At 37.8% G+C, this 142,252-nt stretch overlaps 9 protein-coding genes and 1 long non-coding RNA gene across 26 annotated transcripts in view; 4 read left to right on the forward strand and 6 right to left on the reverse strand.

Annotated features, from left to right (window-relative positions):
* The first annotated feature begins 1,183 nt into the window (after positions 1 to 1,183).
* On the forward strand, positions 1,184 to 43,576 carry nol4la (nucleolar protein 4-like a). Of its 4 annotated transcripts, none has more exons than XM_044129859.1 (11): positions 1,184 to 2,158; positions 21,839 to 21,994; positions 25,788 to 25,899; positions 27,710 to 27,819; positions 30,499 to 30,640; positions 31,708 to 32,000; positions 33,227 to 33,412; positions 34,950 to 35,138; positions 35,218 to 35,340; positions 36,618 to 36,807; positions 40,480 to 43,576. In XM_044129859.1, the coding sequence occupies exons 1-11, from the start codon at positions 1,817 to 1,819 to the stop codon at positions 40,713 to 40,715; spliced, it is 2,079 nt and encodes a 692-aa protein (XP_043985794.1). In that variant the 5' UTR covers positions 1,184 to 1,816; the 3' UTR covers positions 40,716 to 43,576. The 4 variants fall into 4 exon arrangements, with proteins under 4 accessions (XP_043985794.1, XP_043985802.1, XP_043985819.1 ...); XM_044129867.1 differs by having other exon boundaries at positions 35,221 to 35,340; XM_044129884.1 differs by lacking the exon at positions 1,184 to 2,158 and adding an exon at positions 2,174 to 2,516.
* LOC122838873 lies at positions 23,644 to 25,886 on the reverse strand. The gene is made up of 2 exons (XR_006371959.1): positions 25,540 to 25,886; positions 23,644 to 24,226 (listed from the first exon to the last, which is right to left on the reverse strand). It is a non-coding gene; the product is annotated as an uncharacterized LOC122838873 (long non-coding RNA).
* Positions 43,577 to 53,819: 10,243 nt separating the features above from the next.
* On the reverse strand, positions 53,820 to 56,142 carry ppdpfa (pancreatic progenitor cell differentiation and proliferation factor a). Its single transcript, XM_044132910.1, has 5 exons — positions 55,993 to 56,142; positions 55,312 to 55,393; positions 55,157 to 55,234; positions 54,975 to 55,068; positions 53,820 to 54,199 (listed from the first exon to the last, which is right to left on the reverse strand). The coding sequence occupies exons 2-5, from the start codon at positions 55,364 to 55,366 to the stop codon at positions 54,070 to 54,072; spliced, it is 357 nt and encodes a 118-aa protein (XP_043988845.1). The 5' UTR covers positions 55,367 to 55,393; positions 55,993 to 56,142; the 3' UTR covers positions 53,820 to 54,069.
* Positions 56,143 to 57,494: 1,352 nt separating this feature from the next.
* On the reverse strand, positions 57,495 to 63,838 carry LOC122833241 (tumor protein D54-like). The gene is made up of 9 exons (XM_044120680.1): positions 63,643 to 63,838; positions 62,613 to 62,728; positions 62,376 to 62,524; positions 61,753 to 61,800; positions 59,987 to 60,088; positions 58,373 to 58,399; positions 58,107 to 58,142; positions 57,976 to 58,024; positions 57,495 to 57,888 (listed from the first exon to the last, which is right to left on the reverse strand). The coding sequence occupies exons 1-9, from the start codon at positions 63,653 to 63,655 to the stop codon at positions 57,811 to 57,813; spliced, it is 618 nt and encodes a 205-aa protein (XP_043976615.1). The 5' UTR covers positions 63,656 to 63,838; the 3' UTR covers positions 57,495 to 57,810.
* Positions 63,839 to 65,408: 1,570 nt separating this feature from the next.
* dnajc5aa (DnaJ (Hsp40) homolog, subfamily C, member 5aa) lies at positions 65,409 to 74,166 on the reverse strand. Its single transcript, XM_044119895.1, has 5 exons — positions 73,975 to 74,166; positions 72,004 to 72,126; positions 71,703 to 71,916; positions 70,772 to 70,943; positions 65,409 to 68,182 (listed from the first exon to the last, which is right to left on the reverse strand). Exons 2-5 carry the CDS (start codon positions 72,111 to 72,113, stop codon positions 68,079 to 68,081), a joined length of 600 nt encoding a protein of 199 aa, XP_043975830.1. The 5' UTR covers positions 72,114 to 72,126; positions 73,975 to 74,166; the 3' UTR covers positions 65,409 to 68,078.
* A 1,235-nt stretch (positions 74,167 to 75,401) lies between these two features.
* LOC122835864 (glucose-induced degradation protein 8-B homolog) lies at positions 75,402 to 78,878 on the forward strand. The gene is made up of 5 exons (XM_044125286.1): positions 75,402 to 75,660; positions 75,944 to 76,071; positions 77,146 to 77,342; positions 77,519 to 77,716; positions 78,480 to 78,878. Exons 2-5 carry the CDS (start codon positions 75,951 to 75,953, stop codon positions 78,651 to 78,653), a joined length of 690 nt encoding a protein of 229 aa, XP_043981221.1. The 5' UTR covers positions 75,402 to 75,660; positions 75,944 to 75,950; the 3' UTR covers positions 78,654 to 78,878.
* Positions 78,879 to 81,746: 2,868 nt separating this feature from the next.
* LOC122835877 (solute carrier family 17 member 9-like) lies at positions 81,747 to 92,787 on the forward strand. The gene is made up of 13 exons (XM_044125324.1): positions 81,747 to 82,021; positions 85,541 to 85,738; positions 85,860 to 85,999; positions 86,970 to 87,069; positions 87,156 to 87,280; positions 87,627 to 87,723; positions 87,812 to 87,908; positions 87,992 to 88,079; positions 88,161 to 88,195; positions 89,407 to 89,522; positions 91,089 to 91,144; positions 91,946 to 91,975; positions 92,056 to 92,787. The coding sequence occupies exons 1-13, from the start codon at positions 81,903 to 81,905 to the stop codon at positions 92,223 to 92,225; spliced, it is 1,371 nt and encodes a 456-aa protein (XP_043981259.1). The 5' UTR covers positions 81,747 to 81,902; the 3' UTR covers positions 92,226 to 92,787.
* A 4,355-nt stretch (positions 92,788 to 97,142) lies between these two features.
* On the reverse strand, positions 97,143 to 106,580 carry LOC122835873 (YTH domain-containing family protein 1-like). Of its 2 annotated transcripts, XM_044125299.1 has the most exons (6): positions 106,238 to 106,580; positions 105,915 to 105,942; positions 104,165 to 104,259; positions 101,430 to 103,028; positions 99,647 to 99,691; positions 97,143 to 98,382 (listed from the first exon to the last, which is right to left on the reverse strand). In XM_044125299.1, the coding sequence occupies exons 1-6, from the start codon at positions 106,265 to 106,267 to the stop codon at positions 98,368 to 98,370; spliced, it is 1,812 nt and encodes a 603-aa protein (XP_043981234.1). In that variant the 5' UTR covers positions 106,268 to 106,580; the 3' UTR covers positions 97,143 to 98,367. The 2 variants fall into 2 exon arrangements, with proteins under 2 accessions (XP_043981234.1, XP_043981244.1); XM_044125309.1 differs by lacking the exon at positions 104,165 to 104,259 and having other exon boundaries at positions 106,238 to 106,579.
* A 1,522-nt stretch (positions 106,581 to 108,102) lies between these two features.
* nkain5 (sodium/potassium transporting ATPase interacting 5) lies at positions 108,103 to 140,049 on the reverse strand. Of its 5 annotated transcripts, none has more exons than XM_044125416.1 (8): positions 139,838 to 140,049; positions 139,088 to 139,146; positions 117,305 to 117,489; positions 114,607 to 114,744; positions 112,610 to 112,690; positions 110,919 to 111,112; positions 109,972 to 110,029; positions 108,103 to 108,957 (listed from the first exon to the last, which is right to left on the reverse strand). In XM_044125416.1, exons 3-8 carry the CDS (start codon positions 117,356 to 117,358, stop codon positions 108,823 to 108,825), a joined length of 660 nt encoding a protein of 219 aa, XP_043981351.1. In that variant the 5' UTR covers positions 117,359 to 117,489; positions 139,088 to 139,146; positions 139,838 to 140,049; the 3' UTR covers positions 108,103 to 108,822. The 5 variants fall into 5 exon arrangements, with proteins under 5 accessions (XP_043981351.1, XP_043981369.1, XP_043981359.1 ...); XM_044125434.1 differs by having other exon boundaries at positions 110,915 to 111,112; XM_044125424.1 differs by lacking the exons at positions 139,088 to 139,146; positions 139,838 to 140,049 and having other exon boundaries at positions 117,305 to 117,572.
* Positions 121,065 to 142,252, forward strand: part of si:dkey-70p6.1 (uncharacterized protein LOC570575 homolog) — a 24,914-nt gene continuing 3,726 nt past the window's right edge. For 2 of the 9 annotated variants that reach the window (XM_044125336.1, XM_044125368.1), the window contains exons 1-7: positions 121,065 to 121,450; positions 132,381 to 132,607; positions 134,381 to 134,438; positions 136,399 to 136,477; positions 136,602 to 136,643; positions 138,533 to 138,996; positions 141,437 to 141,574. In XM_044125336.1, coding sequence (XP_043981271.1) covers positions 132,474 to 132,607; positions 134,381 to 134,438; positions 136,399 to 136,477; positions 136,602 to 136,643; positions 138,533 to 138,996; positions 141,437 to 141,574 — 915 coding nt within the window. In that variant the 5' untranslated portion in view covers positions 121,065 to 121,450; positions 132,381 to 132,473. Of the gene's footprint in view, positions 121,451 to 131,553; positions 131,835 to 132,380; positions 132,608 to 134,380; positions 134,439 to 136,398; positions 136,478 to 136,601; positions 136,644 to 138,442; positions 138,997 to 141,436; positions 141,575 to 142,252 lie in introns of those variants that run through there. The other 7 variants (XM_044125350.1, XM_044125377.1, XM_044125359.1 and 4 more) reach the window with 5 other exon arrangements.

The raw sequence follows: 142,252 nt of genomic DNA on the forward strand, positions 1-142,252 counted from the left end.
ACATGAAGTACAAGGTTTGCAAAATATGCAAAAACCAAAACAAAAAAGTCTTTGTGGTCCCCAAAATTGTGAGTCCTGGGATGGTGACCCAGGAAACCCTGTGAAATCTGTCCCAGTTCATAAACAAGTTAATGCAAACCACCAAAGTAAATTGTGAGCTTTAACTTCAACGTTACATTCTCACTGTAGGCCTTTAATGCTCAGGTCCAATATTTTTTGTGAAATCCTATTTTGGTTTGCATGGCTCTGGATTTCCAAATATATGAGACTTGTATGTGATCTCCTAACTGCAAACAACCTAAAAGTGTCTGACATGTGCAGCAGAGGATGCAAGACCACCACAAGCAGCAAGCGGGTTCAGTGTTTGAGGAAGTAAACCTGAATGCTATCAGTGGAGCTCATCTCGCGACTTTAAAGTTGTTGCCATTATTGTCCACAATTGGTTGTTGTTTTTATTCCTGCTTTGTGTGTCTGGATGCAGAAAAGTGACGTTTGTCGAGTCAATGAGGTTCTGGTCGATGAATTTGAGCTCACAGGTCACATTTGAAAAGATCAGTTAAGTATCATGTTTAGAACCATCCAGGTGGGCTGGGTCCATGTGTAAAAATCTCACCTGTGCCTTTCAGACTGTCATGAAAAGACCAGGTGCAAGACGCTGGATTTGGGTCAGTTCAGGCTGCAGAGTGAACATGGACTGCACCCAGGCCAGCAGGAAATGTCCCGGTGCTCCCGATGGACGGTCCGCTGCTTCTCTCCCTGCAATCTAACTGAGCTCGACGAGTTCTGAGAGGAAGAACTGGCAAAAATAATTCATCTCTGCGTGTGCAGGGCTGACATATAACCCAGCAGAGGGCGGCTAAATTAAAACTATGCATCATTTTCAGAGTTGGTCGTTCACATAAAGCCCAGTGAAAATATATTAAGTTTGAGGTTGTAATGTGTCAAAATGTGTATAAAGTTACCGTGGTGTGAATGTGACCATGACTTCTGCCTCACTTTCATAAACGAGTGTTTTTCACCGGATGGTTTCTTCCACCTGCCCCTGTCTCGAAATCGGACATTTTCCTCCGCGCCTACATTACGCTGCCTTTTCCTGCAAATTAGCCAATAGTAGAGGTCTGCGTGTGCTTTCCTGCGTGTTAGCGGGGATCCGCCAGCAGCGCAGCGCAGATCCCATTCAAACAGGTGTGAGGAGCAGAGACGGTCCCAGGTGGCGCATGTTGGTCGGATACGTGGCTGCAGCCTGGAGCCCGCAGGAGCAACGGCGTGAGCATCTTCGGCGCTTTTCTGAGGGCTGAGCAAGCCGCATCCGAAAATAGTGTTGGCTGTTAGAAAGTAGGTCGATAGGAACTGAAAGCGACGGTTGTTTCCACGCTTTTGTCTCTGTTCTTTGTTGTTTAGCGAGAGGACTGTGGTCTCTTTTTTTTCTTCTTCACAGCCCACCCTTGTGTGTGTGGAGCCTTTTTACGCACAGGTGGGAGAAACCCGCTCTGCGTGTAGGACAGCCCCCCCTCCTCTTCTCTCTCTGCTCCTCAGCGGATGATATGAGGAAGTGACATTTTTTTTTAACCGCTGCGGTTCGGGACAGCTCGGCTCCTCTGCAAACAGGTGTTCCGCTTCTCCGGGTCACTTTTCACCACGAAGCGTCCCAGAACCTGAAAGGGAGGCTTCTGGGTTCGGGACAGCCGCGGGTTTCGGGGGGGGTGGGGGGAAATAAAAAAGCCAGAAGAAGTCAGCTCTTTATTAGCCTGGGCTGCCTGGTCGGGCTCAGACGGAGAGAGAGAGAGAGGAAAGAGAGAGAGGAGAGAGGGGAGCGATGGCAACGAAAAAGGCGTGCGTGGATGCGCCCAAGAGGAGCCGGAGTCCGGTCGTGCTGGAGGCTGAGATGTTCCGAGAATTTCAGGACTGGTGTCTCCGAACTTACGGGGACTCCGGCAAGACAAAGACCGTCACCCGGCGAAAATACAACAAAATCATGCAAACACTGTTGCAGAACGACGAGCCGGACGGGGTGTACGTGGACAACAGCCACATCAACGCCAAATTCAAATTTTGGGTGAAGTCCAAAGGCTTCCAGGTCGGAACCAACGTTCTGGGGGAGCACAACAAGAAGGGAGCGCCGGGGAAGCCCGTCCTTTACGTCCCGGTCAAGTCAACGGTAAACTGTATTTTTTTTGTGTGCATGTTTGCGTTGCATGTGTGTGTGTGTGTGTGTGTGTGTTTGCGGTGTGTGTGTGCGTGTGTGTGTGTGTGTGTGCGCGCGCGCGCGCGTGTGTCACGAACTGTCCCGCTGTAAGTAGTTGTCATGATGCGGGCTGCGCCCACGCACCCGATAAAGGGGAATAAAAACGACAACTTGTGACGCTTTTGTGGTCCTGATGAATCGCCACTTTGTCCATATCCCAACCAGAACAGCCCCGCACACTCTCCACTCTCATCCCTTGCTGCCATAGCAACGCCGGTGCCTCCTGGCGATGGCAATTGCAAAAAAAAGGAAAAAAAAAAAAAAGAGAAAGGTAGGCCATCATGAGCGCCAGCGAGGTTGAAGTCCTGTCAGCAGCAGGCTTCAGAGAGGGAGAACATTGATTATTTAATTATAAATGTTTATTTCTGCTGATGTCTCGTGCAGCCCGGTGTGGTGCGCGCGCACGTGGATGCAGCGGCATGTCGGTGGGTCTGCCAGGGTGCACTCCAAGTGTCTACACGGGCTGTAACGCCACTTTATGGACTGTGAACATTTCGCTGTAAACGTCTGGCTTTCATCCGGTGACGCGCTGTCCCGTCCAAACCCGGAGCTCGTGCTTTTTATCTTTATTTATCTGCTAAATAAAAAGCGACGATGTGATCCAGAAGCTGTCACGCATGAGACGTTTTATTTTAGAGGATGTGATGCTGTGTACAGCGCTGCGTTGTCACCCCGCTCCTCATTGTCCTGGGCAGGATGCGGCTCGGCTCGGCAACTCGTTGCTCTGGCAACACCTGTGAGCAACCCAGGACAGCCTGCCGCTGCCGCTGCCGCATTTTATTATCTGGACCACATTCCGACATCATGAAACGCGTCCCGTCATGTTTTTTTATTTTTTATTTCTATTAAAGGTTTCTTGCGCGTAAATTGGTGACCACGTGAATGGAGAGCGGGGATGGGGGGGGGGGGGGGAACAAAAGGCTCCGCTCGGGACTGAGAGCGACCCACGCCCACAGTTGGTGCTCAGACTTGGTGATAGGTGGTGATGCTCCTGTCGGGTCACATCCGTCCCGCTGTGCGGCTGCGCGGAGCGTGAAGGGTTAAATCACAAGAAAGATAAACATGTTCTTGACGGACTGTCATCCGGTGGTTTGGGGTGAGAGGGGGGGCCGCCGCTGTGCCATCCGACAGTCAACCACCATTTTAAATATGGGCGCCTTCGGGGATCCAGCCATCGTTTTGTGTTAACAAACCGGACCGGATACTGGCCCGGATTAGAGGCAGAGCCGTTTGATTCGGGCTCGGTGTCGCTGATCCCCTCCACAGGTGTTTTACCTGTGTGAATGGACGATTGAGATTTGGGCCAACCGCCTTCGCTAAACTCCTCTAATCTCTGCAGGATATTGTGTTTCCCTGTGGGCAGGTGTGCAGGTGCAGATGGCGCCTCAAACGTGTCGCTGATTAGCTTTTTGTTGTATTTTTATCTTTACTGATCTAAAATCCTGCCTGACAAATATACATAAACCCGAGACCAATCACATTGATATTATGTATAAAACAGTCAATGTGTCTTTTGACATTTTTCACATTTTGTCACGTTGAAAACCACAAACTTGAACAAATTTCATCCCGATTTTTAGTAGATAACCGACACAAGTAGTTGTAAAGTAAAACAGAAAAGATTCAGGATTTTATTTTAAAGTGTTTTTAGATACAGCAAAAAAAGATTTGGACATATAGATGAGTTCAAACTCATTTTTATTTTGTGCCAAATCAAGAGTATGAAGTCGAATGTATTGATAAAACATTTTAACAAACTGTAAAAAATTATCATTACATAGCTGCATTTTGATAAGTGCTTCGTAAAATTAAATAAGATTTAAAATCTTTTCACACTGATCAGGATTTTAAGATTGTTTTTGTGATTTTTTTCATTTTAAAATGACAGATTTTGAGGTGCTATAATTTAGAAATAATACATTAAAGGAGTTTAGCGCCTATGTGACTTTGTGTAACTGGCCATATCGATCAGTGATCGATAACTTGAAAACAATGAAGTCTGAGGCAAAAGTAAGAAATACTGCCACCAGGTGGGAGTTGGAGTCACTTAAACCGAATGTTTTTGACAATTTTTGCGGAAAATTTGCGTTTCAGTCACAGGTATAAAATGCGGGAATCTGTTGATGTTGCTTGAATTTCCATAATCACAAAAAACTAAATTTATATCGAATTGATTGATTGTAATTTGACGTCTGGAGAGCCCCATCTATGGATCTAGGGATTTATTGTATATTTTTAACTAATAGCTCAAGCTCAATCAGATTCGTGTTTTAGTTTTGAGACTTTGACTGGACCATTTAACCCATAATATCTATTGATCAACATCATTTCATAACTTCTGAACAGATTTTCTTCCAGTATTGATTTGTAATTAGCTCAGTCCATCTTCCCATCAATTATAATCAGCTCCCCTGTCCCTGCTGAAGAAAAGCCTCCCCACAGCATGATGCTGCCACCACCATGTGCCTTATGGGCGAGATGCTTTACTGGATCATAGGCCAAAAAAAGTTCAGTTGGTCTCATTTTGGGAATTTAAACTGCACCAAAAACTAAATTTAATGTCTGGATATTTTTTTTTTTACTATTTTATCCACTGCTGGTGACAGTAGAGGAGAAATAGATACCATAAAAATCTGATTATTATCTGCCTTTTGTTCTCTGCACTGGTTGCCAAAAACGTTTTATCATTATTACAATTATATTTTGAAAATATAGTGATAAATATTGTATAATATTGTAACGTCTCTTTGCTGACTTCAGGCAATCTTGCCGGATTACCAGAAAGCCCAGATTAGTATTATAATATAGATTAGTATATTATTATTATAGGATTTTTTTATTATTATTTGTCCTTCTGAAGTTACACTTGCAGCTCACAAAGTATGATGCTGCCACCACCGTGGAGATCATTTTTGCTCTCATCTGACCAAATTACCGTCCTCAAAGTATTTGTTGTGTGATTTGATAAATATTACCAAAACAAGGCTTGTCACTGTAACAAGACAAAATGTGAGAAAGATGCAGAAACATCTTTGAAGGTATTTCATCTAGAACACAAATAATACTTTATGACAACTTTCCTAAATTGTAACTTCACATAAATGTTCTTTTTTTCTTGCAACAGAAGAGCTGCTGGCATGAGATGAAATGTTTACGCGATAGAAAATCTTGTAATCTGTCGTCCTTAGAACAAAACTGGCCCGATTAGAGGCAGAAGAAAGTCAGAAATCAGCTTGGCTGATTGGCTCATTTCTAATGAGAATAGATCATAAAATGACGATAAAGACTTTAAAACTGAGCTCATAATCAATAAAAAGAAATGCATAAGGTAAGAAGAATAAAAAAAATCTATGTTTAATTTAAATACTTGGTATACAAGCTAATTAATTAAAGTAATAAACTAAACAAAATGGTATCTAATTAAATTAGGTAAATAATTATTAAAAATGAGGTCAAATTAAGAACAGATAAAGTTAATTACTAAAAGTCTACTTAAAGCCAAACTTTTAATAAAGTCTGACTGATATTCAAGACATATGTTTTAAATATCAGCGCTAGCTTTCCTTTAAAAATATGCAGCAGGTATCTTTTATGAAAAGGAAACTACACATCTGTATTTTGACGAATATATATATTACATCAAATATCTAAAATGTGTATATATACCCATTTATACATATTTTATATATTTTGACATATATTTATTTACATATATTCATTTATGTTTTGATAGTATAATGAGACAGATAATCTGTGAAAAGATTGATTTCCTCCACCTACAATTGAAATGAATGCTTCGAACAAAATCAACCAATCAGAACCAGGAGGCGGGTCTTAGCACTGTCAATCACTCGTGTACTCAGTGTGCTAAAGGTGGAAAAACAACTTACAGTGACAGAAAAACCATTCACTGGTGGTTATGCTAACTAGTGTTAGCAAGGGTGATTGACAGCGCTAAGCCCCGCCTCCTGGCTCTGATTGGTTGTTTCTAATTAGCACTGTGAGAAAGCAGAGGGGCTTGATTTTTTTCAGAGATTATCTGTCTCATACCATACTATCACAGTTTAAGCAAATATATATGAAATATTACATTATAAAAGTTTTAAAGCCTGGTTGACCAGAGCAGAGGAGAGTTATCGTTGCTGGGTCAGACTGTAGCGGGCTGAGAAAAGCTCAGTCCTGTCAAAATAAAACGTATTCTGCTGTTTACTGAGAGCAGCGCACATGTTTTGCAGCTAATATCATAAGGCATCGGGGGGGAAGCCTCCCCCTGACTCAGCTCCACTTGGGAAATTTAAACAACAAACAAAATATCAGCCAACACAAGCTGCTCCTAATGATGACTCAGAGGCCACGAATCAACCAATTTACTTGCATGTTCGTGCATCAGGAAAACACGACTCCGGCTTCAGCTTCTGTTTGTGGCTTTTATAAATAGGCTGTCCTGGGCCAGTGGAAAAGTGACATACACGTGCAGACAGACCCACACACACACACAGAGACGCAGCGGTCGGTGGCTGCTCGCAGCGCTGCAGGGCCGGGGGCGTCTCTCTGCTCTCTGGAAGCCCCGCTGCAGCTGCTTCCAGGGTGTGCCAAGTTTCTGCATGGGGGCAGGACATGACAGGAGGCCGGGTGGGGGTAGGGACGGATCCTGGCTGATGTGAAGACAGAGAGGGTCTCTTCTGCGCGTCGCTGAGACACACAAGGGCGACTTCAGTATGTGGCGGGACAGAAAGGGCAGGACGGCCTCAGCGCATCGCAAATATACAAATATATTATTTTTTCTTTCTCCCTGGGCTTTTTTTTTTTCTTCAGAGAATCCACGCAGGCCTCGGTGTGGAGATGCAACCTCGTTTAGCTCTCATTATGTCCTGATTAGGGGATGCTACAGAGGAGGAGGGGACCAGACACACACACACACACACACACACATATTCAGACGCAAGCCCTTCACCGAGTGCAGCCAGTTTCAAAGGAAACACTTAAACGCCATGTGCATTTTCCTGTTGCTTTCTGTTGCCATGTCAACTGAAATCTGTAAAATGTTTTTCATTTCTTCACATAAAGAAACGCGTCCCATATTGTTATCAGGCCTGACGCTGGACTGACCGACAGAAATGTTTCCTTACCTTCATTGATGGTTTGTTTGACAAACTGATATGTTGATCAGTTTTATTGATTCATTGTTTCTGTCTTTCTTGTTCAGACTTTATTTCCTTACATTGATTTTTGATAAATTGACCTGCTTTATCTTTAATCTGCATCATTAGCATTTTGCCCATCAATATTTTGGTTTTCAACTCACTTAATTCACATTTATTCCTAAAAACAAAAAAAGTCAGTTTCATTCCCTATTTGGTCTTTAGACAAGTTTGATTCCAAGTTGGAATGTGTCTGTGGTTCTAAAGCATTAACATTTAAATTTTATGAAAGTTTTACAAACAAAACTAATTTACCAAAATTCACAAACTGTTCTCAAAAGAAGTTGCATGTAGTGCAAGAGGCAGATTTTTAAATACAGTTGACCTAAGTTCATCTAGATGCCTCAAAACCAAATGGTCAAAAAACCAAAAGTCAATTTCAGCATCAAGTTTTTTAGACTTTAAGACTCAAATAAATTTAAAACAGCTCCAAAGATAAAACAGCTCCAAAGATAATTCCAGCTCAAATGAGCTGGAATTTGATTAACAAAAAGCAGAACAAAATCTAAAAAAGTGAGGACTTTTGTATTGAAATCTTAGCTGCAGTATTTCATGCAGACATGCCCTGCAAAGGATAGTGAGGGGAGCAGAAAGAGTCAGTCTGTTCAGCATCTGTCCCACAGCCACTGCAGGAACAGGGACTGAACTTTTTCAGACTCCTGATGCCTCTGGATGAACTTTTTGAACGACTGCTGTCAGACAAATATAACTGCAATTAAGTACTTTATGTGATTGCAATGACAGTGATTTTTGTTTTTAAACTTTTGAATTTTTCCATATTTCTTTTTCATAATGATCTTCACACGAGCTGGTATGGAACTCTGATGTCATGATAACGTGTAGTAAATATATTTTGGTTTGTCGTGTTTACACAAAAATGTAAACAAGATTTTCAACATTGTGCAATTAGCACAATAAAAACAAAAACAAACATTATTTGTTCTTTTCTATATTGACTGGATTTTTGTGAAATCAGAGGTAAAGTGAACTGGTTAATGCGTGTTATTGGTTAATGTATTTATAGAGCTAAAATAGAGGGAGTGCTTCTTTTGATGTATTTAAGGTACAAGGGGGGGGGGAGGGGGTCGTATTTTTCAGTATTTTACCTTCTGATCATTAAAAATTGGCTAATTTTGATATTCAGATGGCTGTCCTTTAGTTTCTACATCATAACTAAGTGTTCATGTGCTTTGAACAGAAAGCAACAGGTAGGGGAGGGCAGCAGTACTGTATCACTCTATCAGTCTACACAGTCAGAGAAAACTCAGGTAACTCCAATTCTTTATCTTGTAAAAAGAACGTAAAGTTTATGTGGTTTTGAAACCACAGTATTATATAATTTATAACACTGATCTGTTGTACGCTATTACACTGAAATGGCAGACATCCCTAAGTAAGCTAATCGCTAGCTTGGCTAGCTTGTAAAGTGGCTAATTTTCTGCAGTGGACTGCGTTTATGTACTGTTCAGCATTCGTAGGTTTTTCTTCGGAACGTTACTCCGAATTATTCACGGAAAGTTCTGCCTAATTGTGGATTTATTTAGTTCGTCATATGTAGAAATAATCGATAGAGAATGCAGCTTTGGAAGCTAAAATATCCAGGCGGCGGCGCACTGCTTCTTAACATGCTATTGGCGGACGTTTGCGAAGTAGCCAATCCAGGAGCGGCATTCATTGTCCATGGCGCTGATTGGCTGAGAACGTAGCTAATGAATCCCTTAGCTACGCTCTTGAGCCAATCAGCGAATACTGAACCGTAAATACACGGTAGCGAATTAGCTTCTGTGGCAATGCTAAGATGAGTTCCGCTGTGTGTACTAATGCCTATTAAAGTATATTTGGTGTTTGAACTAATAAAACAATCAAATTAAAGCGTTTTCAAAAAGAGGTTAGGGACTGTGGAGGCAATTTTACTGCAGTTTTGACCCTTAACCCTGTGAATACCAGGGATAAACTGAATTTATTTGCTGTGAAATTTGAAGATTTTCATCTCCAGTTAATTGAGCATCTTTTGGTTTAAAATGAATTCAGCTGAGTCTTCTACTGATCTTTTTTTTTCCAGATTTTTTGGCTCTAGAGGCCTTTAATGAACAGTAAATTGGCAGGAAAAAGGTTGGAGAGAAAAGCAAATAGCCTGAGATCAGAAGTAGAACTCAACTGAGCCCCCCTTTTGCGAATCTTTTATTTAAAATAAATCGTCTTATGATTAAGAATTAACAATTGAAAAAAAAAATTATATCAGCTCTGCTACAAAAAGAGGTTTTCCAAGTGCTGGATTCAAAGTGGCATCTTCTTACGAAAACAAAGGTTTGTCCTGGGACGTCCCCTCCTCGCTTAGATATCACAATGGCGGTTCCCAATCTTTGTCCTGGAAATTAGGCACCTAAACGTTGGCGCCTCACGTCAGATGGGATGAGGAACATCGTCATTATTATCTGATTAATTAGTCCGAATTTCCCCTGAGAGCCCGTCTTTTATGGAAGGGCAGCAGAGTCAAAAGAATACTGGCCCTATTAGCCGGCAGCATTTGCATTAATGCTGTTTTTGCATAGTGGATCTCTGGCGCTTTTGTCCTGAATTTTTTTGTACTTTGTTTCTTTTTGGTCTGGTGGAGCTGATTAGGAGCAACACATGGTAAAATGCTCCTTTGGCTGTCAAAAGGATTTACACCCGGTTAAAATTCAAAGCTTCTGAGACTAGAAAAAAATCATACTAATCATTTTCACTTTTTTCACATTAAATTTGAAATATTCTGTACCATTGAACAGAAACACAAATTGTATTGGGGGAAAACATAGCATGAAAATAGCAGTAATACGAGGTTACGTGTGTTTGGTTGCCAAATTCAGTATTTAGTCTGATAGCAAATGTCGTCCAAATTTATTGAATAATTAGGATGTGAAATGGAGGAATAATGGAAGACAAAACAATGCAACTGTATACTAAAGTGGTCAGGTACACACGTTTCACAAAGGTATGGTGTTCTTTTAATGATGTGCCAAACACGTCTTTGGAAATTGTGGCATAAAAGTTTAATACTTTCAGATCATCATATATTTATCTGAAAGGTTTTCAAAGATTTTAGCCAAACTAGTTTTTTTTTTCTTAGCAACTTTATTTAAATTTTTGTAAATGTAGAACACGATCAGTGCTTGTTGAAAACCTTTACAGGTCTTTCTTTTCAGTTATGTTGTTTCTGCCTGAAATCTTTGTTTTTCAGTTGACTCATGCATACCATGTGTCACATCAACGGTGGAAAAAGTTTGAAATGGATTTTTTAAGGGTTTGAGTTTCACAAGTTTAGGTTTTTACCACCGGTGTTGTCCAGACCTGCTCTGAGTTTGGATGAGGCGAACTCTGGCTGGAGGTGAAATGTGTCAGTTTGATAGCAGGAACTCAAATTGATCATTTATTTCATTTACTCGTGTTTAGAAAGCAACCAAATAAATCAAAGTTTAAGAATTTACTTGGAAAATTCATTTAGCGGAAGATAAATGCTCAATTTTTTTTCCTAAGTTAGCAAAGCGTTAAGCTAAAAATTAGGTCTGCTATTAGCGCTTTAGCGAAGGTATCCACTAGTAAGATATCTTTGGGACAGTTGAAGTGTTTTTTTTTCAGATTATTGAGATTAATTAATCTGAGATATAAAACTGACAAGACAATTTGTGACATCCGATTTATTTGTTTTTCAGTTGACTCACACATCAGACGTCACACTAATTGTGGAAAAAGTTTGGGAATTATTTTTGAATGGTCATCATTATCTGATTAATTAAATTAATTGCATACGTTTTGGTATTTTAACACAGGTGTTGTCCAGACCTGCTGAGCTTTTCTGTGAACATGTTCAGTGGCGGATGAGTTGGACTTTGGCTGGAGGACTTAAAGATGAAAATGGGTCAGCAGGAGAGCAGGAACTCAACTCAGATTGAAAGTTTATTTCATTTAGTCGTGTTTACAAAACAACTAAGTAAAAAGTTTAAGAACTTATCTGGAAAAGTTACATTTGTGGAAGCCAAATGCTGTAAACACTTTCATAGTTTGCAAAGGCGCTAAATATAAAATTAGCTATGCTACTATCACATTAGCAGATTAGCCAAAGTGGTAAAAATCCTCTGGGACAGTTGATTTTTTTTCAGGTTAGTGAGATTAACTTGGAGATATAAATTTGACAAGACCATTTATGACGACTGATTTATTTGCTTTTTAATTGACTCACTTTAAAAATGGAAAAATGTTTGAAAATGATCTTTTTAGTGGTCTGAATTTAATAAGTTCTGGTATTTTACCACAGGTTTTGTCCAGAGAGTTTTTCTGATGTTGGAGCAGGAGCTCAGCTCAGATTGATCTGGAAAGTTTATTTCATTTGTTCGTGTTGAACGTAAACTCGGACTTACAGTAGGTGTGTGATGAAATCCATACTGAGTGTGTGTGTGTGTGTGTGTGCGTGTGTGTGTGTGTGTGTGTGTGTGCAGGGAAGGGGGGTCGCCGATCGCCTGCTCCGTGTTTCCTCCCTTCAGCGCTCTCTCTGTTGCCATGGAGAGACCGTTCTTTGCTTTCCCATAGGAGGAGAAATTAACACCATTTTTAACTGGCCCGGGGGCCTCCCCCCCGTGTGGGAGATAGTCTTGAGTTGCACGTGCACGTGCGCGCGCGCGCTCCCACACTCCTTTTAAGACGACGATAATCTTCCCGCTGTCATTTTTAATACCTCTGTGAGGCCAACGTTTAACGAACTGGGACAGAGTAATGATGGCCTGAAAATGCCGAGGTGGACTCTGGGATGTGATGATGTATGAGGAGAGTCATTTACGTGGCGTTTTCTTTTTTTAAAGTCGGGGACTGGAACATAAACAGTGGCTGTCTGCAGGGGCCAGTGGGATACTGGGGATGTCACACACTCCATCAAACATCCCTCATCGTGGGAGCTGCAGACGGAGATGCACACACACACACACACACACACTCTTACGTGGGACAGTGAGGTCGAGCTCGGTGCACCTAATGTGGATTTAATGACAGGGCTTTATGTACTGAAGCCGAGTGCAGAGCATGATGGTGAAGAAAAGGAGAGGGAGTGGTTTCATATGTACATGGATCTGTGCACACTCTGTCATCCCTGATTTCAGTCATGAAAACCTTCATGGCGCACTGTACACAACAAACACACGCTGGCTATTTTCAAAGTGGTCACTATGGCTCACTACCCAGGGCGGACTGGTCTAGGGGTGGCCCAATACATGCTCACCTGTGTGCCATGTACATTGGGCAATGTGATTTAATTCTGCTCTAGACCAGTGGTGTTAAAAGCAGTAATTAGCCATAATATTGGCCTTTTACTTAATTAAAAATGCAAAAATAGGTTTTATGTGAACTATTTCATTTTTATTTGCTCAACACTTTATTTTAATGGGGACATACAATGCAAAATTCACATTTTGCACATTTTTAAACCCATTTGGGTCTCAACTGCTTCTAAAAAAAACAGACCAAACACTTCAAAAAATCTGTTTGCTTATTTGGCAAAGTGTTAATATTTTTTGTTGTCTGAAAAACAAGCCATTTCAAAAATCTTCTAATTTATTAAGTCATACTGCGCAGGCACCATTCCATTACCTAGCAACACCAGCATAGCCCAGCCTGTTACCTAGCTGAGTTCCAGCACATTTGGTCAGCTGGATGTGCTGTATAAAGGCTGGCAAAACAGACAAGTGTTTTGTTGTTGACATACTATTAAGAAACCACTTGCTGCATTCTAGTTGGTTGTGCAGGAAGCCCCACTGATGCTTTTTAAAGAAAAAGTATTTGTTTACTTGTACATGTGTTTGCAGCTGTTTTTACAAGCGAGTGTAAACGTTGAGTTGAGGGATGTGGCCAGCAGCAGTTTATTTGGATTTAAAGTGAGAAGAGGCCCTAAAACAGCTTAAAGTGGGCAAGATTAAAAAGATTAAATCTAAGAATAGTTTTGCGCAAAAAATGAAATGAGCATGTTTTGTAAAGCCCATAAATCAAGGAAGCATAATAGGTCACCTTCAAAGGGGAGAAACATGTAAAATTGACTTTTTTGAGCTTTACATCATGTTATAATTTTATTCCCTGATTGCAAACATGGTTTACATGGTTAATATGTTTAAGAAATCCTTTAATCTCCATGGCAACCACTTAGTTGTAACCATTCCAGAGCTGCAGTTTCCAAGTGTCTAAGCTCACGGCCTCAGAACAGCCTTGCACACGACTCCCTAAGTCGGCTCCTTCAGACTAGCTAGTAGCAATTAGCAAGCAGCTGAGCTCTTTATACAAGCTACTTCTCAGTGAAACGCTGGTGAAAACGTTGTTAAAGGGTCAGTAGAGAAGCTGAAGGTGGAGTTTCAGAAAGCGCAGGAGTTTTTAAAGAGTCAGACACAATTTCCAGCCGTTAAAAGCCAAAAGTATTTTAAGTCATATTTGATATACACAGCATTTTTACAACTGAAGGTAACACATTTACTTCATTGTGCTATAAAACGGTGCTATGTATCTGAAAAATACAGCTGCTTTAAAAAACCAGGATGTTTTAAGCTTCATGCAGGGAGGGAAGCTGTTGGTGGGGCAGCAGCGTTCATAAGAACCAGGAGAAACGAGGCCTGTCCCATTTATGTGTTCATTAGCTGGTTGACAGATTTACTGCTGGAAAACGGGACTTTAAGAGGTGACCTGTTGTCACATCTGCAGTGAGATAATCTGAGTCATGAGGTTTGTTGACACAGCCATCTTTACTCCCCTCCTCTCTGAGCACACACACACACCTGAACACACATACACCTGAACACACACACACACACACACAAACACACACACACACAGCTCCCTACTGTTAAGCTACTTATTGTGCAGCCTTCTCACGAGAATAAAGTCTCCATCTATCTGCTGCTCGACTTTTAAAAAAGTTCGGTTCAAAGCTTCATTTCCTGCCTTTCTGATCTTTGGCTCACTCGTAATTTCTTGTGGGTCTCGTCGCTCGGCGGTGGCGTGCCTTTGTGACCCAGCTGCTTCCCCTCCTCTTCCTGACCTGCCCGTGTGCAGGACTGCTCCTCTCTCCTCGCAGCTTCAATGCGTGTGTGTGTGTGTGTGTGAGAGAGAGAGTGCCAGCGGGGGTGGGGGCAGTAGACTCAACCCCTCCAGTCTCCTAGCAACAGAGCGGTTTGTTGCGGGACGGGGGGGAGGCGCAGGCGATGGGGGCTGGTTGTACAGCGGCTGGGGAGAGCAAAGTCCTGCGGGATTAGAAAGCTGGAGAGGAGGAAGGAGGGACAGAGTTTTGCTGTGCTGTTGGTGATTAGTGATGCTACCATGTGTCGTTTGCTCCGTAAAGCGGCGTGCTGCTGAGGAGGCTAAATGTCTGCAACGCTGCTCAGTGGCGCAAAAAGTGGGTTTGCACTAAATGCGACGCAAAGGGGTGCTACGCTAGAGGGGGCGCCAAAAACAATGGTGGAAATGTTATTTCTATTCAGCATTTTCTGCATTTGAAGAAAATGCATGCAGAATTAAGTATCTTTCAGACACATAGTAACATTACGTTGCCGATTTATCGACGCCAATTTCCTTAATGTGGGAGATTGGCGATCGGCTCAAACTTAAATTTGAATCTGATCTAATTTACCTCAGCAAAGATCTAAAAATCAACCACTGTCCTCTTCTGCTGTCCTGTGAGAGACGTTTGACTGACAGACCGGCCCACTGGTTCATGTCTGCACGTTTGAAGGTAAGAATAGTGACCTCACTGCTACCAACTCAGTGACTTTCTTGCTACTTTTATCAACTTTTCAGACAAAAAAAAAAAGGCATCGGAATTAACAACTGTAATTGGCGATCGACCAGAAAACAGAAAAAACCTTATAAAAATCATATATTAAATATGACTTAAAGGACGTTTGACTTTGTAATTTAAATGCCTTGAAATTGGGCCTCTGTCTCTTTAAAAACTCCTTCTCTTTCTGAAACTCCGCCTTCAGGAAGTCATCACAACATGGCTCCTTTATTAACCCTTTAACAGCGTTTTCACCAGCGTAGCACTGAGAAGTAGCTCCTATAATGAGCACAGCAGACACTCAGTTCCACCAGGTGTTTGCTAATTGCTGCTGGCTAGTCTGAAGGAGTTTGATAGTCATGAAGGAGGGTGGCTTTGAAACCGCAACCTCTTAGGAGGAGCTGCGTCTCAAAGGCGGAGCTAGGTCCACCCAGGCGTTTTACACAACTGAACGGTTTCCATGGAGATTAAAGGATTTCTCAAACATGCATGAAGAATCAAAGCAACACTCCAGGTATGTTTTTCATGAGGGAGCAGCATTATAACATGACGTAAAGCTGATTTCACACAGCACTGCCCCCTTGTGTTAATTTATAAATGATACGATCAATAACAGAGGTGGGGGTTCTGGGGCCTGTAATGCACCTCAAAGTGTGTAGTTGCGGCCCTGATGCTGCTCAGCATCTGAGATATTTCATCTGAAAACCTGCTGAGGTTTAGCTGAGGCTTCGCTTCAGGTTTGTGTTTATGTTTCAAATTTCTTTTTAAGGCAAAAAGAGAAGACTTTGTATGAAACATTCGTTTATTTGTAGCTCATATTTTATAAGCTTATTTAATTGAGTCATATTTCTTTATTGCTTGTTTGGTTGCTGTGTTTGTAATTTATTTCTTTGTTTTATCAAAAAAGCTCTCTAGTAAATGAGATCTATTATTTAAATGAAGCAACCTGTATCAATAAAGGTCAAGTGAAGATAGAGATAAAAACAAACAAGAAGCTCATTTATTCAGAAGGACTTGAAAATTTTGTTTTAGCTTAAGTTATAAATATTATTTGTTTTTCAATGTTGTTATTACTTTTCTTTTATTTCTTGAATTTTTTTAATTGGTAGTTTGCTTTAGGTTTTTTGTATCATTTTAAAATATTATTTACATTTTTTGTCTCAACAAATGTTGAAAAAAAATCCATGAATTTTGTTTAAATTTTTCTACTTATTTAATTCTGTTTTGACTTGTTTTCTAATTTTGAAATTTGTCATTGTAGTTTTAATAATTTCCATTTGCATTTCTTTTATCTTTCTTATTTTTTTGTAAAACTTCTGAAGAAGAAGAAGAAGAAGAAGAAGAAGAAGAAGAAAGGTTTTTGGGTTTTTTTCAGTTTTTGAGGTACTAATCAGCTGCTCCCAGTTGTAGAAACAATACATTGTTACCATGGTTACACTTCATAACAACGTGAACTAATTTTTATATTATGAGACAGACAATCTGTGAAATAAAATCGGGCTCATGCTGTAATATCAGGTTGTTTCTTCATCATTAGCACAGCTGCAACTCGTACATGAGCATGACTGAGAGCGCTAAGACCCTCCCCCTGGCTCTGATTGGTTGTTTCTGACAGGGAGCATTTACAGACGGCTGTAGGACGTCAGGAAGGAGCTGTTGTGTCAGGACATAGTTACAATTTTAACATCGAAAAAAAATATTTTTAGAAAAGTTACCTACTGCAGCTTTAGCTTTGTTCTGTTTTAAAGTTCCTGTTATTGTATAATGTAGTGTCACCACCAAACCAATAGGTGGCAGTAGCTACACAGAACCATTGACCAATGATGTGTAAAAAAATTTGATAAAAGTTTCTGCATCAAGTTGTTCTGGAGTGATGAAGCATCAACTTCTTAACTTATTTATCTAATTTCTTAATTTAGTTAAATTTTTTTCTCTTTTTTCTAAAGTCTTTATCTTGGATTTCTACTCCCATTATTTTTCCAATTTCCTAATTTAGTTTTATTTTGTTTTAATTTCTTGTGGTTTTTTTCTAACATTTTTGACTTGGATTTTTAATTGCCAGTTTTATAAATTTTTTGTCAACTTGATGATGTCATTTCCTGTTTGAATACAAACGTACTAAATACAATATTGGTTTATTGGTCGTGGCTTTAGAGTGTTATAAGGACAGGAGTTAGTAACAAAACAAACATCAACCATGATGAAGACCATGTTTGGTCTTAACTCTTTGGTCAGTCTTGTTTTTGTTCCCACTGCCCTGTAAAATATATTTTTTAAATCTTTGTAGTTTTTTTCTTTGATTGTTGCTGGAACCAGCTTGAGTTGCATTTTATTTACTTCAAGAAAGTTCAGTCCATACCTCAATAAACATCTTATGTATTCATTCATTTTGGGTTTTCTCACTGTAAGCTGAATATATGATCATCTCTTACTCTTCAGCAGACAAAAGCAAGATACTCTGAGAATGATTTTTCCTGTAGGTTTATTAGAGAAAGTTGCAAAAGCGTTGCAGATGCTGGTCTCAATCTCTTGACTCCATACCAGCAGGGTTGGTGTGTTGCTTATCGATTGAGGTCAGAGAAAATGCTCCCAGCTGAATTTCCTGCGTGTATGTGGAATATTTGGTGGAGGGATGCAGCAGCAGCAGCAGTGGGGATGTGGGTGCACCGCACACCCCACAGTCGTATGAGATTATCCAAATCCAGCGTGAATGGACCTGACACCATTGTCCCGAGCAGAAGCAGCAGCAGCAGCTTCAGCGGCGGTGATGTCACAGGGGGAAAAAAAATTATGATACCTCCAAGAGCGATAGATTACAGCTGTGATGAAGAGGCGGAGGGTCACTATTATTTCATTTATTATCATTACGTGGCGGTCCGTGCTGACAGGACGGAGGGGCGGGGATGGGATGGGGGGGAGTACTACGGAGAGAAAGAGAGAGAGAGGGCCGGATTAAAAACAAACCCGCTCTGTGAGCTGGTTTTAGTTGCCATGGTAACGATCATTACCTCGCACTTGGGAGAGCAGGAGCAAGAAGGGAGGAGAGAACAGGAGGAGAGGGGAGTTGGTGGAGGGGAAAGAAAGAAAAAACGGCCGGGATGGGAGCTGCTACGGGATGAAGGCTCGGGAGGTTAGCATGTTAGCATGTTTGATGGGACAAGTTTTCAGAGTCACAACTTCCAACTTGGGTCCAGAAAATGTCCATTTTCATCTGAGATTCTGAGGGAAAAGAAGCACTTTACGAAGCTTAGCGCCTGCTGGGACAGCCGCCCTATGCTTGAAAAAATCAGCATGTGAGAGGGAAAGGTGTTTATGTGTCTTGAGATCCCCGTTAGCATCAGCTTCTTCCTGGAGTCAACTTACATAAAAAACATTATTAATAGAAAAAAAATTCAGACTACAAATAAAGTATAAAAGGTGACCAATTATGTTTCCCTGTACAGGTTGTAATATGTCTATGGGCGATACAAAAGATGAACAAAATGATTCTAAGGTAAAGAGATTTTAGTCTGTTTTGAGCTCCTTTCAGAATAAGTTGTTTTAGGGTCTCTTGTCACTACAAATCAAAAATAATCTGCTGCTGGCCACACATCCTCCTGACCCCCCCAAACTCAACATTTACACTCACACATAAAAATGGCTGCAAACAGATACCCACTTATACAACTGTACATCTTTGAAAAGCACAAGTAGAGCCTCCTGCGCAACCAACAAGAATGCAACAAGTGGTTTTTGAATGGTTGGTCAACAACAAAACAACAATTGTCTTTCTCAGCGTCCATTGTAAAGCACATACAGCGGTAAAACCAGCTGACCAAAGGTGCTGGAGCTCCGCCTTGGTTGCTAGGTAACTGGTTGGGCTCTGCTGGGGTTGCTGGGTAACAGCACAGTGGACGTTTTGGTTCCAGACACCAAAAAAACCAATAATGAAATGCCAAAAATCAGTTGGGTGGTTTGTAGAAGCGCTTAGACCCTTTTTAGAAGCTGTTGAAATCCAAATGGAAGTACAAAAAATGAATTAAAATTACACAATTAATTTTCTCGAAGTTATAAAGACAGGAGTTATATAGACTATCTTTAGTTTGAGATAGGAAAATATGTTAAATTTCCCTGAAATAAAAAAAGTATTCCTTCATTTCACTCTCATGTAAAGCACAGACATTCATAAATACACAAATATTAACTCCTTCAAACCCCACGTCCACTGGATTGGACATGATGTATATTTCTGAGTTCAAACCAATAAATTAGTTTCTTATAACCAATAACACTGAAGTTTGAATCTTAATATACGTGAACTTCAGCACAAGCATTGTACTGAAACTAGAGGGATTGAGAAGGAATTGTTTACTTTCTATCAAAAACACAAATATCAGCGCATCGTAGCCTAATAAAATTGCTCTTGGTGTAATTTTAAGTGTTTCCAGTGATAGAATTTGAAGTTATTATTTTATCATTAAATTGCAGGATATTTTTCAAAGCTGAATGTCCAACATACAACAAAAAAATAAACAAATCTGAAAGCATTTTATAGCTTATTTGTGATTTCACAATTCATTTGGTTATTTCTATGTTTTTATTCGCATAAACTCAAACTTTCTTGGAAAAGCTTTATTACAATGAAGGTGGTAAAAATTTGTTGATTAAAAATAATATTTTTTGCTCTGTAAATAAAAATCTGGTCTGAATGGGTTTAACTAAATTATTTTTATAGTATATTGTCAGTTGTTTGTTGTTTAATGTTTGTGGTAGTGAGTTCCAGTCATCCATTGCTCTAAACATTGCTAGTTTAAGATAGTTTTACATCTTAGCAGAGTGAAAGTCCAACGATGACCGCGATGGGACCGAAGAGTTGTTTTAGAGTAAAACATGCGGGATCGGAGGCGCTGAGAGCCCCATGTGGTGCTGCGCATGGAGCCTGTTGTCCTGGCGGTGTGTCACATGACCTTCTGCCCGGCACACCTGCCCGGGAGAAATCAGTGGCAGTTTCTATGGCGACAGGGTCAGCAGTACGGGAGGCAGGATGGCTGCCAGAGGTGGTGGTAGGAGGGACTGCTGGTCTCGAGCCGTGTCAGTGGTGTTATTTTTAAACATGGCAGAGATGAGGGGATGGTTACAGACCCAGCCGAGGATGAGACTCCTCCAGAGGATGGAAAAAAGAAGAAGAAGAAGAAATCTCAACTCGGCGGGAAGATGGACACTTTATTCTGTCTGCGTCCGCATGACCTATGACTCACGTGTCTTTAAGGTCACGTTCACACAGATATTGATGCTCAATTTTGATTTTTTTTATTTTATTTTATTTTTTGCATGAATTGAATTTTTTATTTTGTATTATTTTTTTTTGCGTGGTCGTCCATACTACTAATAAAACCCGACCGCAATCAGACTTCCGTGTCAACTGTCGTTCCTAAAGCGCCCCGCATGCGCAGACGGAGATTGCGACGTCACTCAGCAGAGCACTGTTTACGGATACTGCATTCCGCCATCTATGGATCTATTTTAAAGTTTATTCAGCAGTATCATCACTAGGTCATAACATCACGAATGAAGCCAAGGAAAAAAAAGCACAATTTATTAAAAAACAACGTTTTTTTTTGTGGATTATTACCATCAGCTTCTGTAGGAAAGTTTATGTAGTCGGAACCAGCAGCGGTTTGGCTCTGTAATGCGCTTCAGTGACACAAACATGTAATAAAATCACAATTCTAATTTTCAGCCACTGTTCACATGAAGTTATTATTTTATCATTAAATTACAGGATATTTACGGTGGCTGAGTTTTCTGGTGCAGAATTGTGATGTATGTAAAAACAGTCGGATATGTTTTCCTACTTAGTACCACACATGAAGTAGCACACACCCGATTTTTTTTTGGGGGGGGGCGGGGGTGAAAATATCAAAATTGAGCCGTTCAAACTTCCATGAAAACGTCTGATAAGGGCAAAAAACAAATTTGGTTTGCATTTGTATGCTGTGCGACGTAGCATCATAGAGCACACGTGTCAAACTCAACCCCCAGGGGCCAAATGTGGCCCATTGTAGGTTTTTATGCGGCCCTGTAGACCGTAGACGCCAAATTACATCAATTTCTCCTGTTTTCTGCCATCATTAAAATTTACGCAAATTAATAGATCCCTGCATTTTTTCGTACTAATCTATAAATGTTTATTGCAAATTTCTACATAAAGCGACTGCTAACTCCCACCTGCAGGTGGCAGTATTTCTTACCTTTGTGACACTTTTGCTTCAGCCTTACTTGATGCCAAGTTATAGTTTGTGATCAATATAAAAAGTGTCAAAAGGTCACATTTAATGTCATACATAAGTGCAAATATTTCTAATTTAGCATGACAAAAACAAATTTTGGTAGCAAATAAATCACATAAACAAAGTGAAAACATGTTCAATATTCAATTTTAAGAATGTGATGCAGATGCAGCAGTTCATTATTTTATCAGCTTTGTTAATGGGTTTTCTCAATACATTCTAGAACATTGATGATCTTGATATGACCCAAAATAAAAATGAGTTTCACATTCCTGACATGATTTACACCGATCACAGGCCTGACAATGAACTGAACTCTTGTTTTTGTTCACATTTTCAGTGTTCGGATGGCAATTCGGCCCAGGACAACTCCTCCCTGAAGCGGGTCGCCGTTGTCGAGGACTTCTTCGACATCATCTATGCCATGCACGTGGAGATGGGCGCCGACCCGGGCCGAGCACCCAAACACGCAGGGCAGAAGAAAACCTACAAAGCGGTGAGTTAAAACACCAGCATGGATCTAAAATCAACTGCACACTCACATTCTGCTTCCTTTTGTCCCGTCCGCGGTCCTCAGTATGAGTGGTTCGGTTTCTGCTGATGGAAAAACAGGACAGTAAGCACATCCTGCCCCAGTTGGCTGCAGGTGCACAATTCAAAAACCACATTCAGGAGAAAATAAGAGGCTGTCCATGCACGAAAAATGTGCAATCTCCCAGCTCTGTCGATTTGCCTGACCTACAAGATTTACTCAAACAGTTGCCAACTATCTCTAAATACAAACCCAGTTGGGACAGAAGGGAGTTATGTGAATTCACTAATGAAATCCAGACCAGAAGCCTCTCTTTAAACACATTTAAAGATGTAAAATCCAGAGAAAAAGTGATAAAATTCAAAGATGGGTGAGAACTGCTTTGTTATAAAGTATGTAAACAGTCGTGTGAAGATGAAAATTTTTAAGATTTTTGCCTTTTAGGTGCCCCATACATCCTGCACCTCACTTCCCTGACAAGGCCCTCATTTTCACACAAGGAATTGAACTTAAAAAACACACAAGGACAGAATTATACATACAGACTCAAATGTCATCGTCTGTATGTATAATTCTAGTGCTGTTGAAATAATCGTCAATAATCGTTAACGATTGATTAATTGTTAACTGGAGTATACAGGAAAAGGCCATTTGCTGAAAGAAAAGCTAGTAATTAGGCCAAAATTATACAAAACATACAAACATTTTGCATGTAAGGTAAAAACAACTTTGCAAATATTTTTCCCCAGAGCTTCTCGAGTGGAATAGTTTTAGCTTCACCTGATTAATCTCATAGTAAGCATTTGGTATTCATTTATTGAGGTTTAGAGGCCTGTCCCAATAAGCAGTAAATCAGTTAATCGCATGATAAATGAAAACAAGCTCAATAATTTCCATTTGCAAAATTTATTGTTTTTGTTTCTTTTCTCTCTTTCTACCAAAAATTGGATGTTAAAACTCTAAAGTCTGGTGCTTTGGTCTCAAATAACCTTTTTGTTGAATGAAAATTTTGCTTACAGAGACTTCCTAATTTCTTTTATATGTTGTTTCTGTTATTTTATTTATTTTGCATGTTTAAAATCTCTTCCACTTCCAGTTTTAAATATTTCTTAGAATTTTAAGTTCATTGATTTTTCAGAATGTGCTCTTGCATTATTAAGGCATTACTATAATATTACTTGAAAATGATCTCAAAATAACAATATTAATTTATTACTGTGACATGCCTAAACATGTATACAGCTCTGGAAAAAGATTAGAGCCCCATTGAAAAACTCCTGGTTATTCCACCAGATATTGATTTCTGAACTCTTCCTGAGTGGAGAGCCATATCAACCACATCCAAACCACCAATTAAAGATGAGCAACATCAACCTTCCGTCCTATTAAGTAGTTGCAGGAATCTTCTCCTCCATGTGGAGTTATTTGTCTCCGGGTTATCTAATGCTCCTTAGTGATGGATGATGGTTGTAAAAGTTTGCGGGAAGACTAACAGTTAAAATATTATGAAGATGCAGCCACGACGGAGGCCATTTTTAATCCACCGTGCAACCGGCGGTGAACTATATGATATTTTTCACATTTAAAGCAGAGAATAAGACCAGCTCTGGGAGTATAATGTTTCATTTATAACATCAGGAGTTACCAGGGTAACAACCAGCAGAAAAACAAAGTACTTATGATGCTTTTTTAGTGCCACATAGTCCATATTTCTGGAACAAAGGCAGTTGCAGGTTGCATGTGTTGCCCTGACGGTGCAGCAGCAGATCTTTGTTTCCAGCCTCAGAGGTGCAGATGGGAGTATTGGGGTTGTTTAGGGTACCCCCTCCTCTCCTTCTACTCCACCAGGAATTAAAGAGGAAAAAAAATCTTCCTGCCCTGTAGAGAGGTCCTGTCACGTCTCATAGAGTGTACCCTTTTGAGGAGGCAGCATCTCTGGGGCAGGGCATAATATGGAGCTGTCACTGTGGCCTTCTGGGAGGTGCACGCTCCTCTGGGTGGCCTTTCCCTCCCCGCTGCCTCAAGGGGCCATGAAGGGAGGGTGGGATGGTGGAGGCGGGCTGAACGGGACGGTGGGCACCCCCACCGCCTTCTCCATGGTCACGTGAAGGTCGCATTTTGCAGGAAAACGCCAGAGGGGGGTGATGCGGGGAGGGTGGCAAAGCAGCGGAAACAAAAACAGGGAAGGAGATGCACCTGAGGAAGATGGAGAAAACACAAGGCTTAAATCCTTGAAAATGCTTGAATTTTAATTAGGTGTTTTCAAGGTTTGGAAAGTGCTTGATTTCTATTTAAAGTCATTGAAAGTGCTTCATATTCAAACTGCACGTTTGCAATAAAGTGCAGTCTTAGGTCAGCTAGATTCACCAAAATTCTTTCTATTTGCTAAATGCAACAAAACATAATTAATTTAATTATTGATTTTTAAAGATTATTGTCACTTGTGGCCTTTATTTTGAAAGTAAGCCAACAAGTAAGGGAACGACTTGGGCAAAGGGGAACTCATAATGCCAGATCATCTTTTAGAATTTTTTTTTGTAACTTTCTTTGTATATTGTGATTAAGCATTTAATTTGAGCAGGGAGATCATTTGCCTTGATACAATTTGTTTGGATTGTTTCAATATAATGCATATTTAGCACTCTTAATGGCTCAATGCAGTGGCTCCAAAAGTAAGAATGCACAGTTTTCCATACATAGGGGCGCTGCGCAAGAGGGGCGCCAAAACAATGACGTAAACATTATTTCTTGTCTGCATTTTCTGTATTGAACAGAAATATAGAACATTTCTGAGGTGTATATGAACACATATACATCTCAGAAAGTTGCTCACCTTCTTATTGAATTATTGATCTCTGTAATTGAAATGTTAAAAATTAGACAACATAATAAAAATATGGAGAACATAACATTTTGTTATATTTTCGTTCACCTTATCTCTTTTGTAGAATGACAGCAGTATTTATGTCGGATATAAATATCGGCCAACATTTTCATATTTACGCATCCCTAACAAGTGCTTTAGTGTAGTTTAGAAAATTAACCGGTGATAATAATACTTTTTAAAAGTCGACTGGGCAAAAATTTACATAAAAATTGGTATTTTTAATCAGTAAATTAAATACCCCTCATATCCTGGACAGAATATGAAAAGTTGACAATTACGAGTACGTTTGTGTTATGCTAATAGCACTTAGCCTTCGTTGAAGACTGATTAGCGGAAGTGAGAGCGGTGTGCAACACACATAATTATCCGGTCGGAACACATGCAGAGTTGCCAGATTTTTGACAGTTGCTGACGTAAAACTCGCCCAACTAAAAAAAAAAAACTCCAAAACAAAACAAACAAACAAACAAACAAACAAAAAAACCCTCTCTAATCATTCGATAAGTCGTTACAGGTCTTTTCCTGAATAAATAAATGTCAGCGAATTGAAACTGTATTTCTTTAATACAGCTGTATTGTTTCTAAATCCAAAGATTGGTGCTGAAAAGGTTTGAAAACTTACCGTGATAAGTGCTTCAATTTTGCAGAGGTAAAAGTGTTCAAACCCTGGCGGAAAGGATTCGGAACTGGGTCGTCGGATTGCTCCGGTTCCGACCTGAAGGGAGGATTCCTCTCCGTGTTATGTTGAGATAACACCTAAATCTGAACCCAAACTTTCACACGAACATAAAATAAAATAAATAAAGAAAACCTTCTCCTTCACACAGTTGTATTTCATGCGTAGTAACCCTCGCTTCTCCCCCGGCGCAGATAGCTGAGACCTATGCCTTCCTGCCCAGAGAGGCGGTGACTCGGTTCCTAATGAGCTGCGGAGAGTGCCAGAAGAGGATGCACATTAACCCCAGCACCGCGGAGTTCAAAGGTAAAAGCATCATTAAACACCGCTCTGTTTTTAACACCCATCACACAAGTTTGTTAACGCCGATCCTTTCACATAAAGACACATTTATTACTTAATTATGTAGCAATAAATCATACAACCAGACTTGTCTGATTTATAATCGTGTTTACTCTATTAGGGAGCCTTAACAGCATGGAGTGTAAGTTCTAAATCATCCTGTCAGACATTAAAATGAGCTGAAATAATCTAATGTGTTTGAATAGTTTCTGAATGGAGCTCCCATTAAATAAAACATGCGTATATCCATCACTGACATGATGTAACAAAGACTCAAGAGGATTGGCTCGCTGGGATTGTCTGAACCGCTGAAACGTGATAGCAGAGTCCCTCTAGTGGCCGGAGTGGGAACCGCAGAAACCTGCCGCGCCATTGTTTCCTTCCAGGTGTGACAGGCTGACAGCAGAGGGTTGAATTTCTGCCTAACAATTCAAACTCACCTTTAAAATGCTGCCTGAATTGTAGTAAACAGACACTTAGCTTAGACTGTGTTTGCTGCTGAGCTGAGAGGAAACCGGCTGAAGGAGGCGTCAAGGCAAAGTGTTTCTCTGGTGCGCAGCAGCTTGGTGCCTCTGTGGTTTTTTTCTTTGCTCTTTTGTGAAATTTTAAGACATTTTCAGAGGTAAGCAGGTCTGGATTGCAGGTTTATTTTTCTGTTTCGGAGTCGTTCTGCTGTGTGTCTCATGTGTGGAGTGGAGTTTTGTTTTGTCAGCCTAAGGAAAGCAAAGGTGTGTAGTTTTTGAAAAAAAAAATCCTTTTGGATCTTGTAATTGCATTTTTTCTGACTTCATTACGTTTGTTGATGAAGAAAAAAAAGTCATGGTTTTTACCTTGTCCTCCTGCTAATGTTATTAAAGTTACATCAGAAAAATTAGAGCAATTTGTTATTTAATCAGTTTTTTCATTAGAGCAGTGTCCAAACTTTTGGCTGTGTTGTCCTGTTTTCAGTGAAAAAAGCAAAATAAAGAGAGAAGAAGAGACAGCCTGGAAAAAGAAAAGCTGTGTCCAGAATGTGTGAGGTCAGCAGAGACATCAACAGCTTAATTTTGTCCATTAAGTATTCTCAAAAAACATGAGTTTTGTCAACATCAGCGTATTTTCATTAAGCAAATTTATTTTTGTAATTCCAGTTTGTGCAATTTTAGATGCGGCTTATTTCGTATGAACAGGAGAGAATGAATAATAGTTGTGTAGAAGATGACCAGATGCTGCTGGTGCAGGTTGAAGGAAATATAGTGAGGTCGTCTGCAAAAGTACACAATCTTACCAAGTATTTTTTAGTCCACTTCATAGTGCAGATAACTTAGTGCACCTGAAATAAAACTAAACTAAACTTCAAGTAACTTTTTAGCAAGATATCGGAACCTGTTTTTAAATAATTCATTAATATTGATGAATAACTTCTTCTTCCACTGGCAGATTATTTCACTTATAATATGGGAAAAATGTTTTGTTATAGGAGAAATAATCTGTCAGTGGAACTGATAAACAGTCTAGTATGAAGACATGTCACTAAAATTTAACTCTAGCTTGATATTAAATAATTATTTACTTAAAATAAGCTCCCATCTTGCTGAAAAGTTACATTTAAGTTAGTTTTGTCTTTATTTCATGTGAGCTAAGATATTTGCACTAGAAACTAAACCTTTTTTTGCTTTTGCAGTTTGTTCTTAAAAGTTTAAAATTTTTTCCTAAAATGTTACCCAATTAATTGTAACCACCCATCTCTGATAGAGTGATTTATCTCTGTGTTTTTGCTGCTTTTCTTTGTTAGAAAATGACCGACCCACCTCGCTGGTCCCCGACCTCATTGACTACAACATGCCTCTTACTGCCACCTACCTGAAGCAGATGAAACTGCAGTGCATGACAGCCACTGAGAGGGTGAGTGAATCTTCACATGCAGCAGCAAAATGTATGTAAATAAAAGTCTTTAGGTTTATTTTCCATTAAAGCTGAGGGAAGAGAAGACTCTCTGTGCAGCTGAATCAGAGACGATTCCTCTCTAACTTTGGATTGAACGTTAAACGAGGGGAGCAGCCCTCCTGCTGGGAGGAGGAGCGATGTGTAGAGGATTTAGGGAAGCTTTTATGAGAGTGACGTCACGTGTTTAAGACCCTCCCACGTGTCGCCGCTGTGACAGAAACACTCAAGAACTGCTCTCACTGAAGTGCAGGGAAGCAGCACTTGGTCATGATGGCGTAGGCCTCAAGTCTCGAACAGTTAGGAGTACACAGCCAGGATGAGCTGGACTGGGATCTGTGGGTGAGTACAGGGGAACCGATTCCCATCATAGAGTTTTAATGGGACAGTTTTTAAATAATTAAGCTTTCAGGGTGGGATGTCAGCATTTCAAGAGACCTGGAGGAATGTAGTTTAAAGCTCAGAATGCTGCAGCTTTTCTTTGGAAAAGTCTCATCGATGCATTTAAGATCTAGATGTAATGCAGAAAACTAATGTTAGAGTGAAATTTTGGAGAAATATTTTCATACTGCATTGTTCATAATCTACTTCACGTGGAATATTTGTGACACATGTGCAAAGGATGCTGTCATCTTAACCTTCCTAATGTATCAGTTGTCGATTCTTCCAAATCCTGGATATTAATGTTATGTTGAGTCGTTGTGATTAGAGACTCTCCTTAATCCTGCACGGCTCACTTGGTGCCTAATAGAGCCGTCAGTGAGCATTCCAGTCCGCCACAAACCCTCTCAGCGCGGGACGGACTCGTATTCCCAGGGGTCCGGGCCTATTTGTCTGTTCGTGTGAGGAGAATGAGACGGCAGCACGTATTTCTGCTCCCTTCCAGTCACACAGTCGTTGCTGTGCTGCCTGTGAGCGCGACGCCAGCTGACAGAACGGAGTGAATGTGGGTCGTTTGTAAGCAAACCGGCCCGTTTCCCCCCCGTGTTGAAGAAGCTTTTGTTTTTGGTTTTGTCATGTATTTTTGAAGGTCGGGTCAGATTTGGAGTTGTTTAGCTTGGGTTTCCAAACCCTTACCTCAGTGATGGACTCGTGTTTTTTGTTGCGGTACAACAAGCATCTTCAGGGTCCCTGCATAGCGGAGTTAAAAATAGCAATGCTCCAAGAAACATAGTTAACACCAAGACTCCTGCAGAACCTCTTATATTCTCCTAATCCTCCTGAAAGCCAAATATTAAATTTCTAGGTCTTGAACGAGTTGAAATATTTTCTTTCTATAATTGCCTGTATCAATCAAACAATCAATCGATCGATCTTTTCTGTATAGCACAATTCAGCAACAAGACAGTTCAAAATCGCACAAATACAAAACTGAAAAGCCATAAAAACACCATACAGTCACCAATTTGAGAAACTACCAATAAACATCATTATAAACATCAATACACATCAAATATGTCGATCAATGCTCCATTTATTATGCTTAAAATGGGATTCTAGGACAATTATTTAGTAAAACAAGGGAGTTTGAAGAAAAAAGTTGTAGTGCTCAAACGATTAATCAGAATAATCGTGGTTAATCGATTATGGAAATAATCACCAAATAATTTAGTAACTGATTAATTGTGTACTGAAGTATACAGACTATAACAAACACAATTTTGCTGAAAGAACAAAATAAAAAGTAAAAAAAAAAAAAAACACCATTCAGTCACCAATTTGAGAAACTAGTAGCAAACATTATTAATGCCATCATAGATATCAATACACACCAAATATGTTCATCAATGATCCATTTATTAATATTTATTATAAATTGGGATTCTAGAGCCATTATAAGTTTACAAGTAATTAGTAAACAAGGGACTATGTAGTAAAAAGTTATAGGGCTAAAATGATTAATCAGAATAATCGTGATTAATCGATTATGGAAATAATTGTCAACTAATTTAGTAACTGATTAATTGTGAACTGAAGTATACAGACACTCAGAGCAGTATTTAAGCCACAACTGAAAAAATATACGTACATTTTGTATTTAAGATAAAAAACTAAACATTTTCTGTAAACATCTTCTACTCAGAACTTCTCAAGTGGCATAAGTTTAGATTTACCTGATTCAAATTCAGTTTGAAAAGTCTCCTATTCAGCACCTTTTGCTATCCAATTATTAACTGATTAATAAAAAATAAAAAAAACATCAACAGATCAGCCCTACACTGTAAAAATGTTAAATCAAGCCATAATGTCTCAGATTTTCACAGTGACTTTAGAATAATTTTTATCTGCAGATTCCTGCTTTGCTACAAATGATCAAGTGTTCACTAAAGGAAGGATAGGCAGCAACATGTTTACTTTGTTACTTAAAAACGCATCAAATTATTTGTTTATTTGCATATTTTTGATGTATTTCTAATGTATAATTGTGTGATTAAATTAAATTATGTACCAGAACTGGAAGAAAACCAGTTATAATCAGAGAAGCAATAGAATAAATTATATCCTGGTCTGTGCTGAAGTCCTAGTCAAAGTCCAGACCTGGTCTCCATTTATCAAACTAAGCTTTGGCTACTTTTTGCAAAGAAGACTGGAAGTGAATATTTGGTTGTATTTCTGAGTTGCTTCCTGCTGCCTGATCAGGATGACAGTTCGGTGAGCAGCGAGGACATGAACAACGCTGAGCCCGCTTGGGTCGCAGCGGAGCAGCCAGCAGTGCCTGAACCGAGCCCACTCAACGGGGAGCGGGTCAGCAACCGGGCCGCCATAGTCAAAGAGGAGGACGGTAAGAGGACAGACTGAAACATGTATTAAATCCAGTTTTAGATTCATTTATCCGTATATTTTAAAATGACAGAGAGGGAAAAGAAGAAGAAATAAGGAGAGATAATAATAATAATGTTCACTTTTAGAAGAATAGCAAAGTATCAAATCTGCCAAATGCTTTTGTAAATTAATAGCCACTTGCACATAACTTATCAGCAAAGTATAACAGCTGGTTTTAAGTAAATAATATATTAATGTTGATGAAAAAGGCAGATTATTTCACTTATAATATGGGAAAAATGTGAAATAATCTGCCTGTGGAAGCAGTCGCTTTTTTCCACAAGTATTAATGAATTAATGACGTAAAGCAAGCTGCTATATTATGCTGAAAACTTACTTCTAGGTTAGTTTTGTTTTATTTTAGGTTTAATAAAATACTTTCATTAGAAACTTAACCACAATTATTTTGTGTTTCTGCAGAGCAGGTTTAACTTTTCAAATTTAAGCGTTTTTGCTTTACCGCTGTTGTTTTTATATATCTTTGTTTATATCTCTTCTGCTGTAGAAATGACGCGTGTGGTACAGATTGTGCAGATTGGTTCTGTGCAGGAAACAGCTTGCCTGTTTCTTAATCCAGATAAATCCAGTCGTTCAGTGGGTGCTTGCTTCTAGGGTGGACCCTTGTTTCTAGGGTCCAGAGCTTTAGGAAGTGGGACAAACGCCAGATTATAAACATATTCAGAACGGGGTGATTGGTTTTCAGGATGATGGAAGTGATTCATTGGTTAAACAAGCATAAATAATGTGAAATACACTCACTTATCTTTCTTAAGAGCTATAATTCTCCTCATTTCACTCTGATATAAAATTCCCTCCTTCGACTTCAGCTTTCATTTATCCTGACAGCTGACCCTAATGCACACTTCCTTTACAAATCCAGAGCGCGCAGCATGAGGCAGGAAGCCCCTTCCCCCTGCAGCAACTCCCCACCTCCAATGCTTTCTGTTGCAAACAAAGCTGAATTAATGCTAAAGGATGACAAAGCATTTGCACAGCTCATTGGTGCGTCTTCGCCCTCTCTGCCAGATGATGACTCCTCGGAGAGCGGCAGCGCCAACGGGCTGCCGGCCCTGACCTCGCCGGAGGCGCTGGCTGCGGGTGCGAACCCCCAAAATGGCGGAGCTTCCTACAGGGAGGTGGCAGAGAACGGGCTGAGCGCGCCGCTGGACTTCAGCACCACCTCGTCCTCGTCGTCCTCCGAGGATCAGCAGCCGGTGAATCTGAGCGACAGACTGCTGCCGGCCGGGAGCTCGCCGCCGAACAGCTACGCAGCAGAACCCAACAAGAAGTTCCCCATCAAAACAGAGTTCTCCAACAAGGTGAGGAGGAAACCGAGCTTCTCTCTGAGTGATCTCATTCTACGCTTGTAGTTTATAATAACAGTAGTACTGAAACGATTAGTCAGCCTAAGTCAACTATTTAAATCAACCAGTTTAGTGATCGATTAATTGATAACATGCCCGAAAGTATTTGATTAATCGACTAATAGGTTAATCAATTACTTAATGATTAATCAAAAATAAATTGATTAATCGTTAACAGACTTAAAAAAGGCCATTTGCTGAAAGAACAGTAGTATTGTTTGGTGAGTAAACAAGTCAAAAATTTACAAAAAGTTTTAAAAAATTGCATTAAAGATGAAATGAAACTTGTTTTATCTGTAAATATGTTCTACTTAATACTTCTCAAGTTGCATAGTTTTAGTTTCAAGTGTTTCAAATCCTATTAAGCATCTTTAGATATCTAATTATTATTTAGTTAATCCAAAATTAACCAACAGATCAGCCCTGCACTGTTTTATGACGGCGTATTTGGGCTGCCGTAGATAGAACAAAAGGAGGAGTAAATTTTCACAAAAAAACAAAGACATTTTAAGATTAATCTGAGAAATTGTCTAGAAAAAAAACAACAAGTAAATTTAGACTTTTGATGTATTTAGGGCTAGATGATATGATTGAAAAACATATTATTATATAAGCCTTTCGATATTGATAACTATTGATTAGTTTTTGTTTTAAATATCTGAAATACTGCCAAACATTTGGTGTGACCTTTCATGTTTTATCCACAGTTTTCTCTCCAATCCGTTGTTTTTTACTTTTAAGTAAAGATACAAAGTAGCAGAACTTTAAATTGCTGCTGGCCGGTTACTCAGCAGCTTGTTGCTAGGTAACCAAAGAATGAGTGAGTTGCTAGGTAACCAAAGAGCGAATGAGTCAGGTAATTCCACCAATTTTGTTTGGTAACTAGAGGTTGAGCGGCTAAAGACTTTCCTCTGCTTACATGTCCCAGAATCCTTTGCGGTTCTCGATCAGAGTTCAATAAAAGTATTGACTATTTTATCAGACATATTGTCTATTGATATTGCCCATGTGTCTATTGAGATATTATAAATGATTTATTGTCCGGCCTTAAATGTATCGTCTCATATTAAAGATTGAAATAAAAAATCTGCAAAATGTGCCAATTTTTTAATCCAGTTTATCGATTTATTGTCAGAATAATCAATAGATTTCTCAATAACATCTTTCTGGTTTGTCTTCAGTCGCCCCCTTACAGCTCAGGGAGTTATGACTTGGTGAAAACAGAGCTGAGCATGAGCGCTGAGGACTTGACCTCCAGTCGGGCGCAAATAATTGACGACGATGACGACGATCACGACGACCATGACGACAACGATCGGATTAATGACGCTGAGGGGATGGATCCTGAGAGACTCAAAGCCTTCAATGTGAGTACCCAGTCAAACAGATACTGCCAAACATGTCTGCCAGATCAAATGGGAAATCATGTAACTTCAGAAGACTAAGTTAAATCCATCCCCTTTAGGACTTTATGCTAAATAACAGAACAGAAACAGAACAAAATAGGACTGTTGGTTCACTAATGGTACCTGCTGGATCAGAACTGGAGTCCTGCTCCCACATTAGATTAGCTGATGGGGCAATCTTAGCAAAACAGCTATGTTTCCAACCTAAGGTCACTCACACTGAAAGAGTGTTGGTACTGGTTCAGTTATTGGATGTGCTTAGAGCAGTGGTGGGCAAACTTTCTGCTCTGCATTTCGTTAGTTACACTGTATTAACAGGTCTTACTAACCGGCGTTGAGCTCCCTCCCCGAGAAAGAATCCAAATCTAAGATGGCCGAACATAATGCTGCAATGTCGAAGTGTTCAGAAGTTAAGAACAATGAAATATTTCTGGTTTGTACAACATTTGGCCGTGATTAAGAATTTTTTAAGGGACTTGGTATAAAGCAGCTCGTGTAGTTAAATGGTTCGATCTTAAAGTGTATTCTCACCAGCCTTGTTCAGTCCACTGTAATCAAACTTTGTGTAGAAAGTCCGGTTCATTTGGTGAGGTGTGAATGCATGATCAGACCAAAAAAGTGAACTCTGGTCCACATGAAAACCTCTGTCTTGGTTCGGTAGAAGTGAACTTTGGAGCGATTCAAATGCACGATGTGAATACCAACCAGACCAGAGATTGCTCCAAAAGTAGGACACCACCTGTAGCGCAGGGCATTCTGGGTAGATACAACCAAAACAAACTCAACAGTCTTTCGCTAACTGGAGAAATAATTAATGGTCTTTTACGAAAGACAGAAGAGAAATCCCACAATCACTAAAAGCTGATGCTACTCTTGCTTTGTTTACATTTTGTAAGAAGGAAGCTGTGCTCAGTGTCTTCTTCAGAGGTTTTCATGATGTTTCCTTCAGTAGTTCTTTGTGCAGCGCCCCCACAGGCAAGGAGGGGAACAGGCTTTTCAAATGATTTGGTTCATTTGACACAATGCAGTGTGAAAGCAAATCACAGCAGCTGAAAATGCAACAAATGTTGCAACTTCGATCACCAGTTGATCTGAGTCTACATACATGAAGACACCCTGAGTGTTTATGTGCCCTATAATGAAATGTGTTATTACTTTATTATATAAAGAGGAGAGAAATGCAGCCCAAACGGTTCTGCTTGCTTTGTGTGATTTACTGTCTGAGGTGAAGAAGCCTCAGAAAAAACAATATAACCGGAGAGTTGCAGAAATGCAAATGTGAGGGAAAAAGCAAATACCAGAGATTTTATCCACTGACTTTATTTCTACTCCTCCACCCCCTGCCTCTCCTCTTTCGCTCCCATCATCCCCGCCTCCTCTTTTCTGCCTTTTGTTTCTCACCCATCATTCGACCTCGTTCCCCCTCTCTCCATTCTTTCTGCTCCACATACCCTCTCTCTCTCTGTTTCCCCTCCCCCTTGCTCATGGCGTCTGTCAGATGTTTGTGCGTCTGTTTGTGGATGAGAATCTGGACCGCATGGTGCCCATCTCTAAGCAACCCAAGGAGAAGATCCAGGCCATCATCGAGTCCTGCAGCCGCCAGTTCCCGGAGTTCCAGGAGCGCTCCCGCAAGCGCATCCGCACCTACCTCAAATCCTGTCGCCGCATGAAAAAAGGCGGTTTCGAGGTAAAAATAAAAAGAAAAAGAAAAGTTATCGTCCCAGTTAAGCTCTAAAAAGTATGAATAATGCTGCCAAACATGTCAGCAGATCCGTCCAACGCCCCCTCACCTCACCTCTGCCATGGCTGAGAACATCCTCGCAGCCGCCTGTGAGAGCGAAACCCGAAATGCTGCCAAGAGGATGCGGCTCGACGTCTACCAACCGACGGTAAACGGCTTGGCAGGCGGAGGGGATTTAGGAGACTGCACAACCATCAATAACCAAAAACTGCACAAAACAAACGATGCACATACACTGATGAGGCAAAACATTACGACCAATCACGAGTGAAGGAAACAGGATGGACGGCATCTTTACCATGGCTGTTGGGTTGAATATATTAAACAGGAAATTACTATTTCACTGCAAACGTATGTTTGGTGTAGTTTCTCAGTACAAATAACGTAAGACAAAACTACTTTATAGTAACTTTTCAGTAAAATATAGGAGCTTGTTTTAAATCAATACTTCATTAATCTTGATGGAAAATACTAGTTGCACTGGCAGATTATTTCACTTATAACAAATTTTTTCCATCTTAGAAGTGAAATAATTGGCAACTTTCTGCTGGAGGGCAAAAAGCTGCTATAGCCAATGACTATCATTGGTTTTAGCCGTCCAGTTGTCAATATATCGCGCTAAATCTTACATGTATGTGTGATACATAAAAGAAAAAGGGATGCAGTGCTTTGCTAGTAATTGTCAATTCAATGACAACTAGATAAAGTTTTAATTAAGAAAAAAAATAGTGTTGGAGAGGGAAGTAGCTCAGTTATGCTAGCTTGACTTTGGCAACCTTGGCATGTAGATGTGCTGCAGAATTTAGTGTGTTTCGGTTCAGTTAGAAAAAAGACGGCCAACACACCAACTCTCTGACAGATCTGATCAGTAGAACAGTTTATTTTAGTTTTGATTAGCTAATCAGCCACCGCTGTGTTCAGATGATCACTTATCAACAATTTCAAAATAAACATCAAGGCTGAAAACATAAAACTGTAACAGACTGAATGTTCAGTTCTTTGTGTGGGAAATGTTTATTTGTTTATTGGTGTTTGATCTTGATACGTTAGCAGAGTTGTTGTCAGTCAGTTGCTATGACAACCAGTCTGTGTGTAGGGGAGCTGACAGAGTGAAAAGTAGATTACAGGTTATTTAATGGTTTTCTGTGTTATTTTTCCCTTCACCTTTTATCTCCAGGTTTTATTTTGTTAACAGATTTGTTCTATAGCAACAGCGCTGCTCTGGATGAAAATAAAAGAATAGTCTTTTTTCCCTCCAGCTTTGTGCGCATGCACCAAATTTCCACATGCAAACGATAACACGAAACATGTCTATGATAGAGTCCAAGCATGGACAGGTCATTCTTTTTAACACATGGTCATAATAATGTGCATAACCTGTGTACATTCTTCTACCCAAATTGAAAACAAGCGTATTTCTCCCAGGACGAGTCCGCCTCCGTTGACAAACCCATCACTAGGGATCCAGCTCCTGCGGCGCCGTCAGGGTTCACTATTGCCAGTGCAGCTTTTGCCCAAGACCAACTTTACACCAACGGAGGCCTCAACTACAACCTGCGGGGATACGGGACAGTCGGCAGCACCCAGCAGAGCTCCAGTGCTGCACAAACCAATGGTGAGTCCAGATCTATCAACAAACATGGCAGACTGAGAAGTAACTTTCATGCTTTTTAACGCCTGGTTCAATTAATTCAAACGGACGTTAGAAAATCTGACCTCAAATGTTATCAACTTCCCTCTGTTAGTGCTTTTACAACTTTCTCATCGTCTTGATGAGAAAGACGAACCTATATTGATAATCAGAGAGGAGAAAATGTTGAGTCACTGGTTGCCATGGTGATTCCTGACTTTTCTAGGCAAACAAGAACATGAGCCTCGAATAAACAAGAGCTGTATGAAATCCGTAAGTCGTTCTGAAAAACTTATGGAGTCAAGAGTTGGAGAACATATAAATATTCAAATTTATATGTTCCTGCACCATTTTAGTCAGGAAGTCTGAAAGATTTAAGACACCATTTAATTCTAAGTTAAAGCTGTGAGCTGAAACAAGGGGAGCGAATTAGTTTGAGCGAACATATTCAGCACTCCGAGAAGATTCAGCACAAAACCATCAGTCCTGCAGCAGCGGGTGACACACGAGGTAAAAGAAGACAAAAATCCCTTCCAATGGATGTAGAAATTGTTGAAACTACAGACACCTGAAAGTATTTAAAAAATGTTTTTTTGCAGTTTAATGTGTGTGACGAGTGTGAGACTTTATCACTATGTAAGTTGGACATGACATGAAAAAATCTTAAAAATAAAAAATGCAATAAACCAGGACTGTAATAAAACAAATAGCAGAGATATGTATATAAATGTATATACGCATGTATATAAATTGAGAGATTAAAATCAGAAAGTTAAAAGTTAGGATTATAAGAAAAAAAATCTGAATTCTGAGATTAAAATAAAAATTGTGACTTCTTTCAGTTTCCCTAAATACTCTTTCTTATCCAGCAGTACTCTTATATTGGTACCTTTAATTACATACAAAATGTTCTTGATATTTGTACATAGATGGACCAGTATTCTTTGGATCTGACTTGACTTTATTCATCTCAAAATTTTTTATCAAATTTTGTCCATAAAATTAATTGTTTTGTTAGTATTCAGTTTCAGATTGGTGATAAATAAACTCTGTTTTCCTCTCTTAAACTTTATACTTCAAACTTGCAATATGAAATAATAATAACCACAGTAGTATATTTCCTAAATATTAAATATTTTCAGCCTAACTTTACTTTCATGTAGTTTCTATAGTATAAATCCCAGCAAGCTCTAATATTTAATTAATATATTTTCACATATTTCAGGACTTACAGCTTTCGTTGTCCACCTTCTGCTGTTTTCACTGCTCACACTTCAACCACATCCGCAGCTTTAATGTTTAATCCGTTTTAAATGTTTCAACATGAAGATTTTACATAAAGCTATTAAAAAAACATGGGATGTGTCAAAGAGAACGCAGATAAATGCCAGAATGTCCCACCGAGGCAATGTTTTTAATTTCATCTGCCAATGATGTGCTCAGAAATCTACTTTATTTAAGATGTATGGAATAAATTGCTCAAAACTCTTGACACATTTATACTCACCACTAGTAAATATGTGCAAAACGCTTTAGTTTTTATTCATATGCAGAAGCAGTATTATCATCCGCTAAAGAAGTTGATAGAGTTCTTACTTCCTCTACCATCCTGGTAGACAAAGTGTAGACTAAATGTACTCACACTAAAGTTTAGATTATTCTGTTTTCATCGTGGCGTTGTGTGAGGGTTTGCACCTGTAGTGAATATGGTTAATTAGACACAACATTATCGTGCAGTTTTGCCCTAAAACTGCATTTCTGAGGCGTTTTCTTTGTACCACCAATCAATCAATCAATCAATCAAACTTTATTTGTATAGCACATTTCAGCAGCAAGGCATTTCAAAGTGCTTTACATCAAATCAAACACAAAAATACAATGCAACATAGAATCAACATTAAAAACACAACATCAAGTCAGATTCCGTCAATAAATTTGCAATTGATTACGTTTCAAATACAACTCTAAACAAGTGGCGTTTTAGTTGAGATTTAAAGGAAGTCAGTGTTTCAGCTGTTTTACAGTTTTCTGGAAGTTTGTTCCAGATTTTTGGTGCATAGATGCTAAATGTTGCTTCTTCTCGTTTGGTTCTGTTCTGGGGATGCAGAGCAGACCAGAACCAGAAGACCTGAGAGGTCTGGAAGGTTGATACAACAGCAGCAGATCTTTAATGTATTGTGGTGCTAAACCATTCAGTGATTTATAAACTAACAACAGTATTTTAAAGTCTATTCTTTGAGCTACAGGGAGCCAGTGGAGAGACTTTAAAACTGGTGTTATGTGCTCTATCTTCCTGGTTTTAGTGAGAACGCGAGCAGCAGCATTCTGGATCAGCTGTAGCTGTTTGATTGATTTGTTGGACAGGCCTGTGAAGACGCCGTTACAATAATCAATACGACTGAAGATAAACGCATGGATGAGTTTCTCTAGATCTGGCTGAGACATTAGTCCTTTAATCCTGGAAATGTTCTTCAGGTGATAGAAGGCCGTCTTTGTGACTGTCTTTACGTGGCTCTGAAGGTTCAGGTCAGAGTCCATCACTACTCCCAGGTTTAACTGTGCAGTGAAACTGATGTGAGCGCATATATTTATGTAAACAATTAATAATTTGTGGTGTGCAGCATTTATATCCCACACTTTGTTAGTAAATAAATGCTTGTTATGCTCCACTGTGCCCATCCAGCTGCTATGGAACAACAAGAGGGCAAAAAAGATGCAAAATCTGACAAGTATTCTACATTGTTAACATGCAGATAACTGCATTCACTGCTAAAAGCCTGTGTAAATAAACCACAATGGCAGCCGTTCATAGATGTATTGTCTTCATCCAATCAGAGTATTCCTTAGATGAAAGTGAACCAATCACAATCAGCTTCTCAAAATACTCCAGGAAGTTCCAGAAATGAACAAACAAAACTGTAGGATTTAAGAAAAACACAACAAACCATAATACATGTCAATTTTATGCAAAATGTACATTTTGCACATTTTTATACTTCCATTTCGGTCTCCAGCCCTTCAAAAAAAGCCCAAGCTCCTAAAAATCTCACCCAGACGTAAAGTAGGGCCGGACAATATGGCTGAAAATCCTGTAATGATATGAATGTCTCATATCTGTCGACGTCAATAGTTAATGACCAGTTTTTAGTTTCAAATATCTGAAATAATCTCGAACTGGAGGCGTGACTGTTCCTGTTGTCACCACAGCTTTCACTCCACACTGTTGGTTTTTATTTTTAAACAATTATGAGACGAAATGTTGGAACTTTAAACAGCTGCTGCGGCAATTACTCAGCAGGTCGTTGCTAGGTAACAAAAGGGTGAATGAGTCAATTGGTAACCAAAGGGTGAGTGAGTTGCTGGGAAACCAAAGAGTGAGTGAGTTGCTAGGTAACCAAAGAGTGAGTGAGTTGCTAGGTAACCAAAGAGTGAGTGAATCAATTGGTGCCACTCAACTTTGCTTTAGCTGTTGGAGGTTCTGGATCAGAGTTCAGTGAATATTCTATGTGTTGAATATTGGATACTCTATCAGATGTATTGATATTGATCACGTGTCGATCATGATTTAAGTCATTATTGGTTTATTGTCCAGCGCTAGGATAAAGACGTGCTTAGTTTAAGAAGTAAGCCGAATGTTCCATCTGTTTCCTTCCGCAGGTCCCACAGATCTGAGCATGAAGTCCGTCGGCCCAAACTCCTCTTCATCCTCCTCCTTGTCCTCCTCCGCCTCCAACAGTCACGGTCAGGGCGGCGGCGGCGGGGGGGCGTCCGCCCAGCTCAGCCCTCCGGAGGTGACGGCGGTGAGGCAGCTAATCGCTGGGTACCGGGAGTCCGCGGCCTTCCTGCTCCGCTCGGCGGACGAGCTGGAGAACCTGATCCTGCAGCAGAACTGAGTCCAAACCAGACCGTGCCAACGCCCTCCCCCCCTCAGCCTGTCCTCTGTGTCTCACATCCTGGCAGACTTTCACACACAAAGACACGATCCTACGCGAGCGATACCGCAGTGCATCGTGGGTAACGTAGGCACGGAACCTCCACTTGTTCCCACACGGCTATGTTCTGAAACATATCACGGGCTGAAACACGACGATTTATGCATTTGGTTGACCTTAGTGCCCTGCTTTGTGTAGCCATCCCATCAACTTCATCACGCCAGTGGAAACCTCCATTTGTCTCAGGAAGCGACGATCAGAAAAAAAAACAAAAAAACGAACGATGTGTACTGGTGAGGTGTTGGATTAGATTAACCCCAAAAACATCAAATTAGCGAGTCAGCATCGTTATTTCTGGTATTAAACGTGTGCAGTGCAGGTTTAACCGGGTTTTATTCTGAATCGAGTCATTTCTCTAACTTTAACACCGTGTTAACCTCAACAGCTGCTGATTTTACAACACGCCAAAAAAATAAAAAAATAAAATACCAGAACGAATGAAAGGATTCACATATTCACAGTGACAAAAAAGAAGATCTGACAGATTTGTAAGAATGTCTTTAGCTAGGTTGAGTTTATTTTCAGTTAATTTTTGTGTAAAACTCTCTATGGCAGGCTGTTAGTTGTCATGAGTGAAAAGGCAGAAACATTTTAGGAAACGTGGGTCAGAAATCCATCCTGATGAATTAGGAAGTCGTTGAATTGGTTATTTATTCCAGTATTTCAATTCAAAGTGAAACTCATGTCTTATTTAAAATGATACGTAATGTTTCTGATTATTCTCTAACTGGTTATTCCAGTTTTTCCTTCCACCCAACTTTCCTTAAATGCATAACTGCAGCGCTCTGTGAACATACAATATTCAAATGTTCTGAGAAAGTGATTTCTTTATTGTATATACTTATAATGAGTCCCTCCAGGATTTTATGGTGACATTTTTGTTATTGCTGTGGCCAAAAATGACAGATTTTTCAAATTTAAACGATTCTACAAAAACATTTAGATTGCAGCACATAACCTTCCCTAAAAAACTTTATTCAACATAGTTAATATTTAAAGTGCAAACAGGACTTTCAAGTAGCTTTTTAATGGAAAGTTTGGTGAAAGAAAAAAGTTTGAGAGCATCCTTGAAATACGAATATTGGATTTTGTGAATCCATCACATTGATAAATGCTTAAAATAAATATGGATGTGTAATTAATCTCTGAGTTTCACAATTTAAATTCAACTGGTGGAATAAATAAACGTTTCAGCGATGATATTATTATTACGAACTGAGATGCACCTCTACTTGTCAGGGAGAAAAAGATGAATATAATATTTAGACTGTGGTTAGGAACCAGTGCTAGAGGGAAGAAAAAGAAAAAGGTGCAATATGGAGTTAATTTGTTTTTAAAATGAAGGAGTTTCACCTCAGCCGTCTTTTGCTCCAACAGTCGAGTTTGTAAAAAGAAGAGATATCTAATGCAGCATTGTAGCCAATTTCAATGTTGTTGTTCGTCGTCAGTGCTGACCTCATGACTGAGGCGCCATCAGTCGTTCTTGTTGTGGCAGAAAGGACCTGGCAGAAAAATGAGACTCGATGTTGCACGTCTTGTTTTACTTTTGCGTGTTTCGAAGCGTTTTCTATAGATTTCTTTTTTAAAAAAGGCACACAGAGTGAAGCTTAGACGCGTCTGCTGCTGACAGGCGGCACACACTCCTCCTCCGCCTCCCTCCGTCTGCCCGTCTGTCCCGACGACCTCGGCGGCGTCCCCGCGTTCTTCATCGCGTCCCGACACACGCTGTTCGACAAGAAGCAAGAGACAATCTGAAGAAGATGCGATTGCATCGCAGTTTACTCTCCCGGCTTTCTGCTACGGTGTGTGTTTGTACAGAGTGTCAGAGCAACATCTCCTACTGGTGAGTCACTCAGCACAGAAACTGTTTGTCTGTGTGTGTGTGTGTGTGTGTGCAGGTGTGTGTGTGTGTGTGCAGGTGTGTTTTCCAGTTGTCTCAATGGTTGTGCTGATTTTGTGTTTGCGGAGTGGAAGTGGAGTGACCCAGTTTGTACAACCTGTGAAGATTTGATTCAGTCAGCTGAAACATTCCTAGCAGAAGCTGCGTTTCCATTACAAATGTGCGTAAATCTTCCGCTATTGTCGCAAAATACACAATTTCACAACTGCGTTGTTTCCATTAGAGGACAAATTAAATTAAAATCAAACGTGAATAAGCTTGTTTATGCGATAAGTCATTAAAAAAAACATGCCAGCGGCGGATGTAAACAGTTAAATGAGATATATTTATAATTCAGTTGCCAATCAGACGAGAGGTCTGTGTTTTATTCAGGCGTTGGCGCGACAAGCCCCGCCTTTGTGGGAGTGGCTACATATGCAGCATTTTGGGGATTTCACAGATAAACTACGGATTTACCACGATGGATGATATATAACTTTTTATGCTTTGAGAGCTCTGGTGGAGCCAGCTGCAGATTGCCTGACAAAAACAAACAAACAAAAAAACACCATCATCCTAATACCACTTCCTGTTGTCTTCTTTGTTGTTTCTGATAGTAGTAACATCCGGCAGCTCATCATATGACTCGTGTGATGAGAAAAAAATGTCTTCATTGTAGTTTTAAAAAAATATATCTATTTTAATATGGCTGAAAAACAACCACATCCTAGTGAAAGAATGTTTTATCAAAAAACGGGAAGTTGTTTTTAATTGGCGTGTTTCTATTAAACAAATTTTAATTTGTGCAATGCTATCTCAATAGACTCGCCCGTGGAGCTACCAACTGCACTCATTACAAATGAGCACAAAACTTTGTCAATATTCCGCTAATGTCGAAAGAAATAAAAAGATTTTATTGTGATGTTTCCATTTAATAAGAAATGCAATTAAAATCACCCATGAATAAGTTTGTTCACGTATAAATTATTAAATAACATGGCATGTCATCATCCTCCAATTACTTCCTGTCTTCTTCTTTGTGGTTTCTGCCAGTAGTAACATCCGGTTGTTGATCATGAGACTCGAGGGTGTCTATTGCAGATAAACCAATTTCGCTACAGCCATAAAACCACCTCACCCTAAAATAATTTTTTGACAAGAGTTTTTTGAATTTGCCATGTTTCCTTTAAGCGAATTTCATAATTTCAATTTGCACAATTTTATGGATAATGGAAACGCAGCTACTAACTTTTTGAGCGGCCACAAAGCGGCTTGCACCTTATCAATTACTCTGAGAAGATAAGAAATGTATTTCTGTATCTTTAAAACTTTTCACACGTTTTTCATCCGTCTGGTTTCCAAGTTGGACACACATTACCTAACGGTTCTTTTATTTGTCTTGTCATGACTGGGCCGAGCAACATTCCCATTTACTTTCTATCATCTATTGCAAGTTTGGAAGCACTTTATAGCTCAGGATTAGGGAAATTTAAGATGGTGGCTTCAGCGTGTCAATACCTCATTTGAGATCTCAGCTTCAGTTCACACACAAATATAGCAAACATGTCCTTCTCCGTCCATGTCCTGTCCGAGGGGTGTTTCAAAACAGAGGCTCAGACCTAAACTCTACGTTAAAAAACATTTGCTTGGCGTGCAGTGGAAATTAAAAATCTATTGCAGGTTAGAATACAAAGTTTCTGTGATGTAAAATGAGACAAAGAGAAATAATCAAGGTATCAGTCAGGAGAAGGCTTTCTAAAGCACTAGATATATGTGGGGCTGGGTTATAATCAATTTTAACGTTAAATCGAATTTTTGGAAAATCTAGATTTTTTTTCACCAATGTACTCTGGCTTTCCAAAGTTTAAAGGGCGGCCATCTTGTTTTACAAGAGCATTTTCCAGTTTTGGATGTTGAATTCAGGTCAAATCTATGATGGAGGCTAAGATTTTTTTTATTATGAGAATGAAGTCATACAATTACAAAGCTGAAATAATACGAGAATAATGTCACAATGCAATCTGAATAAATTTGTAATTTTAGGAGAACCTCAACAAATAAATATCTGAAGAAAACCAATACACATAATACATTTATAATAAAATGACTATCTTTCAGTTCTAGGGCTTCAAAAATCAGGACATTATAAAAATGATCTGATTCAAATCTAACATTGTCTATAAAAATACACAACGGATTCCATATTATATGTACCATTACTTATTAAAAACTGAAGTAAAACCATATATGGAGGAAATAAGCACCATTTGTCGCACGGACATTGTTCTTTGATTTGCAAACCTTAGCTCAAGCTAGCTAAAACGTTAGTTGCGCTGATCCCAAAGCACTAAGCATTATTTCTGATAAAGCTAGTTTTTTTTCTTCAGTTCCTGTTGTTTCCTTCAGTAGTTCTTGGTGCAGCGCCTCCACAGGTGAGGAGGGGAACAGCCCTTTAAATTAGTTTAGATTGTTTGACACAGTGCAGTGTGAAAGCGAATTGCAACAACTAAAAATGTAACAAATGTTGCAGTTTTTGTCCTTAATTGAACCAAACCTACCGGACTATCAGGTGCCGTTTATAAACAGCAGTTTGCATAGAGGCCCTCAAAACTTTTATTTTGATATTGCAATTCTGCTTATCGGCAAGCTATTTTGCATATTAACTAAATATTTAGCTTGGATCTAAATATTTACTTATAGGCTAAATATTTGGCCACAAGCTAAATATTTAGCTATAAACCAAATATTTAACTAAATATTTAGTTATTAGCTAAATATTTTTGTTTACAGGTATGAGCTAAATATTCAGCTAAATATGTTAGCTTATTGCTATGAGCTAAATATTTATCTTATTGAAAATATTTATTTTCAAACTAAATATTCAGCTTGCTGTCTGTTTAGGTTGCTAGGTAGGTAAATATTTAGCAACCTAAATATTAAGATAGCAACCTGATTATTTAGTTTAAAAATGAAATGTTTAGTTTGAAAAATATTTACCTTACTACTAAAAATTTAGCTAGAGAAGTAAATATTTAATTTGGTGTTAAATATTTAGTTTTCAAACTAAATATCTGTTAGGTTTTAAACTAAATATTTAGTTTGAAACCTAAATATTTAGCTCAGACAAGACATTTAGTTTGTAACTAAATATTTAGTTTGCAAACTAAATGTTTAGGTTACTAATTTGAAAGCTAGATATACACTTTGTAACTAAATATAGCTCCTGAATTAAGTACTTAGTTTGTAACGCTGATATTTATAAATGTATGAATAAAATGGTGAAAATATGACTTTGAAAAATGTTTTTAAAAAATTCCTGTTAATTTTTTACAGTGTAACTTTACTGTAAAAACAGCCTCAGTTTTCCAGTTAAGCTTCATTTAATTAATGACAACATGGGATCTGTTGTGTGTTTTTCCACACAGTTTAGGTTTAAATATTGATCCAATATCTGATCATTTTTACCGTCTTCAGCTCTAGAACTGAATTTTTTCCGCCTCTGGTATTTTTACGACGCCCCTCAGGACGTAACCGCAGACGAGTGCTCACACGTCTTCCACGTCCCCCTTCCTGTTTGTTAGCGTAGCAGAACCTCTCCTCCTCTCCAGCTGCAGCTCAGCGCCAGCCTGAGGCCCGTCCATCCAAACCAAACCCCCGCCTGCAGATCGGCTCCCCGTGCCCTCTGACCCCCCGCTGAGCAAACACGTTTAGCTGTGTGCTGAAGTTACTGTGACCAACGGCGAAAAAACTTGTCGTCATGTTGTTGTTTTGTTATATTTCCCAACGATGCCCAATGATTTTTTGCTCTTTGTATTGACTTGACAATGTAATCTATTGGTGTTGACTAAAATGCCCTGGTAGCTTGTGGATTGCTAAAGTGGTCAGATAAATGTACTGTAAACCTGTACAAAGAGTGATAAAAGATGTTTTGAACCTTTTCTTTTTCTGTGGGTACAGCACTGTTAAAAAAAATCTAAGTGGTTTTAGCCCTTGCCTGTTTTAACTTATCATTTTGTGATGGTCTGTATAACTTCTATTGTTATTTATATTATTTGAGTTGTTGCCTCTCCTGCACTGGTAAGAGACTGTAGCTCTGTGCAGGGGTTCGTACTGTAAACCTGTGTGAAGCTTTGTATTTTCCCTCTGGTTTTGGACTCAGTGAAAGTGTGATGTTTACATGTACAGTTTTTGAGAATATTTTGCGTTTTCTGTTTGTTTTTTGCATCTTATTCTTTCCCCCCCTCTCGCCCGCTCCTCTCATCTAGCCTCCCCTCGCCCTGATCTGTGTTCATTCGCTTAGAGAGTTTTTTCTTTCTGTTGTTTCACTGCATCGTGACCTCTCCGACGACTCGGTCACGCGGTCAGAGTGAGCCGTGCACGACGGCGTTGTGGTGGCTTCCAGCATTTAAAATGGTAATATTTAAGAGAAAAAAAAAAAAAAAACACAAGGGGGAGTTTCACAACTTCTCAAAGTGGACCAGCAAAGATTTATTAAGGATTAAGATGACTTTAACAGTTTTAAACCCTGTTGTGGCCTAAACAGAGTGAGCAGAGAACGGTGGGATGTCGGTACATTTATTATTCTACTATAAGTGCTCGTATTGACTTAGTATCCTGGCGTGTTGTCGGGGAAAACTCCTCGTTCTTAATCCGACTGGTGCCCTGAAAGGTTCACTTTGACCTGTTGTAACATCTCCTGGTAACATGAAAGCCATTCCCCTCTTCTGGCCTTTAAAGGGGAACCCATAAACCTCAGGAAATACTGATTCTCCGACTTTAGTTTTATCCACAACTTTCTTCTAAAGTGAGAGTTAAGTCTCTAAACTTAAAAAAACAACAAAAAAAACATTAACATTTATATGAGATGTCTATTGTTTTGTACATTTATCATTGTGATTTAAAGGTGGAGCTTTTTCCAGTACCTGTGACTTAATATTTTGGGTTTTTCTTTTTGAGTGTTTATTGGTATTGATATTTATTAATATATGTGAAACTACAAAAAGAAAAAAAAAAAAGACAAAAGAAAAGGTTGGACCTTTTTTTCATTGGTATGTTTCATGCAAAACCGTCCAGGTGAGATTTTCTCTGCCTCTTACATATCACTAACGAGGGACCTGTGTTCGTTTGGAAATAGCGCTTTTTTTCAGTGTTGCATCAACGCTATGAAAAACTAAAAAAAAAAAAAAAATGGATAAAAATAAAAAACAGGAAGCAAAACAGTGGTTCACCAACTGCAGAGCTGCGAAGCTCTCCTCTTCTCCTGAGATGTCAGTAATTGAATAAAACAGTGCGATGAGCTATCAAACTGACATTAGTGTCCTGGTTTTTATTCTGTCTGCAAAAATGTCTTAGGTTTTACCGACGTCACCTACTGCCTGATGTATTATCTGCTTCCTACACCAGAGGGCAGCAGAGAGTCAAAATCAACTGTTGCCGAGGTAACGAGCTGCAGGAAACAAGCCTGTTCTTTATAAGGTGATTCATCGGTGGGTGATATAAACACGGGTAAAATAAAGACAAATAAAAGGATGACACAACCAACAGAAATAGTTTGACTCTCTAAAGTCTGAAAGCTTATTAAGGCCATTACAGATGAAAAAACAAAGTAAATTTTGACCAAAATGCTCAGACATTTTGAGATTTATGTCACACATCTTCATGAAAAAACAAGGAAATTTCAGAAAGTCAAAAATTTGATATAAATTCTTTAATTAATCTCTGAAATTCTGTTGAGAAAAATTGGAAATTTCTGAGTTGAAAATTTGTGAGAAAAAAAACAAACATTTTAATATTTTAGATTAATCTCAGAAATTTTCTAGAAAAAGCAAGAAACTTTGAGTTTGAAAAGTCAAAATTTGCAAGAAAAAGAATCAGAAACATGTAGACTAATCCCAGGAGTTTTTTTAAGAAGTAAAGAAATTTTCAAGCTCCAAAAATCTAAAACTCCATATAAATTCTTTAACTAATCTCTGAAATTTTCTTGAGAAAAATTGGAAATTTTTGAGTTTGATAAGTTGAAAATTTGGGGGAAAACAATTGAAAATTTAAAATTAATCTCAGAATTCTTTTTAGGAAAACCAATAAAATGTCTGAGTTTGAAAAGTAAAAAATTTGTGAGAAACCCCCCCAGAAACGTTTATAGTTTTAAAAATATATATAAATAAGGACATTTTTGAGCTCCAAAACTTTAAAATTTGCTAGAAAAACATTTAATATAAAACAGGGAAAAGGTTTTAGATTAATCTCAGAAGTTTTCTAGTTTCAAAAGTAAAAAGATTTAGACTTTTGAAACTCTGAAATTTCCTCGTTTTTTTCCAGAACATTTCTGAAAAGGGGCTAAAGGAAGAAGAACTTGTGTTACGGGTCGTTCTGTTTTGGTGATCTACTTTCTTCCGGGACGGAGTTCATGTTCATGTGACCCGTCTAAAGTTTCTGACAGGAATATTTGTCACGGCGGTTTCATCTGGGTCGGCCCGCGCCTGGCAGAATTCTCAGCTGGTTCTGCAAACAGAGCTTCGTGTGAAACTGGAGATCGTGTTTCCCCAGAACCGAGCCAAGATTCCCGACCAACACTGACCTCACTGCTGCATGTGAACACAGTTTATTTACTTTAGTTCAGTTTTTGTTGTCCACCTATAATTAAGAGAATAAAGAGTGAAATTCCTGGTGGACGTTTTAAATTATTATTAGGGAAAAATCATTTTAAAATTTAGAAAATAAAATTTATTGTTCCTGCAACATTGGAACAAAAATTTAATTCTTTACAAAATTCACTGCACATTCAGCTAAAGCATCTCTCATTATTATCTACAGTAACTATGAACTAACATAAATTACAATGACATGAAGGGGAAACATTTATTAATCATGTTTATCAAGCAACTGTGAGTATTTATTTTGGGGTTTCAGTGTTTACAGTTCAGCTGTGAACCAAAAACAAAATGGATTCCCTGGACTCATCTGAGCGACCTTTGACCCAGATCCTGTTTTCTGGACGTCTTTTGGGGTGAAAACCAGAATTAAAGTGCTTTCATCTGAGAGATTAGTCATATTATTTGTGACAAAACTGCATGAAAGTTTTATTTTCAGTATTTTAAAGTTTTCTAGATAGATTTTGACTTGTTGATTCCAAAATGTTTATTCTTTATTCATCAGTAGCAGAATCATTTCTAAACAACATTCAGCAAATTATAAGAAATTTTTTGAAACATTTAAAAAAAATCCAAACAAAAACAAGTGGGTCGTTGTTTCAAAGAGAGCAGTACGCAGAAACTATTTATTTTATGTTGTTATAATTAGTGGGAAGTTTTAGTAAAACCAGCCTTTAATAGGATGTTTATGGTTTTGTTGGGGCCCGAAATGAAAAGGAGTTTTGCGTCAACACGTGACAAAAACTCAAGAAAACAAAACCTTTAAACTGTAAATGAATTATACAAACACTCTTTGCAAACTTTGTGTTTTTTGGGAATGAGCCGCAGCTAAATTCTCTAAATTCTCTGCAGATGCTGCTGGTGTTGAAATGTGTTTTTGTTGAATTTTAGACCAGAGAACTTGGCCAACAGAAGGGAACACAAACAGAAAACACAAACACGCCACGGCGGTGTGGGCCGATAAACCCTCACGGTGCCAGCATGCAGCTTTTCTGTGGCTCGTGGGCCCAGGCAGGTCCAGGCAGGTCCATCCGTCCGGCTCGTGCTGCTGATCAAACATGACCCTAAAACAGGACGACACTTTAGACCCGGAACAGGAACGGACCTTTTCACCTGAGCTTAAAATATACAGTGAGTCACTGAGTCTGGTAAAGCCGAGCGCTGCATGTCTCTTTCCTCTCATCTTATCTTATCTGGGCTGAATGAACCTGTGTGTGTTTGGGCCCCGGCAGTCGGGTCGGGCCGGGCCAGGCACCTTTGGCCCAGATTCTTTTAGAGCCAACCAATGGCCACAAGCAGTCTGTGCTGCAGGAAGCTGCTGCAGCAAATAAGGCAGACAAAAAAATAATAATTTAAAACTGAAAACAAAAGTTATGATTGAACTACGACGCAGATGGAGAACAAAATGAGGAGTAAATTCACACCCAAAACACAATTAAAATGTTCTCCAAAAGTTGAACGTTTGTGAGGAAAAAAAACTCAGAAAACTTTAGATTTATCTCTGAAATTTTCTAGAAAAAACTTGGAAATATCTGAGTGCAAAAAATCAAAAATTTGCAAGAAAAAAATCAGAAATCTTTAGATCAATCTTTGAAATCTTCTGACATTTCTGAGCTTGTAAAGTCAAACATTTGCTAGAAAAACATCAGATATTTCCAGATTTATTTCTAGGATTAGCTTTTTTTTTGGAAGTTCAGTTTAGAAAGTCAAACATTTTTTGACTTTTGATATTATCAGTTTGAAATGAGTTTGAAAAGTTAAATATTTTCTACTTTTGAAACTCCAAACTTTTCACTTTTTTCTAGAACATTTCTGAGATTGATTTCAAAGTTGATATAAGAGTACTCTCTAACGACTCCACTGCAAAAACACAAAATCTTACCAAATATCTTGATCTAGTTTCAAGTGCGAATATTTTACTATACTTGAAGTTAAACAAAACTATCTTGCAGACAAATTGCTAGTAAGTTATTTTTGTCTTATTTCAAGTGTACTAAGATACAGGTCCTTCTCAAAATATTAGCATATTGTGATAAAGTTCATTATTTTCCATATACAATGCTAAAAATTGAATATATTTTAGATTCATTGCACACTAACTGAAATATTTCAGGTCTTTTATTGTCTTAATACGGATGATTTTTGGCATACAGCTCATGAAAACCCAAAATTCCTATCTCACAAAATTAGCATATTTCATCCGACTAATAAAAGAAAAGTGTTTTTAATACAAAAAAAGTCAACCTTCACCTGTATTTGCAGTAGAAACTAGACCAAACTTTTGTGTTTTTGCAGTGTGGCAGCAGTAGGAAGGTTTCACAAAACCCCAAAATGTAGAAAAATATCTGAGCGAAAACAAAAAGTTGTCAGTTGAAACAACAGCAAACGATACACATTGGAGAGAAGTAAAAGATAAATGTGAGGAAAAAGTGATCAGTTTTAGTAACTTTCCTTCTTTCCTCCATCTCTCTGTGACTTTCAGCATTTTGAACATTTTATAACCTAAATCAGCTTTAAACGTCTCCACAGCTCCGTTCCTGATCCGTCTGCTGAGTCTCCGTCTTCCATTAATTAACTAAACTTCACAGGCACTGGATTTTATTTAGGGCTGTCAGGGTACATCTCATATGAAGACTTTTTTATTCTTAAAAAGCGTTTTCTCTCCCTGTTTTACCCAGAATGATGTCTGAACCGGTTCTGCATCTAGAGTGCTGTTTGCGTTTCATGTTTGAACAGAGAAGTAATCTTCCTACAGGACTTTGGTCGGTCTATTCTTAGTTATCAATGTTCATTTTGGTAAAACGTTCACTGTTTGTTGTAATTCTCAGAATAGCATGTACTGAGAATCAATGATTTCTTTCTGCTGCCAGCATGGAAAGATTTCTTAGTTTTGAATGTTGCACAACTCTAAGTTGTATAACGAGATTAAAAGACACTACGACTCAAAACGTACTGCTTTTCATGCAAATTAATCTCCAAGAAAAGCTTCCATATGACAGAATATTTTGGTGGGAATAATCAAAATAAACAAAAATCAAATTATAGTTGTTAAATAAGGGGTTAGTTTTAACACCGTTTGGATTTTTAAGTAAAGTTTAAGGTCTAAATTATTCATAGCAGCTAAAATTTTAATCAAACTGAGAACTGTCTTTCTTTCCAATGAGACACGTCTCTCACAGAAGATAATAGAACAATGTAAGGTGTATTTTGTTTGGAAAATAGCATAGAAATATTCCTTTTTGGAGTTCAAGAGGCAGAATAGCTGCAAACTTCAGTTGTTTAGTTAAGTTATAACAGAAGGGATTTTATAAATGTTTTTCCTGAGCAGAGAAACTTTATATCACCTTTCAAATGGAAGAAACTGAAAAACTAGAGAATGGAGATTCCTAGGTTTAGGTTTCAAAGTTTATGGTAAGTTTTCACCTTTGCAGATATAGAAGTGCATCTGTAAGGTCAGACACTGACGTGGGACAATTGTCCTTCCCAAGTTTTCACTCTAATTCATCCCAAAGATGATCAAATCAGGTCTGATGATGATGGTGTGGAAGATCATGACTTAGACTACAAAAAACACAAAATCCTACCAACTATATTGGTGCAGTTTCTAGTGCAAATATCTTGAAACAAGACAAAACAAACAAACAAATAAATAAGATCAGGAAGATATAGGAGCTTGTCTGAAGTCAAGCTCCTATACAAGAATTTGTACCTTTTGATCAATATGAAGAGATCTTCATATTGATCAAAAGGTACAAATTCTTCTGGCAAATTATTTTACTGATATTATAAAAATGTCTTGTTATAAATCAAACAATCTTCCCGTGGAACTAGAACTTGGTTGCTAGGTGACGAGGTGGGCTATGCTGTAGTTGCTAGGTAACGGCACACTGCCCGGCTGTCTATCATGAAATAAGTTGAATAATCTGCCAGTGGAACTAAAACTTTTCCATCAATATTTACAAGCATTTACAAACGCCCATGTCTTGAAGAAAAGTTACTTGTAAGTTATTTTTGTCTTATTTCAAGACAAAACAAATTTGTCTTGATTTTTTTTGTCTAGAAACTAAACATATACTTGGTAAGATTTTTTTTGGCTTTGCAGTGTGTGTATAATTAAAGACAGTGAGGGACTTAAAGACATGTGGGTCCAGTAAGCACCTTGTTATTTGGTTTAAGTTAATCTCCCTGACCTTTCCTCTCCATGACGTCGTCCTCAAGCTGCTGACCCACATTAAAGCTAAACCAAGACGTTGCATAAACTGCATTAGTGCTTGAATTAATCATTTCCAATCATGTCAGCGTTATAAACAGATTAAGTCCATTGTTGAATCACCTGTGTTCTCTCTAGGTTATATAAGCCAAAACTTTGAATGAGGGAAATGTGATGTTTACTGAAAACATTAAGTTATTCTTTTGTTCTCACTATATAAAGGTTTTTATCTGATAAAAAAAAAAAAGTGGTGGACAACAAAAAGCGGTGATTAGAATATAGTTTTATTGTCAGTTGTAATTTGTTACAACATATGCATAAAAAATGTTTTTACATACGAGCTTTTTTATAACTTTTGGTCAATATATAAAGATACTATATACAGGCAAAAAGGACAGGGTGAGGAAACCCCATCAACACAACCACCATCGTTACATCTCCATTGCTGGACTATGTGAGAGGTGGCAAGTGGATGGTGAGGAAGGTGCAGAGGAGGAGGAAGAGGAGGGTTGAGGACTAGGAGGAAGTTGGTGGGAGGGACATAGGTTCATGTTTTCCACCGTCGCTGCTTTCGCTGAGTTGTCTGGTCCGAACCATTTCCTTGGCGATGCAGGTCACCTGTCCGTTGGCTAAGGTGTAACCGTTCCTGCAACACAAACCAACCTTTAGTTTACCATCAGACAGCATAAATGTCCCCATCCTGCAAAGTCTTACCAAGTATTTCTGCTCTAGTTTTTAGTACAAATATCTTAGTACATTTGAAATAAGACAAAACTAGTTTACAAGTAACTTTTCTGAAAGATGTAGAAGCTTCTTTTAAGTAAATAATTTCTTAATATTGATGGAAACGTGCTAGTTCCACTAGCTGATTATTTCACTTATAGCATGAGGAGAACTGTATTGTAAGTGGCCCTAGTATTTTTTCATCAATATTAAGGAATTATTTACTCAAACTTTCAAACTCAAAATTCAAAAAAACTTTATTGATCCCAAAGGAGGTTAAATGTTGTGACTCATATTAATTCAAATTCTTTAAAGAGTTGATGTAGAAAACTTAATATTGATGAAAACGTCTCAGTTCCGAAGGCAGACTATGTCACTTAGTTCATGATCCACGGCAGGGCACTGCACCGTCACCTAGCAACCCCAGCCAAGTCCAGCCCGTCACCTAGCAACCCAGTTCTACTTCCACCGGCAGATTATTTCACTTATACACTTATGCATTTTTCCCATGTTATAAATGAGATAATCTGGTAATGACTAGGACTTTTTAATTGATATTAAAGTATTATTTACTGAAAACAAACTCCTATTTCTTGCTCAAAAGTTACCTTTTACTTTTATCTAATTTCATGAGTTGTAGTGGAAAGTAAACCAAAAACACTTGGTCAGATTTTATGTTTTTTGCATAAGTCACTCACTTTTGATTTTCAGATCCATTTTGCAAAGCGAGCTGGTTCTGCTTTACGAAGAAGAACGAAGTCCACCAGTGACCGGAGTCTTGCCTCGGAAGTGCTACGAAGAACAAACGTTTATTTTTAATTGTGATTCATTAAGACAAACATATTTTGAATATGTTTCAGCAATATGCTGCTCTCCGTACCTGGATGGTGTGGAATAACCTCCCCAGTGTACTCGGCGCTCCCACAAGAGCTGCTGCTGGAGTTGGACCCGAGACGTCCTTTTGGAAAGAAATGGCAACGTTAAATTTTTGTATACTTATCCGGAGATAAAAAGCATCATATACGCATTACTTACTTCTATAGTAGTCATGTGTGGCGACGAGAGAACCACTTGATGGAATTGATGCCATTTTCTCCGACTTTAAGTGGAAAATAACCTAAAGAGGAAAACAGACATGTCAAACTCAATTTCCATCGAGGAGCCTGTTCAGTTTAAGTTAACATTATCGACCCAGTTATATTCACGGAGTTATAAAACAGTAACACGTAGCTGCAAGTGTCAGGTTTCTCCAAACTCAAATTACAAGAATGTATGGGAGAACGTGCCCACGCGTACAGCAGGCTGGTGTGCACGCACTGGCTGCATGACACACTGACTGTATTCAGACTCAACTTCCAAAGTCATAAAAGAAACATAAATCCTTATTTTCTATCATTGTTAATTGAAAAATGTGTATAATTGTGCAGAGACCAGAACCAGTTCAAGGCTGTACAGCTTAACTGTCTGAACAGCAGATGGCTTATAGGAAATCCCTATTAATTAATCACTGACCTAGGCCAACACTGCATGGCCTCTAAGCACAATCTAAAAGAAAATAATGTAAATTTTTCTACAATTTCTTACATTTATTTATTCAGGATTAATTACAAAGGTGAACAATTGAGATTTTTTTTCCCATGCAAAATATTTTTAAAAAACAAAAATAAAACAATCATAAACATAAAATTATACTCTAGAATAATTATTTTAACTTGCCTTCAGAGTGGGTGGTGATGCTTGCACCTGGTGCGGATGGCTTGCAGTAGAAGAGGGGGTAGATGCAGGCTAACTATGGCCCATTTGTGGACGAACAACCTGTGTGGACCGCTGTGGATCACTGCACTGCTGTGGTCACACAGGCTACCCCACGAGCGGCTTTTATACCAGCAGGCGCGCTCGTCCTCGGCTCGTGGGCGGGGCTTGAAACTTGAGGACGGGAACGTGCTTCCCCGTCCGGGACACGGTGGCCACGGTGACACCAGTGCGCTTAGGGAGATTACACAGGCTTTACTTAACCCCAACCGCAACCAGGGCAGGACGGATCCCCGTCCCTGTTCTGAACTAGAAAAGTACATGCACAGGAATGGGCGCCGGCTGAGGAAGAAATGCCTGAACACGGGCTCTCCAAAAGAAAATAATCCCAACTAGAACACCAAGACACAGTTGTCTGAGTTTCATATTCGATACGCATCACCTTCATGATACGCATCTCTGGTGGTCTAGGAATCGGCGCTCTCACCGCTGCGGCTCCGGTTCGATTTGGCACGGGTTCGACTCCCGGTCAGGGAACTTAAATTTTGTAATTTCAGAATACATTTAACTTTATTGATCCCAGATGGGAAATGTATTTATTGACAAACTACTCCATTCAAGGTATTAGCAGCAAATATTAGGGAATACAGATAATCATAAGCAATATGAATTTTGTAGAAATACATAGACATAAGTGTTAAATTACAAGTTAAATAATGACCTAAATATAAAATAATTAAAATAAGTAAATTTAAATGTATGTTATATTTTGTTATTGAGTCCTTAAAAGGCTGTTGTACAGATAATTGATCCGAATGACCTTATTTCATACATAATTTTCTATTTATAATGAATGAAAATAAGTTTCTCCGTTTTTAAGACCTGGGACATGCCAATACTTTTACATTTCAAATTTCCATATCGTTTATTTATTTAAGCTTCAGGAACTGTAGAACAAAAAGTAAAGAGCACTTGTAAGCTGATCTAATTTAAAAAAACAACTATATAAAATAAAAACGAATTATCTAGCGCCACCCAAAGGTACAGATGTCATACGTCACTTATGACGTTTCTCAATTACGTTCATGTATTATTGTTACCTTTGGATTTATTTCATCATATAAATCAATTAAAAATGTTTACAATGAAAGGTTACTTAGAAAATTATATTAATGATACATCATTATTACTGTGCACAGATTTATTTAATTATCTTAAAATTAAAAATGAAATAGAATAGAAAGTTACATGAAATAAGCCACCTAATATTTCCTTTCACTTTTATTAAACAATTGCATTATTATTAATAATAACCTTTTTTATTTACAAATTATAAAACGAAAGAAACTCGAATTCCTGTCAGATTATATATAAAATAATATATTGGAGCTATATTTCTAGGCTACTTTAGCTATTTTTATGTCCATTTACAAAATTCATAGAAGTCAACAAACAGAGACGTTGAATGTATTCTAAAGCCTTTACTTGAAAAATCTGACATTACAAAAATACCTTGTAGTACATCTGATTTCAGAATACGGAGATACAAGCATGTCAAAAACAACCAGCATATTAAAATGAACAAATTTTATCACGTTTTGAAACATTCAAAGGTTTAAATACATCTAAATTATTTTACTTAGACAACTTGTATTGTACAGTCAATTTCTTAATCTGCAACAACAAAGAAACTGAAAAAACAAGCATACATATTGATGAGGGAGAAAATTCACATTTTTTTTAACTGAGAAACTTTAGTGATTTGCATAAAATCGATTCATCTCAGGTTTGGTTGCGTGAGGATCTTATTTCAAATCCAGACGCCTCTTCACTGTTCGACACGCCTCCAGTCACTTTATCCTTTTAATTCAGAAATAATTTATCATAACTTACACAATATAAACCATATATTGTGTTTTTTTAAGTTTGTTTAACATTAACACTCACCTTCACACTGCCAACCAGTTCTTCAATAGACTTGAACGTGGATGAATGCCTAAAAATAAATATGAACAATTAAACACTCCATTAAATATGTTGAATACCAACTTGTTTTCAAATTTATTGTGATGTTTTACCTCATAGATGGCACACTAATGGTGTGACTCAGGGTCCTGAGTGGAAAAAAATATATAATTATAAAATGTTTGAGAGTAAATTGTAAATTTTAAGGTGGAAAACTACTTTTTTTTTACACAATGCTTTGAATTATCACATATTTAAGTTTTAACTGAGCAGATTGTAACAAATATGAACCTAAAACATTATTATTGGCAGTTATGAACTAAGTAACATTTCTTTATTCACTTCCTAAAATGAAGACGCTGTGAAGCTCAGATCTTACCGTGGTGGGCTTGGAAGAGGCAAAGCTCTGTTGAGTTTGCAGCATAAATGAGAAAAGAAAACGCAAAACAATGTTATTGGATTACAGTTTGAATATTCTTTAAAATCGATAAGGTGATGCTATGTTCCAACTGCAGGGTTATAATGAGGTTAGCAGTCTCTGGACAGCGTAAAAAAAAAAAAGAGCTAAAATAAATAAAATTATTAAAAAATGTCCCATTTAATAGTCAATTAAAAATACTTTAGTGATCCCAAAGGGAAATTAAATAATAATTAACATCGGATAAAAAAAATAAAAAAACATTTCTGTGCATCTTACATCATTAAGATCCAACTTGACATGTTTGAGCTGATGTGTCCAAACCAAATTTTAACGTTTTAATGTTTTATTATCGTTTGTTCTGAAATTCTTATAAACTTAGCAATTCATCCTCCTAATATTACTCTATTTGAGAGGTGGGTAGAGTACTCAAACAGGAGTAGCAATACGTCAACATATCTAGTAAATTATACTAAAGTTTAAAAAGTTTATTTATTTTTATTTATTTTAGTTTATTTGGTAAAAAGTCTACTCAAGTACTGAGTAACTGAGCAAATCAATCATTTAAAAATTACATCATTAGACGGACCAAAATATAAACTTAAGCGGATATTTTGGTATTTTAAGGATGAAAATAAAAAAATAAAATCAGTTTCTTTCGGTATAAAACTTTAACTGCAGGTGTCTCTCTGGTGAATTTCTCATTAAAACATGTTTGTTTTTCATTCAGAGGGTAGAAAAAAAGTACAGTGTAGTAAAAATACATCTTTTCAAAAAAAGTTACTCAAGTAAATGTAATAACTAGTTACTTCCCAGCTTCGCTCTATTCTGGTAATATGACTTTACTCTTGTATTATTTCTATATTCTTCTCACTTTGTGATTAATTTAGTCTGTTTTTGTAGCATTTCTTTTTCCTCTTTACACTTTTAGCTTAAATTATTTATGAAAGTTTTACTTCTACATTATTATTTTTGTTGCGACCCAAAGTGGGCGACTGCCAGACATCCAGAGGCCGGTGGCAGAAGGGACAGCCTGTCAGAATGACCTCAGATTGACCTTTAGTGGATTGAACTGAGGAGCCCTGAGCAAAGGCTTTGCTGTAGCTCAGTGGAAGGAAAAGGTAATTAGATGATTTGACTCCATCTTCCCCCATCACATCCACAGAAACCCTCTGGACAAACCAACCTTTCTCTCAACATATTTGATGTGTATTGATGATTTTGATGATGGCACTTGACAAAATGTAACGTCTGTTGCTTCTTTAATTAGTTACTGTGTGATGTTTTTATGGTTTAAAGCACTTCAAACAGCCTTGTTTATTAATAATAAACTATTAATTCATTGACGACAGTTACTAATGTGTAAAAAACCGGTTTAAAATAAATAAAGCGTGCCCAGCCTGGCGGGGCAGACAAGTGAAGCCTGGCAGCCCACCAGGCTTTTAATACACTGGGAGAAACACCTTGTAGAAAAATATATTTCATCATTTGTTTGGTATGAAAATTATATGACCATTTATAACTATTTATTGAAAGATTTCTCTCAGTTTTTAACCCAAATAAAAGTGGGCTGACCTCATCTGCACCAGCCTCCTGGTGATGGCCACGCCCACGTTGGACAGAGCAGCAGATGTCACCTGGCCGGCTTGAGACAGACCGTCTCGTGTCCTCACGTATCTGCAATCAATAAATTAAATCAGTCAGTGCGACAAAACAAAGCTCTGTGTGTTCTGTTTAACAGCAGCAACCAGTAAACACTGTAAACAGACAAAAATGTTTTCTAGTAAAAGAAAAAGTACCACATGAACATTTTAACTTCAGTAAAAATCACATACTTGCTTTTAAAAATACTTAAAGTTTTGAACATGGAAGTACTTGTTGAATGTATTCCCTAATAAAATGGTCTAAAATATCATCATGTGTATTTTCTTGAATACGTTAATGCTGCAGCTAATGCATGTTTCTACTGCGTTTACAATCTGTGACAGTTTTCACTTGATTCTGTGCATCAGAAATGCAGAGTTAAATGTTAGAATAAGAAAGAGGAATAACTATTCCTTTCAACATTTTTGTTTAAAACAGAAGTGAAACCGATGTGTTAGTTTAACTGCAGTAAAACCACTCAAATAAAAGTTGATAATTTCACTGACATTTCAACACCAGTTTGCCATCAACTCCACAGTTTAAAAAAAATACCGTTTATTCAACTTTAATGGGTCAGTAATGAACAATATTTTAATTTCCTGGCACCATTTGCAAAACTTGGACCCATTTTTTGAAGTAGTTAGCTCAAAAGTAAGTAAGTCATTAATTACTTTAAAACAAATAACGCAATGTGACATGAAGGAAACTCCACATATTTCTGTTAACACATTACAAAAATGCAGTGGAGCTGAAAGTATAGATAATTAATGTAAAATGAAGTGAAGTTAAAGTCAAACGCAACTCAATTAAATCTACTTAAAACTGTATTATGTAACTTTTATAATATATATATTTTTTACATACTTGTTGAAACTGTTGTGATGTCAGTATAATCTGTGACAAAAAAATATTTAATTCCTCTGCCTTCTCTCAGTGCTATCTGGAAACAATCAATCAGAGCTAGGAGGCGGGTCTTAGCGCTGTCAATCATGTCTGTGTGCGCAGCAGACTCTGTTGTCAATGCTAAGGTTAGTTAGCATAGCCTGCGATGTTGGTGGATAAACAGTTTTTCTGTAATGGTAAGTAGCTTCTCCACCATCAGCACATTTAGCAGCGCATTCACAAGGTTGATTGACAGCGCTGAGACCCTTCTACTGGCTCTGATTGGTGAGAAAGTAGAGGAGCTTGATTTTTTTCACAGATTATCTGTTTTATACCATCATAACCTGGTTATAGTTTTAACAAATATGTAAAAAACATTTTTTTTTATAAAAGTTATGTTCTCCAGCTTCAAGTAAAGCGTAGATAAATAAAAATTTTATTTAAGTACAGTAACAATGTACTTGTACTTCGCTACATCCCACCGCTACATAGAAAAGCAACTCGTAAACAACAATAAGCTTCATGTGCGTCAGCTGTCCATCTGCTGCAGCAGATCCTTCCTCCTCTGTTTAATACAAACACTGGAGGCTCGTCATGCTGTGACTTTGTAAAGCCACTGCCTCTTGTGCTAAGTCAGGCTGTGGGGCTATTATCAGGGCACCAATCCTATTTGACCCGGAAAATCCCATCAGACGGTTCTTAGAAGTGATCCCTCTTGAGGAAACATGCACAGAAATAAACGCTGAAAAGATCCAGTTGTTTTAAAAAGTGAATATATTTCTGGGGATGATTAAATCGTGATTATATGGACTCACACGCTGGAGTTGCCGATGTCCTCCAGAGTGGCAGAGGCTGTGAGATATCTGAAACGACAGGACATGCAGAGGTCGGCTGATTAGTGTGCTGACTTAAGAGCGCAGTCCTGATCATCGGCAGGTTGCCTCTTTTGGTTATGTAACCATAGCTGCATTTCCATTGGCCACAATCTGATATTTTGATAATAATTTTGCTTAGTGGAAACATGGAAACACTGATTTTTTGATAAGTTTTGGTGCCGTATCAAAATTGGTTTATTTCGCAAAACTGAAAGCAAAACCTTTTTGGCAACAACCGGATGATGATACAGGCGGAAACCATGAAGTAGAACAACAGGAAGTGAATGGAGGATGATTGATAAGCAAGTTTTTTTTAAGACTTACAGAATGAGCAAACTTGTTCACATGTTATTTTAATTATGTTTCTAATTTTAATTGCGAAACTGTGTTTTTCCAACAACATTTTGCGTATGTTTGTAATGGAAATTCAGCTTTTGTCATGATAAAACAATACATAATATAACTGGCTCTATGGTACATCCACACATTAAATGACAGAACACTTCGCTGAAATTTTATATAAATATTTGTTTCTGTGTTTGCGAAAGTGTGGGAGAACGTACGGAGCTGAGGTCTGGACTTCCTGCCAACCTTTGGCGAGATTCTGCTTCACGTTGCTGAGCGGACTCATCCCCAGCTGCCTCCTGATGTCTGCTGCATACTTCTCTTTTGCCAAAAGGACTTGCCTCAACGTCTGAATCTCATCCTCCGTCTATGCAGGAGGAAAGAACAATAAATTCAGATTGGGGGAAAATCTTTCTTTTCCTGTCCTTGCTTGCCTTTGAATTGTGTTGCATTACCTTTGTAAGCTCAAAACGCAGAGTGTCCCAGTCATCCTCTCTTAGATTTGTGTGTGAACATCCATTGCCTGTAATTCTTGTGGAGAAGTTCAGCGATGAAGACGTCCCGTTAAAAACTTAGACAGAGGAAATATCAAATTAGACTGATGTGAATCAAGAAGGAAAAGAATATAGATTAAGATTCAGCTGTAATGAGTTCAAAATTACAGTGTGTTTAAGAATTAGTATTTATATCTTAAATACATTTTCAAGAAGGGTTTGAGATGATAAAAAATTTTCTGACCTATCAGGAGATAGATTAGTTACTTAAAGTAATAGTCAGTAAAAAACAGTCAATAATAGTCAGTTAAATCTTTATAGCTTTACAATAATTTTCTTTCTTAAATAACTACCATAGATACATTGCTGCAAGAAAAAAATAAGCTTTTACTATTCAGAAATTAAAATTGAAGATACTGTGTATAAAAATAGAAAATGACACGAAAGGAAAAAAGAAAAAAACATTCTACTAAATATTTCAGATCCACAAATGAAAGACAAATTCGAAAAAATGTTCTGTTTAAATAAATTAATATAAAAATAATGATATTATATCATCGTTTTTTCTAAGGTTTCGGCTTCAAGAATCACATTCTGTTGTCTTGAATTTAAAGAATATTTCTAACGTAACGACACCTTAACTTTCTTTAATCAATAATTTACGTTTGAGACGATGATTTCGACTAATAATTGTAATTTTAGTAATAAATAAAGATTTATAAGAAAGTTGGATGTTATTATTTACTGTAGTGTTAAACATGTAGGAGCTGCTGTCCTCGGTGCTGAACTCCTCCCTCATTTTCTGCTCACCAGCTAACAGGCTAGCCGGCTAACGGCTAACCTGTTGCGTGCTATGCTAACGTCAGCATAAAGTCACCAAAACTAGCAAACGACAAAAAAACAACAACTCGTCATTAACCCTATAAAACCAACCAAATGCAGGCATATAATAAAAATGTAATACCGTATGATCGATGCGAGTTGGTCTTACCTTGTCGGCTCATCGCTGCTTTGTTCACTTCGAAGTGTTTTAATAAGCTAACCGCTGCCAAATGTCTCCATCCAGTTAGCTGAGCTCAGAGAATAGCAGGGGGCAGTCTGATCACTGACGCTATTATTGGTTTCACTCTCTCTCACACTCGGTAATCTCGGTAATTGACAACACCAGGATACAAAGAGATCACTATAAACTCATGGCAGCTTCAGGGATCTCTGTTTGATTTCACCATTTCGTCCCTACGCATAATTAATGTGAATACACTTGGCATCGTTTAAACTGAATACAAACTCTTTAAAATTTAAATGGTTATCAACTAGATATTTAATTATAAAAAAACACAACATTTGACTATTTATCTTTTGCTTCACTTTATTTTGGGGGGCATATTTGGCAAATATTTGTCAACACTGTGTTTTCATAATCATAAAAGAACAATGGAAACAAATAAGAGAGATGTCGTAAACAAAAATATTTTCAGTCCTGTTTCGTTTTAGTTCAGCATTGAACAGTTTATTTTCTGCAGTATTCCAGAAAAATTAAAGCTAATGACCAGTAAAAACTGTATCACTACGTTATTTATGCACAAATGTCTCAGCAAAAACACAAAAAAAGTGATTATTTCACAACAAACATGATTTCATCAAATGATCTTTAGAAGACACACATTATACAATACTTTAAATGTATCATATAATGAAAGCAATCCAATAACTGAAACATATTCGTATTTAATTTAACTCTAGTTATATCACAGCCCAGACAAATTCAATTATTTTAAGTTGGTGGAAAGAAATCTGTGATTTCATCATGTTTGGGATTTTTGCTGCATTCCCTTTTCCTCAGCAAGCTTGCGGTGACAGAGGAAACAAACAACCTTCTTTTAACAAAAAGAACCCAGCTCAGCATGAGTTGCTGTTCAAGGGATTAAAAAAAACAGTACACTTATTCACCAGTGGCTTTTACTGTAGGTTAGACACAAATTATTTTATCAGAAAAATCAAAATAGCCTCTTACTAAAGACATTTAAGTCGATATTTAAATTTAGCTTGATTTTTATTTGCCTCTGCTTGACCATTATATGTTCATAATTTTTTTTCTTACATTATTGTCATTTACTTGAATTTTATTTCACTAAACTGCTTTATTCCTTTTAGTTTCAGCCCCTTGGGTATTAATAATAAATGTAGCTTGGTTTTATAAACTCGTTCTAAGGATGACAAGTGAGACAACAACCATCTACTGGTTAAATTTGTTGCAAAACATTTGATGGTTAGCACAGAGCAGCTTCATTGACTAAAAACAAATCACAATTGGATTTACAAATAAAATGACTTGAATCTGACTATTTAACATCACAGTATAAATATATTTGTCTCCATCTGGTGGTAAAAATTACATCCACATGACGAACAGCTTCTGTAGCTGCACCATAGCATAATATAAATAAATTATAATTCCAATGATAAGAAACTTGTTTTATGCTGTGTGTATTCTACTTGTTATTGTTAATATATATAAATAATGATGATAAAATATCACATGAAAAGGAAGTTTAGTACATTAATGGCTTAGATGGTAAAAAAAAAAAAAAGACAAAACTTTACCTTATTAACACTCACCCATTTGTTTTCCACTTCGTTTTTTTACTGTATTTTTATGAGACTATTAATAGATTCAGGTGGATAATCATTTTATTTTCTGCCAACTATTAAAATCTTGACTTTTGAAAAAAAAAAAAAAATAGATGAAGACATGAGTCAAAATGTTGAGGAACATTTATTCAACAACAGCAAATCAGATCAATGATCCTCTTGTTTTCTTCCAGACACACAGTTACCATGCTACAACATAAATGTTTATACTTTATATGGGCTGAGTGTATGTACAGGCAGCGCCAACCATTAAACCATCCCTTACTGGGTTTAATGGTTACATTACAACACCATACCATTTAAAATGACTGGGAGTCCTCCTTTAAAACATAACAGAATATGAAATAAATAAAAAAATTCAAAAATGCATCATATAACCATTTCACTATAGTTACACTATATACTTTTTTTTGGAGTCATTTCCTGATCCATTATAGTTTTTTTCGACACACAGTGTATTCAGCTGAAAACATTTACAGTAGCGTTTTTCAGTATCTCAATGAAAAAGCCATAACAGGAACATCTATGTTGCATCGAGGGGTTACAGGAAACATCATACGAGGGCCACAGAGGTCAACATCCATACCATTAATAGCAGAGGGGTGGGCTACGGGGGCTCACCAATTGTAAACCATTTAAACACATCAGTTGTAGTCAGGAAGCTGCAAAAGTAGCAAAGATTAATATGTGGTGAAATATGCAGGACGAGAAAAACGTTTGTTTTGTTTTTTTCTCAGAGATGCATTTCACAGATTCAGAAAGTCAACAATGAAGAACGATCACAGCATCGGACAGAATATCAGGCTGATCAGATTTAAACTCAATGTCACCCAGGAAGAGAGGGAAATGTTTGGTGCAAAGAGAAAAAGGAAAATCATGTGATGCCATCAACCAGTGCAGCTGGATAAACTGGAGCTGCTTGGATTAAATCAGCACAATAAAATTAAAACTAAATTAACCAGGATGAGGTGCAACTTAATGCAGTAGAATGAAGATATTTTATGGCATTAAAACAAAAATATTTTAATGCCATCAAATATTATTTCTGCATTAAAATAACACAACAGATTAATATTGGATTATTTCAATGCAACATTTAAAAAAATGCTTTAAAATTATTTTCAAATATTTATTTTAAATTAAATATAATAAATTATTTTATTCAGAATAAAATAAAAATAATTTTAAAGTGATTTAAAATAAAACAATATTTTTATTTATTTATTTTAAATATTTTATTTTAAATAAAATAAATTAAAAATAGCTTGAATGAGATCAAGAGTGACAAAACTGAGATATTGTTGAATAATAACAATAAAATAAAATAAGCTAAAATAAAATAACTGTTTTAATGAGATGAAGCTTTACATAGCCACACTTATATTTATACTATAGCATAAAATAAAGTAAAAATATAAAAATAGTTTGGATGAGATGAAGCTTGACAAAATGAGCATTGCACAAAAATACTCAAATAAAATAAAATAAAATAAAATAAAAACTACTGGACGGGATTAATTTTTAATAAGCATACTGTGCTTAATAGAGCAAAAATAGAAATAAAATAAAATTATCTTGAATTATGTTCAGTTTAACAAAGTTAAGCTCCTTGGCTTTATGCAATAAAATAAAATAAAATCAGTTTGAATGAGATGAAACTTGGCAAAGCTGAGCTGATTGCACAAAAAAGTAAAAAATAAAATAAAATCAGCTTGAATTATGCACAGCTTAACTTTGTTAAGCTCCTTGGCTTTATGCAATAAAAATAAAACCAGCTTGGATGAAGTGAAACTAAAGAAACTTGAGCTCCTTGAAGAAAAAGTTGTTTTGTGTGAGGTTCCTTCTAATTGTTGCATCCAGAGTTCATGTCAGTGTTAAGCTGCTGATATGAAAATATGAGCTTTAAAATGTAACATGGACCAAATGCATTACAGGAGTTTGCTTCCAAATAATCACAATACCTGCTATGGTGAGGCGCAGAAAGCAAACCTTTCCCCGTTGCATGTAAAAGGATATGAAGCTAAATTAACCCCTGGCTGGTATTTATGAACGTCTGTCCATGAATAAAGCTGGGCGCCTTAACGACTTGGATCAAAACCACTCAGGAAGGAACACAGAAGAGACAAACAGAAAACGATGTCAGAGCTCTTTTAGTGTCGAAAACAAAATCGATCTCAAATTAGAAGTGAAAAGTGCAAATGTGGGGACAAACCAGTCCTCTAACATTTAATGACGGCACTGACTGCCTGAACCTTCATGCATGCTTCCAACCATCCCTGATGAGCCGCGGCTCTCCGCTCCTTCAGCAGAAAATATCTCGTAAACTTTACCTCCTTCTCCTCCTCCTGGTGAGCTGTGCTCATTTTAACATCACTGCACATATGTTATGAGTCTTGCTAATAAGTAAAACTATTGCCAAGGCATAAAGAAACTGTAGGGACAATGTTTTCGACACAGTGCATGCTACACCATGATGCAAACGATGGGAAACGGAGGGAACGGGGACCTGTGTGGTTAAAGTGCAGAAGAAGAACCCAAAGGGAAACAGTTTGGTTGTTTCTCTTTCCTTCTTGCACGTAGGGAAAGCATGATGAGGGAAGGAGGGGAGTGGATGTGACTTCATTAGTTCATTTGAAAGGCCATGCTGACAAGTCCACTCTCCTCTGCATGGCTCTTCTGACGTGGAAGGATGGGTTTGCCTTTTTCTTTCATCTCACGGAGGTGGAGCAGGGAAGCAGGCAGGATTCCGTTCTGGGACTGACGGGAGCGGAGGGGTTAGTTGAAGCCGGTGTCGGTGTGGTAGGAGTACTGCCCATCTGACGTTAGCTGAGTCGTCTCTGTTGCCGACGGCTGCAGCACTATGGGCTCCCCAGCAGCCTCTGTTTGAGAAACACAAACTTCATTTCAATACGCAGTTCCCACAAATCTGAACTGAAAGTGATCCACGCCATCTTGGTCGGCAAACAGCGCAAAGCATAGAAGAGCCATGGCTTCGAGACCAGCAAAATGACTCTTGACCAATGAGCAAGATAAATATATATTAACAAAATGGCTGCTGTCGGGATCGACCCGTACAAGACAGAATGTGGAAACATGTCACACCATGTGGACAAGCTGCTCTTACCATAATATACTATATAGTGAACACAGAGTGCTACACCTAAAATCTATGGACGCATACAGTTAGTGTTTAAAAGGATTTGTAAAGGGGGCGTGCTGTGGTGGCGCAGGGGGTCAGCACGCACCACGCTTGGAGGCCCTAGTCCTCAACGCGGACGTCGCGGGTTCGACTCCCGGTCCCGACGACCATTGCCGCATGTCTTCCCCCCTCTCCTCACCCGCTTTCCTGTCTGCCTACTGTCACAAAAATACGAGCCACTAGCGCCACAAAAACTCTTTGGAGGAAAAAAAAAAAGGATTTGTAAAGGACATACAAACCTTTCCTGTGAATAGCAAGGTTCTGGTTCTGGCTCAGCAGGGTTGTAATAATACACATAGGCTGCATGTCCATCTTAACTTGCAGATAAAAGTTACATTAGCTAGACTATTTTTTCTAGCTCGGCAGTAAATATCACTAAGATTTATCTTTATGTTACAGAGAGGTGGCCAGAGTACTCAAAAATTGTAATCGAGTAATGTACTTGTATATAAGTTATACAGGAATGAGGCCAGAGCTAACTCAAAGTTTGTGGCTTGTTTATTGTTGTCATAGCAACTCCATAGCAACTCCCATGACAGTTAGCTATGCTTCCTACCAAGATGGCTATTAACTTTGAGAACTTTGTATAACTTAAATAGAAGAGAGGTTACAGCTAGTTCTAAGGTTGTCATAGCAACTCCATAGCAACTGGCAACTAAGATGGATTTTAGTTACAAAATTTATGGAAGTATGATGCAACATGAGGACTATGTATACCTGGCTGCTCCAATCCCAACAGAGCATTTAAAGGTGACCGGCTATGTATCATTAAACAGGTTGGGATAGGTCTACGGGCTACCAGTGGTGCCCAAAGTCAGTCCTGGAGGGCCGGCATCTTGCATGTTTTAGTTTTCTCCCAGGTTTAATGCACCTGGATCCAATGATAGCTCATTAGAAGCCCTATGAAGAACATTGACCAGCTGAAAAGGCTGTTACTACCAGCAGGGCTACAAAAATATGTTCAACACATTTTGTGCACAAAATCATCCTTAGATAATGATCATTTAATACATTTTGAGCTCCTTTCAGAATAAGTTGTTTTAGAACCTAAAATGGCTGGAAACACACACACTATTATATAACTGTACATCTTAGAAAAGCATTAGTGGAGCCTCCTGTACAACCAACATGAATGCAGAAATTGATTTCTGGATGGTAAGTCAACAACAAAACACTTGTCGTTTCCAGCAGCCATTACATAACTCAATTAAAAACTAATCTTCTCCAAAGCACCTGTTATGTCATTTATTTTACAGATCACTGAACGGCTTAGCAGCACAATACATTAGAGACCTACTGTTGTCATAGCAACCTTCCAAACCTCTCAGATCTCCTGGTTCTGGTTCTGGGGATGCAGAGCTGAACCAGAACCAAACATGGAGAAGCATCATTCAGCTTCTATGAACCACAAATCTGGAACAAACTTCCAGAAAACTGCAAAACAGCCAAAACACTGAATTCCTTCAAATCAAGGCTAAAAATCCACTTGTTTAGAGTTGATTTTCAGAGATATTAAATGGAATATTGACCAATATATTAAATGTGTATTGATGATTTTAACGATGGCACTAGATAAAATGTAATGTTTGTTACTGATTTTCAGTAACAAACATACAATGTGACTATAGAATGTGTTAGGGTTGGGGTTAGTTTTCACCATGTAAAGCACTTTGAACTGCTCTGTTGCTGAAATGTGCAAATAAACTTGATTGGTTGATTGATTACTTACAAAGCAATAGAAGAGTGGCACTCTAACATTAACTTTCATAAAAGCTGAACAGAAGTCAGTTTTCAAAAAGAAGCTGAAAATCTTTTTAGGAGCAACACACCTATAACTGAAATGGTTAATTATTGTACATTTTATAAATTGATCAACATTTTGTATGAACTGTGACTCATTTTGTGATAAATTTTTATTTATATATTTATTCTAGCTATGTGATCTGTCATACATTTGAGTGATTTATATTGTATGGTGTATATTTCTAATGTGCTGGAGTTCCGTTTCGGTTGCTAAGTTACAGGGCTGGGGTTGCTAGGTAACGGGGCAGTGCCTGTGGAATGTGACTCAACAAATGGGAGGTTTTTTTAAACAGCTTCTTTTCCTGACACACACACAAAAAAAAACATTAACTTATTGCCAAAAAATTTTGTTGTTAAGCATTTGGGCTGTTTTTAGAAGCATTTGAGTCTTTATGCTCAAATGGAGTCCAAAAAGCTGAAGAAAATGTGAATTTTAACCCTTAAATGTTGGTTATTCGGGCCTCACCTCTCTCATCAGACTGCAGCTGAGCCTCCAGGTCCTCGGGGGACACGTAGAAGTCCTGCTCCTGGCCCTCCCGAGGCCGAGGTTTACATCGTCCACAGCAGCAGTTACAGCAGCAGCACAGGCAGCAGCAGAAGTAGCATCCAGTGGCCAGGCCACAGAATACAAACAGAGCCTGCAGACAAACAGGTTCAACAAAATAAAACCTGAAGATCCATCTAAAAAAAAACACTATCAAAAAGCTTATTTACTTCAGTAATTCACTTCCAAAAATTAGCAATTTATATTTTAAGTAATTTCAAACACAGAGTGAAACTTTCCAAGTGTTAATATTAATTCTGAAGATTAAAGTTTAAAGTAAAGAGCTACCAAATGTGTTGGAGCTTCGCTGGAGTTGCTAGGTAACGGCCTGGGCTTCGCTGTGGTAACTAGGTGAAGGTCAAAGGCTACTGATTTGTGACGTTACATTGGGAAGGCTTTTGAAATGGCTCAGTTTCCAGACACCCAAAAACATTAACTTACAGCCAAAAAATAATGGCTGGGTGTTTTTTTAAGTTCATGGGTTGTTATTAGAGGAAGTTGAGACCCAAATAGAAGTGTAAAAATGTGAATTCTTGCGTCATTTTCCCCAGACTTTTTCCTTCCACTAAGCTTTTCATTGAATTACTGCAGACAGCACTCCGTAAGCAGTTAGCTTCTTTCTCACGTACCCTAAGTGACAATTTGATAAACAATTGTCAAATATCGTTTTAATTTTCTGAGAAAATGAATCTGAATAATCATCAAAATTAAGAGATAAAAACCAATGAGACACGTCACTCTAATTTCTTGCATGTGTTTCACATTATGAGTTGACTTACTAAAGTATAGGTATGAATTTATTAAAATGCACCTTATATAATTAAAAAAACAATGTTTTTTTTTCACATCTTACCTTTGCCCACCAGCTTGAAAGGACAAAGTAAGTGTTAACATTCTCCTCCCCAAACTGCTCAGCCACATACAGTCCCAGAGAGCCGTATTTATCGTAAATGTTACGCTTCGTGGGGTCATTCAGGATGGCATGGGCGTTGTTTATCTCTTTGAATTTTTCCACTGCCTCCGGATTGTCTGGGTTCTTGTCAGGGTGGAACTTTAGCGCCAGTTTCCTGTTGCAGAAGGCAGGTTAAAAATGGCCGACCGGCGGCAGAGGGGATTGAATTAGTCTGATTGTAAATCACAGCGCTCAGCCTCACCTGTAGGACCTCTTGATGTCGTCCGATGTGGCCACCTTGTCGACCCCCAGGACGTGGTAGAGAGACTCCCCGGCGGTGGACAGAGAGCGCTGCCTCTGCTGCTCAGCCATGATGCCTCACAGGCTGCACAAAGTGACAACAACAGAGAAAAGCACTGCTGCTAAGGTCAGGAGATAAATTCATTCTAACAGTTAATCAAATACTTGGTTTTTGAAGACTTAATTTTTGTTTCATTTTTTTTTATTTTCAAAAAATTCTTTGGGTTTTCATAGTTCACGTCAGCTCTACAACTGAACATTAAGGCCAGGCTATGATGTGTTTTAAACTGTGAGAATAAAGTCATAATACTACCAGAATAAAGTTGGGAATAAAATGGTAATTTTATGAGAACTCCATCACAGAAAAATTTTAATTAAAATGAGGAATGCTCAGCATCTTGTGAACTGATACTTTACTCTTTTAACACATGAAATTATTGTTCATAGCATGACTTTGAAATTATTGTGAAAATACCTGAGTCTGTTCAGAAGAAAAATCTACACATGAGCTGGTCATGTCAGATCCTGATTAAGCTTTTTAAAAACTTTTAAAACAAATTTTTTTCTCAGAATTTTAAGACATTTTCAAGTTAATTTGTGTCTTTTTGTCATAATCTTCTGACTTTATTCTCGTAAATACACAAAAATTCTCATAGCCTGACCCACATAATTCATCACTGAAGGGATGACTGAAACCAAAGCCACTTTTTGAAAATATTTTCCTGTAATTTCTTTTGCAGAAAAGTATGATGGTGTATTAGGACCATGCAAGAAAATAAAAACCACAATTATGAGACAAAAGTCTTAAAATTACAAAAATAAAATCATAATGCTATAAAAATAAAGTTGTACGAGTATACAATCAGAATATTATGAGAATAAAGTCTGCAACTTTATTCTCGTAATATTATGACTTTATTTCCATAACACTATGACTTTGACTTTGTTCATGTACGATTTAATTCTCAGAATTTTATTTAATTTTATTTATTTTTTATTTTTTTGTAATTGTCTGAATCCTCTGTTGTAGAAAAAAGCAAGCAAAAAAGAAAAATCTGTTAACATTTCAAACCTGATATGGTATGAAAAGATCTGAGATTTTATTTTTAAACCCTGTCGCCCAGTCATAAAATATAATTAAAAGAAAAAAAAAAATTAATTTTTTTATTTATTTTTTTTCACTGCTTTTTATTTAATAAATCACGACAATCATAAAGAGGCATTTGAGGCTGAGGGCATCAGAGAACAGCTAGTTCTATAAACACAAAGTCCCAAAATGCATTTTTACAGAGAAATCAAATCTGTGCAGGTCCAAATGACGAACTAATTTCTTTCACCTGCATTTATCTGTCTTCCCTTTGGGTAATTCACTGTTCTGGCTGATTACTGACAGCATTGCAGCTTGGCAGGTCCACTGCTTTTAGTAAATTACAAGCTGACATCCTTGCAGGCTGAACAGCTACAGCACAGCGGGATAGCTAAAAAAAAATTATTCTACAAAGAATAAATTTTATTTATTTAATCATTCTCAAGAACCAGGCTGCGTCCAAATGGGTGTCAGCTCGATACAAATGAAGAGCCACTGCTCGGTATTTGCAGCCCTTCTCGTTTTATCGTCACATTTTCACGGAAATCTAATTCATCTAAGAGGTGGCTTTCAAATATTCCTCCTCTACGAATCTCATTCCCGAACAGAAATTGTCTGTAGGAAGGATTAGAAATTACGAGTTCAATCCCGGGAGCGTAATCTCTGATCGAGCATCATCAACTGCACTGCCTCTTCGCGCAGCATCCATGTTGGTTCGCTTCCTGCATGGGCCTGCTCTGGATCCTCAGGCAGGGATGGATCGTCGTTTTTTGTTCAAGGGCAAGAGGCAGCGTCAAAGGAAAAGAAAAGGAGGAGAAAATACAGAATAGCAGAGGGAATCCTCACCTTTCAGTCGGCTATGTTGCTCAATAGGAATTCCGATCCGGACGGGTTCTGATGTGAGGCGGTGCAGCGTGACTATGACCGCATCTCGCACGTACCCGGACCCTCTCTGGCTCTCACTATGCGACCATGGACAGCTGCAGCAGCTCGCTGGCTCCGCCCCCTGGTACCCCACGGAGGACCCGACGTGCGCGTGCACTGACGAAATTATGACGTAGAGAGCGCGCGGTGAGGAAAGCTGTCATTAATAATCATTATATTATATTATATTATATTATATTATATTATATTATATTATATTATATTATATTATATTATATTATATTATATTATATTATATTATATTATCAGAGTTGGGTAGTAACTAGCTACATTTAAATGAGTAACCAGGATTAAGTCTAGGTCCTCGTGTGAATGCCTAAAATATTGACAATAATAATTTCATAAAATTCTTGTTCAAGTTTTTGTTTGTATTTCTTCTTCATAAAAAACAAAACAAAACAATGGCCCACTAACTCTAACCCCATTTCCAATTTGAGTTGGAATTAGGGTTGGAAATAGAGTTGGAATTACCCTACTTCTAAATTTAATTCCAGCCCTCCTTCCCACCATAATTTCAATCAAAACTGGAATTAGAGTTCAATCCCAGGAGCAAAGTGTCCTTGGATTGGGGGGTTCTGCTCGTGTTGCGTTTAAAGGCGGCTCGGTAAAAACTTGTTACAACATGCTAACAATGGATTAAGCAGCTGTAACGACTGAAAAAAGTGCGGGAGATAGAAGGCTCTGATATGGCAGTGCTTCTCAATCCCAGTCCTCAGGCCCCCCTGCTCTGCATGTTTTAGATGTGCCTCTATTCCAGAACAGCTGGTTAAATGATTGCATGACCATTAAGAACTGCAGAAGGCTGATGATCACCCACAGATGCAATCCAGGTGTGTGGCAGAAGGAAAACACCTAAAACATGCAGGGCAGGGGGGTGTGAGGACTGTAATTGAGAAATTCTGTGATACGGGAAGTGCGGTAGCCCCCTACTGTATCAAATCGAGATAGGAATAATAAAAAGTTGGCCACTCCGAGGTAAAAATGAAAGCAATAGCTTCCAGTCCAGGGGGAGAAGGGCATTAGGGACTCTGTGGCAGGGAAGGCCCCCCAGTGCCCACCCATGTCGCTGGGCCTGCTTCCAGTCCTCCTTCCAATCCTATTCAAACCTCTTTTCAATTCTCCTTTCTAATCTATTCAACTCTCCTACCAACCTCAGATAATATGAGCTACATGTAATTTCCCTTTTTTAAAGTTAAGTTTTGAATTGAATAAATTTATAAGTGTATAAAATTGTGCAAAATATTTAAAAAAATATGAAAACACTATTTGTAGTACTATGAAACACGCATACAATTAGTGACTACAAAAGCTGTGTAAAACGTTCTCTTATGAGATGAACCTCGCTGTTCCTCAGCAACCGTGACGTCACAGCCACAACCAATCGGAGGCTTCGCAGCTCTCTCACACACCTATCGCGAGGTTATCAAATTAGCCTCGTTAGTGAGGTAGCGGTCGGAGCTGGATTCTGTACAGGCGCCTGACTGTTTTTTATTCTTCTAGAAGCATCAAGACGACTTCACTTGGTTGATCTATTGATAGTTTTTTGTCCCTGCGTGAAAGTAAACTCAGCGGACCTTGGTTTTGACGGTAAATTGTGAAAACTCGTACAGTATGCTAACTAGCTGCGGCTAGTGCTGTGGAGGAAGCGGGTTTGTTTTGATCGCCCGGATTTGTTTTTGATGATGCTTGCAAGTGTTTAATCATGTTTGGAGTCGCGTAGATGCTGTTTTATTTGCCTGCAGCGTTTCAGACTGTAATATTTGATTCGTCTGTCTGTGTTTATTTCCTAATTAATTAGTTGTTGATACGCAGCAGTTCCACAGTTTGACCAAGCTGTGTCAGTCTTGCTCATGTTTCGCCTCTTGTCCAGGTTCCCAATGATGAGTTATGCTGAAAAGCCAGAGGACATAACAAAAGAGGAGTGGATGGACAAATTAAACAATGTTCACATTCAGAGGGCGGACATGAATAGGCTCATCATGAATTACTTGGTGACAGGTGAGACATTTCTCTAGAAAACAGTAACTGTTTTCTGAATAATTTAGCTTATCCCAGTGCATCTAAAAAAATCTGAATATAATCCAAAGTTTATTTCTTTTAGTAATTTACTTAAAAAATGTAAACGTATACTAGCAGCTGTAAATGTCAAGTAGGGCTACCCTTTATATTGAGAATATATTATTATTGTAATATCTATGAGTGCAATATTTATATTGCAAAGGACTGTTTAGAGTGCAATAATTTTTTTATCACATTTCAGATTATGAACTTGCAATTTGCCTGCTTTTGCAGTAATATGTTGTCAGATGGGCAGGGTGTCGTGGCAGCAGATGCTTATTGTCCAAATGATATTGTCCAAAAGGCTGAAGGTCACAAGTTGATGAGAAAGAAAGGAAAGAAGAGAACTGGCAAATATCACCCTTGATATCATCAGTGAAATATTTCCTGTTATCATCATTGCAAGATTGTCTATTATCTTCATCCCTGATGTCAAATGCTCATATCTGTTAATTTGGAGGGTATTAGTTACTCACTTCTGGCTCTGGGGCAGCCTAACATAAGTAAAGTGACAGTTTTGCCCCATGTCCAGGTTGTGTCTACATTGAATGTCCCCCAAATTCTTGAATAGACATGAATAGCTCATGGACCATTTTTCTGCAACATTTTTTCCTTCCATTCAACTTTTCAGCTTAGATACATCATTCCCTGAATTGACAGCTTCTTGAGCATTTGTTTTGTTTGTGGCTTACCTTCCTTTTGGTAAGCGACAAGGAGGTTTTTTTTGGTTGTCAGTGGCTATAGGCTGAAAAACTGTCAAGTCAAATATGCAAAATTTGTTTTCTATGCTATATTGTAATTTTTTAGAAAAAAATATTAATTTTATTCGCTTTAAGCTATAATTGTGAAAATTGGCAAAAATAAGCACATCGATTGAAGTATGCCATGTTGTGTGGATATTACAAGTTTTGATATTTTTTTGAACTAAAAGTGATAAACCTTCTCGTGATATTTTAGCCTAATGGAGTGTATTATTTATTAACTTATTTGCATCTGTCCTGTGTATATATGAAGAGGGCTTCAAAGAGGCAGCAGAAAAGTTTCGGATGGAGTCAGGAATTGAGCCCAGTGTGGATTTGGATTCTTTGGATGAAAGAATTAAGATTAGAGAGATGATCCTGAAGGGACAGATCCAAGAAGCTATCGCGCTCATCAACAGCCTACACCCAGAGCTACTGGACACAAACCGATACTTGTATTTCCATCTGCAGGTACGGTTGCACCCGACCATTTACGCTCATCAGTTGATGAAAACATAATATGTAGCTCTGGTATTTCCCAAAGTTAGTGATAATGTTTTATTTTGGGGGAAAAAACATTATATAATGCAAGAAAACAATATATTACTTGCACATTAACTTTACATCCTTTATTATCTTTCTTGTAGCAGCAACATTTGATTGAGCTAATCAGGCTAAGAGAGACTGAGTCGGCCCTGGAGTTTGCTCAGACGCAGCTTGCAGAACAGGGGGAAGAGAGCCGAGAGTGTCTGACGGAGATGGAGCGAACGCTCGCCCTCCTGGCCTTCGACAACCCCGAGGAGTCGCCCTTCGGAGACCTGCTCAACATGATGCAGCGGCAAAAGGTCGTCCTCACTATGTCTGGTTGTAAACTATTGTATTTAGAAGTAGGGCTGGACAATAAATCAATAACAATATATAGCTCTGGAAAAAATTAAGAGCCCACTGCACTGAACCCCACTGAAAACCTCCTGGTTATTCCTCCAAATATTGATTTCTGAACTCTTCCTGAGTTAAAACATTCCTGTTTCTCAATGAATATGAACTTGTTTTCTTTGCATTATTTGAGGTTTAGAAGCACTGCATCTTTTTTGTTATTTTGACCATTTATCAATTTCTGCTAATAAGTACTAAATTTTTGCATGGAATTTCAGAGACATGTTGTCATTTTACTCAAACATATTCCTATAAAGAGTAAAATCAGATAAACTAATCATTTTAAATGGCCTTTTAATTTTTCCCAGAGCTGTATATCACAATAGCCATAATCAATAGATAATACATTTGATGGAATATTCAATATAGAGGGACAGGAAATTACTTTCCTTCCACTTCAGAATTCTTCACAGTTTTTTTTCTATAATGTATTTAAATCACAATAAAAATAGAAGTCTAAACATGATAAAAAAATTTAAAATTTGGCAACATTTTTGGTTGGAATTTACCAAATTTCCATGATTTTTTTTTTTTTTTTTCATTATTTCTTTCCATTTTGGATTTGTGCAGTCATAATTTTTAATTGCTTCTTTATAATGTAGTGAGCACAAGGATAATAAGAACTGAATTTGGCAAAAAAAACAAACAGAGGTTTTCTGTTTTGTCACCCAGGTGTGGAGTGAGGTGAACCAAGCCGTGCTGGACTATGAAAACAGGGAGTCGACCCCTAAACTGGCTAAACTCCTGAAGTTACTGCTGTGGGCTCAAAACGAGTTGGACCAGAAGAAGGTTAAATATCCTAAAATGACGGACCTCAGCACCGGCGTCATTGAGGACCCCAAGTGAACGTAAAAAAAAATAAAAAATCAGTCGTCACCTACACGTCTACTTAATTTATGATCCGCCAGCGACTGCGTTACAACCGGGTAACATGTTGTACAGTTTTTTTTTTGTTTGTTTTTTTTTATTTTCACGTCATTTATACTCATCGTGGAAACGGTAGTTGCTGTATTTGCAAAATGACACAAATGTTTCAGTTCAAATACAGTTTCTGGGTTTTACAAAATTCAAGTGGCTGTTTTGTATATTTTGTCTGTTGAAACCCTTTGATGGTGAATTTCCACAACAGGCGTCATTTTGCAGTGAAGAGGGTTGACTGAAAGTGTTCAGCTCCAGCAGGTGGCTAGTTTTAAGAATCCATTAACAAAATGTGAATATTTTTCAAAAATTAACATATAGCAACACTTTATTATTGTAATATGGATTTAATTGATGCTACATTTTATGGTTTTATTTATGTGACAGTTTGCTATAAATCAGCTACACACTTTGAAAGGCGTGAAATTAAATGTACATTTGCAGTAAATTATTCTGTAAATGAATTATTTCTCATGTTCAGAGAGGGTTTGTTTTAGCGGAGTTGAGTCTCCTTGGCCTTTTCTGAGTACTCCTGTGCTCCCAACATACTCCAAGAGATTAAATTTGGTTTTATATTTCAGGGTTTTGATGTTGGTTTTGGAAATCCCAGTGACTGATGGAGGATTTATACGCTGCAGCAGAGAAAGGGCTGCTTTGATCAATCTTTATAGCTAAAAAGTCTGTTTAATCAAGACCTGTGTACTGTCTTGGACTTTTATTTGGTAATTTATTCTGCAAAGTTAAATCTTAACGTGATTTTATGAGTGCGTTTTTTTTCTGTTAGGATTTTTCACTTTTTCTGCATGTCTGTGTTTACTTTTTTCGGTGAAGAAAAAGGTACTTGTGCTTGTTTATTTTATTAGATTTTATATTAAAGAAAATATCTTGCCACTCGTTGTCCATTTCTTTTAGGATCAAAAAAAGAATTTTAGAATCTCCACACATTTTTATTATTTTTCTTACAGTTGTGGTCATTTGCATACATTGTTTTTTTTTTGAATACCCAGCAAATAATAAAATTTATTTAATTGTTTGGCGCATTAATTTTATTACAAAAATTAAACATACAAGCCTAAATATATATTTTTATTCGCAGGATGTGGTTTTTGCCAAAGGCATCACAACATTGGGAAACCACACAATAAAATAAACTTTTAAAAAGTCAGTTATACATCTGACTTTCCTAATTCATGTTTCACAGTTTTAAGTACTGTAAGAAGGTATTGCTACATCCTTAATTTAGTGATAAATTAAGATTTTTATTTTTCTAGATTAAATTTTTAATGATCAGACCTCAACCAGTTTATTTTATTTTGAAAGAAAACTTTTTAAAGTAGTTTGAGTTTTATTAAATATTTTTATTTAAAAGAGCTAATGGTTTTATGATGTTTTAGCAATCTCATCTCAGTAAATATCAAATTTAGATCAGAATGAGGTGTCTAATTAATTTTCTCTTCGCAGAAAGGATATTTTAGTGTGACTACGTGTCACATTAAAAAGTTAAATATTTTCCTAAATCTAACCTTTTTAAACAGTTAACTAATTTTAAACAGGGCAGTTGAACTAAGTAAATATAAAGTTTTGAGATAAAAAAAAAAATAGAAGTGTTTCAATGAATTAACACCACATCACAAAAGCAAACAATGCTTAGGAAAAGAGAAATTAATAAAAAGCAGACTCAAGATGATCACATTTTAAGTCAGAATTACGCCATTGTTATACCAGTGTGAAGTTTCTAGTGAACCTTTCAAAGTGCATAGAGAGTGACAAAATTCTGGTAATGTGGAAACTGGTAACGACTGCAGTACTGAGAAACTTTATTAAAAGACACACGTTTCAGTTCCTGGTATTCACACAAACAAACTGTTAATATTTAAATAGAAAATGTGTGAAAAACACTAACCACGCAATGAGATTGCTAGAAAAACTTAGGAGCTAACGGTTTATGAATCCGAGCACGTTTTGACTGCGGTTTCCATGGTGACCATAAACGGGGTTCCCCACGTAGATTTTAAGGGGCCCTGACTGGGTTTTCAGCCAAGATGGTTGATTTACACGAGACCAGAAGAGGTTAAAGTACCCAAAAGCTATACTCAAGTAAGAGTAACAATACTACATTGTAATTTTACTCAAGTAAAAATAAAAACCGTCATAAAACTAATCATAAAAGAAAATGCACTTCTTAAAGAACTATTATTAACTGGACTGGGATCTCAGCTGGGCTAAAATATGTGTAACAAGTGGATTTGTCCACATTTTCCATGACAATGTGTTAATTTATGTATTTCGAACAGATGAAAAGTAGAAACAGATAAAAAATAATAATAAGACAAATAATCGTGCCAACTGACATGCAATATTGTTCCAAAAGGAGCAGACAGAAGATAAAAAAATCTTATGATTTCCAGCCCCGCTCATGTTTGCTCACACAAAATTCACCTTTTCAAAATTTTTTTTACAGTATTATGAAATACGTTTGACACAGAAGTACACAATCATGCAAATGCTGCTGACTTAATAGTTGCAAAGCAGTCAGTCACTGACTTCCTGTTTATACAGCCACATAACTAAAAAGCTGCTTGCCTGTTTTCAAGCACATTAACAGAAAGTTGAGTGAAGGAAAAACATGTGGGAAAACTGCAGCCTTTAGCCCCCATTTAAAAAAAATAGAAGAACATAATACAAAGGAGGAGGAACATATGATCGGTAAATTAAAATATATGCTCAAAAATGAGGGTCATTTGTCAGATTTAAAGTAGAAAAATGACTCATATTTCTTAATTAAAAATGTCATTTTACTTGTCAGATGTAATTCTGATCTTAAATGTTGTCTGTCATTGGCTGTAAGCAGAAAATCATCAAGTGAGTGTGCAAGAAACTCACAAGACAAGTTCCACTGTTCTCATATGAAGATTAAAAAAAAGAAGTAGAAGACAAACAAGAAGACACACCTCTGTCCTTATATAGACAGTCAACATGCAAATGTGTCTCCCAGTGAAAGCAGCACTTACACATCGACTGTCAGGAATGGAAACGGCTTCTAGTTGCTGACAGACACCAGCGTCAACAAGTCGGGTTAGTTCAGCCGGTTTGTGTCAGTGGATATGAGGAAGCCCAACTGGCAGAACGGAAGAGCTTCACAGACTGCAGCGGAGAGAAGATACCGGTGCTGGGTGAATGGCTGAAAACCACACCGCCGGTCAGATCAGGAATTTGAAGGCTTCTCCTCTGGATCTTAACATCTATAGACCAGAAGAACCGGCGGGAGAGTTGGAGAACCAGAACCTGTGGTCCAGGTGAGATTGAAAACTTTGTTGAATCAGGTTTAATGAAAGCGAAGAAGTTTTTTCTCTGTGGCGCAAAACATTTATCTCACAAGCTTCCACTTGTTCTGTAAGTTCAAGATCCTCCTAAAAAATATTCAGATTGCCACGTTGAGGTAAAGCAAGAAACTGATCAATTTTGAAATTTTTAAGTAAAAACGCCTCATTAAAAACAACAGAGTATGAGGAAATCATTTCTGTCAAAGCGGCAGCAAACAAGGATGTGCCAATAACCCACTTCATGAGGGTTAAACTGGAAGTTTGCATCACAGAAACAACCAACTATCAGCCGCAGACAGAGGTGGGAGTAAGAGTAAAAACGTATTGGTAAAAAAAACTAAAAAACGTTAGTAAAAAAAGGGAAAAAAACAACAATAATTTGGTTTATTTAACCTGTCATAAAAATGGTGGCATTCATTTCTCAAAGTCACCATTTTATTCTTACATTTATAAATGTCAGAGCTCTAAACTAAGCTAAATAGTTTTGTAACTAAATATTTAATTTCTAAATAAATGTTTAATTTGTCTTCAAGCTTAATATTTAGACTTAAGCCTTTATTTGGGAGCTAAATATTTGCTTCCTAAATAAATATTTAAGTTTGAAAGCTGGTAATGACCGGCATCTCAAAAGGGACAATGTACTCATAAATGTCACTTTTGATGCTACACTGTTTACCAAAAGCTAATTCACATCTGCAGTCCCTTTACAAATTACAAAAATGGATTTAATGTACAATTATATTGTATTTCACAAACTAAATACTTAGTTTGTGAGTTAAATATTTAGTTTGGAATGCTGTCATTTATAAATGTAGGAATAAAATGGTGAAAATATGACTTTGAAAAATGAATACCTACTTTTTATAACAAGCTGAAGAAACAAAATAATTTCAAGGACCAGAATGACAATAACTTTTATAATATAATTGCAAAATATCAAGATCAGGCAAAATATTATATTTTCATTATAAAACTAATGAAACTTTAACAAAGACTGCAGGTGTGTGTCTGTATCTGGTTAATCTTTGGTTAAATAAAACACACACAACTCTCACATGAGGCTGTAAAATTTGAATGCAAAAGATTTAGTCGACATTTTAGCTGACTTTTCTCACTTTTTTGTTTTATACAAATCAGGATATCATCAAATCAATCTGGTTATTTACATCTCCAGCAGTTCATCACGACCCTAAAGTAAACCATATTGTCAATTTAAACTAATCAACTGACCAAAAAGACATGGAAAACAATATAATTATAGGTGAGGTGTTTGTTCTGAAAAGCTCTAATTGTGAAGCTGTTTGGCCAAATATTTCTATTTTGGTCTCATGTAAACATCTTGAGGTTTAGTGAGATCTAACTTCAGGGAAAATTTACACATTATTTAGAAAAAATATAGGCTACAGCAGAAGTTGTAAACGACACACATTGCTGTGCATTATTTGAACATCTGAACCTCCAACGCAGAGATTTGTTTATAAATAAAGTGAAAATTGTTGCAGATTTGCTGCCGTTTGGGATGATTATTCTGTTGCATTTTTTAATTTTGGCCAAGTTTCAGCTGTTCAACAGATGGCCGAAACACATTCAGAGTAATTTCAGTGGAATCAAGAACAACAGGTATAGTGAGCAGTTCCTGGTTGACTCCATGAGGTCACTGAGTCATCCCAGGCCCAGGCCATTATTCCTCTGCTGCCGTGCTTGGCAGTTTGTCAGCTGTGTTTGTCTTCTGTGTTTGGTTTGATGTGAACTCCTAGGAACAGTGAGCGCTGTCTTAAAAACTTTCCACTTGCCTGGAGCTTTTCTCACGTTGAGATTAGAAGTATTTATTTTAGCTGATACAAATGATCAAGTGTACGCCAAAGGAATTGTTTGAATAACAGTAAAATAATAGTTAGTAGCAGCTCTAGTTAGTAATGAGATCCCTGGCTGTGATGCTGAGCTCCATCTGAGACTTCACCAGTAAGAGCTGTAGATATTTGCATCTCATTCAAAGTACTGACAAACATGAAGCACCGTCTTCCTGCTTCTAAGTGTCAAGTTCCAGGATGTTAATTGTTCAAATTTGAATTTGATTTTTTTCTGGATTTTTGTGCCTAAATCATGTTTATGCTTTTTTTTAAACTTTTTTTAACAAAATGCTCATAAATAGACCCTAAAGGTGCTAAATAAAATAATTATGATTACCAGAAAATGAGCACTGTCTCTGTCTTGTGTGTCTGTGTTTTCCCAGGGTTTACTCTACATTTTGTTTTAATTTAAGTTTATCTCCTAGTTTTATGAATCATGCTTCACTGGCCTTATTTTCCAGGCCAGTGAAAATTATAATGCATATTGGTTGAATTTTATTTATTACTTATATATTCAGTCAGTCATCAAATAATTTGCCATCCACACTTCAAAACACTAGTTTAAATAGTTTGACTGAAAAGATACAGGCAGAAGCACAAGCTTTATATTTATGTCTGTCCTACACATCAAACTGAACTAATCTACCTCTTCATAATCACTGTAATATATACAAAAAACCCAAAACACATAATTTTCATATAGGCATCACTAAGCAGGAACACAAAATAACATAATCTGATATAGTAACAATATAAAGATATTTGCACTCAATAAAAATCTTTGAATTTTTAAAAAACCTAAAATAAACTACTTGCTTGTAAGTCCATGCTTGAATAATTTTATAGTTTATTTCTGACAACTCTCATTTTTTTGACCTTGTTTTTTATACATTTAAAAACATATTGCAAGTCATATAATGTAAAGAACCTCTGCACCCAAGGGAGCCGTAAACCTAATTTTGCTCTAAACATTATTTGCATTATTTTTTTTATAATGAATCAAGTCATAAAAATTTCCTGATAGAAGAGTTAATAAACAGTGGATTTGTCTGTCCACTTCTGACTCGTTTTTGAAATATATTGATAATTATGTGTGGAACCCCACATTTTCACACAATAGGATATGTAAGAAAGAATCAATGAAGAGTAAATTATATATAATGCAGGAATTAATTTTTTAGGTGATTAAAATGAGTTCCAGTCGATTAACTAATAACGTTAATGTCCCAGTAGACATTCTTTCAGTGTTGTAGTTTGGCCGCAATCCGACAGAGGGCGCCGCTGGTCATTTTAAGCGGAGTCGTTGATGTAGAAACAAAAATAGCGGAAGTAGAGACGGTCCTGAGTCTGGTGTGGGATGCTAAATGCGCTTTATTCGGTTGTTATGAAATATAAAAACTCAAAAAGCTCCATAAGTTCCTCCTCAATAGCGCTCATTCAATTCAAGTGCTGTATGACAGAACAGCGTTAGCATATTATATGCGTTAGCATACTATGTTATGACCGTTGATATAACGGTCGTAATATGCCAGAGAGAAAACTCAAGTTTGTAAGAAAATGGGCGCTTGTCAAACAGACCAATCAGCGTTAAATTAACTTATTAATTAATTTTATTACGTCATTAAGCAGCAGTTGTTTGCAGACCCCTGGCTAGAAAATGGACGGTGATGCTGTTTCTGGGCACCTGCCTGCTGTACTGCGCTCGGATGACCACGTCGGTCTGTGCCGTCTCAATGGCCGCCACTTTCCACTGGAGTAAAATCGACTCCGGTCTCGTCCTGGGCGGCTTCTTCTGGGGATACTGTTTCACCCAGATCCTGGGAGGACATGCCAGCGACAAGTAAGCGATTCATTCACAGAAACACGGATGGCTTCACTTCAACAATGTCCGCAGTCTGTTTATGTTAAAGTGAGGCTTAAAGTTTCAGCATTTGCCTCTGGTGTTATTTGCTGCTCTGCAGAGTGGGGGGAGAGCGCGTCCTGTTCTTCTCTGCAGCCTCATGGGCTCTGATCACCGCTGGGACTCCGGTGCTGGCCCATTTGGGCCCCCACACCCTGGCTCTGATGACGGGGGCCAGAATCCTCATGGGTCTACTCCAGGGTTGGTATAGACAGCGGTTTCTCTGAGCAAATAAGAACCAACAGAAGCATGACAATTCATGTGTTTAGGTATTATTCAGTGCAAAAGTCATGTGCAGGCACCTTTACGACATTAGGGCCATTGTATAGGGGAAAAAAGAGTAATAGATTCCCACCAAAAAAAAAAAAAAATAAATCAAATTTTGAGCTTTTGGAATTTCTGAGGCTTCACTTCACTTTTCTGAGTTTGGAAAGTCAAAAATATTCAACTATGGACACTCAGAAAATCTCCAAAACAATAAAAAATTGACTTTTGAGACTCAGAAATTTATTTTATTTTCTAAACAATTTCTGAGATTAATCTAAAAAATGTAAAAGTTTTATTTTTGGCTAGTTTTTAGCTTTTCAAAATTTCACTAATCTCAACATTTCTGAGTTTTTTCAGATGCACAAAATTCCTTGCTTTTTCTAGAACATTTCTGAGATCAGTGTCAAAATGTTGAAGTTTCTTTAGCTTTTCAAACTCAGAAATTTAAATTTCTTTCTAAAAAAATTTCTGAAATTAATCTAAACATTTTCAAGTTTTTTTTTCCAGCAAGTTATCGTCTTTTCAAACACAAATTTCTGAGATTATTCTCAGCATTTCTGAGTTTTTTGGTGCCATATTAGGGACATTCTCTACAACGGCCCTCATACACCGTTGTACTCCTGACATGATGAAACAGGCCTAATGACCATTTAGTAACAATCAGATTTAGCATCTAAATGGATGTAGCTGCTCAGGGCAAACTCTGATGGAGCGCTGCAAAGTGAATAATATAAAAGTGGAACTACTATTTTTTCATCCTTATTAAGGAGTTATTATTTACTAAAAATAATTTCCTATATCATGCTGAAATGGTAGTTTTAAGTTAGTTTTGTCTTATTTCAAGTGCACCAGAAATACTTGGTAGGATTTTGTTTTTGCAGTGAGTTCGCTTGGTTCTTTGCAGGTGTGTTCTTCCCGTCTTTGGCCAGCCTGTGCTCCCGGCGCGTTGTGGAGGCTGAGCGAGGGTTCTTGATGAGCACCTTGCACAGCGGCAGCCATCTTGGGTATGTTCTGCACACACGTATACATTACTTTACATCTAAACACGCATTTTCTACTGATAAGCAATAATTTCCCTTGTTTCTTTCAGCACGTTGTTGGCGGGTGGAATGGGGTCCGTGATGCTGGACTGGTACGGCTGGGAAAGCATGTTCTACTGTACTGGTTTCCTGGCTGGACTCTGGGCCGTTACAGTGAAGTGTTTCTTATTAAGAGGTAAATCTGGCTCCTCAACATCTTGATGTGTAAAATATTTTAGACATCAATGTTTAAAATCACTTAATTCTTTTGTTGTTCTGTTTATATGTTGGTTTATTATATTTTCTGAAATTTATTGGTGAGACTTTACAGACAAAGAGGATAACATGATACAATAAATATTTATTGTATCATGTTATCCTCTTTACACCAATAGATCAAAATAAAGTATCAAACATATATAAAGTCACATGTTGAGTTTTATGTCATAGCATTTTATTCTGAATATTTTCCTAAAGGTCATTTGAATTGTTAAATGTCTGTTTCGCTCTGTTTAAATCTGATACTTGATGTTGTTTCTCAGGCGACGTTACAGTGAAGCAGATGGAAAAAAAGAGCGAAATTCGATCAAGTTTGTCCAGAAAACGTTGGCTGCACCTTTTCAAAAAGCCTCCAGTTTGGTACAGCTTTGAAATAATTTAAAATTACTTGACGGTTGAATCATTGTGAGTATTTTCTCTTCACTCTGCGGGTCGTTTTCTCTCTCAGGGCCATGGTGTTCGCTCACATGTGCACCTGCAGCACGTCCTACACGCTGCTGTCATGGCTGCCGATGTTCTTCACGGAATCGTTTCCTCACGCCACCGTAACTCCTCCACAACTTCACTGACGGCATCCGATGAATCTCTGCTCTTGAGTAATTTCAGTATCTTCTGGTATGCTTTGCAGCCTTGGGTGTACAACGTGGTTCCCTGGTTAATAGCGATCCCATCAGGTCTTGGTGGAGGATTTGTGTCGGATTTTCTCATCGCAAAAGGTACGAAAGCAAAATGTGTGGTGAATCCAAAAGTCTTTTGAGGAGATCAGACTTACAGGTTTTTGTTTTCTTTTTCTGCAGGATACAGAGTTGCATCTGTGAGAAAAATAATGCAAGTAAGTGTAGAAATTACTGCAATGTTTTCATGTTTTATTAAAGGAAACGTGTTTCAGATCTATTAGGGCTGGTTTGCATTTTGTTCCTGAATGAATTAAAAATGGAGAGATCAAATTTTATTTTATTCCATTTTATTTTAGAGGTGTGTGATGCTGCTTATTTTGGTTTTGATCCGATGCCACTACAGAACCAGTATCACGGATACCGGTACTTTTTATTATTTAAGTTTGACTTATCTTCAAACTTCTGGCCTTTAGGTTGTTTTGTGATTTTTCCTCCGAATTAAAGCTCAGGAAAAAATTAAGACAATGATCAGTTTCTCTGATTTTACTTTTTATAGGTAAATGAGTAAAACTAACTTTGTTCTTTTATTCTATGAACTACTGACAACACGTCTGTGAAATTCCAAGCAGAAATTTAGTTTTTATTAGCAGAAAATGAGAAATGGTCAAAATAATGAAGAAGATGCAGTGATTTCAGACCTCAAATAAAGTAAAGAAAATAAGTTCATATTCATTTAGAAACAACAATACTGATGTTTTAACTTGAACGTACTCATGCACTAAAAAAAACAAACAAAAAAAACGCAAAAATAATAGTGTGAATTTGTTTCTTAATAAATAAAGTGGGAATGAAAACAAAAGATGAGAAACTACGACACAAAAATAAAATTTGAAGAGGGAATCTAAAGTATCGAACTTATCATGCTGAAATTGATCCCATATTTATTTATTTGTTTAAGTTTTTTGCTTTTAAAATTATATTAAAAAAAAAAACTGTATATGTTTCACCCAAAACTCCTCAAGTTGCAGTTTTTGCTTAACCTGGTTCAACTTCTGTGAATAAAATAAAATAAAATAAACAAATAAACAGATGCTCCGTACTGATGTTCAGTCAAGCAGAAAGAGATGAGCTGTTCACATGTTGATGCTTCCTTTGCTACAAATAATCAAGCGTTCACTAAAGAAATTATATGTTGTTGCATTTTGGACAATAAAAACAATATTTACAAAAGGAATTAAATATTTTAATGTATTTCTGATGTATAAAATAAGCTTAAGTGGTTGAATTAAAACATCTGGAGAATGTGCCATTTTTTTATCTGATTAAATGTAACAATAATCTTTTATTAAAATAATTGTTACTTCTGTGATAAATGTTGTGCCTTTTTATTATCAGCCTGTGTGTGTGTGTGTGTGTGTGTCTGCAGTTTGGTGCCATGGGTCTCTCCAGCATGTTTATTCTGCCTCTGTCTGGATCCGTCTCCTTCACGTCTGCTGTCGCCTTCATCTCTGCTGCCGTCGGTTTCACCACCTTCACCGCAGGGTAAGTGGGACCAAGTGAAGTCATCTGAAACTAGCACTTTTTAAAATCAATATTAAGCTCATGTATCTTGCTGAAAAGTTACTTGCAAGTTAGTTTTCTCTTATTTCAAGTCTATTAAGACATTTGCACTAGAAAAAAATGAACCAAAAATACTTTGTAAGATTTTGTTTTTTGCAGTTTTTATCAAGCTGAAATTACCTAGGGGAAACAGTTTGTCTAAAATCTTTGAACTAATTCTTTTGCCAAAACTTGCAAAGATATTTGTGTCTACAGACAATCATTTTGGGTTTGAGTCCAAACATGGCACTGATTTGTGTATTTAAATCAAATTAAACTTTATTTGTATAGCACATTTCAGCAGCAAGGCATTTCAAAGTGCTTATGGCCTAAAAGAATTACAAAATAATTATAACAGCAAAAATTCAATGGTTTTTCTGCGTTTTTTAGATGCCACTAAGGCTTTCGATTGTGTAAGTCATAGAAAACTATTTTTAAAATTGTGCCAAGCTGGTGGGCCCAAATACACAGTAAAATGTCTGTCCTATTAGCGTGCTAGTTAAACTATGCAGGTCAAATGAGACAACTGTGTGTCTGCATCCTTTAGTATCAGCAATGGAGTCAGACAAGGAAGCATTTTATCCCCTATGTTGTTTAATTTTTAAATGAATGATCTCTAAGCAGCTAAACCTGTGTAAAACTGGCTGCATAGAACATTAAATAATATAAATCATGTAATGTATGCTGATGACCTGGTAGTTTTTAGTCCAAGTTCAGCTGGTCTCCAGAATCTGCTTAGTGTCATGATGTCAAAGTCAATCCATCAAAAAGTATCGTCTTGATTTGTCGCACTAAAGAGGACAAAAATAGGGTTTTTCCAAATTTCAAACTGTCTGGGACTTTATTGAATGTCTCAAATGAAGTAAAATATCTTGGTCATGTGTTGACAGACCGTCGGTCTGATGACGAAGACGTTTAACGTCCGGTCCAAATGTTATACGCTCAGGCAAATATCCTTGTCCGTAAGTTTGGATTCTGTTCTGATGAAGTGAAACTGAACTTGTTTAGATCATATCGTACATCACTACATACTCCACATTTGTGGTGCAACTTTAAAAAAGCCAGTCTTCAAAGACTGAAGGTGGCTTATAATGATGCACTGAGACTTTTGTTAAATAAGCCCAGATGGTCCAGAGCCAGAGAACTGTTTGTATCTGTTCGCACTTTGATGGCTGTTTTAAGAAAACTTATGAATAAATGTATTTGTCGTTCAAATGAGTTTAATAATAGAATTATCCTACTGTTGACTAATGTTAAAGATAGTGCAGTAAAATACTCATCTGTACTCTGGAGACATTGGTATGACTGCCTCCTGAATGGTTAGGAGACTTTTTTATTCTACTTTTTATTCTTTTATCGTTTTTGTGTAATTTGGACTTTGAGTCTGTAATAAAATCGATCTATCTATCTAGAAAGCAAAAATAACAACAGGAAGTGCAATGTTTTTAACCACTACATAAATGTTTTGAGTTTTATTAATGTTTGCCGTTGTTTCGTGTTATTTTTCAGCGGTGTGTCTGTGAATGTGCAGGATCTCACTCCATCCTGCGCTGGAGCGCTCTATGGTGAGGCCCCATTTTAACACTTTCTTCTCGTTTATTGGTTGGTTTCGTTAGGCAGATTGTTAAACAAATATCAAAAGGAGAAAATCAATCTTTACTTTTAAGATAATTATAAAATATAATATTCTATTAAGGAACATGGAGGATATTCACTCAGAGTGGTTTATCATTACAAACACATGCTTTCTATCTATCTATCATAGCTTATATTAACTTATTTTAGCTTAACTTATATTAACTTAGCTTATGTTAGCTTAGCTTATCTTAGCTCATTAATTTGGCTTAGCTTATCTGTTTTGTGTTTGTACCTTAAAATTGCCTAATTTGACATAAATTGCCTAAATGAAAACACGACCATTTCCTAATAACTCTAAAGGTCTGTTGGTAGGATGAAGATTTTTTTTAATTGTATTGTAATTAGTGTGTTTTGTGAAAATAAAAACCCTTTTGTTGCGTCACACGATAAACATCTGGATGTTTCTGTTGATGAGGATGATGGTGCTGGATGTTTTCTAATAAATTATTGTGTCAACAATCTTATTCAAGTGTGAATTTAGTTGCATTTCTTGTTTAATGGAAACACTGCAATTGCAAAACGGTTTTTACTTTAGCAGAATATCAAACTTTTGCATATGCTGGTAATGGAAATGCAGCTTATATGTCTGTTATTGTAAATGTGGTAGACTGTATAAGAATTTTTTCCTTCCAACTACTCTTTTACATTAAAAACCTTTTGTTTGCATGTCCATTTGAAACTAAATGAATAAAACCTTTCGCTGGACTTCTTCCCTCTCTGTGGCTCAGGGTTTATGAACATGATGGGAGCCTTAATGGGTGCGTATTTAAACCTGAACTCTTCCAGATGTTGGCCGTGAATGTGTGTTTCTGAGTTCTGCCTGCTGTGTGTCGAGCAGGTCTGGTTCTGGTGTCGTTCTCGGGTTACCTGATCGAGGTCACCTTGTCGTGGTCCATCGTCTTCTCCCTCGTCACTTTGGTAAACGTCACCGGCCTCGGCGTCTTCCTCATCTTTGGAGACGCTCAACGTGTCGACCTGCAGGACAACGGCCAGCTCATCGTGGTTTAAATCATCCTCAGCTACTTTAATTAGATTATTATATTTATTTTTATATGTAGAAAAATACTAGTGTTCATCAAAGCTCAGGATATTTTCTCTGTTGCAGAGAAAAACATCAATTAAGTCTGTAAACATGCTGAAATGAAGAAACTTTCTGAATATTATTTTCCTGCACAACAACAACACATTAAGCTGCTTTGTACAAATATTAAAAATATAATTTATTTAAGAAAGTTGTATTTTCACAAGAGAACATTTACTTTAATATTAAAGTTGTTCATTGTTTCAAAATTAAAGCAGAAGCAGGAAAGACTTTCTGAAAATATTTAATTCAGTAATAAAAAGGAACTTTATTAATCACAAAGAGAAATTAGATGTAACTTGTATAAATGAAGTTTCTTCAAAGAGTTGTCATAGCTGCTGATGGCTGTGGGCAGGAATCAGCTCCTGTAGCAGTCTGTGTTACTTTATTAAAGTTTATTTTTCCAACCTGGTGAGGTCAAGCTGCACACCTTACAATAAACAACAAACATTATCAATAATGTAGAAATAATAAAACTGTAAAAACAGACCAGGCCATGTTTCGTCTATTAACCTCTCAGTAACCGCCGTTGCACTGAGCCGTAGTTGGTATAGCAGTGAGCTCAGCACATGTGCAGTTCCACTAGGTGTTTGCTAATTGCTGCTGGCTAGTTTGAAGGAGCTGAGTGGGGGAGGAGCTTCATCTCAAAGGCAGAGCTAGGTCCATTTGGCACAGCTGAATGGTTGCCATGGAGATTAAGGGATTTCTCAAATATGCATAAATGAATAAAAAAAATAACGAAAAACTTTATAACCTGACAAAAGGATGGAAAAGTTGCTTTAACATGATGCTGCTGGCCCTTTAAGAAGCACTCCCTGTTTTATCTGACTGTTGGGTGCCTTGGTTACTGCCTGTGACGTTTTGCTCAACTAATCAGGTCCTCACCTGATTAAAGACAAATTATTGACATTTTTCAATTTCTGAAACTCAAACATTTTCATAATTTTTCTAGAATTTTGTTTTAGATTAATCTCAAATTTTTTCTTTTTTTTTTTAAAGTTTTTTTTAAATTACATTTTAAACTTTTCTGAGTTTCTGAGTTGGAAACTCATAACATTTCCAAGAGTTGGAACTTTTCAACTTTTTTCTACAAAAGTTTTTCTCTACAAAATTTCAGATTAATCTAAACATTTCTGAATTTTTGGTGTGAAATGTGCTCTTCCTTTTCTTTTTTCCATCTACAATAAGACATCACTGAATGGGCCAAATTAGTACTAGTGTTTTTTAACTGCAGTTGGGGAGCAGACAAAATCACTCCGAGGGCCACAGATGGCCCCCGGGCCGCCCTTTGGACAACATGTAACGTATTGTGGGCACGAGGCGACTGGGCTGATGTTTCTTTACTGGTATTGTTGGAGTTCTGGTCAGATCTGGTTTCAGGACCTTGGTCAGCGCTGTTGTTGTTTTTATTTCCCTGAGACTAACGGCTGGACGCACGTCATGACGTCACCGCTTCCGTTGTGCGGACAGGCTGGGTCGGACGTTCATGTTGCGAAATGCTTAATAACAAAGTCCGAATAGAGGATGATTCACTCATTATTATTTAATGGTCAAACTGGACCATAACAAGCCGTTTATTTTTATTTATTATTATTAATGTGACTGAAAAAACAGGGAATCAACAGAGAGGTTCATCACACCTATAGACTGTCCGGCCGTAGTTTTTTTTTTCTTTCTTTCTTCTTCTGGGATTTGAAGGTTTTTTTTTTTTTTTGGGGGGGGGGGGGGGGGTGGGGGTTACAACTGTGGGGTTTTAAGAGTGTTTTGTGCACCATTTCTAATTAGGAAGTACTAAATTATAACAAGCTTCTAATGTAAATATTTATTGGTGGGTTTTTTTTTTGTTTTGTTTTTTGACCTGATTATGTAACAGTTTATTGTTAAATTAATGTACAATAAATGTTTTGTTAAAAACAACAACAAAAAAATTCTTATTCTTCTCCTCATTTATCGTCTGTTTACATACTCGGAACATGGATATCGACACCGGAGAGGCTCAGCTGGTTCATGTTTTGAAATGAAGAGATGCCGTCATATATTTTGGTATTTAAATGCAGCTGCCGGACCGATAACGGGCTGAACCGGATCGCCGCTCCTCGTGTTCACGGCGGACCATGATTTATTAGCCATACAATTAAGGCACGCGGTGAATGCCAAGAGAGGATCACGCGCTGCAGGCGGCATCAGATCTGGACCCGAGCAGGTTTAAAACACCAGGTGGTTGTTTACCTGAAATCCAACTATTCTGCTGCTGTATTACTGATAAACATGTGAAGGACAGGAACTGAGTCACTTCAGCTCATTTATTAGCTCCTTCCTGCATGAATTTAGTGACATAGGGGTGTTCAAAATGTGGTACGGGGGCCATTTGCGGCCCCAGGACTGATTGTATGAGGTTCCCAATAAATTGGGATAAAAATGTTTTTAAATTAAAATCTACTTACAAAAATGTTTAATGTAGCAACGTGATCACATCTACTTACTGATGTGTATTATAAAGCAGTCGTCCCCTACTCCCCTACCGTCTGTGGACCAATTGGTACCCCACAAATAATAATTACATATTTTATTTTTATGTATTATCTGAGTCTGGGGGATCTTTTATTTTGAAAATCCTTTACCCGCATTCTTTCGGTTACGTCTTGCGCGCCAACATTGAGCCCACAATAAGCAAAATGAGTAAGAAACAGACCAGATGTCGTTTGAAAGTTTCTTTGGGAAGGGGAAGAGGCCCAGAGACAGGAGAATGGATTTATCCCGGACCGGTAGGTGATTCCCACATTCCAAGCTCCGCACGACATGGTGACCGGCTCGCTAATGAGGCCAAGCAGCCTGTGCATAAGCATCACTTCGAGTGTCATTGGCTCCCAGATGGACCGTCTGGTTGCAGAACAAAAAGCTCAGGGCTCCCATTAGTCGTTATTGAGAGTTTAAAAATTTTATGAAAGTAAAATGTTCGTTTTTGTGGCGCATGTGTATCTTATTTTGAAGGGATGTGGATGCGCCACTGTATCCCTTCGCTATGGGATACAGTGCCACTGCTATGGTAACTCTGGTCGTTACCATAGCAACCAGATTAGAGCGTTAGGGCAGTGGTCGAGACGAGAGGAGTAGAGTTTGTGAAAGTCTGGTTGACACGGCACAACTTTAGGATTGTCGGCCGATTTTCCAAACTTCTGTGACCACACAACTGATAAAAGTCCAACAGGTTCGGTCGGTTGGTGTGTCCAGCCACACGGCAGGAGCAACACATCACACACGAACCGAATCCAGTTATGAACATCCCGGTTCCAGAAGAAAATCCCGTAAAACTCCCACCAATAAGTAATTATTACTATTATTACTTATAGTAATAAGTGAATTCAGAATAAACAAACACGGATGACAATGTAGAAACAGCAGTGACAGTTTGTGGACTCATTTTAAGCGAGCAAGTTTCAGCGTCGAGCCCCGACTGAATGAGGCCTTGTCGTTATAACCTGTTTATGTCAGCTTGATGAAAGCTGAAGTTACCGGGTTTATCAACTGCGGTACCAGTTTCGCTCCAGTTCCTCTCAGTATCATTTCTGTTGATATTCCTTGTGCAAAATGCTGAATAAACATTCCTGCTGTTTCCACATATCCTCTCCGATGTCACCGGACTCGGTAACATTGCCAAGCCTTGACCGGTCCGCGGTGATAAACAGGTTGAAGACCACTGCTATAAAGTACATATTACATACATATAAAGTACATATGATATCTTACACAAAGTAAGATATCAATTGGTTGCATTTACTTCAGTAACTTTTTTTGTGAAAAAAATACTTTTGCTTGAGTAATTTTATTTTGAAGTATCTCTACTCTTATTTGAGTAAAACTTGTGAATTTTCTACCCACTGAATGATGAACAAACAAGTTTTACCCAAAAATTCACCAGACACAAAGTTTTATATTGAAAAAATTAATTTGGAAAAATGTTTCTTTTGCCTGATTTTTAAAAATTGTTCTATGAATTATTTTCATTTTGGTTGCTGTGACTACGTAATTTTTAAATTCTTTAATTTTTTTACAAAATACCATTTTACTCTTACCCAAGTAATTTTTTTTTTTACATCTGCTTTAAACTTTTATTTGAGTAAAAATATATTGAAGTAGTGCAACTATTACTCGAGTACAATTTTTGAATACTCGTCCCACTGAAATAAGAATATCAGCAGCTTATTTCTCTTAAATATTAGCAACTAGTACATCTAGTTAAGTTTGGTGAAATAAACTCAAAACAAAATAAACGTTTCCTTGGAGAGTTACTGCAGATCTTTGCTTCCTATATCCATCACTACTACCAGGAATGATCACTGTTTACATCCATGATCCAAGTATTACTACTCTACGCATTTGAAGTTAAATTTTTCCAGGCACTGCTCATTTGTTTTTATTTTATACACTGTGAATATATATATATATATATATATATATATATATATATATATATATACATACACACACACACACTTTAAAATGCACAAGCACACATGGACATGGGTAATTTTTTTTAAAAGTCACCCTACAGCCCTCAGATCAGAGTACACCACTTTTGTTTTTTAAACTGTATTGATTTATTTAAGTTTTTATCTTTTTTAAATCTCCTTTCAGCATTTTAAAAATAAAGTTAGATTTTTAAATATACGTTAAATTTTTTCTGTGAACCTAAATAACTCGGTGCTGCAGCTGAGTTTCCCCACTTTGGGAAAATAATGAATATTTCTATTCTATTTTCAAAGCTTGTTTTTATCTGCCATGTCCACACAACTATGCAATAATGTGTAAATAATTTTAAATTACCCAATAAAACCAACACAAACAACATATAAGTATATCTTTAATAACGAACATGATCAAATCTAAGAATGTGATAGTGACCTCTGATACAATAGATATTTAATACAAGGGTGACGTAAAATTTTGCATAAATTTTCTATATTCCGATACCATTATACAGTATAACTCTGATTTCCCCTGCTTTCTGCCACTCTTGCATACACGCACAATACAGCAAGCATGTATTGCTGTATTAAACAAACAAAAAAATTCACAAACATTTACCACACAGGCTAGTCTCTTGGTTTCCATATACTTGACAATTAATCGGTCAATAATAATAATAATAATAATAATGATGATGCTACAGCTTAACATTTTGAGGCGGTTTCATTTCTGGTACATTAAAGCTTCTGAGAATGGAGTGGAAACTTATGTCAAGATTAAAATGGTGTTAAGAGAAAGAAAACCACACCTGGCTTAAATAAGCAGTATTAATTTCAAAGAATTTGTAAATAGGAATTTAAGAGAACAGTTAATCTAAAAGAAAATTCTTTCCCTGAAAATGAAAATATTCCCCTCTTGCTATGCTGAAAACAAAATTAAGGCTTCATTATTCCCCAAACGATTATCCTAAGCCTTACTCCAGATCATTCTTTTGTAGCCATTTTTAAAGATTTATGGTTTAATTTTCCACAGCCTTGCACATAAATATCTCTGCAAACAGAAACCTTCAGTTTGACACTAAAGTAAAAGTTTCCTACAATGAAAATGGGCATCAAGAAGGTATTTATTCCTTCTTCTTCTGAGGTTGATGATATAAAACACAACTGACCACACACACAGATAGCAGACGTTTTGTCATTGAAGTGTTCTCCACTCATTTAGATTAACCAACACGAGCACTTAACATCTCTTCAACACACAAACCACAATGTGAACAGTCACTGAATATCAGCAGCAGGTTGTCGGTCAGACGTGCAGATATTTTGTTTTCTGACTTAGCTGAGTAAACTTCCAAGGATAAAAAAAGTTAACTGATGTTATTAAAATAACTTTACATGGTGAAATTTTGTTTCATCCCTGCACACGTTACAAAGAAACCCAGAGCAAAGTGGCTCAAAAGGTTTGTCACGGGCCAAAGTTGTTAATAAATAGAAAACAATTATATTTTCCTCTTTTTTTCTGTAACGTCTGTGTTTTCATTCTGATTTTATTGTGTCCGCCCAAATGTAAGTGTTGATCTTTTCAGAGGCTAGCTTCTACAGTTCACTTCTGACGATCCTGGAAAAAATAGAACAAAACAGAACAAATACCTTTAATCAATCTTGCAAAGTTAAAACCTGTTAAAACATTTTTCAAAATCAGATTTAAAATGCCATCTAATATAGGTACACAAATATTAAAAATCTGATTACATATGAAAATATTAACAGCATCAGGTGATAACTTATTTAATCAACTGATTATACAAATAACCTGACAATAATGTAAAGGTACATTTGGTTTAAAACCGCAACCTTTTGAATCCCTTGCTTAAGGATAAATGTGGCGGTAGTTCCAGTGCTCAACCAGAGAGGGCGCTAAAACTAGCTCTTTACATAAACACCAAAGAATCGGTTTAGTTTTCTACAGCAGATGTTATAGCTAGTCCTTCTGGTAAATATTTGATCCTAAATTTATCACAATCTGAACTGGGTTCTGGTCATTTCCCTACTTTAGAGGGGTTTTATTTGGTTAAAAAAGAAAAAAATAAAATCCACCGCGGACGCTTCGTATCGGCCGCACGTCATTTCAGGCTACATGCCTACTCTCACGTTTAAACTAATGTTGCGTTCAAATTGAACTCTGAAATGGGAAATTCCGACTTCCCAATCGGAAAAAAAATCAACTGGAACGCTCTCTAAAGTCGGATTTCCCAGAGGAAAACTGGGTGCAACTCCGACTACTCCCAGTTACGACTTGTGAGGCGGACTTTGCGCTTCAATATGGCCGCTCCTCGCATAAGTGTATGGTGAAATGTTTTTTCACACACACGTAAGAATGCGACTAAAATCAACTACATGGAGCGCCAGCAACTCTAAACTGAACACATTAAAAGTGGTGTTTGTTTATGGAAAGTGAACATTAATGGAGACAGTAACTAGCAGCATTTATAGATTATAGATTTCAATTACGAGTGTAGTTCTGAGAAATTATTTTACCCAAATTCACAAAGTGATAGCTGATTTTAAAAAAAGTGAAAATGCTTTTTCATCGCTAATCCAACACTTTACACAGGATTTTGTGTTAAATTATTGGGTTTGTGCAACATTTACACCATAAATTTACACCATAAATTCCCTTTTTCTAGGTGTTGGGAGTCAAAAGATGTATAACTGGTGTTAGGAAAGCACAGATTAAGCACTGGAACCAGTTTATTTGAAGAATAAAAAAATATTAACAAAGCTCACTTATCCAAAGCTTAATTTTTTACTGAAACTCTAATTATCTTCTTTAACTATTACCCAAAACCAAGCTAAGAGGAGCAAGATTAAACTGCGTTTACCTGATCAACTCTGGATCGACTCTGTATCGAGACAGGCTCATAGCTCTGGTAAAAACAAGAACATAAAACCAGTGAGAAAATGTGGATGAAATGGTTCAAATTTTAAACTAAGAAAGAACTACCTAAACATGAATAAAAAAATGTTAATTTTAGCTTTTGTATAATTTTTATTTAACCTGGTAAACTGCCATTTCTTGTGATGGGATAAGTGAGGACATAATAAATCATTTTATAATTTTTACCATATTTAATAAAACTTTTTTCAGAGAGAAATTACATTTTTAGTAGGAAAATGATTAATTACTTGATTATTTCAATAATCCATTCATCACAATTAATTCTAGTAATTGTTTGAGCCATAATTGCACTGTGATAATGGTGTGTAGGCAAAAATGTATGTTTAAAATAAATATTCCAAACAACAAATATTTTATTCTATAGACATGTTGCAACATGACGTCACGTCCACAAGATCCCTCAGTGACTATCAGTACCATTGGTTTTAGCTGTCAAGTTGTCAACATGACGTGCTTAATCTTAAATGTATGCGTGATAAAGAAAAGAAACAAAGATGCAGTGCTTTGGTGCTAATTGTCAACACTACAACAATTAGGCATCACATTTTACAGGTCAGAAAAAGTTTTAATAAAAAAGAAAAAGCAAGGGAAAGAGAAGCAGATCAGTTATGCTAGCTTGACTTTGACAACCTTAACATGTAGATGTGCTTCAGAATTCTGTGTTTAGATTCAGTCACAAAAATACAAGAAAAGGCGACCTACACACCAAGTCTGACAGATCATCGGAACAGGTGTTTAAATTAGCTAATCAACAACCGTTGTGTTCAGACGTTCACTTATTAATTACTAATCACAAATTAAACAAATCTGAAAACATAATAGTATAACTAGCAGTGTCCTGTTTCTTGGTGTGGAAATCTGATACACTAGTGGAGCCATTGTCAGTCAGCCAGTTGCTATGGCAACAGGTTTGTGTAGTGTAGCTAGCATAGAGAGTGAGGAAAAAAAGTATACTAGTTATTCTGCAACAGTTTTTCTGCGTTAATTTCACTTTGCTGTGGCGAACTGCACTAAATAAACAATACCTGAAGGTTTCACTTTGTTAATGGCATTATTCCACTGCAGCATGTCGATGACATGTAAAAAAAAATCTTTTTTTTTTACCTCCAGCGTTAATCTAAACAATAAAATGCCATGTGCCTATACATAATTCCCAGAAATCTGAACCAGAAGTGATCTGCACCATCTTAGTGTGTGCACAATGCATAGCAGACCAAGGGCTTTGAGACCAACAAAATGAAAATATGTGGACACTCTTGACCAATGTGGGAGAGAAAGATACGGGTTGGTCCCGACAGCAGGACCGACCCGTAAGAGCCAGAGTATGGAAAATACATCAGACAATGTGGACAAGCTGCCTCCAACCTCATAAAACGTAGTTAACCATGTAATGAAAGCAGAGTGTTTATAAAAGCTGTTAGCTAAGCTAATTTAACTAGTTTGACAGTAAGTACAACAGTAAATATCTCTATCTTAGTATTACACAAAGATAGAGTTTTCAAAAAAGGTAACCGAGTAACAGTAGTAATGTACTTATGTTGTTTATAAGTTACATAGGAATGAGATGAACTAGTTCTAACTTTGTGGCTTATTGTTGTCATAGCAACACCATAGCAACTGTCAAGATGGCCGTCAATCACAGAGTTCACGGTGTGACACGTCGCATGAGAACTGTGCATATGGCTTGGTCTGGATCAGATAATTACCTTTTTCACGACGTCCTCCTCCTCCTGCTTCTTCTCGTAGTGGGAGAAGTCATCAAAGATGGAGGTGGTGTGTTTGTACTGGGCGATGATCTTCAGCACCTGCTTGGCCTTCTCCAGAGGAACCTCCTGGGTGTCCCGTGAGTTGGTGACCGGCTTGTTGTCGTTGTTCTCCAGGCGGATGTGGCGCAGCTGGCTGTTGGGCACGTCCTTAACAAACAGCCAGTTCACGTCGAACTTGCCCTTCCACTTGTCCTGCGCCCAGACTCCGGCGCTGGTGCCGTAGTCCACAGGGGAGCGCATCTCCGCCACGCCGCAGAAGTGGCCGCTGCCGTTGACGCTGAACAACAAGTAGACAGGACCTTTGGCGGTCATGGCCCGGTAGGCGGCGTCCAGCCGCTTGTTGCCGTGCTCTGTGCTGCACCAGATGGAGTACTTAATGGAGCGGTGGATGTCGTCCTCGGAGTAGCTCTTGATGATGAACACACGGCCGTTTTTCAAGTTCCAGTCGAAATCCTTGGGGTTGTAGCTGTGGGCCGCTCGCAGCTTCTCCAGAACCGGGTGGGACTCCGAGCCAGGATTGGCGGGAACAAACCCAGCGATGCCTCCGTTTCCTACACCACCACCACCGTTGGACGAGCCGCTGCTGTCCAGGCTTCCGCCGCTGTAGCAGAGGTTACGGTTGCGTGGCGCCACCCATCTGGTTTGGGGTGTGGGGGCGGAGTTGTGGTTCTGGTAGGACTGCGGTGGTCCTGGCATGGTCATCTGCTGAACAAGGGACTGGACGGACTGCAGGGACTGCTGCAGCGGCGGGATGAGGCTTGCCGTGTGGGAGTGCAGGTGGGACGGGTGGTGCTGGTGGTGTAGAGGCGGCGCCATCTTGGCGGCGGTGCCTTTATTATCCCACGTGTCGATGTCCATGCTGTGCTTGATGGGCGGCGGTGGCGGAAGAACTCCGCCGGCTAGCGGCATCCCAGGCTTGTTCTTCGCCTTCTGCTGCTGCTGCTTGGCCGGTTTGCTGGCGATCGCCGCCCACGATGTCGGCTTTTGAGGCGGCATTCCGACTGGCGTGCCGCCGTTGCCCATGGCGACACCCCCGCCTATCACGGAGCCTGCGCTCTTCACACCCGAGCCACTTCCTGTCACATCGCTGCCTATTTTCAGGCCCAGCATGCCTTGCTCCAAGCTGTTCATGCCTGGGGCTTTGCTCAGGGTGTCACTATGGAAACCGGTCTGGCCGTCAGGGACTAGAGTGCCCCCTAGGGAGCTGGGAGGGTAGCTGTAGCTGCCCCCATAGGCTGAGCTCTGAGTCTGCTGGCCCTGGGAGCCGCTGGTGCCCCAGGTAGAGAACGCCGGGTTCTCTGGGAAAAAATTGAAGCGGTGTGGGTAAATGCTGCTGCTGAGCCCACCGGGCTGCCCGAACACGGTGTCAGGCATGAAGTGGTGGTCTCCATTACTGAGGGGGGCGTAGGGGGCCAGGTAGGGGATCGGTGGGTCGCCTCCGGTGGACCAGGGCGCCTCGTTAAGAGGGTAAGGAAATCCAATAGAGGGGGCATAGTAGCTGGACAGGTAGGGGTCCGTCATGGACTGATAGCTGTTATTCTACAAGGAAAAACAGATTCAAGATGAATCACCAGATAAAACCAAACAAACGGCAGGGCTGGGCAATTCATCGATTTTAATAATTTAATCAAACTTCTGAAGATATTTTTTTTTCTCCATTAACTGGGTGACCATAGTTCAGAGTGATGCGAGGGTGGCCATCTTGTTTTACAGCTTCTATTTATTTTGAATTCTACGACAGAATATTAGGGGCAGGTTAAGATTTTATTTTTTAATTACAAGAATAAAGTCTTATGGCTATAGAGTCAAGACTGTCGCAATAAGCAATTAAATTAGTTACATGACAAATTAAAGTGAGCTCAATTTCCATTAATTTTTTTAAACTGTTTTTGTTTAGATATTTTACAATTCATTTTATTCATGATTTTGCTTGTTTCCTTGTTTTTGATTGTTGTGTCTTATTTTACACATTTGAAATTAAAAGAATATTAGTCGTTGCGAGGGCAAACTTGCATTGTTATGTCTTTAGCTTTATGTTAGTTGAAAATAGTCTCAAAATGACAATATTATCATTTATTACAATAATTTCTAGAGCAAAATATTAACTAGGAAAAATTATTACTGTATCAGACCTAAATGGATATGAAAAAGGTCATAATGTTACTAGAATAAAGTCATAATTTTAGGAGAACCCCTGCACAAACAATAACAAAATATTTAAATGAGGAATATTGTAAAGTTATAAATTGGTGTTGGTTTTATAGATTAGATATACTTAATTTTTTAACATCAGAATGATCAGAACAGGACTTTAAAATGATCATGCAACAAATGTGAGAAGCTTTTTTCTCATTAAAATTATATTTTTACTTTAATATTTCAATGTTCTGGTAAAAATTTCTCTATATTTTGTTATTATGACTATATTGTTGTTATTAAACAAAAATGATCATAACCTGGCCCTAAACGCCATCATACAACTCATAGAAGTGGAATCGAAATACAGTTTTGTCAAATTTTCTGTTATGTCTTGAGAAAATAAAATGTATTGAAAATGATCAGAAATCAGATCTGGCGTCAGAAAACCTGAGATTTTATTTTTAAGCCGCATCGCCCAGCCCTACAGAAGCGTTTCAGTGTCACAGATCTTTAAAATATCCCTCTGTAGCTCCTACCTGACTGGACTGGCTAGTGAGATACGGCTCAAAGTCATTATCATGCACAGAGTCCTTCTGGTGGAGGGAGCCGTTCTGCACTGAAACTGGAAAGGCTGCAATAAAATCAAACTACTGTTAAAACCGGACACCATCATTTGCATAAACTTCCAACCAGGCAAATGGAGCCATGTTTATTCTGAAGCTAATAGATGATGAACATGATGGAGATAAAACACTGACATCATCTGCATGAAAGCTCAACACCAGGACGTTATCTTAAACAAATGAGAACTGATCCACTAGCCTCTGCACACAAACAGGGTTTCATGATTGAAACAGATGAAACTACCTTTGTTTTCTTCACTGTCATACAGATTTAGAAGTTTACATACACTTTGATCACAATGCCTGAAACAATTTGGGAAAGTTCAACTGATGTCACGTCAAAGCTCTGTTTTCACCTCACAGTCCAGAAGTCTCAACTTTTGCTACATTTTCAGCTGGTTTGGTTCGCTTTCACACTGCACTGTGTCAAACAAGCCAAACTAGGAAAACTGCATCAATTGCAGTTTTACGGCCAATTTCTGATTACCGATCTTTAAAAAGCCTCACCTGCACATTCCAATTTGGTCGATGCAATTTTTCTGTCTGAAATGTCGCTAAATATAACAAGAAAGTTGCTGAGTTGGCAGCAGTGGAGAGACTATGGTTAACTGCAAACATGCAGACATGACCTGGTGGGCCGGTCTGTCAGTCAAACCTCTCTAACAGGAAAACACAAGAGGACAGTGCCTGATTTTCAGACCTTTGGCGAAGCAGATAAGATCAGTTTCGCATGCAAGTTTTGTCTGATCTCTCAAAACTAAGGAAATTCACACTGATAAATCTAGTTTTAATGGTACATATTTTAAACTTGGCTTGTTTTGAACTGCTAACATTAATTAAAATGGCTGACAAACTGCTAGCCTCAAACCGCTCTGGGATTTTCTGCCTTTTCCATAAAGTCAGAGGAATCTGACATCCATCAACTGAATCAATAATAACTAAACAAAACGTAATTTAAGAAATATATTGTCAAATCTGAATGTAATAATCAGAGGTGGGCAGAGTACCTAAAACATTTACTTAAGAGTAGAACTACTTCAACATATTTGAAAAATGTATTTGGTAAAAAGTTTACTCAAGTGTTGAGTAACTGATCAAATTATCAATCATTTAAAATTTAAAAAAGTAAATAATTAGATGGACCAAATTATAAAGTTAAGTGGAAATTTTGGTATTTTAAAGACAAAAATGACAGTATTTATTATAAATAACAAAATATAACAAAACCAGGCAAAATATTTTTTTTCTGAAATCAATTTCTTTCAATATAAAACTAACAAAAAACTGCAGGTCTGTATCTGGTAGTTTTCTGGTTAAAATATGCTTGTTCTTCATTCACTGGGAAGAAAATCCAGAAGTTTTACTCAAGAAAAAGTAGAAATACTAAATAATAAAATTACTTAAGTAAAAGGGCAGCACAGTAAAACCACTCCTAAAAGTAAGATTTTTCCAAAAGAAAAGTTATTCAAGTAAATGTAACTAGTTACTACCCAGCTCTGTTTACATCACAGCCTCCTGTTGTTCTGCTGTGTTGTCAATCATCAACATATAAAGCCCGCTTTTCTTTTTTTAAATCTACCTGGAAAGGAGGCAGGTGTGTGTGTGTGTGTTTAATATTTACATAGATTAACGCCTGGTTTTGCAGTGAACATTATTCTCTTACCTTTGCTTGCATCTTGTCCTTTCGATGTCTTCACGGTAACATTAAAGAGAGAGAAAACAAACACATCATGTTTTGGTCATGTTTGCACATTTAGCATGCTCTAGTTTAATTTGCGCCTTTAAAAATGGAATCTAATAGGAATATTAAGCAGTGTTGAGGAGTCAGACGGCAACTGGAAGCTGTGGTCCAGGCCTTGGTTGGTTCCCAGCAGATGATTTTAGCTGCTAACCTCCCCTCTCTCTGGGCTAACTAACTTCCTAGCTCCGGTTTCACGGCTTAGTTCACCTCTCTACACGGAAATCTGAAGCATTTTCGCCGCTCACCTGAGGGTCTATGCTAGCGGCAGACATCATTTATCCACCAGGTGTTGAGTTGGAATGGAGCCCCGACAGGACGAGCTACGGAGAGGCTTTTTTCTCTGCCCTGCTAGCTGCGGCTGTTAGCCGGACTGTCGACTCGGCTCGCCTGCGCTTGTCGTGGCCCTGCTGGCAGGTCGCGCCGCCCTGTCCGCATTAATCCAGCCGGGCTTCAGTCCGCTCCGAGCCCCTCAAAGCTAAACTAGACCAGCCCCGGCGGCCTCGCAGCTCATTTGGCCCCAAAACAGCAGCTTCTTCCAGTGCCTGAGGAGCGGAAATGACGTAGCTGGGTCACGTGACTGCGCAATGGCAAAATCAAAGACGTCAACTAAAGGCAGATTTAGTTTCTAAAAATGCATACCGCTATTTAGGCCCGAGCAGCAAAGCGCTGCGAAGGCCTATTGTTTCTGTACCGTTTCTTATTCTTATTTTTCTGCCCCATCAAAGAGGGACCTATATCATATTCAAAAACTCACCAAACTTGGCGGACGCATCGAGCCTGTTTCTGAATTTTAAGTCATCCCAAAAATCGCAGAAAAAATGGCTCAACGTCGCCATCTAGCAATTTTCAAAAGACCCTTTGCTATTCCCTTACTTCATCGAAGAGACATGAAATTTGGTTCAGTTGTAGAGCTCACCAAGATGCTCAGAATTTACAATTAATGTCATAAAGCTTACCATATCACAGGAAGTCGGCCATTTTGGATTGAAGTTCCGATTTTGACCCCATTTTTGCCGTTTACAGCCTTGTATTTGATCAAACTCCTCCTAGGGATTTCGATTGATGGGCTTCAAACTCGGTCAGTCTGATCATAAGGCATGGCCGATTCAAAGTTATCAAACTTTGAATCATTCAAAGAGTTCACCTCTAAAGAGCTCAAAAGTTTTGAAATGTAATTTGACTCCACTACGCCCCCTAACATAATAAATCAGCTTTATTTCGTCGCTGCATCGACCGATTTGCACCAGATTTATTGTGAGTCGTCGGGGAGCACTGCCGAACGCATTCATGTGTGTCGCCTGGTGGACGGGCGGGGAAACTGCATAACAGCTTCTGCGGTGGCGGGAGGGCGGCGGTGCCGGAACCCCCGCAGTGGCCAATAGGCCGGAGCGAGGACCGGACGAGGTTGCTCGCGACTTTAATTAAAATTATATTCAGCATTTTATATATACTACAAAAGTTATGTATATATATATATATATATATATATATATATATATATATATATATATATATATATATATATATATATATATATATATATATATATATATATATATATATATATATATACACACATATAGATAGCTACGTATATATAAATAGTAATTTAAATAACGAAACATTGTTATTGAAATAGTGAAATAATTATTTAACCATATATATATATTAGATGTAGTCACATACATTTAGATATACTTATATACATATGCATGTACATGCATATGTATACATTTACACATATTACATGGCTTATGTTTATAAAAATCCAAAAATATTTATATAATTTATCTTACAATGTAAAATGTGTATTCATAAAAAATATCTAAATACTTTTTTTAAGTCTTTGGGCCCCCCAAAAATTAGGTTTCTGGGCTGCTGTAAACCTTTTCTAAAGTCTGACCCAGGCAGAATACTGCAGCACCACATCTAGAAGGAAGTTGTTAATGCCTCTACTGAATAGACTTGTAAATACGTTTAATTTAGGGTATTTTTATGTTATATCTTCTTTCAAGGAGGATTATTCTTGTAAATCATATTTAGGTTACTGGTGCAAAATGTAATATTTTTAAGCAACAAATAACTCAAAATAAAACCATTTACTCCAGGTTGGCTTGTTTCACTTTAGGTCTTGAGGTGCAGAAAACAATTAAAAGAACAAAATCAGCAAGAAGAAACAATGAAAAGTCCATTAAAAATAATCACATTTTTCCCCAATCAGTTGGGGAGTATTCAGTATTGCCCCATTTTGTTTTTTGGTTTAGTGAGCTAAACCAAAATGGGGCAATACATTTAAAACACTCCCTCCAAAATCTAACCCACATGTTGAGTACAGATTATAATTCTAACACATTACAGATACATTATTTCACTTTATTCTGTTCTGGAACTTTTTTGGACCGGTCATTTGCTAGATACAGCTTTTATTATTTCACATAATTTTTATAGCTCATTCTCTATAAGTTAGCCACAGTATATGGGAACAAAAGCCAAAAATGTTTAATTTTATTATTACTTTACTGTTAACCACACATTCCTTTATACATTTTTTTTTACAACAAAAATGAAATGTTCAATAAAAATGCTGCACTTAGCTCAACCATCTTTGTTATCTATGAAATGTTTCTAGAGAAATGATTCCCCTTCTTCATTTTACCCATTTGAGGTGAAGAAACGTCTATGCGCCACCTAGTGGTAACAAATATGCAGTACACTCAGTATTGGGAAAACGGAGCTATAAACAGGAGCTTTCATCGAGCTCATCTTAAATGTTTTACAGACGAGAAGAGGCGTAGAGTAGGACTGGAAGATTATGTCCTTGACACATTTTTCAATTCTTGCCTTGGTTTTTGGTTTCACAACTAAAATTAAGATGATGAAGATGATGATTGGGTCTTAGAGGACCTTTTCTGCCTGGATTCTTTTCAGCATCTTTGAACAGATGTTCCTTACAGTCATTTGTAATCTGAAAAAATAAAAACAATTATCAAAGAAATGTGCATAAGAGATGTAAGAGCAAGTAGAGATAAAATTGGATGCAAACAAGAAGGAATGAAATGGTGGAGGATTAAGGACTTTAATCTTCTGAGATCAAAACTCAGACTTCTCAAAATCTGAATTCTCAAATTAAAGTCCAAATTTTTACTTTGACAATTAAACAGAATTCTCAGAAAAAAGTCTGAATTTTGAGAAAAAAAAAATCTGAATTTATAGGTTAAAGTCATAATTCTGAGAATCCTCAGAAATATGACTTTATTTTCCTTAGATTAAAACTCATAATTGTAAAAAAAAAAAAAAAAAAAAAAAAACCCTCATAATTCTAGGATTAAAATTATAATTCGGTTTTTCATCCTCATCCTCTGTCTTAGCATCTTCCATGGCTTTGCAAAATAACCTTGAACCTTTTTACATTTTGCCAAATAAAATGTAAAAAAGTGCTGCGTGTGTGTTTATTCATCCTTTGTGTTTTCTTGCCAGTTTACACTGATTGGCCAATTTGTTTGGGTTTATTATTATTGTTATTAGATACAGGCTGCATGCAGTGTGTGTGGAAGATCTGCATGCACCAGCTGACAGGCGTCACTTGACTTTTGTAAGTTTATTTTTCAGTTTTCATAAGGGAGCAAAAGTTTTTCTTAGAATTTTGCAACTTGGCAACAAAAAATAATGTGAAAAACATTTTATCTGCTGTTTGACTCTTTTTTCTCTGATACAGTTTATATCTGAGAAAAAGAAGAGAACACAATGACCTGACTAGAGAATTATTCTTGAAGCAGTTTTATCTAAATCAACACTCAGACGCTTCAGTTCACCCACAGCAACAACAACAATTAAATAAGTGAAGGTTAGACAAAGCCAAAATCAAAAGAAATTCATAAAAAATAAAAAAGAACAAGGCAACAGAACATATTATGGCAATTTCCTATGAACTAATGACATACTGAATGTGAATAAATTACAGTAGATTGGTTTTACTTACAGCTCTCTTCCTCTGGAAATCTGCTGACTGCATAACAGGAACAAACGACTCCCAGGAGCTGAGAACAAAATCAAGAACATCAAGAAAAAGGTTTCAAAGCTTCCTGCTTACTGCAGATTTGATCTTTTAGCCAGCAAAAGATAAAATAGCACATCACAATGTCCCAGGTGAATAAGTGTTTGCTGAATTTCTCTGTGAATTGTGGTACAGTGATCCCTCGCCACTTCGCGGTTCACTTATCGCGGATTCGCTATTTCGCAGATTTTCATAATGCTTTTTTTTTTTTTTTTTTTTTTGGTGCATTGTGCTCTGCATTCTGATTCGCTAAAAACTCACTCCCGCTTCTTGTATCAAAACATGCTACGAATTGTGCTATCATTTTGTCGTCTCGTGCAGTTATGTGTACGTACATAAAACAGCTTGGCAAATTAACATTAAGTTGGCCAAATTATCTTGTAATTTCGAAGAAGAGAACACTGCAGAGCGCAGTCAGGATGCAGCAGTCTGAAGAGCAGTGAAACGGCCTACACGTGAGTCACTGTATTTGTATACAGTACATGTAATAGTTGCTAATTGTAAAAAAAAAAAGTTTTCTATTTCGCGGATTTCACTTATCGCGGGTCATTTTCGGAACGTAACCCCCGCGATAAATGAGGGATTACTGTATTTGAAAATAAAGATAATAAAAAATACCTTCTTCTGTTTGTTGAGTAATCTAATGTTACACAACATAATCAAAATTCTGATTATTTGTGCAAAGGTTTATATTTTTTAAACTGAGGTGAATTTTAAGCTTTTTGGTCATGTTTGTCCTTTAAACTCATTAATTAGTGAAGAGAGTAAATATTCAAAGCCAAGGGAATGTGTTTGAGTTAAAATTTAAAGGCCTGACAGAGGAAGTTTTGCTGTCAGTTTGTCTAACTGGTGAACATGTGAGACTCACTGACAGAAGGAGCTGGGCGGCGCAGTGCAGAACCTCCAGGTACTGGTACTGCAGCCAGCAGCTCGGCACTGAGGCCAGCTGGGGGTTCTGGTGCTCGCTCCACCTGTCAGAGGGCGGGTTCTGGCTCTGACATCCCGGCCCGTTGTCCTTCCACCAGGAGGAATGTGAGGAAACTCCCAGGGAGAGGATGTGGCTGTCCTGCAGCGAGACCGGGAGAAACGGACCCGGTTAAACCAAATTCTCCTAAAGTAACGTTTTCTCTATGAGGTCAGTGCTGAGTCACTTGATTTTTGTCACTTAAACATTAATATTGTTCTGTTAAAATATAATGAGAATGGTCTTAATGCACAGCATATAAACCGATAAACATAATAAAATAATTTTTATTTGGAAAGATGCATTTCCTGGATTAGCTTTTAAATTTAACATTAAAAAAAATATGAGAAATTATTTTTGAAAACCTTACTTCAAACAAAACAAATAAAAGATGATTGACCAAAATGATTATGTCATTAAAAAAATAAATAAAGGGAAAATCTTGCTATTGCACACCGCACTTTCCAGTTTTTTATTTGTAAATAATGTTTTGAATTATGTATAATTTTCTTTTCACTTCACAGATGTCCACCACTTGTGTTGATAAAATATGCTTATGTTTGTTGTTGTAATGTGACAAAATGTGGAAAAGGTCAAAGGGTATGAATACTTTTGCAAGCGACTGTAACCAAACTTGTGAAAAAAAATGGCAGATTTTCTGATTCAAAACATTAGAACTTTCCTTAATGTATAAATATTCTCTGACAACCTAAATTAGTATTTTTATTCTATTTTTTCCCCTTTAGGTCTGTTTTGCTAAGTGTTTTTTTTGTTAAGCTAATAAAAACTCAATAGATAAACTACAATATTAATTAATAGAATAATACACTTGTACATAGAATTGAAAATAGTTCAATAACCCAAATGATAAAAGCAACAAAAATGAAAACAATAACAGAACAATAAAATAATTTCAAATAAAAACTGTGAAAATAAAAACAGAAATACTGTCTTCAATGCAAAAACATTACATTTCTGTATTATTTTGTACTGCACAGTGGTATTACTGATCATAATAAACAAAAAAAAATGTATAAAACAATATACATATATTTTTATAGTACTTTGAGAGTAAAGTGAAGAAAAAATGAACTAGAATAAATTATTAAACTCAAAAGAAAGTAAATAACGTCATATTTAAGTAAAATCAAATATGACATGAGTATAATAAGCAGGGAAACACAATAAATCAGCACTAACATCAGTATTGGCTGATATTAGTCGTTTCTTAAAAAAATCGGTATTGGCCCAATAAATAAAAGTGAGTCAATATTAACAGCTGATCTTTATCTCCATCTCGTTACCTTCTGATTCTGGAATTTTTTTCCCCCAAAGCATTAAAAGCGTAGACAAATATATATGCTGAAATATAGGTAATATTAAAATCAAATATTAATATCTGCTCAAATTTTCAAACCTAATAATAAATATTTTAAAGTAGGTATTTAGCATCTGATGACAGACAGCAACTTTAAAATCATTTTTTGCGCCTATTGTCAGATGGGATCAAAAGAGAAACAGATTTAAACACTGAGGTAATTAGAGACTTCAGTCACTGCAGGAGCCTCTAATTATCCCTCCTAAATAACCGGGCCTCACCTTCGAAAGGCCTCCCAAATCCAGGTAGAGACAACTCACAAAGACGTTCCAGCCAATCCACACAAACATCCACAGCAGGTACTGGAAATCAGTAACAGAAAAACGATTTGTTTCATAAAGACAAGAAGCAAAGTAACTGAGAAAGAAGGTCAAGATCAGTGTTTCTCAAACTTTTTTAGACTTAAAACCACATCACAAACACTCCACCTAACTTAAAACAAAATCTGAATACATACTGTTAAAGGAAGAAATTTACTATGTTAGCTTAATTTGGAAAAAGCTTGGCTCTCTCTATTTCCTTCCTGTTTCCCGGGTTCTTCCAGCAAACCGCGTGTGTGCCAATCAGGAGAAACAATGCGTCATGACGTGACAGAGTTACAGCGTTTAATCTCACAACAAGCAACGTATGAGTTAACAAGAAAACTGCAGAGTTACAGAGACATACATTCATTACCTGAGACAAAAGAATTAAAACAAAGACAGAGACAGAGAAAGAAAAAGCAAAGACATGTCTTTGGAGAAGGCTGATGCCAAAACGGCAGGAAATAACAGCGATCTAAATTATTAACATTGTGGACTAACTTTTTATAGTGAAGGCGTTTCTCTCCTTGTTAATGTATTCAATTAAGGCGTACCCCTGGTTCGACCAACCAGGAGCTCTGTATGACCAATCAGACGCTACCTTGGACGCCAATAAAACTTAGAACTTCCCCTAATTTCACGCCAGAGATCAAAGGCCATTTGGTTTCCGAGAGGACAAAGGAGCAGGGGCAGCTGCGCCCTGGTCTTCCGTCCCCCCGGGCCATTTGGGCAAACAAAAGCATAAAACAAGACTTCACAGATACCTGTGAAATTCGGAGTGCCTCCCGCCCAAATCAAGTAATTTAGTTTAAGGAAAGCTTATCTTCACAAACCTAGTTTTGCATTGAGCCTCTCCAAAGATTTGAATCTTTGCCTTATCACATACATCCTGAACAGTTTTCTAATACTAAACAACACATTTTCATTGAAACAATTTCCATTTGGTTCAGATATTATCATAGACAGTACAATTTTCAAATACATTCAGCATTCACCATTCTAAACTTAGATAATGCACTTTAATTATAAACTTGCTATTAATACTTAGAAAAATGTTAATGATCTCAACATTCTATGTTGCATTTTAGTTTCAAACCCTGCCAGATGTGGTTATAAAACCTTTTGATGTTCTGTGAACCCAATCGGTTTCTGCCCTGCAATAGATGCTAATTTCGTGGCTTCCTGAGCCCTGATAACAATCCTAAAAGATCTCCTTTGATCTGCATCTAGTTCCTGACCTTTGACATTTACTCTGGTGGATAATTTCCTGTAAATTCTTCACAGAATATCTGTTTAAAACTAAGAAATTTATACAACATAGAATGCTCAAGATACCCTTCACACATGACGTAAGATTAACTGTTAAGAAATTTGTTCAAAATCAGACTGTTCAATATACCTTTTACACCTGGGGTAAGATTAGCTGTATTAAGCACTAAAAATAACAATTTTCCGTAACAATACCACCTGGAGTGAAAATATTTGTCTCTTAAAGCACTTCTTATTGTTTTATTTGTTCATCCAATGAGAGGGAGAGGGTGTTGTTTTGTAAATGTGACTGGCCATAAGCAAGTTCTCACCAACTGAGACTCGTTCACAGCCTAGAGCCGTTCAAAAGAATCGCGCTGCTAGTAAACTACCAATTCTCTCAGCAGATACAACTTAGCTTCCTCCGATTATAAGTTGTCTTGGCATTGTTTTCTTTCCACCTGTATCTTCATCTTTTCTCTGTGTAACCCGGTTTTAAGCCACGTATCCATTATTATTTTTAAACACAATCTTCAGCTAAGCTAGCTGTGTGCGTCGCACTCTGAGATGACGTCACGGTTAACCAAACGGTCGTTTACATGCAGTACCCTGCGGACCGCCAGGGGGTGCCATGAGAACACAGTTTGAGAGAATTTTCTAGGCGTTACCATGGTGACGTAGCGTGACTGGTACTGGATGGCCCCGAAAAGTCCCAGGATGACCGCGATGATATGGAAGAAGTTGACCATGATGGGAGCCCACTGGTAGCCCAGGAAGTCGAACACCTGCCGCTCCACCGCGGTTATCTGTCAGCAGGACAATAATTCACAGTCTGTGGACTCTACAGCCCAAAAACCTTCACTGAAATAAGAGTAGGCTAGTACTTCAACATATTTTTACTCAACTAAAATCAAAACATATCTAAGAAATTACTGAAATCCGAGAAAAATGCTACTCGTGTACTGAGTAACTGATCAAAACATCAACCATTTAATATTTGAAGACGGATCCAAAATATAAAGTTATGTGCAATTTTTGTATTTTAATGATTACAATTATAATAATTCATATAATTCATACAACAAAACATAAAATAAAGGCAAAAGAAACATTTCTCTGAATCGATTTCTTTAACAAAACTCCATTCATGTGTCTGATGAATTTCTTTTAAATTATTTCTTATTTTTATTTACCTTAAACAAGATTCTTGTTAATTCAGGGAAGTTACACTGTAAAAACAGAAAATCTTGTCACATAATTTTGGTCCAGTTTCTGGTCAAAATGCCTTAGAACATTTTAAATAAAACAAAACTAGTTTGCAAGTAACTTTCAGCAAGATATACAAGTTTATTTTAAGTAAACAATTAGTAATATTAATAGCAGTTTCACTTATAACTTGGGAAAAAATATATCATGTTAAATAATCTGCCAGTGGGACTAGTACTTTTTAAATCATTAGGAATCATTGACTTAAAACAAGATGAAAAGTTACTTGTAAATTAGATTTGTTTAATTTCAAGTATAAGTTATTTGCACTAGAAACTAAATCTAAAAATACTTGGTGATTTTGAGTTTTTGCAGTGCACTCACAGTGGGCAGAGAACCCAAAATTTTACCCAAGTAAATGTAACCAGTTACTGTCTAACACTGATTCAGACACAGCAGACTTTACCAAAAACAAAATGTGCAGCTGTTGCACCCCATTATCATTATCCATGTGTGTGTGTGTGTGTGTGTGTGTGTGTGTGTGTGTGTGTGTGTGTGTTGTCATGGCAACCGGGCCACAGGGGGGACGCAGCAAGCAGTGGGTGCAGCCTGGAGTCTTCTGAGGTCACATGGGGGCAGGGTGGGAAACCAGGATTTTATTGTGTTAGCCTGCTTCTGCTTTTTAATAATTTATTAAAAGGAGCAGATAAAACGCAATTAATTAGCAGGATTTATTGAACTTGATGTCAGCCAAATACAACAAACCTGGCGGTTTTAGCTTTCACTGGAACTATTTTATTTGTTTTTTTAAGTGTATTTATTTCAAATGTCTGTTTTTATTATTTCGGAAGGACTTTTCTAAATATATTTCTAAAACAGTTTTAGAAATATATTGATAGAAGAACTAAAACTGGGGTAAAATAACTAATATTTGTACAAAGTAGAAATAAAAACAAATCAATATTGCCATTTAAGATATTCTTGTAATAATAAAATATCATTCCAAAATATGTATGAAAAGAAAACTAATTTTCAAAACATTTCGTTCCTCATTATTTACTATTATTTATATTTCATTTTCATCTGTTGTAGAAATGTTCAACATTACTTTCAGTTTAATCTCAATATTTTACTGTTGCTTATCTCAAGTAATTATTTTTACTCTATTTTAGATGTTATTATAAATAAAACTGATGTTTTCTGTATTTTTTATTTTTAATGTATTATATTCTTTACATTTAATTCTATATTTTTTGTAATACTTTTGTAGTTTTATTTGAATATTATGTTATTCACAACGCTTAATTTCTGCAATGGTTGCTGATTTATTTTTTATAACCTTTATAAAACTGAAAAGTGCACTCTTAAAAGATATTACATTTTTCCTAAGACACTGTGCAAACCAGTAAATTGTTATATTCAAACCAGTAACAACTAATTAGTTTTGCAGGTAATGTTTTAGCAACATATATTTAATTTGATGGAAAACTCTATTGTTTCTACCATATTAACTTAGTTTATAATATAACAGCATCTGTGTTTTGAGCTGAAGATTTTCTAGTAAAGTATTATTAAACATAATCAACAGGTGCTCAAGTTGAATATTTTATAAAGTGTCAGTATTTTACGGTGTGATAACCCCACACTGCAAAACCACAAAATCTTACCAAGCATTTTTCTAGTTTCTAAGGATGTTAATACATTTGAAATAAGACAAAACTAACTTAGAAGTACATTTTCAGGAAGGCATAGTATATTTCAAGTTAATAATTCCTTAATATTGATTTTAAAAAGTATCAGTTCCACTGGCAGATTATGGGAAAAATGTCTTAAAAAATGTGAATAATTTTTTTCTTTTTTTCAGTCAGTATTAAGAAAGAACTGACTTAAAACGAGCTGCTATGTTTTGCTGAGAAGTTACTTTTGTTTTATTTAAAATTATTTCCATTAGAATAATAGCGCTTCATCAGACTAAAAAACACTTGATAAGAGTTAGTGTTCTGCAGTGCAAAAAGCTGCACATTTAATTGTACAATAATGACATTCTGATGTAGATTTTGTTAATTATTTATTTATATACAGCTTTACGAACAGAAAGTAAACAAGCAACAGTTGGTGTGACGTGTTTAGGATGCAGAATGAAAAATGAAAACCTCTTACCAGCTGCACGCAGCACAGCAGGACCAGTATGCCTCTTCCGGAGCAGCAGCCCATCTTCCTCCGCTCCGATCAGCCTGGCGATGGAGCGAGAACAGCAGCGGATTTCCAGTTCTCTCCTCAGGCACAAGTGCCGCGCTTTCTGAATGGTAAGTCCATGACCAGACGCACACAGTGCGGTTCAGCCTCTGGAGGAAAACACGGGAGGCCGTCCCTGCATGGAGCAGGGGGAGGGGAGGTATGACGGGTGATTCATGCCCCGGTGGGGGAGGAACCTCAACATATTCTGTAGTGGACTTACAGAACAAAAATATAAACACCCCATGTCAAATATTGTTGCCATGTGGAGTTAACAACCGTAAATGAGCATTTTATTGTAGAAAAGTAATATTTCTCTTGATTTGTGTATAATGTAGTGGTGATTATTTGCCAAACTATACATCCAATAAAAGCTCCTTCAGCCACTATGAGGCACTGGGGTCAAGATTCTTCACGCAGGCAAAAGAAGTTTAATATCCAAACTTGTTGACTGTCTTGGTTGCCTTATTTTCCTTTTCATCAAACAATTACAATGTTCAAACTTTCCTTTGTTCTCCTGTCTACTTCTCTTGCTCTGGTAAAAATCTTAGGACCCAAACCCAAATGCCTGCTGGTCCTCTACTAGACCCCTACAATGAAAGAAATGGACTGACCCACATGACTTCCTGTCTGACTCAGAAAGAATAACTGAAAAATAATACAACAAAAGATAAAAAGAATCAAATATTCTTAACCTGCAAATAAACTGTGTAAATAATATAAAAAATAGAAACTTAAGAATAAACTAACAAAATTCAAATGGATAAAGAAATAAAGAATAAATAGCTCCAACATATAAATTTCAGTGAGAATTACTCCGTGAGTTGTTTTTCACTCAGTGCCTGGTGGAGCATGTCCAGAGACAAAATGAGCAACAGCTGGACAATCCTAGGACTGGGGACAATAAAAGGCCGCCCCAAAATGTCAAATTTTGTCACAAGTCATACTGCCTCAGAGGTCGCAAGTTATGCGGGAGCGTGCCATTGGTACGTTGGATGCAGGGATGCCCACCAGAGCAGTAGCTGCTAACGTCCATTATCGGACTATCGGCCGTTTAAGAGATGGTTTCCAACAGACTGGCACAACGGCAAATCGACCTGGTCGGCTACGTGTGACCACTCCAGCACAAGGTGGCCACATCCGACTGTGAGGTCGGCTAAGACCAGCGACTCACACGACCGATGAGACCATCGGTCAGCACAGCGACGCGTCACACCTCAGACTGTCCGTTACCGCCTAGGAGAAGCCAACTGGGTCAGAATCAAATTCCTCAACCTGACCGCTATCATGTTCAAAGGACTGTCAATCTGCTACAAATGGCCAAACCACGACGTCATCAACGCCAATATGAAGATCAGTAATTACTGATTATTTTGACAATAAAGATTCTTTTCCATTCTACTCTATATGTAGTTCTCTTGTGACGTCACGCTTCCAGGAACTTTGTAGCTGACGGCCATCTTGGTAAGTTGGCAATTGCCAATGGAGTTGGTATGACAAAAATAAACAAGCTCAAGACTAGCTCTCACCTCGTTCCTCTCTACCTTATAGAAAAATATGAGTACATACATATAAGTGCTGTTTGTTTCATATACTTTCATTTTGCTGGTTTCAAACCATCGTTCACCTTTGCTCTTCGGTACATTTTCCTACTAAGATGGCAGTTTAGTGGCGCTGATCCCTTCCAGTTCGAAAAACCTCCCAATTGTTGAGCTACGTTTGATGGGCACTGCGCCGTTACCTAGCAACCCAAGAGGAGATCCAGCACATTCAGTCAGCTGGTTTTACAGCTGTATGCGCTGTACAATGGCTACTGGAAAAGACAAGTGTTTTTTGGGTTGTTTTTTTTTACCATTAAGAAACCACATGCTGCATTCTTGTTGGGTGTGGAGAAGGCTCTACTAATGCTTGTCAAAGAAGTACGGTTGTATAATTGTGCATTTATTTACAGCCATTTTCATGCAAGAGTGTAAATGTTGAGTTGGCGGGCGTGGCAGCAACAACTTATTTAGATTTAATTTGACAGAACAAACTATCTTATTCTGAAAGGAGCTCAAAATAAACCTGGCCAGACTAAAATCTCTATGATTTTGTGAAAAAATGTGACGAAAGTGTTTTGTGTAGCCAATAAATCTGTCCTAAGCTGTTCAGGGAAGCACAGTAGTTCACCTTTAAATGGATGTGGAGATGTATACGCATGCAGTACACATACATAAGTGTTTTCTTGGCAGGACACTGGATTCCAGTCCTTCGAAAGACCTCTCTGTTTGTTTCTGAGCGCGGCATGGATCAGCCCTCATACAGCAACACCATCCGCTGCCTTCTGATAGGTGGCTCCTCATCCTCAGTGCTCTGAAGACTCCAGCAGGTGGGGACAGCGGTGGAGCTGAAGGCTTCAAAGGTGTTAAAAAACCAAACTAGAGCAAAAGAAACACACACCACAAGTCACAAACAAACTGTGGGGGGTTTTCTGGTTACACAGGATTTGAGTTTCAGTGTGCAGGAGTCAAAGTAGTCAAACTTCACTGTTACAATTAAATATTCATTACACTTTTAATTCATTTTGGACTTTCCAACCAAATATTTCAATAATATATAACAATATTTCAGGTGTTTTGATTGGTATTTAACTGTATTTCAGTCTAAATAACTCCAGAGCAACAACATTAAAGGGAACCTATCGTATTATCATTCCCTTATTTTAAGCAAATTAGGATAAGTCCATTTTATACAAAATATGTTCGTTACATGAAATTATAATTACAAAAAGAAATTTCACCTGCTCAGCATATTTTTAGCTCCTTTCACAATTTAGGGCTTTGTCACTTTTATGCAAATAAGCTGGTACTGGCCACGCCCCCAACTTGATGTTTAAACGTCAAAATGGCTGCAAATAGATGAGCAGTAATACAACCGTACATCTTTGAAAAGCATTAGTAGAGCCTCCTGTAGAATCAACACTAATCCAGCAGATGGTTTTCAGATGGAAAGTCAACAACAAAACACTTGTCTTTTCCAGCAGCCATTGTACACTGTAAAAAAGTGTCTCTAATTTACAGTAAATTTTACTGTATAAATGCTGTAAAATTTTGGCAACCACAGCAGCCGCCATATTACAGTAAATTAGAGATTTATTTATTTTTTTACAGTGTACAGTTCATATAATTAAAACCAGCTGACCAAACGTGCGGGAATTCTGCTGGGGTTGCTAAGTAACGGAGCAATGCCCCTGGAATGTCATTCAGCAATCTGAAGGATTTGGAAACAGCTCATTGTCAGGCCATAAAACATGAACTTATTGCCAAAAACTGGATGTGTGCTTTTAAAAAAACTTGAGTTGTTTCTTTAAAGATGAGACCCTATTGGAAAAACAAAAACGTGAAAAATGCAAATTGTTTATAATAAGTCCCCTTAGAATGCAAAAGTGACATTTTTTGTAGAGTTTTGGCGTAATTGATGTTCTGAGAAAGTTGTTTTTTTCAGCATGCTTTTGAGTTTGTAAACTCCAGTTAACGATTAATCGACTGATAAATAATAATAGTTTCAACCCCACTTCAAATAATCTGAACCATAGCCTTTCCAACCCATTCATTGGTCTTCTAATTGCACTTCCCCATCTTCCCGGGAGGGGGCGCTGGAAACGAAAAACCAGGTTAATAATTCGGGGGTCTCCAGCTCTGCCTGTGTCACATGGAAGCGCGGTAGCCGAGCTGAGGGGATGCGAGCCGAGATGGAGGGGGCTTAAGGGACCGAGGAGCTGAAACGTGGCAGTCGGAGATAATTTTGGAGTCGCATCATCATCATCGCAGCAGCAGCAGCAGCATCAGATAAGGATAAGGATAAAGGGGGGGACGCGGACGCGCAGGTTGAGCTCTTCCCAGCCTCCCCTCTTGGCTGGGGGTGCGCGGACAGGATGCCACATGAAGTGCGCTGCATCCCCGCTCTGTGAAGCCCGTGAAGAAGGTCTGGCGGTGATTATGCTCGCAGGGAGCTTGAGTCAGTCCGAGGGGAAGCAGAACCTGAAGGAAGCGACCGGAGCCGATGCTGCGCCTCTCCAAACCTCTGAGCTGAGTGAGTACGGGGGGCTGCTATAGCGCAAAGCAGAGTGTGACAGGCTGGAGGGAGGAGGAGGAGGAGAGGAGAGGATGGGGGTGGGGGGTCATTCATGTACATATAGATTCAGCTCGATAAGCATCTTTTATTCTTCTAGGAAATATAAGCTGCGTCTCTTTGTGTTTCCTCCATCCAACACAAACACACGTGCGCAGCCGCCTCAGCATCACCGCATCGCCTCTTTATTTTGGGCTTTAACGCGCATTCATCTGAGAACTTCATTGTGTTTTAATGAGACGGAGGTGATCAGGTGATCTTTTTTCTCTGTGTGTGTTTGAATGTGGAGCAAATAAAGATCATTAATGTTGGACCCTCCTTTAGCGTTCCTCCTTCACCCCCATCGTGGCTGATTAATAGGGGGTGTGGAGGGGAATCTGGCTTTGTCGCGTTAGTTACCAGCTGACCTCGGGGACACAGCATCCTCACTTTGATCTGGAAATTAATCGGAAACGCTTTGATGATTAAAGGAGGCAGAAAAGGAAACCGGGCTCCAGGCTCAGTGAAGCAAAACCCTGAAAATAAGCACTGCATCATAATGGATTTTCTTTTTTTTAAGCTTCCACCTGCACCCAGAGACAAGAAAATACAAAATCCCCTTGCATGGAGGTCGGTGTCAGTCGGCATCAGTGGAGTGCTGGTTTGTAACCTGTTGTCAGCAGCATTGCTGCAGCTTGAGCCCAGAGGCGCGGCGAGCCGGCCAGCCAGCAGGCTGAGTGTGATTGATGCCTGCTGAGCTGTTACCATCATGAGCTAGCCTCCCTGGACACGCACACACAGAGAAGCCCTTCATGCATGAATATCTTTATTTTAGCAAATGAAGAAAAAAGGAAAACACACACTGAGCAGGGGCGTTGGTAGGACACAAGTTCTGACTGAAAATATAGTTAAAATTTCCAGCTGACTGACTGTTTTCACACCTGATTGTCTGCTGATTGGTGATAAGGATGGAAACATTTATTAAATGTTCAGATGCTTTGTTTTGCTTTCACGCTGAAAAATCTGTTCCCCTCCTCGCCTGTGGTGGCGCTGCAGCAAAATCCTGAACGAAAAGCACAAAACTCTAAACAGCGTAAACAAAAATGGAGTAGCATCAGATTTTAGCAGCTGTAGGATTTCTTGTTTCTCTTTGGTAAAAGAAAAAAAGAACGCAAGCCATTTCTCCTGCTAAAAGTAGATTTTTGCATGTTTGTTTTACCCAGAATGCCCTGCGCTGTAGTAAACTTCCTGCTTTTGGATCTTTCTTCGGTCTTCTTGGATCCACATATCCATTCGAACAGCAACAGAGTTCATACAGCCAAACCGAGAACTATGGGTGTTTTCATAACTCATAGTCTGGTACACTCAGTTCGATTGAAAACTAAATTTGTAACATTTGTTACAGTTTGATCTACTGTTGTTCACTTTTGCGCTTCACTGTGTCAAACAAACCAAATTAATTGTAAAACCTGTCTCTCACTTCCCCTGTGGTGGAGCTGCATCATGAACTACTGAAAGAAATTACATAAAAACCTCTGTAGAAGACATCAGACGCTTTTCATGAAGAAACTCAACTTACTTCTTCACAAAATATAAATAGAAATGGAGTAGAGTCAGATTTTAGTGGTTGTAGGATTTCTCTTTCGTATTTAGAAAAAAACCCCCAACCAAGTCTCAATTAACCAATTAGCATTCGCTTCCTGCTTTTGGTGTGGTTTCTAGTTCACTTGGCGTTCACATATGCATTTGAACCACAACAGAGTTCACTTCAACTGAACTGAGGTTTTAAGATGGACCAGTTTTCACTTTTGGTCCGCATCAATGTTTGATTATGTATTCAGACCTCCTCCATCAAACCAGAGTGTCTAGATAAACAAACTAGACTTTGATTATGCAATCAGAGACAAAATTCTTTGCTGATGTCAATAATTTAGCTTAAATATCTTCTCCTTCCGACATGTCGGACCTTGAAGCTGACAGGCTACAGCAGCAGAAGACCACACCCAGATCCAGGCTCATCAACATTGGGTATCAGCAGATTGGAAAAATCTTTTTTTGTTGGTTGAGTCTCGATTCTAGATGCATCATTCAGATGCTGGAGTCAGAATTTGCAGTAAATAACACGGATTCATCCTGCTTTGGACTTTGGGGGAATCCCTTTGTGCATTGCAAGGAGCCATACAGAGTTGACTATGAGAACTAGCGTCACAGCTAACATGACTATGAGTCTACAATAGACTCATGGTAATAACATTTCTGTCAATACGCCAAAGTTAGCTATAAGTCTATTGTATTTTGCAAAACTTCAATGAAAGCACTTTTTGCATCACAAAAAAGTGGCAAAAGTTATGTGATGAACAGCAGGATGTTACTACTGGCGGAAACGTAGAAGAAGACGACAGGAAGTGGTAGCAGCATCATGGCATGTCTTGCTTTTTAATGACTTTTCGCCTGAAAAATTGTATTCACATATGATTTTAATTGGGTTTTTATTTAATAAAAATGCCTTTTAAAGCCATTTTTCAACATTAGCGGAATATCAACAAAGTTTTTGCACACATTTGTAATGAAAACGCAGTTACTGATTTACAACAAAAAGAACCAGAAAACTTAACTATAGCTGTGTTTCTATTAATTGCAGAATTTGACATTTCTAAAATAAATTTGCTTACTGAGAACACGGCGGAAAAAAAATTTTTTATTTTCGGCAACATCAAAATTGGTTTAATTAGTAAAACTTAAATGGAAACACTTTTTTCGCACCACACCCGTCACATGATGAGCAGTCGGATGTTAATAGTGGCGGAAACGATGAAGAAGAGGAAAGGAAGTAGAAGGAGGATGATGGTTTGTTTTTGTTTTTTGGACAGCTGGTTCCAGAGCTCTCCCAGCATCACACAGTTCACAAAGTCGTTGTGTCATTTAAACATTTTAAATCCATAGCTCTTCTGTTAAATCTTCAAAACGCTACTTACGTAGCCGCTCCCAAGTAGGCGGGGCTTGTCGCTCCAACGCCTGAAAAAGACGCTGACGTCTCGTTGAATTATGATTACATCTCATGAAACTGTTTACATCCATCACTGGTGTGATTTTTATTGACTAATTGCATGAGCAAGCTTATTCACGTGTGATTTTAATTTATTTCCACTTTGATGAAAACATTGAAATTATGAAATTGTATTTTTCCAACATTAGCAGAACATAGACAAAGATTTTGCACACATTTGTAATGGAAACTCAGCTACTCACACATTGTTTTATAGGTGACAAACTGAAGTCTGAGGTGAGTTTAATTGATTTTGTGGAAAAGTCCGAGCAGGAGCTTTAATATTTGAGCTGTTATATTTGTGTCGGCGGTGTTTGCTTGAGAGGCAGCGCTGTAAACACCAGACCCGAGTTGCACATGCAGGCTTCAGCCTTCTTCCTCACAGGGGCATGGTTAATCTTTGCAAGCAAACATTTGACCTAATTCACATTCTCACACAATAGCATCCTCCCCTCTCTCTCTCTCTCGCTTGCTCTCCCTTCCTCCCCCTAACACACACACACACACACACTTAACCATGTCGCTGTTATTTGTGTCACTCTGAGGGTGAGGATTTCGCTCCACATCAACTCCCAGGTGGTTTATAAAAACCTGGGCCGCCTGTTTCCAAACCGGTTCTGGTTTTATTAATAATGAAAACGCATGTAAACGCAGAACATGTTCCTAGAAAATTAAACTCCCGCTGACTGCTACCAGGGCTGAACGTGTTCCTCAAAGTGCCTTTTCCACGAGGATTACACCTTAAACGCTTGTCTGCCTTCAAGGCCTCGCCCGGCATTCTGAACAAAACCGTAAACATTCAGCTAAAGGAGATTATGGTGACCTTTAAATGTGATACGAAATGTGTGCAGTCAAGCAAAGGTGCTGTCCGCGACTCTTCAGTCTTCCTCCTAAGGCGTTTAGAGGATGAAACGGATCCAAGTCAACAGGTCAGCTGGAACAAACAGCTATATTTAAGATTCATTTATTAATTTCCATAAACAAAAGATAAATTCCCAGAATGCTTCATGCTGGTGCTTAGTTTTCAATTAAAAAAAAAATACAGAAATTCAACTTTGTGTGATTTAAGAAGGGAAACATGTTTAACTACTTGATCGTAAAGCTTTCCTTGAATCATAATTTCAGTTTTTCACATTTAGTCATGTTACAGCCGCAAACAAAAAGACATGAAGTACTGACGAAGAGGAAGAGAATTATACATGGCTTTATATGTTTTCTATATAAAATAAAATCTGAAAAACTTCATTTACTTGTCTTAAACTGAGTCAATTCTTTCTGCATTTATTTTTGGTAAAATCAGATTGGAGGAACACACAGATTCTCAGTTAGATTAAGATCCACAACATTTTAACCATCGATTCATAAAAATGTACAAATTAATTGTAAATATGTTAAGACTTTTAATCGAAATGCATTTAGTTCAGTTATATTCAGCATTATTTATGCAAACTTTATTTCAACACTTTTAAACAGTGTGTGAGAAAAAACCTAAACAAAGGCTATTTTTTTATTGTTTTGTTTTTTAACAACGCAAATAATTAATGAGGTCCAACCTAGATTTAGTCTTTTTCAGCCTCTAAAAAAAAAAAACACCCTGGCATTAAGTAAGTGTTTTCTTGGTGTCTGAAAAGTGAGCCGTTTAAAAAATTTCCCAGTTGTTGAGTCACATTCGAGGGGCACTGTGCTGTTACCTAGCAACCCCAGTCAAGCCCAGCCCATTACCTAGTAACCAAGCTGAATTCCAGCACGTTTGGTCAGCTGGTTTTAATGCTGTAAAATGGCTGCTGGAAAAGACAAGTGTCTTGTTCTTATCTTGCTGTTCAGAAACCACTTCATGGATCCTTGTTGGTTGTGCAGGAGGCTCCACTAATGCTGCTCAGAGATGTATGATTGTACAAATGCACATTTGTTTGCAGCCATTCTCATGTGCAAGTGTAAACGTGGAGTTGGGGGCGTGGCCAGCAGCATTTTATTTGGATTTAAAGTGACAAGACGCCCTAAAACAGCTCAAAATAAACAGAGCAAACTAAAATCTCATTACGTAAAAATGATTTTGGACTCGTTCTGTAACGCCCGTAGATCTATCCTAATCTGTTCGAGGAAACATTACAGATCACTTCTAGGGTTTGCAATTGCAAGCATAACCTTTCATTTTCAGACGACAGATTTAACTTTAGTCATTCAGATACAGTTTTTTAAACTTCACCTTTGACCTCTCTGCTGTGGTTTTCAGTCTTTTGTTCTCTGATATTTTCTAACAGACCCCTGACGCCGTCACAGAACAGCTGGATTTATATTCAGATTAAATGACGCAGTTTTAGGCAGCCATTGAAAATTAGACTGAACTTATTTAATTCAGGTTCATCTGGGGAAAAAATGGGAGAGGAAAGAAAATATTCAACAGTGGGAGGGGAAACGATCTGGAAAGAAAAGGTAAATGATGGAAAAGAAAGTAAAGGGAAAATATGGGAATGGGAAGTAAATAAGGGAAATTATGAAAGGAAAAGAATCAAAGCAGTAAAGTGAATTAAAGAAAAGGAATGGAGTAAAGGAACGGAGTCCTCTTTGGGAAATGTGACATCTTGTTCTCATCATCTTCAAACACCTGCCACACGACGCCCACGCATGTCTTCCTTCCTCCCGTCTTCTTTCTTTTCCTCCACACCTCCACCTTCCTCCTTCCTTCTCTCTCATTACCCTCTCTGTCTCCACCACTCAGCTCTGTTGTCAAATGAGCAAAGATACAATTATCCTGACACGGTCGAGAAAAGATGCATATTGTTCTTTAAATCCAGCCGGATATTTCAGACTTTTCATGATCCGTGCATGATGGATTCTCCGCCGTGACACTTAAAGCAGTCCGCAGACAGCTACAGCTATCAAAACAAGTTTGATAGTCATGCTGGGAAAACATATTCACTTTTACAAATCATGCTTTAAAGAAGTAATTATAATACTTGGGCATCTGCTGCTGAAACGTCCCTTATTTATGGAGCTTAATAATAATAATAGTAATGATGATAATCAAAGTGATTTGAAGCAGAAAACAAAGCTGTTGTGTTCCCACTTGTTAGGATTCCCTGAACAAAGCGAGGAAGCTCAGATCAGCGTGCACAGAATAACCGAACAGGCCTGTGTGGGAAATCTGCTGCAAATTAGATTTCATGCTGGGAACAGTTGGATTCATGTCTGGATGTCTACTGAGGGAAATGCAAATCACCCAAAAAGTCTGCAAACCCGCAGCAGTAGGAAGCAGAGCAAACTTTCAGCGTCTCTTTAATGTGTTTATTATGCTAACAGAAAGCTAGTTTTGCTTCCATATGCTGTGATGTAATACTTATAAAGATTAAATATAGCAAAAAAACAACAAGTAAGTGAGGCTGATTATATCATTTAACATGAAAATGCTTTTTTTTCAAGGTAAGAATTTTGATTTATAGTTGTCCTGGAATGTCACTTATTCATGACGACATATTAGAGCTTTGGGTGGAAAATTTGCTAGAAATGAAACTCAGAAAATTTGGAATAAGTTGCACAAATTTTCTAGAAAGAACAAGGAAAGATCAGAGCTTCAAAAAGTCAAAGAATTGCTGGAGGAAAAACCCAGAAAAGTTTAATTTCAAATGTTCTAGAAAAAACACAAGGATTTTTCTGAACTCCAAAAGTTGAAAAATTGCTTTAAAAAAAACAAACAGAAATTTTGTGATTAATCTAAAACATATTCTACAAAAAAACATAAATATTTGGACATTTCTGCAAAAAAATGTATGTTTTTTATATAAAAAAAAAAAAGTCATTTCTGAGCTCCAGAAGTTGAAAATTTGCTTTTAAAACATCCAGAAATGTTCAGATTGATCTCAGAAATGTTCTAGAAAACATAAAAAAAGGAGAAAATTTCTGAAAAATTTTCTGGAAAAAAAATTTGACAAATTTTAAGATTAATCTCTGAAATATTCTAGAAAAAAATTAGTTTCAAAAAGTAAAAAAAAAAAAAACAAAAAAAAACTTTTGTTTCTTTCTAGAAATTTCTGTGGTTAATCTCAAAATTAAATAGCAAATTTCCACCTTTTCAAACTCAGAAATGCCAGATTTTTTCTGAAACATTCAAGATTAATTTTTTCAGGCTCTTGGAATACGAGAACATTGCAACCAAACTGTGTTTTGTAACTGAGATATTGCAAACAATACGTCAGTGATTTGATACATTTATATACCTTTATTTATATTTAGTGTTTCTATCCAGAATGAGTCTCATCAGCAATCAGGAAATAGTATTATTGGTTGGTGATAAAATCCAAAATAAGTGTATTATATGTATAGAAGCCAATGAAGCCAAAACAGAGACAAAAATTATCATTAGGAAACAACAGCTTACAGCCCTTTGCCTATGAAACTATAAAACATTTCCTGAGGATTGCATCATTATCTTCTTATATCACGTTTTGTGGTATCTGTGTGTATCTGTTATGATAACCTGTTATTGCTGGCGTTAGATGCTGCTTCATGCCTGTGAATGAAGACAGCCTTGATAATTGTTCAGACATGATCCAAATAATTGAGATTACTTGGTTATTTGTGACAGTAACGGCGTGGGAGGAGATGAAGAGGAGTCGCTGGTTGTCAGACGGAGTCAAACAAACCAGAGGATGTTTTTCTATCGCTGAAGGTTTTGACTAGAAAAAAAATCAGTGATTTTGATTTAAATATTTTTCTGTTCTGGAGAAAACGATAAAAAATATGGGAAAATATTCAGAACTACAGGATTTAATAAAAGGTAATTCATCCATCCATCCATCCATCCATCCATCCATCCATCCATCCATCCATCCATCCATCCATCCATCCATCCAACCAAACAAACCATCCATCCATCATCCATCCATCCAACCAAATGAACATCCATCCATCCATCCAACCAAACAAACATCCATCCATCCATCCATCCAAGCAAACGAACCATCCATCCATCCATCCAACCAAACGAACCATCTATCCATCCAACCAAACAAACATCCATCCATCCATCCAACCAAACGAACCATCCATCCATCCAACCAAACATCCATCCATCCATCCATCCATCCATCCATCCAACCAAACAAACATCCATCCATCCAACCAAACGAACCATCCATCCATCCAACCAAACAAACATCCATCCATCCAAGCAAACGAACCATCCATCCATCCAACCAAACAAACATCCATCCATCCATCCAACCAAACGAACATCCATCCATCCATCCATCCATCCAACCAAACAAACATCCATCCATCCAACCAAACGAACCATCCATCCATCCAACCAAACATCCATCCATCCATCCATCCATCCATCCATCCAACCAAACAAACATCCATCCATCCAACCAAACAAACATCCATCCATCCAACGAAACGAACCATCCATCCATCCAACCAAACATCCATCCATCCATTCATCCAACCAAACGAACCATGCATCCAACCAAACAAACCATCCAGCCGTTCATCCATCCGTACAACCAAACGAACCATCCATCCGTTTATCCATCCATCCAACCAAACGAACCATGCATCCAACCAAACAAACCATCCAGCCGTTCATCCATCTATCCATCCATCCATCCATCCATCCATCCAACCAACCAATCAATCATCCATCCATCCAACCAAACGAACCATCCATCCATCCATCCAACCAATCAACCATCCATCCATCCATATGTTTGGATCATTATCCCGTTCAATAACTAAATGATCTTTTATTTTTTGTTGTTTCAAATATTAACATATCCATACTGGGCATGTGGAGTTTTTTGTGTATTAATTTATAGATTTTCTCCAAACCTTCCTGCCTTTATTTCTTGCTCAATTTTAACATCATCTGACTAAAACATGTGGTTCCAGTTAAAGTCCCACTGAAGTTTAGCAAACTTCACATGTTTACATTTGTGATGTTGGGACAGAAATAAAAACTTTTCTCTGGCATTACTCTGAAACAACACAACATGTTTAATGTTACTCTGACTGAGCCATTACCTCTACTTTAGTTTTTTCATTTTGACAAAAGCCAAAATACCAGAATAAACATGGAGGCCACTCTAAATTGATACTTTAAGAAATATGCTTCCTTAAGGGATAAGATGCAAACTGTAGTCAGTTAAGAACAAAATAAACATTTGAGAGAAAGAGAAGATATGCAGCTTGATCTGAAGCAGTCCTTATGCAGGACGCAGCCGTCTTGGCTCTGACAGACAAGTGAGAAACACACATGAAAACACAGTGTCATGGTAGACAGATGGCGTGATTTGACAGAGATCAGACTTGTTTGCTTGGTCTTTTGGTGCAGTTCTGTGTTTTTTGTTGTTTGTTTATAACATATTACGCTGCCAGAAGAAATTACGTGGCAAGCGGCGAGGAACAGAGAGTCGGGGGAGGGAAGAAAGGCGAAATGTTTCTGTATGCTCATTCTGCTTTCACACTCGTCTCCGTCAGTGTTTCAGGTTCCTCTGCCTGCTGGCATGTTCGGCTCTGACTCACTGCAGCTCCGATGCATGTTTGTTGTTTTTACAGCGGTTCAAATGTAGAGGGGGTAATTATTTACCCATATGGATCAACAGTTGTGTGATCGAGTCTGCGATCTTTCCCTCGGCCAGATTCAGATTCAAAGGCGTCATTTTACTGTTGGTTTGCTGAAAATAAACACATGAAAATTTGTGTTAGTGGGATGTTGTGCTGCTGATGTCTGTAACTGTGACATAGTAATCTCTAAACATGCTAAAGCAGAAGCAGGGGCCTCAGGCTGGATGTCTATTCACTTCACTGCTCCTGCACTGGATGGGAAATCAGACTGTCCTTCTTTTCAAACCACTGCTCTCCTTATGCCTTCAACACAGAGAGGACATTTTTAATTCTGGCTGCGCTGTTTATGGGCTACGAACTATTGATTTTTATTAGCTAACCAATAAATCCGTTAAATGTTTAGTGTTGCAGTTTGGCCGCCATCCAGCAGAGGGCGCCGCTGCTCATTTTAAGCGGAGCCTTTAACGAAAAAACAGAGATGGCGGCGGGCCGTAGCATAACAGAAGCTAACACTGCTCGGCTGAATGAGCGATATTACGGTGGTAAAATAAGAAGTTTGTTGTGTGTTTATATTTTAAAATAGAACCGCATAAAGTGCATTTTAATCCCACGCACGCTTCGTCTCGATCGTTTGAAAAGCGGCCATAACAGAGACATTTTAACATGACGCCATTGAGCCCGGTTGATCTTAAGGTCTGTGGTGAGTTAATTCACCGAAGCGAAGTTTTAAAATCCCTTCAAGAGCAAATACAGAAGGTACTTTTGTATTAATATCTCTGTTCATGGGGAAATGTTTAACATATTTTATTCTTTTAATCTTTTTTGCGTTGTATTTTATAAATATGTCTTCTGTTTGAGAAAAACATAATTTTCTGTAAAATCACCGAGTATTTTATACAGCTGAGGGTGTCAAAATTAAATAAATTGTTTTTGATTCAGCATATTATGAAACATTTTGCCCTTCGTGTTCTTGATACGAGAGAAAACTCAGGTTTTTAAGAAATGGACGGTTATCAATTAATTGTTAGTTGAGCAATAAGATCAACTTTAGATTAACTCATTGATAACTTGCATCCTTAATATTGATATTAATTTTTTTTTTTTTTATTCAGCATGAAAAGCCATCTTGATAAGAGAAAATCCAGGTCTTTAAGAAAATGGATGCCTATTAATTAAATGTTAGTCCATAGATAAGATCAGTCAATCCTAGATGAATTCATTCATCAATAACTTGCATCCTTATTTGTAATGATTTAGAAATGTCAGATAACGTTGTAATTAAGCATTTCTCTGTGTCTGCAGATCCCAGTGACACCGTGGCACTTCGCTGCGTGCATGAGTGTAAGGGTGTAAGTGTGTGTGTGTGTGAGAGCAAGTGAGCGCCAGCGCTCCCACATGGCCTCCATGCAGGACGGGCTGAACTTCACGGCTCCTCCCTACGGCAAGGTCCTGCTGCTGGGCGCTATCGCTGCTGCCTCAGCCTTTGTTGTTACCATCCTCATTGTGGTTCTCTGCGTGGGCTGCCAGAGGTGAGAGCAACACTGCATGATCCGTGCATTTTAACCACTGCTTGTAAATCCACTTTTAGTTAAAAATGCACCAGAGGTGGGCAGAATACTCCAAATCCTGAAAAGACATAGTCGTACTAAGTCATTAATTCAAAATACTTCACATTATGAAACGATTAAAAAAACACAATCAAATACTAAACCAAAACGGTAAAAATAACAACTTTTTGCTCTTGAGAGAAAAAATTAAACCTCCTTTGTCTGCAAACACGCTCTACCAAGAAATCCTTATGGTTCTTGGTAAAGTTTTATTTTCACTTGGTTCAGGTTCTTTAAAAAAAAACAACAATCTGCTGATTCCATTTATTAATCTAAAAAATAACCAACAGATCATCTCTACTCTGTATTGATATTAAACAGAAAGAGTTGTGATTTTTCCACAAGTTGATGCTAAAAGCATTTATTTAACTCTAAACGCACCTTTGTTACAAATGATCAAGCATTCACTAAAGGAATGCCATGTTATTTCATTTTAGGCAATAAAATGAAAAGAATTATTTGTTTATTTGCATCTATTAAAGTATTTTTAATTTTGTTTATAAATCATTTAATAAAAATCTGCTGATTTTTCATTAGATTAATTGGTTTATCTGACTAACTAATTAATCGTCAGAATAATTGCTCAATCGATAGCTAAAATAATTATTAGTTGTAGCTGTAAAGCAAAAAAAAAATGTATTTAAGATAAAATTGGGAGTGAGCATCAAGATCAGCAGTGTGAACGCAGCCTAAGCTATAGTTCAGCTACAGAAGGAGCAGCTGAACTATAGCTGTGATGAAACCATTTTCTATTCAAATAGAGCGACGACTTCTCAGCTAAAAACTATCAAAACATTTTCACTTCTGTCTTACCTATCATGACTGAGGCTTTTGCAACATTTAACCATTTTGAAATAAAGAAGAGGATCATATTCAAAGCATATTGATACATCTGCATCACTGAAAGTTATGATTTGATTTAAAGCTTTATGAATATCTAAATTAAACCAAATAATAATAATGTTGACATTTAACTCACACAATGACCTTTTGAATACTGTACACTTTAAAAAAGGATTTGGCAACAGACTGGTCATGGTTTTTAAATGTCGGGACGTTGCCTGGTTGCGTGAAAATTAGCTGCAACTATGTTGTTTGGCAAAGCCGTCGAAAGTGATCTGGAAAGTAGGAGGTGAAAGATCAAATCAAACTCATGTTCATGCTCTGACATGCCTAACGGATACATAGAAATATAAAAAGAGAAAAGCTTTAAAAAACTGTGGAATAACCAACAAAGCTGCTCCTCAGACTGATAATGAAATAGATCTGTGGAGATGGTTTTCAAATCTCTTCTTTAGCTGATGTAAGTTAAACTACTTACAATTTATCAACCCTACAAGAACTGGCTTTTTCTCCCAGACTTTTTTGTTGTTGTTAAAAATACATTTTTCTCTCCCTGCTGTGACTGAGTTGTAATGAATTGTCAGATTTTTCAGAGACAGAAACATTATTTGTAAATGAACAATCATTTCTTCTTTGGAAATGCATTCAGCTCTTGGCTTAATGTGCTTAGCTACTCCCACCACTGGCAGGCATATGTGCAAATGTGAATCAGTGCTGTTCTCTTGAATGCAGTCGTACAATGACTCAGCTTTGTACAAAAAAAAAAAAAAGAAGGACTCAGGCACAAACGCTGCACACTATCAGAGCATCAGATTTGCATCCTGTGTGACAGAGTGCTGTGTTTTATCACAGGAAGGGGAAGACGCACAATGTCCCCGGTGAAGGTGGAAAACACCGGCTCATGGACATGGTAGGTATCAAAACAATCATAATATCTTAATTGGATTGCAGCCAACATATCTACATTTAGGAGAAAAAGTAAGAGCAATTTGATATTCCTTAGTGGGGGTGCACCAATTTATCAGCCAGACGATTTCCTTATTTTTGGGCGATTAGATTGATACTTGCATGTGAAGCTGATCTTATCCACCAGTCTTATTTTTCTCAGCAAAGGTCTAAAAATCAGCCACTGTCCTCTTCTGCTCTGCAGTGAGAGACGTTTGACTGATGGACCGGCCCACCGGGTCATGACTGCACGCTTCCAGTTAACAACAATCACCTCACTGTTGCCAACTCAGTGACATTCTTGCTATATTTAGCGACATTTCAGACAAAAAAAAATTGGTATTAGTCAAAATTGGAATTGGCACTTCAGACTTCTTAAAACAATCAGCAATCGGTCAGAAAACTGCAGTTGGTGCACCCCTACTTATTGGCAATGTATTTTATAAAGTTAAAAAACCTGAAAGAGTTGGGTATGTGGATTGAAAATGGCTAAATCCTTTAATTGAACCTTGGTCTTTATTTCTGAGATGGTACTAGAGGTCACTCCACAGCAGACAAAGACTTGCACAAGTAGCAGCATCCATGCTACAGCTGTGGTGCTACTTAAGGTGCATTCATACTCTTCAGTCATCTTCATCAAACTCAGGTTCGTTTCTCTAGAAAGTCTGGTTCATTTGGGGAGATGTGAATGCATAACTGAACTCTAATGTGGGCCAAAGAAGTGAACTCTGGTCCGTCTAAAAACCTCGGTCTTGGGTTGGTTGAAGGAAACTTTTGAGTTGTTCGAATGCATCAGTGTTCGCCAAGTGGACCAGAGAAGCTCAAAAAGCAGAAAGTGGACTACAGCGCAAAGCATTCTGGGTGAATACAACAAAATCAAACCGATGTGTCTATCATTAGCAGGAGAAATGGCTCATGATCTTTTACCAAAGATGAAACAGAAATCCTGCAATGGCGAACATTTGTGAATAAGAAAGTTGTGCTCCATTGCAAATGTGTGCAAAACTTTGCCCATATTCCGCTAATGTCAAAAAAACAACACAATTTTGCAATTGGTCTGTTTCCATTTAAATAAAAAATGCAACTGAAATTACACATGAATTCACGCAATAAGACATTAAAAACTTGGACACCATCTTTCTCCAGCTACTTCCTGTCGTCGTCTTCCATGTGGCAACAACCTGCTGTGGATCGTGTGAAAAAAAGTGTTTTTGTTGCGTTTCTGCGAAATAAACCAATGTCAATGCAGCCAAAAAAATACCAAACCAAAACTTTTCATCTAAAAACCAGTTTTGTTCCCATTTAGAAAATTTCTTTTCAAAATGTCAAATTGTGCAATGATATGGTCAAAGAAAAAGTACAGTGTATTCTTCAGAGGTTTTTGAGTTGTTTCCTTCAGTAGTTAGTGGTGCAGCGCCCCCACAGGCGAGGAGGGGAATGGGTTTTTCAAACAGTTTGGTTTATTTGACAGTGTAGTGTAAAAGTGAAAATGTAATAAATGTTACAATTTTAGTCCCAAATCAAACCAAATCCACTGGACCTCCAGGTGTGGAAACACCTTCAGTGACCATTTTGACACGACTGTCAGTCCCTGGATTACCAGAAGCTCGAAACAAGTCACCAGGACCAGCTGCTTGGTGAAGAAGGGTCCATGGTTTTTATAGTTGTGAGCCACAGACTCAGTTCTATCTACAAATACATTTTCCTCACAAACATTGTGCCAATTAAGGAGAGATCAGAAGGTTTTCCAATGGTATATGAATTACTGCCAAAACATATTGTTACAATAAAGAAATAATCAACCAAACTTAATTTTTAAAGTTTTGTGCTCAATTTAATTCAACATAATTCACCAAAATCACTCTGAGGACATTTCTTTAGCGTTGTTGGTTTCTGTGTGTGTGTGTGTGTGTGTTTGTTTTTAGGGTATACTCAAGCAGTCAAAGCTGCGGTCCATCAGTAAATCTGACACGGAGATGAACAAGATGAACTGCAACGGCAAAAGTGAGTGCATCTCTCACATATAAACCTTGTTGTGTGCTCCTGTAAAGTGTACCTCATTGTTGTCATGGAGAAACTATTGTTCTTGTTTCAACTGCATGACAAAATAATTTCTGTGTCATTCAAGTTGATTTTTGGGACATGAACACAAAGCATCGGGGTATGCACTGTAAGTATCATTTATTTGTAACCATTAAAAACACCAAACTTTGAGTTTGAAGGTCTTTGCAGTGTTTCCTGGACTCTTTAATACACGTTCTGGCCCAAATTCCCTTGAAATATGAGAAAATCTGAGGACATAAGATGAGAAATTTACCCGCAAACAGAATTCACATCGTAGTTAAGATTCAGCTTTATTTAATTAGACTGTTCAGACCTAATTTATGAGCATTTCTCTCTCTCAAAGAGAAGGAATCAGAGCGCCAAGGCGACTCCTGGAGCTCCATCACTCGGAGTCAACAGGGAGCTGCGTTTGTGGGCACCGTGACAGGCGCCCAGGAGGATTTGAAGAGATAGAAACATATGTCCTGCCTCATATTTGTCCCGCTTCCACTGCAGAGTGATGAAGCCAGTTTGGATCCATATACTCAAACATCTATGTCAGTTCCCAGTTTGCCGTCTCTCTCGGACAGAGCTGCGACTAACAATTACTTTAGTAATCAATTATTCAGACAATTGATCAATTAATCGGGTAAAGAATAGGCATATTCTCAGATTTTTTTGTCTTTTTTATTTTTATTTTTTACAAAATACGGAATACATTAAAAGACGCAAATAAGCAAATAATAAGACCTTTTATAAATAAGAAAATAACTAATTTATTGCCAAACATGCCACAACATTCCTCTAGTATACGCTTGATCATTTGTAGCAAAAGATGCATCTGCAACAAAAAAAATACTGTCAATTTGTTGATTATTTTTTTATTAATAATTGGATAGCAAAGGTGATTAATAGGATATTTGTTATTACAGAATTTGAAACAGGTGAAGCTAAAAATGACACTTCAGTTCAGGTTGAATCTATCTACAGGCAATGAAGGTTTTTCATCGTAGATGGAAAATGTGTATATTTTGGTACATTTTTGGCTTATTACCGCTCCAAGCTTGTTATCTCAGCAAAAGGCTTTTTTAAGCGTCAGTGTAGTCCAGTTGATGTAGTAATCAATTACTACATTAGTTGACAATTATTTCAATAATCGATTAATCCGATTAATCATTTCAGTCCTACTTCAAATACTTCCCTATCTTCCCAGGAGGGGGCGCTAGAAAAGATTGGGGCGTCTCCATTCTGTGTTATCCAGTCAGCCATTAATCTGTTACTAAATTAGTTGACAATTATTTAGTTAGTGTTTCAGCCCCACTACTATTTCTCTGAACTATTCCTTTTCTATTGATTAGGCTTCTAATTGCACTTCTCCCTCTTCCCAGAAGGGGGCGATAGGAAAGAACAGCCATGTTAATAATTGGGTGGTCTCCAGCTCTGTGTCACATGACTCTGCGTCCAGTTAGCGATTAATGGATTAACCAACCAATCCATTTTATTTGTGTGGCACATTTCAGCAACGAGGCTGTTCAAACTGCTTTACATCATAAAAACACAAAAATACAAAGTTGAAGAAAATACTACTAATTACTAATTTAATTGACAATTATTTCACTAATTAATTAATCATGTTTAATCATTTCAGATCTACTTCAAATACTTTGAACTATTCCTTTTCCCATTCAATAGTCCTCTGATTTCACTTCCCCATCTTCTCAGGAGGGCGCCGCTACATCACCAGGTGGTGATTAATTCAGTAATTGATTAATCACGATTCGTTCGATTAATCGTTTCAGCCCTACTGTCAGATTTTCCTTTCTCCCATGTTTGTAAACCCTTTGAGGATCAGTCAATCGAGGGATGTGAATTCTGTTTTCTGGAGGGTGTCAGCTGAACAGAGAGTATAACATCCGGCAGCGTGAGCCCTGGGGGGCCATCTTAAGAAACGTCCAGCCAGCATGGACCTTCTGCCGCTGCCTAGCCGCTGGTCTAACTCTGACCTTCGTTCTCAAGGCAGGCAGCTTCCCCAGATCCCCTCTGGGACTGGAGAGGACAGCGAGCACACTTATTCAGAAGTGGGCCAACGTTCCTCCACTGCACGTACTGACGATGCCCTCTACGCCATGGTAGGCAGGGCCGGGCAGACGGACACTCCGGCCCCTCCGGCCGTTCCCGCCAACACCCCGGCGCCCCCGGATCCGGACGGCGAGGTGGACGGAGCGCTGCCCGAACCCGAGGCCCCGGTCATGTCTCCCCCACACCCTCCGGAGACGGCGGAGTACGCCTGCGTCAGGAAGCTGAGGAAGGCTGAAAAGGCGCCTCAGAAGAGGGACAGTGGGACGGATATGGCAGAACCGCCTGCCCCACCTCCACGCCACGGACCGCCGTCGCATCCCGCCCCCCCGCCGCCTCACCCCCACAGCACAAAGTTGCCTCGTAGAAACATTGAGGCCTTCAATGTCCCATCATTCCCAAAGGTTGGTACAATTTATTCCATCGTTTGGTTACTAGGTTGCTGAAATCTTCTGCTACATTTCTAGAGCGTAAACTTTGAAAAAGGTTGCCTACCTGGATGTTCAGCTCTCAGATTTCCTTTTGAAGAGGACTAAAGTACCACACCAAATTTTCTAGAAAAAAATAAGGAAATTCCTGAGATTGAAGAGTTGAAAATCTGTTAGAAAATAAACTCAGAAATTTTTAGATTAATCTCAGAAATGTTCTTGGAAAAAAAGGTTTTTTTTGTATAAAAAGTAGAAGATTTTCAAGTAAAAAACAAATGTTTAGATTAATGTCAGCATTTTTTTATTGCTGAGTTTCAAAAGTCAAATATTTTCAAGAAAAAAACTCAGACATTTTGAGATTAATATCAGAAATTTTCTTTAAAAAAAGCTCGAACAATTCTGAGCTTCAAAAGTCCAAAACGTTCAAGAAAAAACATTTCTTTCAGCTCCCTGAAAGAAATGTTATAATTTTTGATGTTAGTCTCAGAGATTTTCTAGAAAGATGAGAGAAGCCCGCCACAAACTTCATCCGAAATGTTGAAATTTACTCTCACTGACGTTGCGTGACGCAAATTACATCTAATGTTGCGTTCCGGTAAACCGTAACTCAGATCTGGGTTTGACGTTAGACCCGAGGCAACAGCCTTCTAGTTAAGATGTTGGAATTTCAACATGGCGACGCCCATAAACATGATCTGCAATACCTCTTACGGACATCAGTTTAAGCTTTACTTTCCATAAACAAACACCAGTTCTAGCTAGTTCAGTTCAGAGTTGAAGGCGCTACATGTAACGCTGATTTTAGAGCCATTCTTACTTATGTGTGAGGAGCGTCATGTTGAAACGTGATGTCCGCCTTGCTAGCTGTAACTGAGGGTAGTTGGAGTTTCTCCCAGTTTCCCAGTGGACAATCCGATTAGGTCGGGCATTACAGTTGGTTTTCTAACTGGGAAGTCGTAATTTCCCAGTTCATTCTACAACCGGAACATAACATAAACTTTACATCGCGGTTCTGGCTAACTACACGTACTGATGGAGAACTCTCCGAAAACAGGAAGCAAACTACAACGCAAGGCATTCTGGGTAAAGACAACCAAAACAGACGCGAGAGTTTAACGCTAGTGGAAGAAATGGCTTGCGGTCTTTTGCAAAAAAACAAAGAGAAACCCTAAAACCGCTAAACTCTGACGCCACTCCGTTTTTATTTACGTTTTGGGAAGGAGGTTGTGCTCATTGTCTTCTGAGGTTTTTTGTGTCGCTTCCTTCAGTAGTTCTTATTGCACCGCACCCACAGGTGAGGAGGGGAAACGTTTTTTTTTCAGTTAGTTTGAATCGTATGATACTGCAACGTAAAATCTTTTTTTTGTGTATTTTAGGTCTAGTTTCCTGTGCAAATATCTTAATACACTTACAAGTAACCTCTCAGCAGTATAAAGGGGCTTGTTTTAGTCAATAATACCTTAATATTGATGAAAAAGTAAAAAAAAAAATCACTGGCGGATTATTTTGGTTATAACATGAGAAAAATATCTTATAAGTGAAACCATCTGGCAGTGGAACTAGAACTTTTTCATCAATAGTAAGGAATTGTTTACTTACAATGAGCTCCTACATCTTTCTGAAAAGTTGCTTTTCAGAAACAATAGCAATAATTTTGTCTTATTTTGAGTGTATTAAAGTATTTTCACTGGAAACTAGACCAGAATACGCTGTAATCTTTTGCATCGTGGCATTTCTGTGAGGTTTCCTCTTGGTGGAGGATCTGCGTGGCTGTAATTGTGCCAGTGATGCAGTTTCCCCCGGCTGTTCTCATACTCTGGCACTTCTGCTTAAACCTCTTTGAAGTCCAGGCTATGAACCTGTTTATTTGTGGTCGGGTTCTTGTCTTTCTGCCCTCAGCGGTGTCACCTCCTCCATATGTTCGCAGCAGCAGGGCTGCAGGTTGGCTGGCTGGTTTTTACTGTACATGCATGGCTCTTTGCTCCCCTCCAGGTGACAGTGGGACACCATTTGCTGCCCCCGTTTGAGGTCGGAAAGGTCGCGCTGTCTGCTGTGACCCGAGTTCATTTACACGCACAGTTCACAGGCTTACAAGCGTACGCAGTTTGCTCACAGGTCTGGCCGCCGCAGATTTCCTTTTGGATGATGCAACTCGCTGAAATTGAGTCATCTACAATAAAAGCACCTGCTTCCTCACAGGCTCCACCTTTCAGGGAAAATCTCTTCAGCGCCGCATGAAATCCATTCCACACGACTCCAACACTACGCCATTTCTTAAGAGAGGTTAATTTGTCACCCATGAGTCCGTTTCAAAATGCAGTTTTCACAGCTGGAGAGGTCTTCCCGTCTCTGCTGCAGCATGCCTGAACATGTGACCAACTCTGTCCTAAAGCGTGGCTTGTTGCTGTGCTGACAGGAAGTGATGTTTATGGGCAATGGAGAGCAGTACATCTGGAAGCCTCCGGAGGATGATGACGTGCTGATGCTCCAGAATAAAGCGCTGGGTCCCCTGGGAGCCCATTTAGTGGAGAATATACAACCGTCTGCCGCAGTGGTGAGTGACGACGACTTGTTCTCTACCTCTAATGCATCTACAAATCAATTTATTTACATCCATTCAATGTAGTTAAGTATTTATTCCCATTGAACTTTTTCAGATTTTTGTCCCCAACACTAATGGCCCAGTCAAAGTAATGCACAATTATGAAGCAGAAGGAAATGGATAGAAGATTACGCTGCAAAAACACAAAATCTTACCAACTATTTTTGGTCTAGTTTTTGTTGCAAATATCTTAGTGACAAATCCATTTTACAAGTCACTTTTCAGCAAGAAATATGAGCTTGATTAAGTCAATAATTCATTAAAATTGATTAAAAAGTTCTAGCTCCACTGGCAGATTATTTCACCAATAATGAGACATTTTCCCATGTTATAAGTAAATTAATCTCCCAGTCTCCCAACAAGCGCATATTATCGTAGCCTTTCCTTAACAATAATTTTTTTAAAACATGCGGTTTTAAATTTTTTGTTTGTCAGAGGTAAGAACAGGATTTGAACCATTCTTTCTTTGGCAGATTTGGGTCGCACAAATTCAGTTCAGAGGCCAAAAACGGCCCGCGGACCGCACTTTGAACGCCCCTAGTCTATAGAAATGTAAACAAAATATCTGACTTTCTTCCTTACAATCAAAAATATCAAGTTTTAAACATTTTTTTGTACATTTTAGTATCT

This window comes from Gambusia affinis, linkage group LG01 (genome assembly GCF_019740435.1).
Source record: "Gambusia affinis linkage group LG01, SWU_Gaff_1.0, whole genome shotgun sequence".
In the NCBI taxonomy this organism is placed as follows: domain Eukaryota; kingdom Metazoa; phylum Chordata; class Actinopteri; order Cyprinodontiformes; family Poeciliidae; genus Gambusia; species Gambusia affinis.

Bases quoted from the DNA above. Each gene is read 5' to 3' on its own strand.
- dnajc5aa (XM_044119895.1), bottom strand. From the start codon at position 72,113: ATGGCTGAGCAGCAGAGGCAGCGCTCTCTGTCCACCGCCGGGGAGTCT. The intron at 70,944-71,702 runs GTAAGATGTGAA...GTTTGTCTGCAG, and splicing joins TTTCAAGCTGGTGGGCAAAG to GCTCTGTTTGTATTCTGTGG. The intron at 68,183-70,771 runs GTGAGGCCCGAA...TTTCTCAAACAG, and splicing joins GCTGCAGTCTGATGAGAGAG to AGGCTGCTGGGGAGCCCATA.
- LOC122835864 (XM_044125286.1), top strand. From the start codon at position 75,951: ATGATGAGTTATGCTGAAAAGCCAGAGGACATAACAAAAGAGGAGTGG. The intron at 76,072-77,145 runs GTGAGACATTTC...GTATATATGAAG, and splicing joins CATGAATTACTTGGTGACAG to AGGGCTTCAAAGAGGCAGCA. The intron at 77,717-78,479 runs GTCGTCCTCACT...TTTGTCACCCAG, and splicing joins ACATGATGCAGCGGCAAAAG to GTGTGGAGTGAGGTGAACCA.
- nkain5 (XM_044125416.1), bottom strand. From the start codon at position 117,358: ATGGGCTGCTGCTCCGGAAGAGGCATACTGGTCCTGCTGTGCTGCGTG. The intron at 110,030-110,918 runs GTCAGTGAGTCT...TTTTGTTCTCAG, and splicing joins TGCGCCGCCCAGCTCCTTCT to CTCCTGGGAGTCGTTTGTTC. The intron at 108,958-109,971 runs GTAAGTAAAACC...TTATTTTTTCAG, and splicing joins ATTTCCAGAGGAAGAGAGCT to ATTACAAATGACTGTAAGGA.
- LOC122835877 (XM_044125324.1), top strand. From the start codon at position 81,903: ATGGCTGAAAACCACACCGCCGGTCAGATCAGGAATTTGAAGGCTTCT. The intron at 88,080-88,160 runs GTACGAAAGCAA...CTTTTTCTGCAG, and splicing joins GGATTTTCTCATCGCAAAAG to GATACAGAGTTGCATCTGTG. The intron at 88,196-89,406 runs GTAAGTGTAGAA...GTGTGTCTGCAG, and splicing joins CTGTGAGAAAAATAATGCAA to TTTGGTGCCATGGGTCTCTC.
- LOC122833241 (XM_044120680.1), bottom strand. The intron at 61,801-62,375 runs GTACGTTCTCCC...CTGTCGTTTCAG, and splicing joins GAAGTCCAGACCTCAGCTCC to ATATCTCACAGCCTCTGCCA. The intron at 58,025-58,106 runs GTAAAACATCAC...ATTTATTTTTAG, and splicing joins ATTAGTGTGCCATCTATGAG to GCATTCATCCACGTTCAAGT.
- ppdpfa (XM_044132910.1), bottom strand. From the start codon at position 55,366: ATGGCATCAATTCCATCAAGTGGTTCTCTCGTCGCCACACATGACTAC. The intron at 55,069-55,156 runs GTACGGAGAGCA...TGTTCTTCGTAG, and splicing joins GGTTATTCCACACCATCCAG to CACTTCCGAGGCAAGACTCC. The intron at 54,200-54,974 runs GTGAGTGACTTA...TTTGTGTTGCAG, and splicing joins AATGGATCTGAAAATCAAAA to GAACGGTTACACCTTAGCCA.
- LOC122835873 (XM_044125299.1), bottom strand. From the start codon at position 106,267: ATGATGTCTGCCGCTAGCATAGACCCTCAG. The intron at 104,260-105,914 runs GTAAGAGAATAA...ATTTTATTGCAG, and splicing joins AGGACAAGATGCAAGCAAAG to CCTTTCCAGTTTCAGTGCAG. The intron at 103,029-104,164 runs GTAGGAGCTACA...TTTTCCTTGTAG, and splicing joins TCACTAGCCAGTCCAGTCAG to AATAACAGCTATCAGTCCAT.
- nol4la (XM_044129859.1), top strand. From the start codon at position 1,817: ATGGCAACGAAAAAGGCGTGCGTGGATGCGCCCAAGAGGAGCCGGAGT. The intron at 25,900-27,709 runs GTAAAAGCATCA...TTTCTTTGTTAG, and splicing joins CAGCACCGCGGAGTTCAAAG to AAAATGACCGACCCACCTCG. The intron at 32,001-33,226 runs GTGAGGAGGAAA...GTTTGTCTTCAG, and splicing joins AAACAGAGTTCTCCAACAAG to TCGCCCCCTTACAGCTCAGG.